Here is a 144,179-nt window from a genome sequence, read left to right as displayed (position 1 = left end):
GCGCGCGCCCTAATGCGCATGCGCGCAGCCCGGGTGCCAGAAGCCAGGGAAGGAGGCTGAGGAGAGGACGCAGGGGAGCCGGCCAGGGCCTGGGAAGCCGTCGGGCGCCGCGATCGGGGACCAGGGGGCCTGGGAAGGACGGGGACCGGAGGCTGGAGAGCGGGGAGCGTGGCAGGTGAGCCGGGGAGCGGGGCTGAGGACCCGGGGAGCGGAGCAGAGGACCCGGGGAGGGAAGCCAAGGACCCGGGGAGCGTGACAGTACCCCCCCCCCACGCCCCCCTCCCCGCAACCGGGACATGAAGGCACGGATCAGAGGAGTGCCCACGTTCTCCCTGGGCTCCCAGGACCTATCCTCAGGACCATACCCCTCCCAGTCCACCAGGAAGAACTGACGACCTCGAACGGTCTTCATGGCCACGATATCCCTTACCGCATAGATGTCGTCATCGGCAATAGGTGGAGGAGCCGGACTGGCAGCAGCGGAGAAGGGACCAAGGACGACCGGCTTGAGCAGGGAGACGTGGAAAGAGTTGGGAATCCTCATCGTGGCCGGGAGCTGTAGCTTGTAGGAGACCTCATTGATCTTGCTGAGGACCTTAAACGGCCCGATGTAGCGAGGACCCAGCTTGTAGGAAGGTATCTTCAATCGGATGTACTGGGAAGCAAGCCAGACCAGGTCACCAGGAGAGAAACACGGAGGGTCCAGACGCCTCTTGTCAGCGTGTTTCTTCATCCGCTGGGAAGCGCGTCCAAGGGACGCCTTGACAGAGTCCCAAATGGTAGCGAAGTCACGGGCTACAGTATCAGCCGCAGGGACATCCGAAGAAGGGGATATAGGCAATGGAACGGAGGGCTGAAGTCCGTAAACGACATGGAAGGGAGATTTGGAGGACGACTCACTGATATGGTGGTTATGTGAGAATTCAGCCCAAGGCAGAAGCGTGGACCAGTCGTCGTGATGGGCGTTGACATAGTGACGTAAGAAGGATGTCAAGATTTGATTGACCCTCTCCACTTGGCCATTAGACTGAGGATGGTAAGCAGAAGAAAAGTCCAGAGTCACTCCCAGATGCTTGCAGAGCGCCCTCCAGAAGCGGGAGGTGAACTGAGTTCCTCTGTCGGACACGATGTGGGATGGAAAGCCATGCAAGCGGAAGATGTGATGTATATAGGCTTCCGCGAGTTCCTGAGCAGAGGGCAGTCCGGCCATAGGGACGAAGTGAGCCATTTTGGAGAACCGGTCCACCACGACCCATATGACTGTGTGTCCGGAGGATAATGGCAAGTCCGTAATAAAATCCATCGCTATGTGTTGCCACGGAACTGAGGGTATAGGCAGAGGCAGAAGACGGCCATAGGGCAGGTGTTTGGGCGTCTTGTTCCTGGCACAAGAGGAGCAGGCAGAGACATAAGCAACGACGTCCGTGCGAAGGGATGGCCACCAGTAATGGCGTACAATCGCACCCCATGTTCTCTTCTGGCCTGCATGACCGGCTGTTTTGGAGGCATGACCCCAGTGTAACACTTTTTGCCTGTCAGTCTCAGAGACATAGGTCTTCCCGGGCGGTATCTGGGCCAGAGTGACAGGGGCCACCGGAATAATCTTGCTAGGAGGGATGATAGGTTGGGTAGTCTCTTCCTCCTGCTCCATGGGCACGAAAGACCTAGACAAGGCATCAGCACGTACATTCTTGTCCGCGGGTCTGAAATGGAGCTGGAAGTCAAACCTGGCAAAGAATAAGGACCACCTGGCTTGCCGTGGGTTCAGTCGCTGAGCGGACCGCAGGTATTCCAGGTTCTTGTGGTCCGTGTAGATAATCACGGGGTACACTGCTCCTTCCAGGAGGTAGCGCCACTCCTCCAGAGCCAGTTTGACCGCCAATAGTTCTCGGTCACCGATGGTGTAATTACGTTCCGGCGCGGAGAAGCTCTTGGAGAAGAAACCGCAAGTCACCATCTTGCCGGAGGAGGATTTCTGCATGAGCACTGCTCCAGCCCCCGAGGAGGAGGCATCCACTTCCAAGGTGAACTGGCGGTTTAACTCCGGACGGTGGAGTACAGGAGCGGAGGCAAATGCTCGCTTCAGGGAGCAAAACGCGGCGTCGGCCGCAGGTGACCAGTCCTTTGGATTAGCCTCCTTTTTGGTCAAAGCGGAGAGAGGAGCAGTCAGGGCAGAGAAGTGAGGGATAAACTGGCGGTAGTAGTTGGCGAATCCCAGGAACCGTTGGATTGCCTTCAGTCCAGAAGGAGGAGGCCAGTTGAGTATGGAGGAGACCTTCTTTGGATCCATCTGCAGTCCAGTGCCCGAGATGATGTATCCCAGGAAAGGGAGAGAAGACTGCTCAAAGACGCACTTCTCATATTTGGCGTAAAGACGATTCTCCCTCAGTCTTTGCAGAACCAGCTGTACGTTCTCTCTATGGGTCTGGAGGTCCGGAGAGAAGATAAGGATGTCATCCAGATAAACTACGACACAGACGTAGAGGAGGTCCCGGAATATGTCGTTCACCAATTCTTGGAAGACTGCTGGTGCGTTACACAGGCCGAAGGGCATCACGCAGTATTCATAGTGCCCATCGCGAGTATTAAACGCGGTCTTCCATTCGTCCCCAGAGCGGATACGAACTAGGTTGTAGGCACCCCGAAGATCCAGCTTGGTGAACACACGGGCTCCTCTGAGCCGGTCGAACAATTCGGGGATGAGCGGCAGAGGGTACTTGTTTTTGACGGTGATCTGATTTAGACCCCGGTAGTCGATGCATGGGCGTAGGTCACCCTCTTTCTTCTTCACGAAGAAGAAGCCTGCTCCCGCAGGAGAGGAGGATCTCCGGATGAATCCTTTTGCCAGGCTCTCTGTGATGTAGGTAGACATGGCCCTGGTTTCGGCCGGAGACAACGGATATATCCGTCCTCGAGGTGGTGTTGTTCCTGGGAGCAGGTCGATGGCACAATCGTAGGGACGGTGTGGCGGAAGTACCTCAGACTCCTTCTTGTCAAAAACGTCTGCGAAGGACCAATAGGCCGAGGGCAGTTCCGGTAGGTTCTCTGGAACCGGAGGTCGTCGGATAGGTTGTATGGACTTCAGACACTTCTCATGACAAGCAGAACCCCATCGGGTGATTTCGCCAGTACCCCAGCTGACTGATGGTTCGTGTGTCCGCAACCAGGGAAGTCCCAGCAGGATCTGGTGGGACATGTGTGGAAGGACGTAGAGAGTGATGTTCTCGGTGTGCAGGGCACCGATACGCAGTTCGACCGGTCTGGTGACCCAGGAGATGGTATCAGAGAGGGGTCTCCCATCCACAGAGGCAATCACTAGGGGCTTCTCGAGTAGAGTAACAGGCAGCTGGTACTTGTCCACCGTGGCCTGCTGGATGAAATTGCCTGCTGCTCCAGAGTCGAGGTATGCCTCAGCCGTGAAGCGCGTCTCTCCCGTTGACACTTGCACAGTCCACATAACCGGGTCTGAGAGAGTCCCAGCACCTAGGGTGGCCTCTCCTACCAACCCTAGGCTTTGGAGTTTCCCGGCCTTTCCGGACAGGAGCGTAGGAGGTGAGTGTCCTCTCCGCAGTAAAAGCAGAGGCCCTTGGCGAGCCGCTCTGCTCGACGTTGTTCAGATTGCCGTACTCGGTCGATCTGCATGGGCTCGTGGACGGGAATCCCAGCTGTTGATGACTGCGATACGGAGGGCTTCTGTGGAGGAGGGGAATGTCGTACCGGACGTCTCTCCCGAGACAGCTCTTTGGAGCGCTCCTGAAAACGAATGTCCACTCGAGTTGCTAGGGCAATCAGGGCATCTAGGGTGGAGGGCACGTCACGACCCGCCAACTCATCTTTGATGCGACTCGAGAGTCCTTCCCAGAAGGCGGCTGTTAGGGCATCATTATTCCACCCGAGTTCAGAAGCCAACGTGCGGAAACGGATGGCGTATTGGCCCACCGTCAGTGTTCCTTGACGTAAGCGGAGGAGGGATGAAGCAGACGCAGAGGCGCGTCCCGGCTCGTCAAAGGTGCTGCGGAAGGCCTGCAGGAACTCTTGAAGATCCTTGGTCATAGGGTCCTCCTTCTCCCACAACGGGTTCATCCACGCCAGTGCCTCGCCCTCCAGGTGAGACATGATGAAGGCGACCTTGGCTTGGTCGGAGGCAAACAGATGTGGCAGCTGCGTGAAGTGGAGGGAGCATTGGTTTATAAACCCCCTGCAAGTCTTGGGATCTCCGGCGTACCGGGGTGGTGAGGCCAAACGCAGTCTGGAAGCATCCGAAGAAGCGGCCACGGGAGCGGGGGACGTGGCTTGACTAGTGGCGGCTTGGGATGTTGTAGACGTGACTGCCGCTTGTAGCATGGTCAGGCGGGTGTCCACGGAAGTCATGAAGTTCAGCATGCGGGTCTGGACTTCACGCTGGCGTTGGAGTTCCTCTTGCAAGGCCGCTAGTGCTGCAGCGGGATCCATGGCCTGATCTTACTGTCACGGCCAGGTGTACGGGCAGGCCCAGGAGGTGGATCCACTGGACCGAACTCCTAGATGGTAGGAAAGAGTCCGGCAGCTGGAACACTAGAAACAGCAGAACAGTCCTTGCACACGAGAATAGCGGAGAAGTCCCTGGGACCACGGAGTTATGGGTGGTGGTCCGGGTGACGCAGCTCAGGTTCGGAAGCCGAGATGATGTCAGGCGGGGTCCGGAACCTTGGGAGCAAGATGACGGGTCACCGCAGGGATCCGAGATGGTGCGGACTGTCAGGATGGCAGAAGGACAGCGTTCGGGGTTCAGGATACGGCAGACTGGATGGCGAGGCAAGCACGGCTCTACAAAGAGAGATAGGTGAGTACATGCACTGAAACACCAGGAGACCTGACTCCTAGCTTAGGGAACACGAAGATCAGGCCCCGCCCCCTTGGACAATACACCCCTTTATACCCTGTACCTGATTAGCCTCATTACCTGCTAATGGACGCTGGCCCTTTAAGAAAGGGTCAGTGACCGCGCGCGCGCCCTAATGCGCATGCGCGCAGCCGTCGGGCGCCGCGATCGGGGACCAGGGGGCCTGGGAAGGACGGGGACCGGAGGCTGGAGAGCGGGGAGCGTGGCAGGTGAGCCGGGGAGCGGGGCTGAGGACCCGGGGAGCGGAGCAGAGGACCCGGGGAGGGAAGCCAAGGACCCGGGGAGCGTGACAAATACCAGAGACAACAAGTCTGACACATAGTCAACGGCTGGAGAGGATGATACAGGAGTATCTCCAAATGAACATCGATGCCATGACTTTGCAAATGGAGCCTTGCTCCTTTTGGGCTTCAAATCTAGAAAAATGGCCAGAGCTCTCCAGTTACGCCTTGGAGATTTTGTCGTGTCCAGCTGCCAGCGTTGTCTCTGAACGTGTCTTCAGTGCTGCTGGGTGTGTGCTGACAGATAAGCGCACGCGTCTGTCCAGTGACAATGTGGACAGACTGACGTTCATCAAAATGAACAAGTCATGGATCCAGAAGGAATTTACTACCCCTGTGTCATCCTGGGGAGAGTAAATGCTTGTGGATTTGGAATGTGCTTGATGCAAATCAAAACATCCTGTTTGCAACTAGGGCACAAGTGCTGCCACTGAATGGGTGGGTGTGTGTGTGGCACAATTTTTGGAAAAAAGGGAGACTCCGCTTGGAGTAACCCTTGCTTGATGTGTTTTTAAAAGAAGCCAAGATGAACAGAGCTGGGATCAGGAAAGACTTTGCTACCTACCCCGGTGTCATCCTGGGGACGGGTAAGAATGACGTATTTTTGAATGTGCTTGATGCAAATCTAGCTGTGAAGTGTACAACTGGGGCATAACTGCTGCCACTGAAGGGGTGGGTGTGTGTGGGGCCCAATTTTTGAAAAAAGGGAGACTCCGCTTGGAGTAACCCTTGCTTACATTGTTTTTAAAAGAAGCCAAGATGAACAAGTCATGGTTCAGCAAAGACTTTATCTACCTACCCCGGTGTCATGCTGGGGACGGTTAAGAATAGCGTATTTTTGAATGTGCTTGATGCAAATCTAGCTGTGAAGTGTACAACTGGGGCACAACTGCTGCCACTGAAGGGGTGGGTGTGTGTGGGGCCCAATTTTTGGAAAAAAGGGAAACTCCGCTTGGAGTAACCCTTGCTTGCTGTGTTTTTAAAAGAAGCCAAGATGAACAGAGCTGGGATCAGGAAAGACTTTGCTACCTACCCCGGTGTCATCCTGGGGACGGATAAGAATGACGTATTTTTGAATGTGCTTGATGCAAATCTAGCTGTGAAGTGTACAACTGGGGCACAACTGCTGCCACTGAAGGGGTGGGTGTGTGTGGGGCCCAATTTTTGGAAAAAAGGGAGACTCCGCTTGGAGTAACCCTTGCTTACATTGTTTTTAAAAGAAGCCAAGATGAACAAGTCATGGTTCAGCAAAGACTTTATCTACCTACCCCGGTGTCATCCTGGGGACGGATAAGAATGAGGTATTTTTGAATGTCCTTGATGCAAATCTAGCTGTGAAGTGTACAACTGGGGCACAACTGCTGCCACTGAAGGGGTGGGTGTGTGTGGGGCCCAATTTTTGGAAAAAAGGGAGACTCCGCTTGGAGTAACCCTTGCTTACATTGTTTTTAAAAGAAGCCAAGATGAACAAGTCATGGTTCAGCAAAGACTTTATCTACCTACCCCGGTGTCATGCTGGGGACGGTTAAGAATAGCGTATTTTTGAATGTGCTTGATGCAAATCTAGCTGTGAAGTGTACAACTGGGGCACAACTGCTGCCACTGAAGGGGTGGGTGTGTGTGGGGCCCAATTTTTGGAAAAAAGGGAGACTCCGCTTGGAGTAACCCTTGCTTACATTGTTTTTAAAAGAAGCCAAGATGAACAAGTCATGGTTCAGCAAAGACTTTATCTACCTACCCCGGTGTCATGCTGGGGACGGTTAAGAATAGCGTATTTTTGAATGTGCTTGATGCAAATCTAGCTGTGAAGTGTACAACTGGGGCACAACTGCTGCCACTGAAGGGGTGGGTGTGTGTGGGGCCAAATTTTTGGAAAAAAGGGAGACTCCGCTTGGAGTAACCCTTGCTTACATTGTTTTCAAAAGAAGCCAAGATGAACAAGTCATGGTTCAGCAAAGACTTTATCTACCTACCCCGGTGTCATGCTGGGGACGGTTAAGAATAGCGTATTTTTGAATGTGCTTGATGCAAATCTAGCTGTGAAATGTACAACTGGGGCACAACTGCTGCCACTGAAGGGGTGGGTGTGTGTGGGGCCCAATTTTTGGAAAAAAAAGGGAGACTCCGCTTGGAGTAACCCTTGCTTGATGTGTTTTTAAAAGAAGCCAAGATGAACAGAGCTGGGATCAGGAAAGACTTTGCTACCTACTCCGGTGTCATCCTGGGGACGGATAAGAATGGCGTATTTTTGAATGTGCTTGATGCAAATCTAGCTGTGAAGTGTACAACTGGGGCACAACTGCTGCCACTGAAGGGGTGGGTGTGTGTGGGGCCCAATTTTTGGAAAAAAGGGAGACTGCGCTTGGAGTAACCCTTGCTTGATGTGTTTTTAAAAGAAGCCAAGATGAACAGAGCTGGGATCAGGAAAGACTTTGCTACCTACCCCGGTGTCATCCTGGGGACGGATAAGAATGACGTATTTTTGAATGTGCTTGATGCAAATCTAGCTGTGAAGTGTACAACTGGGGCACAACTGCTGCCACTGAAGGGGTGGGTGTGTGTGGGGCCCAATTTTTGGAAAAAAGGGAGACTCCGCTTGGAGTAACCCTTGCTTGCTGTGTTTTTAAAAGAAGCCAAGATGAACAGAGCTGGGATCAGGAAAGACTTTGCTACCTACCCCGGTGTCATCCTGGGGACGGATAAGAATGACGTATTTTTGAATGTGCTTGATGCAAATCTAGCTGTGAAGTGTACAACTGGGGCACAACTGCTGCCACTGAAGGGGTGGGTGTGTGTGGGGCCCAATTTTTGGAAAAAAGGGAGACTCCGCTTGGAGTAACCCTTGCTTGATGTGTTTTTAAAAGAAGCCAAGATGAACAGAGCTGGGATCAGGAAAGACTTTGCTACCTACCCCGGTGTCATCCTGGGGACGGATAAGAATGGCGTATTTTTGAATGTGCTTGATGCAAATCTAGCTGTGAAGTGTACAACTGGGGCACAACTGCTGCCACTGAAGGGGTGGGTGTGTGTGGGGCCCAATTTTTGGAAAAAAGGGAGACTCCGCTTGGAGTAACCCTTGCTTGCTGTGTTTTTAAAAGAAGCCAAGATGAACAGAGCTGGGATCAGGAAAGACTTTGCTACCTACCCCGGTGTCATCCTGGGGACGGATAAGAATGACGTATTTTTGAATGTGCTTGATGCAAATCTAGCTGTGAAGTGTACAACTGGGGCACAACTGCTGCCACTGAAGGGGTGGGTGTGTGTGGGGCCCAATTTTTGGAAAAAAGGGAGACTCCGCTTGGAGTAACCCTTGCTTGATGTGTTTTTCAAAGAAGCCAAGATGAACAGAGCTAAGATCAGGAAAGACTTTGCTACCTACCCCGGTGTCATCCTGGGGACGGATAAGAATGGCGTATTTTTGAATGTGCTTGATGCAAATCTAGCTGTGAAGTGTACAACTGGGGCACAACTGCTGCCACTGAAGGGGTGGGTGTGTGTGGGGCCCAATTTTTGGAAAAAAGGGAGACTCCGCTTGGAGTAACCCTTGCTTGCTGTGTTTTTAAAAGAAGCCAAGATGAACAGAGCTGGGATCAGGAAAGACTTTGCTACCTACCCCGGTGTCATCCTGGGGACGGATAAGAATGACGTATTTTTGAATGTGCTTGATGCAAATCTAGCTGTGAAGTGTTCAACTGGGGCACAACTGCTGCCACTGAAGGGGTGGGTGTGTGTGGGGCCAAATTTTTGGAAAAAAGGGAGACAACGCTTGGATTAACCCTTGCTTGCTGTGTTTTTAAAAGAAGCCAAGATGAACAGAGCTGGGATCAGGAAAGACTTTGCTACCTACCCCGGTGTCATCCTGGGGACGGATAAGAATGACGTATTTTTGAATGTGCTTGATGCAAATCTAGCTGTGAAGTGTACAACTGGGGCACAACTGCTGCCACTGAAGGGGTGGGTGTGTGTGGGGGCCCAATTTTTGGCAAAAAGGGAGACTCCGCTTGGAGTCACCTTGCGGTGTTTTACATGACTTTAGAAGGGCGTGCCATGCCTATATCTGTGTGTCCTCCTCTTTTTCCTTATCCAGCTGTTTTGTTTTCGCATGAGTATATGTCCTTGTCACTTTCCCATGTGTTTGTGTTGTGTTGTGAGTTGTTTGTCACCTTTTGGACACCTTTGAGGGTGTTTTTCAGGTGTTTTTCTGTGTTTGTGATTGCCTGCCTTTGTTTCCTATTGGCTCGAGTTTGGTTCGTCGAACGTTCGACGAACCGAACTCGAACGGGACCTCCGTTCGGCGAACCGACCTCGAGCCGAACCGGGACTGGTTCGCTCATCTCTAGTCACCACTGATCGCTGTGGCTCATTTTTTTCTCTAGAGCTCACAGTGGGCAGTTACGTTCCACGACTGAGTGCTGTGAGGTTCAGATGTAGCAGATATGAATTGTCGTGGGACCTCGTGTGGATTACGTCGGACTTGCAGAAGTGTTTCTTTCTCTTTTCTTCCAAATAAAGGATATTTTCGGTGTTTGTATTTATTTACTTTCACTTACAGTTAAGTGATGGGGGTGTCTCATAGATGCCTGCCATTACTAATCTAGAGTTTAAGGGCAGCTGTGGGCTGTTATTAACCTTTTACATTCCCCTGATTGCCACCGCACCAGGGAAATTGTGATGAGTTTGGTAAAGTACCAGGATTGTCGTATCTAATGAATGTGACAATTCTGGGTGGCTGCAGGCTACTATTTTCAGACTGGGGGCCTCAATAACCATGGGCCTCCCCATCATGAGAACACCAGCCCCCAACTGTCGACTTTATCTTAGCTGGGTGTCAAAATTGGGGGACATTGGACCACATGCCATTTTTTCAATGATTTATTTAAAAAAAATTAAAAAATTTGCATGAGGTCTCTCGTATTTTGTTATTTTGATACACAGCCAAGATAAGCACATAGCTCGGAGCTTCAGCCTGTAGTCATCTGCTTTATCTGTGCTGGGCATCAGTATATGGGGAACACTACTGTTTTTTTTGTATGTTATTTTTTGTACACTCCATTTGGGAAATCAGACAGTAGGCGTCATTCCAATCAATCACAGATGCTGTCACACAGGTTGGGGGTGCAGTCTGACTGCATCAATCAAGGACGCCGGTACTGCCGGTGGACAGTGGAAGCAGTGAACGTGTATAAGGCTTAATGAGTGGACCAGGAAGCAATGTGACAACTGCACGGGAGACTTAGTAAGTATACCTGTCCTGCTTATTCCTTATTTTCTTTGTTTTGCAGCCCCTTAGCCCTTACTAACACCAGCCTCCCTTGCCCTTACTAACACCAGCCTCCCCAGCCCTTATTAACACATACGTTTTGCCTCCCATTGAATTCATACGTTTTGACTCCCATTGCTGTTCATCGAGCTGTTCAGCGAACATGATCCGAACCTTGACAGGTTCGCTCATCTCTAGTCAAAATGTTTGTAATGTTGAAGTAATTGAATGAACGCAGAATGATATGAGTAGTATCTGATGACCCATGGTTTATTTTTTGTAGGTATTTATGATAGCATTTACTTTGTATTACGCTGCTTTCACACATCCGGTTATTGCTGTGCGGCACAATCCAGCTCTTTGCAGAAAAAACGCAACCCTTTTTTTTGCTGTCGGTTGCGTTTTTTCCGCATAGACTTTCATTAGTGCCGGATTGTGCCACATGGCCTTGCGTTCGGTCCGTTTTTTGCCAGATGCGGCATATTTAGCCCATGCGGCGGCCGGATGGAACGTTGCCTGACACATTTTTTTGTCCGGCGAAAAAAAACGCATTGCGACGCATCTAGCCGATGCGGCGCTTTTTCCAATGCATGCCTATGGACATCGGATGTGGCGCGATGCGGCAAAAATTGCATCCGGCTGTCGCATGCGTTTTTTTGCACTGCGCATGCTCAGTAGCGTGCCGCAACCGTCAAAGACCGGATGGGCCACATGTAAAAACGTATGCAAAGGATGCGTTTTTTTCGGCGCATCCATTGCATAGGTTTTAGAGCCGGATTTAGCTGCACTGCTAAAACCGGATGTGTGAAAGCAGCCTTACCCTGCTTTTCTTGCATCAGTGACTGGGCTGGTTTCTTTATTTGCTGTCTGTCATTGTCTATCAACAATGAAGATAAGTGAAACTAAACAAATAGTCTTTACAATTCAATCCAATTTTCTTGCATAATTTTAGAATCTAATTAATAATTACCTAACACGCAGAAGATTCAATGAGATATATATCTTTGGGTGTTACGTGATTTTGGGGAATAAGGGGTACTTCTCACATAGCGAGATCGCTAGCGAGATCGCTGCTGAGTCACAGGTTTTGTGACATACCAGTGACCTCATCAGTGATCTCGCTGTGTGTGACACTAAGCAGCGACCTGGCCCCTGCTGTAAAATCGCTGATCGTTACACACTGTTCTGGTTCATTTTTTGCTCGTTGGTCTCCCGCTGTGCAGCACAAATCGGTGTGTTTGACGGCGGGAGACCAACGAGCACCAACTCTGTATAAGCAGCGTACGTTGGTAACCAGGGTAAATATTGGGTAACTAAGCAAAGCGATTTGCTTGGTTACCCGATATTTACCCTGTTTACCAGCGTACACCGCTTACAGGCTGCCAGCGCTGGCTCCCTGCACACGTAGCCAGAGTAAATATCGGGTAACAAAGCAAAGCGCTTTACTTAGTAACCTGATGTGTACCCTAGCTACGTATACAGGGAGCCAGCACTGGGAGCCAGCTAATACCTATACACATTGTCAGTCAATAATTTAATGTATAAATGGGTAACTCAAGCATCCTGGACAGATAAAGATATTCTCATAGTTAGGTTCTTAACCACAGTGGAATATAGCCTATTTAAGATTGAGAAAAACAAGAGACCTCATAACCAATGCAATGCTGTATAACCATCAGAGACAACCTCAAGTGAGGGGCTCTGTGGAAAACACCTACTCCATGAAATACATGAAATGACAGGAGAAGCGGAGTATATATGGTGCAAGGATATAACAAAGTTTATTAAGGTGCATCATAAAAAGATACACAAACAATCGGGGCCATGATTAAAAAGGGTTAAAACCACATGGAAGGGAACTGTTCTATGGGGCTCAGAATGCCTAGTGCAAACACAGATTATAGAATCATGAAAATCATGGAATGACTCATGGGAATATAATAATATTCAATACAAAACAGTCATAATTCATTAAAATACCTCAGAATTAGATATTATTATAAATAATAACCCAACGTTGGTAACCTTTTAAAGTGCATGTGCTGAATCACAAATAACGGTAGCTATCATGAAAATGGTAATAGGGCAATTGTCCTGGTAGAAAAAGCATGATTAAGGACACAAAGAGCACCCAGAAGGATAGTACCACCCAACCTGCCCTAAAGCCATCCTTCAACGTACGTTTCACTTGATACAATTCACAGTGGCTCCAGCTTCATCAGGAAAAGGCGAGTAGCCAGAGTAAATATCGGGTAACAAAGCAAAGTGCTTTACTTAGTAACCTGATGTTTACCCTAGCTACGTATACAGAGAGCCAGCACTGGGAGCCAGCTAATACCCATACACATTGTCAGTCAATAATTTAATGTATAAATGGGTAACTCAAGCATCCTGGACAGATAAAGATATTCTCATAGTGAGTTAGGTTCTTAACCACAGCAGAATATAGCCTATTTATGATTGAGTAGTGTAAAATAGGTGCCAGTTAATAAAGTCTTCAGCTGACAGCTACATCACATGGCAATGACAGAGCCATTTTATTGAAGACCATCCAGGAACTGAATCGGTGCACATGCCGCCCACTGCGATGATGGTGCCTAGTTGACATTTCAAACACAGGAGTTTCACTGAAAAAGGAATTACCTGCCATTCACAGACCGGAGGCAGGCAGAGGGGAATCACAGACAGGGAGGAGAAGACCCAGTGTACAGTCCAGCCCCTGTGCACCGAAATCAAATTTGCAGAAAATTTCAAATTGAGATTAAAGAAGAACAACAAAACTAATTTCTTCACCAATATCAATTTAATCTGTGTTACAGAAACATTAAAACCAGGTCTTTACTGTACATTATAACATTGTGCTGACAGGTTCTCCATAAGAGTGAGTATGGTAGGTAGAAGCAAATAAATATCCTAACTTGGATTTGGATACTATGACTTATTATGGATCTTTGTTTTACAAATCTAGTTATCTTAGCATCAATATGAGCAACAAAGCGATTTTCATTAAAAAATATATACTGTACTAGCGTATAAATGATTGTCCTATGAATAAGGCATTAAGCTTTATAATATAGTGCGGTTTCACTTGGACATTGTGATGCCACTTTGATTTATTTTCACTAAATATTAAATGTTTGCTATTTGGGTTTATGTTGACTTATGATACCCATGCCTTGTCATTTCATCATGAATTGTCTGTTATATTTTTCTTTCTTTCTCAGTCAGATATGTTATTGTCAGAATATATCATCTGTGCAAATGTCACAGGAAGATGCCTTTCAGTACATGCTTTATTTTATAAACTCTCTTCTAGTGGTATTGACTGTAGTATATAATATTAATGGATGACAGAAGGTGCTGAGGTCTGAGAACTTGGGAGTTGACAGATTATCTTGTGATGTATTACAATTAGACATGCTTCAATGTCTTTCATTTATTCATATAGTGAAAACAACTTCTAGACCAGACTGCATGATTTATTAAGGCCACTGGCCATCTTTAAACTCAGAGATTGAGTATGCACATTAAATTCTTCTTAACATAGTTACATAGGTTGAAAAAAGACCTAGGTCCATCTACTTCAACCTTCCTCCACCAATTCTACATTTTGTCATTAAGTCATTCATAACTGACAATGTTATAAGGGTAAGTCTACACTAATCATCAGTAATCATCTTTTGGAATGGATATGTCACGGGCGGGGAGGACGCCGTCGCTGCTGCGCTCTCGCTAACGCTTGGGTCCGGCGCTGCTGCGGCTGCTGCTACTGCTCGGTGTCTCGAGCGGTGGGCCGGATCCGGGGACTCGAGCGGCGCTCCTCGCCCGTGAGTGAAAGGGGTGGTTGGTTTGGGGGATTTAGTCCGTGACGCCACCCACGGGTCGTGGTGAAGATGGGCACCACCGCTGCTGGTGACGGGGATCCCGGGAGCGATGGTAGGGAGCAGCTGGGATGTTGTTTTCCCCCTCCGTGGGTAGGGGTCGGTGGTCCCGGGGCCCGATGATGATGTCATGGGGAGGCAGGGTTGGCGAGGTGCAGGGTTGCAGGGACAGCGCGGCGCAGTGCCGGATGGCACGGGTGTACTCACTCAGCAAGAAAGGTACAAAGTCCTCGGTAAACCAAATGGCTGGATGGACGGGTCCCGCAGCCGGCTGCAGTGTTACTCTCCGGACAGGTGATGGCGGCTGTCTTTCCCTGCACCTTGATGTTCTCCTTCTGACTACTATGGATTCCCAACGGTAGTCCGCTCCTCGGTGTATGGGTACCGGAGAAGCCTGTTTGCCCACAGGCGCTGGCCCTTGGGTCTCTAGCCTTAGGCGGTAGCTGTATACCCTCACAGTGTGGGCGGTTGCCTTCAATTGGGACTTTTGCTGTTATGAAACCCCTGGGGTTCCAGTCACATTCGGATCTGACTATTGATGGCGGCTCCAAGCCTGGTCGGGGTCCGATGGCCCTGCCTGTGTGTGCTGGCTTCACTTCGCTCCCCGGTTGGTACCGGCGGGCCGTCGCCCGACCCCGGTCCTACGGTTCCGCGTTGCTCCACCACTCCTGCAGACGGCCACCACTGTCTGCCAACCTTGCTGTCAGTGCCTGGGCCACAAACTCAGACACCCAAGTGCTTGCTCCTCTCACTTCAAACTCCAACCTCTATCTCCTCCACTCCTCACTTCTAACTGACACTTTTCCCGCCTCCAGGCCTGTGAACTCCTCGGTGGGTGGGGCCAACTGCTTGGCTTCATCCCACCTGGTGTGGACATCAGACACTGGAGGGAGGCAACAAGGGTTTTTGTTTGGCTGGTGTCCCTGTCTAATAGGGGTGGAGGGTGTTTGTGTGTTATCTGTGACGACCTGGCTAGGCCAGGGCGCCACAGATACAGTAGCAATCCATTGGCAAAAAGGTTGTGCAACACACAACTTGTTGTTACATTTTGAAAAAATAGATTTTTGTATGATCTTGGGTTTTTTATATCATGGGAGTCTATGGAAAACGGATTTGTTACCTGATTGCTATTTAGCCATCATTTTTCTTCCGTTTGTAAAGGATATATTTTTTTGCTTACTGGATCAGTTTCAAATAGAAGATAAATAGCAATCAGCTCTATGCAGTTCATGCATAGAGCAGAGAGTGAGCCAGAAGAGTGCTATACACTGGAAAGAGCAGTGGTAGGTGAGTATATTATCACACTCTCACTATATTACATGCACATATACAGACATTCATTGAATAAAAAACTTGAAATTCTATGGAAGTGTTTATTTAACAATTGACAATTATTTCATTTCCAATTAACCCAAAAAGTAAGTAGCAAGAAATGTTATAATTGTAGCTACATGAAATATGTTATCATGACTTGCTATGGGACATGACACGTTTTTGGTGACATTTTGATGCTCCATGTTTTAATTGCATCAAAAATGCAGCACCCTACAGCTCTAGTAAAGTGGATGGGATTTATAGAAATGCAATGCCCACTGTGCTCTTTTTTAATCAGCAGACGACTGATCTGCAATGTGTTTAAATCTGTAAAATGTAAATTTCTCTTGTGAGTATGCTGAACTGTATGTATAGACTTTCAATTAATAGCATAACAAAATAATCATTTTTGTGAGGCTAAGGCTACTTTCACACTTCAGTTGTTTCAAATCCGTCAGGTCAGTCGTTGCGACGGAACAACGGATCCGTCGTTTTTCAGCTGTTAGGCTTGGTTCACATTTCCGTTGTTTTAAAGCCGTCAGGTCCGTCATTGCGAGTGAGCGACGGATTCGTCATTTTTTAGATGTCAACTGATGCAACGGATGTGTTATTTCACAGGATTCCGTTCACAGGAATCCTGTGAAAAAACTGATCTATTGCATCTGTTACATCCGCTGTGCGTCCGTTTTTTGACGCATCCGGCATGATCCATTTTTGTTTGGGACAGCCTAGTGTGTGTGCAAAACATGCTGGGCATGCTCAGTAGAGCATGATGGAATCCAGCGCTGGATTCCGTTGTAAGACGGATTACGACGGAATCCAGCACCGTAGACAAACATTACAAGCTTGACGGATTGCGACAGACTCCTGCACAGTGCGTTAATTTTGACGACCCAAAAATAGTTACATTCTGTGTTGTTTCCGCTCGGTGGTCAGTCCAAAAACGACTGATGCGCTGCGCAGCGGATGCAACGGAAGGTCACCAGTCGCAATCCGCCACCCATACAAGTCTATGTCTGGAATCCTGTGAAATAACTGATCCGTCGTGTCCGTTACATCCGTTATGCATCCGTTTTACGATGGATCCATCATGATCCGTTTGTTTTTGGGACAGCCCAATGGGAGTGCCAGACATTTTGGTGACCTATTACTGTGTTTTCATAGTCCATCTGTGACAGTTTATAAAGAAAGGGGCAGAATAAATGTTCTTTTAGCTAAAATTGTGTGTGGAATATTATTATCAAGACAATCTGGAGCCTTGCAATGTGATTGTTTATGTGACGCCCTGGACCCCAGGGATCACAGGTAATTACATCAACCACATACACACACCCCCGCACCCTGTGAGGTCACACACATGTCACCCGAAAGGGAGACCTGATGCCTCCCCCAGGGCAAGTAGAGCACATCAGGTGGGCAGAGTAAGGCGGAAAGACATGCCCATCGAGGAGACTACTGTCCTGGGGCAGTAAGTTCAAGGAGATTAGTTTGTACAGTGACAGTGAGTGGTAGTGGAGCAACTGTCAAGTAGCCTGGGCCCCTTGGAGAACGTCAGCCAGGCAGACGGTGGTGGCCATCTGCAGGAGTACCGGTACAGCAACCGGCGGAATCGTACGGACCGGGACTGGGTTGGAGCCCGCCGGTCCCGAACCGGGGAGTCAAACGTGTACCGGAGCACCAAAAGGAGGGTACTCAGACATCGTCCTAGCTTAGAAGCCACTGAGTATAGGCAAATTGACTGATTGCTGGCTGGACCTCAGGGGTTCATCCACAACCAAAGTCCCGAAAGAAGGCAAAAACCCACTGAGACCGGGTGAGCGCCAATGCCAATGGCCAACACCCGACGGGCCAGTGCCTCCGGGCAACTGAGGGCTCCTCCTGCAGCTCAACGCTGGGGAGCGGGCTACCACTGCTCAGGCAGGGGGGAGCCAAAACACAAAATCTAGAGGTGCACGGGAAAAGGGGCCACCATCAACCCCGCAGGGGGACATCAGCAGCCAGCCGCGAGAACCGACCAGACCCAAACTTTGGTTTACCAGTGACTCAGTGTGAATTAATTGTGAGTACACCAGTGCTATCCGGGCACGACACACTACACCGCGGCACGGTGCCCTGCACCCCGACAACAGCATCAAATAACCCTTACAGTTCCCCCACCAGGCCCCGGGACACACCGCCCCTACCCACGGAGGGGCTAACATCTCGGCCTCGGCCGCAACACCGATCCAGGACGAGCCCGCCATCACTTCAGCCGCAGCGGTGGTGCGTCTCCCGTCACCACGACCCGTGGGTGGCGTCACGACCCGTTACACGACCACCAACCCCCCCACACCGCCTCCCCGTTTTAACAAGAGCGACGTGGCCCCCGGTCCGGAGGCGCTCGTGCCACCGACAACCCGAGCCCGGACCTCGAGCGGCTTGGCCCGAGCAAGCAGAGGAAGCGGCCAGGCCCCTCTCTGGGCGGTACATTTACATACTGGGCATGCTTAGTAGAACATGAAGGAATCCAGCACTGGATTCCATCGTGAGACGGATTATGGCGGAATCCTGCACCATAGACAACTATTATACCTCATGATGAATTGTGACGGAATCCTGCGCAGTGCGTTTTTTTGCCGTTCCAAAAAACGTTACATGTCAGTTCCTTAAACCCGACGATCAGTCATTCCGTGACTGATCCGTCGCGTGGCGGATGCAATCCAAGGCCATCAGTCGCAATCAGTCGTTAATACAAATCTATGGGGAAATATCTGAATACTGCAAAATATGTTGCAGGATACCGTCTTTTCTCAGGGCAATGGATTGTGACCGATTGAAAAAGACTGAAGTGTGAAAGTAGCCTAACATAAAAGTGGAGTATATCCTTAAATAGCACTTCCATCTATGCGTTGCAGGTGCAAAGTAACAATCTTAATCATAATGTAAAAGAAAATATCACACATACGTTTTTAGTGCACTTCTGTGGTAGAAATGCACTAAAACCTTGTAATTTACACATGACTGTATCAATAAAGTCTTCTTAATGTCAAATACCAGGAATAATAAAAGCAGCTTTATTTAAAGCATGACTAACCAAGTGTCACACTAGGTACAGAAAAGTAAAACGCAAACAATGAAAGTGAAGGGAAATCCTGTGTCTAAGGAAGGGGGATATAGTGACCCCTGACTAAGACTACCACTGGGCCCTGACTTTCCTCACCACCTTAGATAGGTTCTGCACCTATGCGCCGAGCCAGTTACCTAACCCTAACTGACCCTGAAGTAGGTCCTAGGTAGGAAGCGGATGGGATGAGCTTTAGTCAACCCCACTGTCTCTAAAGAAGACACAGGGAAACAGACAGGGGAAAGTGAAAAATAAACTTATCTCCAGATGATTTAAGGAAAGGAACTGCAACAACCACAAAGTTTTTCCATGTGTATGCAAGTCGATTGATTGCACTGAAGCTTGTTAAGGGTATAAGAGTTATCACCAGCACAGAATAATAGGAAGTGAAGATATATAAAGACAACAATAGAACTGCTGATGAAAAGCTCTTTAAAGGCTGAGGAACTCCACAGGGTCCTAAAGGGAAAGGGATGAAAACCATGCAGAAATAATAGAAGGTCAGGGATCAGTTTGGGCCACCAAATGCTGTGACCTCCTATAGCTTAATGCCACAGGACTGTCTGCTACCCATGACACTCACACCCATGACACCAAGAAGAGATGAAAGCCACAGTGTTAAAAATTATATAAAAATGTATGTAAAAATACACACAAAAAAAGCAATAAAAAAATGCAAGTAACCTAATTTACCTCATAATACCAGTATAATATATATATATATATATATATATTTATATATATATATATATATATATATATACTAGCTGTAGTACCCGGGCGTTGCCCAGGTTAGTAACTGTCTCTCTTCGAGTTTCTGTCTGTCTCTGTCTGTATCAGTTTCTCTGTCTGTCTCTCTCTGTCTGTCAGTCTCGTTCCAGGTCTGTCTCTTTCCCCAGCTGTCTCTGTCCCCGGCTGTCTCTGTGGCCAGCTGTCTCTGTGCCCGGCTGTCTCTGTGCCTGGCTGTCTCTTTCCAGGGCTGTCTCTTTGCCCAGTCTGTCTCTTTCCAGGGCTGCGTCTTTGCCCATCTGCCTCTTTGCCCATCTGTCTCTTTGTGCGTCTGTCTCTTTCCAGGTCTGTCTCTTTTCAGGTCTGTCTCTTTTCCCGGTCTGTCTCTTTCCGGGGCTGTCTCTTTCCGGGACTGTCCCTTTGCCCGGCTGTCTCTTTGCCCAGCTGTCTCTTTCCATGGCTGTCTCTCTCAATGGCTGTCACTTTCCAGGGCTGTCTCTTTGCCCGTCTGTCTCTTTGTCCTTCTGTCTATGTGCCCGTCTGTCTATGTGCCCGTCTGTCTATGTGCCCATCTGTCTCTTTGCCCATCTGTCTCTTTCCAGGACTGTCTCTTTCCAGGGTTGTCTCTTGCCAGGGCTGTCTCTTTGCCCAGCTGTCTCTTTTCCCGGCTGTCTCTTTGCCCGGCTGTCTCTTTGCTCTTCTGTCTTTTTGCCCATCTGTCTCTTTCCAGGGCTGTCTCTTTACTCTTCTGTGTCTTTGCTCTTCTGTCTCTTTGCCCGTCTGTCTCTTTCCAGGGCTGTCTCTGTCTGTCTGTCTCTCTCTCTCCATCTCACCACTGACATCATATTACCATTTTGTTCCTATAGCAACCACTGACAGCTGCTATTGTGGCACCCTGGACAAGCCAGGGGCCACAGAGCACAACACCCACACACCCCACACTGACCGAAGTCAGATACAAAACCCTTGTTGCCTTCCTCCAGGGGCTGATGTCCACACCAGGGGGTGGGCCAGGCGGTTGGTCCCGCCCACCGAGGAGTTCACAGTCCTGGAGGCGGGAAAAAACGAGACAGATTAGTTTTGGAGGTGAAAGTGGAAGGGAGGAAAGTAGTAGTGGAGCAACTAACTGACAGCGTCCGGGTGTGTGGCCCGGGCGGTACAGCAAGGTTGGCAGACGGTGGTGACCGTCTGCAGGAGTGGCTGATTGGAGTCTACCGTAAGGACCGTGGACGGGCGGTGACCCGGCGGTACCGGATCGGTACGCAAAGCCAGCACCATCTGGCATGGGCTTACGGACCCCGGCAAGGCTAGGAGTCGCCGTGAATTTGCCGAATTTGTTTGTGAAGGGAAACTCCTGGGTTTCCCAACAGCCAAGTCCCGACAGAAGGCAACAGTCCAACCAAGAGAGGGAGACACCGCCACCACCAAGGCAACCATTTCTCAAGGCCAGAGCCTGCGGGCAAAAGGGGCTCCTCCAGCCCATATCCAAGCTGGGGAGCGGGTTACCGGTGGGAACCCATTGGAACCATCTACCGTACATACAGTTAGGTCCAGAAATATTTGGACAGTGACACAATTTTCGCGAGTTGGGCTCTGCATGCCACCACATTGGATTTGAAATGAAACCTCTACAACAGAATTCAAGTGCAGATTGTAATGTTTAATTTGAAGGTTTGAACAAAAATATCTGATAGAAATTGTAGGAATTGTACACATTTCTTTACAAACACTCCACATTTTAGGAGGTCAAAAGTAATAGGACAAATAAACCAAACCCAAACAAAATATTTTTATTTTCAATATTTTGTTGCGAATCCTTTGGAGGCAATCACTGCCTTAAGTCTGGAACCCATGGACATCACCAAACGCTGGGTTTCCTCCTTCTTAATGCTTTGCCAGGCCTTTACAGCCGCAGCCTTCAGGTCTTGCTTGTTTGTGGGTCTTTCCGTCTTAAGTCTGGATTTGAGCAAGTGAAATGCATGCTCAATTGGGTTAAGATCTGGTGATTCACTTGGCCATTGCAGAATGTTCCACTTTTTTGCACTCATGAACTCCTGGGTAGCTTTGGCTGTATGCTTGGGGTCATTGTCCATTTGTACTATGAAGCGCCGTCCTATCAACTTTGCGGCATTTGGCTGAATCTGGGCTGAAAGTATATCCCTGTACACTTCAGAATTCATCCGGCTACTCTTGTCTGCTGTTATGTCATCAATAAACACAAGTGACCCAGTGCCATTGAAAGCCATGCATGCCCATGCCATCACGTTGCCTCCACCATGTTTTACAGAGGATGTGGTGTGCCTTGAATCATGTGCCGTTCCCTTTCTTCTTCAAACTTTTTTCTTCCCATCATTCTGGTACAGGTTGATCTTTGTCTCATCTGTCCATAGAATACTTTTCCAGAACTGAGCTGGCTTCATGAGGTGTTTTTCAGCAAATTTAACTCTGGCCTGTCTATTTTTGGAATTGATGAATGATTTGCATCTAGATGTGAAGCCTTGGTATTTACTTTCATGGAGTCTTCTCTTTACTGTTTACTTAGAGACAGATACACCTACTTCACTGAGAGTGTTCTGGACTTCAGTTGATGTTGTGAACGGGTTCTTCTTCACCAAAGAAAGTATGCGGCGATCATCCACCACTGTTGTCATCCGTGGACGCCCAGGCCTTTTTGAGTTCCCAAGCTCACCAGTCAATTCCTTTTTTCTCAGAATGTACCTGACTGTTGATTTTGCTACTCCAAGCATGTCTGCTATCTCTCTGATGGATTTTTTCTTTTTTTCATCCTCAGGATGTTCTGCTTCACCTCAATTGAGAGTTCCTTAGACCGCATGTTGTCTGGTCACAGCAACAGCTTCCAAATGCAAAACCACACACCTGTAATCAACCCCAGACCTTTTAACTACTTCATTGATTACAGGTTAACGACGGAGACGCCTTCAGAGTTAATTGCAGCCCTTAGAGTCCCTTGTCCAATTACTTTTGGTCCCTTGAAAAAGAGGAGGCTATGCATTACAGAGCTATGATTCCTAAACCCTTTCTCCAATTTGGATGTGAAAACTCTCATATTGCAGCTGGGAGTGTGCACTTTCAGCCCATATTATATATATAAATGTATTTCTGAACATGTTTTTGTAAACAGCTAAAATAACAAAACTCGTGTCACTGTCCAAATATTTCTGGCCCTGACTGTAGGTGCAGGGAAAGGCAGTCACCACCAACCTGCCGGGAGAAACAACACCGCAGCCGCCTGTGGGACCCGTCCATCCAGCCGTTTGTTTTACCAAGAACTGTGTCCTCATCATTGGCTGAGTGAGTACCACCGTGCAGTGCGGCACAGCGCTGCCCCCGCGACCCTGCACCTCACCAGGCCCCGTAACCTGCCTGCCATCCATCCCTACCCCATCACCGGGCCCCGGGACAACCAACCCCCTACCTACGGAGGGGAGAACTAACAACAAAGCTGCTCCCTGTCACCACTCCCGGGATCCCCATCCAGAGCAGCGGTGGTGTCACCAATATCACCACAACCGTGGGTGGCGTCACGGACAATAATCAAAACCCCCACAATCAAAATCCCCTTTTCACTCACGGGCGAGGAGCGCCGCTCGAGTCCCCGGGATCCGGCTCACCGCTCGAGCCACCACAGAGCAGCGGCATCAGCAGCCGGACCCGAGCAGTGGGAGATCGCAGCGTCCCCTCCTCCGCCCGCGACAACTATTAATGACCTTTAGCTCCCACCTCCAGTCATTTAAATGGAGACATTTTTTTTTAGTGTAACTGTAAAGCACGGGGTTACATTTTCCTGTCAAAACATATTCTATGACATTCCCTGAGTCACATGGAACGTCTGTGCAAAATTTCGTGATTGTAAATGCGACGGTGCGAATTCCTTTAGCGGACATACATACACACATACACACATACACTGAAGAGAAGGAGCAGCTTTTGCATTTTGATGCCATATTTTAAAAGAGTAGTTTGTGGCTACCATTTCCACAACTTCAAGGTACCAGAACAGCAAAAATCTGTAAAACGTAATCCTCAGGAAATGTCACACAGGAAATTAATTTACAATATTAAGTGTGCAGGGGAAATTGCAAAGAGAACATTACAAATATAACAAACTATGAAGAAAAAAGACATGGATCGCACATCCCAGAAATACAATGATCTAAAGCCGCTAGGCAAAAAATTAAATAAAAGAACATAAGGTTCTTTGTTACCATTCTGATCAGATTGTATTAAACCCACTGCCACGTCATGGCGAACCTCTGAGTGGGTCCCTATTCTAAACCTTATAGTGTGGTGCTGTGGACTAACCGCTGTCGCAGCGACAAAGCGCCAGCAGGGCAGGTGACCTGGTGCCTCACAGCGCCCATGCTGCAAGGCGAAGCCGCCATGGCTCCAGGTCCTACCACCCTACTGACACAAAACCACCACGACAGCGGCCACCACACAGCACCATCACACTGTGAGAGGAGCTGCGCACTCACCTCCCATTGGCTCCCATATGTGAATTAGGAGCAACAAAGGCTGACCCCTCTTGCAGTCTCCTGCTGATTAAAATCACCGGTGCCGAATAAGGGGGAGTACAGATCCAAGAAAAAAGCAGAGGGGGATAGAAAATTATGTAACAAACTATGAAGAAAAAGACATGGATCGCCCATCCCAAAATACAATGATCTAAAGCCGCTTGGCAAAAAATTAAATATTAGAACATGATGTTCTTTCTTACCATTATGATCGTATTGTATTAAACCCACTGCTACGTCATGGCGAACCTCTCAGTGGATCTCTATTCTAAACCTTATAGTATGGTGCTGTGCACTAACCGCTGCTGCAGCGACAAAGCACCAGCAGGGGAGGTGACCTGGTGCCTCACAGAGCCCATGCTGCAACGTGTTAGGGCACAGTGCCAAAACTATAAGGTTTAGAATAGGGATCTGTGGCGCCCCTGACCTGGTCAGGCACCACTGAGTACTGCACCCATGCTGGGGACAGTACAATACAGGTAATCCAGAAGGCTGACTGGGGTGTGGTACACAGGCGCATAGTGATCAGGTCTCACACATGTACCCATGAGAGGACCCCTGGGGATCCCAGGAGGGGGAAAAGCCTTCACCTTCACTGGAATAGTGGAGGGGGCCAAAAGCCTCCATCTCCTCTCAAGGGGTGTGGTAAGAGAATCTGGTTGCTAGGTGGCGTAGGCAGGCACAAAAGGGAAAAGAGAAGGAGGAGTAAACAGTCTAGAGTCTGCAGCAGAGTGTGGAGGAGTGAGGAGCAGGAAAGTGAAGCTCAGACAGGAGCAGCAGTGAAGGTCCCAGATGTCAGCCGGTTCAGAGCAGAGTCCAGGGAGCTCCGAGGAGAGCTGACCCCTTCCCCTGGGCTGCTGTAGTCTGACAGCGTCCGCGCAGTGGCTACCGACGGGGGAGAACGGTCAACTAGGAGTGCTACCTGAAATCCATCTTCAGCTAGAGAGAGGGCAACGGAGTGGGAAGTAAGGAGACTGCTAGAGAGTACCAGGCCCAAACGGGCGGCAGATCCCGAAGCGGAGATAGATCCAGCTTTCTTTTGCTAAACCTGCCGGTGTGGGGCTCTCAAAGCCCACGCCACAACACCACAAAAGCCGCAGCCACGTAGCCACAGTTAGGGCCCATAGGTCACAGGAGGCAAGCAGCTGGAGTGGCCTGGTCCAGGCGACAAGCAAACGGCAAACGAAGGGGAGAGAGGCTGCAGCATCTTCCCTGGGTGACCCCCATAGGGACTCAAAGTCGGGGTTACCCCAAACCACCAAGGGCTAAGGAAGGCGAGTTAGTAGTCACCCTCACAAGTCAGCCTGAAGGACACCTGGTTCCCACTTGGTTCATCCCAGCTACGCCCGGGTCACTCACCCTGCCATCAACTGTGAGTAAAAACCCTGAAAGACATCCTGCCTGTGTTGAGTCATTCTGCGCCTTGTAGTTCTACGCATCTACACAGGGCCCTGGGGCTTGCCTCACTCTCAGGAGGCTACTACAACTGGCTGCACCCACCATCAGCCCCAGGCATCCCTTAACCTGCAGTGGCGGTCCCCCACTGACCGCAAATCTGAGAGTGGCGTCACGACAAACTACAAAGAAGGTTTCCTACCTGTGACCAGACAGATCCATCTACGTGGAGTCCCTGAAGGTAATGCACCGACACAGCGTTTGCGGGGCTCCACATCTGGCGTCACGAACAGGATAAGGACTAGACCTGTTGAGACAGGTGACCATGTGCCTGGGCGGTCCGCTTGAAAAATTGGAAGCGCCGCCATATTGCCACCATGAAAAGCGCGCTGAAAAACAACAGCAGCCCGCGCTGGAAGAAGTTACCGCCCACGAAGAGGTGTGGCTACCCAGAGATCCCCTGCAGAGTTCTGACCTCGCTTGTGAAGAGAGCGAAAGCGTTCAGAGACGTCGGGACAGAAAGGGAGCCAGAAGCCTGCTGCTGGGAGAGGAGCTGCTGAAAGAGGCAGAGCGGAAACTGAACAGCTTGCTACTAGAGGCAACGACGAGTCCACTGCTGGGAAATCGTGCAGAAGACGGCGCAGAAGAAATGGCGTCTGACCGCAGAAACCCAGAACCGGGCTCCGCTGCCTGGTGGTATCGGGAGCTGGCCCAGTTCTGCGACCGACTGGAGACCCGGGTCGTGGAGCAGATCAGAGAAGAACGCATGGAACTTCTGGAGATGGCTGCCGCGGTTCAGGCCTATGAGAGGGGAACCGCACGACGAGTGCCAGACCGGACGGCGACGACTCAGACCCCGATGCTGCCACCGATGGGTGAGTCCAGTGTTACCCCTGCCGGCCCGGATGCCCCGACCCCTGCTGCCACGCCCGCGGTCCCTGAAGAGGCGCCCGGCGCGGCGACGCTGAGCCAGGCCGCAGCCACGCCAGGTGCGGCCCGCCAAGCCCAGGCCGCCGCAGCGATGCCCTGCTCGGCCCGTCAAGCCCCGACCGCCGCAGCGATGCCCTGCTCGGCCCGCCAAGCCCCGGCCGCCGCAGCGATGCCCTGCTCGGCCCGTCAAGCCCCGGCCGCCGCAGCGATGCCCTGCTCGGCCCGCCAAGCCCCGGCCGCCGCAGCGATGCCCTGCTCGGCCCACCAAGACCCGGTCCCTGCAGCGACGCCCAGCCCAGCCTGCACAGATCCCATCGCAGCTGCGACGCCGATCCAGGCCGCCGCCATACAGGGCGTGGCCCGCCAAGACCAGGCCGCCGCCATACAGGGCGCGGCCCGCCAAGACCAGGCCGCCGCCATACAGGGCGCGGCCCGCCAAGAGATTGCATCACCACTTACCCCGGCCTGCAAGGCCAGAGCAGACACCGCTCCCCAGTCCAAAGAGGTCCCTGCTGGAAAGCCCACGCTGGGGGAGGACCCCGCATACTGGCAGCTGAAGGCTGACATGGAGGTCAAGTTTCCACAATGGTTGGTGGACCAGTATATGCTCCCTCCGCACACCCCCAAGAGGATTCCGGCAACCCCTGCAGCAACCACGCCAAAGAGTCCCCCGCCTGGGCCTGTTGAAGGAAGTTCATCCCCAGCACCGCCACCAAAGGAGTGCCAAGAAGAACTAAGGGGGAGAGGAGGCCAGGAAACTGAGGAGCTGACTCAGGAGCCATCAGCAGTGGATCCATGCCCAGAGCCGGAGATGTTGCCATATTCTCGCTGGGATGAAGAGGAAGATTTATCTAGCAACCTCACCTGGGAGCCTGCCAGCAGTGAAGCAGCCACCCAGCAGAATCCAGCCCGCAAGACACAGCGCCGCAGCAGAACCCAGTTTTCCCCTGCACCGCCATCCCCAGAGCAGAGAGAAGTCACGGCCAGAGACCTACAAGAAAAACGGTTCCTGAGAAGAGCCAAAGCACAGGTCAGAGGACCCCTTTGCAGAGGAGTAGTGGAGGACTTCAGCCTGAAGTCAGGATATGGGTTCATCGTAGCACCTGGTATAAAAGAAGGTATTTTTGTCAATCGGAGAGACGTCAGAGCTAATCTGCCCAGAGGACATCCTGGAAGGAACCTGCGTACAGGAGACTCCGTACAGTTTACTATGCATCGAGGCGAAAGAGGCTGGTACGCGCTAGATGTAGTGCCATGTCCCAAAGAAGAAGAAAGAAAAGACAAAGGACCTAATGATGAGACCACTACAGATGAGGAAAAAGGTCAAGAAACCAACAGGTGCCGCAGCCCTACAGGCCCAAGCCCTGGTGAAGAGGAGTCTGCATAAGTTCAAGTAAAGTACAGCAAGTTTTGACCAGTTGAAAAGTTTGTTTTGCAACGTTTTAAAGTTCAAGAATGTGCCCACAAAAACTATTGTGAGAAATAAACCTTAAGGCTATGAACTGGCTATAGCCACAAACTCTCGCAGTGTAAATAGTTACACCAGAGGGCACCACCACCACCAGAGTCAGCCTGTTTAGGGGCTTGGCTCGTCTGCAACCAGGGGGCACGTCCGTATATAGGGCCTTGGCTCACCTGCAACCAGAGAGCATGCCTGTTTATGGGGCCTGGCTCTCCACCACAAAGAGGGTATCTGGTCAGCACCAACTGTGGAGGCCGCCTCTACATCCTGCCAGAAGAGGCTGAAGGCGCGGCTCCACCAGGCCAGGTATGCCCTGAAAACCACCAGCCCATGGAAGCCGCCTCTACATCCTGCCAGAAGTGGCTGAAGGCGCGGCCAACGTGAGAGGGTTTTGGGTGGGTTAACGGACTTGTGGGTGGAGGGTGGTGATGTATGGTACCTGGTGCTTTTACAAATGTTTTACATGTTTTAATGTTTTATGCATTTTAAAATGTTGTCTTGCAGCCCGAGGACGTGCTGGTGATAACTAAGGGGGAATGTGGCGCCCCTGACCTGGTCAGGCACCACTGAGTACTGCACCCATGCTGGGGACAGTACAATACAGGTAATCCAGAAGGCTGACTGGGGTGTGGTACACAGGCGCATAGTGATCAGGTCTCACACATGTACCCATGAGAGGACCCCTGGGGATCCCAGGAGGGGGAAAAGCCTTCACCTTCACTGGAATAGTGGAGGGGGCCAAAAGCCTCCATCTCCTCTCAAGGGGTGTGGTAAGAGAATCTGGTTGCTAGGTGGCGTAGGCAGGCACAAAAGGGAAAAGAGAAGGAGGAGTAAACAGTCTAGAGTCTGCAGCAGAGTGTGGAGGAGTGAGGAGCAGGAAAGTGAAGCTCAGACAGGAGCAGCAGTGAAGGTCCCAGATGTGAGCCGGTTCAGAGCAGAGTCCAGGGAGCTCCGAGGAGAGCTGACCCCTTCCCCTGGGCTGCTGTAGTCTGACAGCATCCGCGCAGTGGCTACCGACGGGGGAGAACGGTCAACTAGGAGTGCTACCCGAAATCCATCTTCAGCTAGAGAGAGGGCAACGGAGTGGGAAGTAAGGAGACTGCTAGAGAGTACCAGGCCCAAACGGGCGGCAGATCCCGAAGCGGAGATAGATCCAGCTTTCTTTTGCTAAACCTGCCGGTGTGGGACTCTCAAAGCCCACGCCACAACACCACAAAAGCCGCAGCCACGTAGCCACAGTTAGGGCCCATAGGTCACAGGAGGCAAGCAGCTGGAGTGGCCTGGTCCAGGCGACAAGCAAACGGCAAACGAAGGGGAGAGAGGCTGCAGCATCTTCCCTGGGTGACCCCCATAGGGACTCAAAGTCGGGGTTACCCCAAACCACCAAGGGCTAAGGAAGGCGAGTTAGTAGTCACCCTCACAAGTCAGCCTGAAGGACACCTGGTTCCCACTTGGTTCATCCCAGCTACGCCCGGGTCACTCACCCTGCCATCAACTGTGAGTAAAAACCCTGAAAGACATCCTGCCTGTGTTGAGTCATTCTGCGCCTTGTAGTTCTACGCATCTACACAGGGCCCTGGGGCTTGCCTCACTCTCAGGAGGCTACTACAACTGGCTGCACCCACCATCAGCCCCAGGCATCCCTTAACCTGCAGTGGCGGTCCCCCACTGACCGCAAATCTGAGAGTGGCGTCACGACAAACTACAAAGAAGGTTTCCTACCTGTGACCAGACAGATCCATCTACGTGGAGTCCCTGAAGGTAATGCACTGACACAGCGTTTGCGGGGCTCCACAGATCCACTCAGAGGTTCGCCGTGACGTGGCAGTGGGCTTAATACAATCTAATCAGAATGGTAACAAATAACCTCATGTTCTATTATTTAATTTTTTGCCTAATGGCTTTAGATCATTGTATTTTTGGGATGTGCGATTCATGTCTTCTTCTTCATAGTGTGAAAATTACAAATATGCCTTTTCACTGCGCAATACATAATGCCCAGCCTTTTCTTTTGGAAAAAAGGCACAACATAAATTGTTAATTAGTTTGACCAATATTTAAAGGGAATCTATCGGCAGGCGTTTACAATGTAATCTTTGGACAGCATGGGGTAGGGGTTAAATCATATACTTCAATGATGTGGGCTGTTTACTTGCTCAGAAGGTTTTCTCATTAGAAAATTACCATTGTGTTATGCACGTACAGTACAGACAAAAAGTTTGGACACACCTTGTCATTCAAAGAGTTTTCTTTATTTTTATGACTCTAAAAATTGTAGATTCACATTGAAGACATCAAAACTATGAATGAAAACATGTGGAATGAAATACTTAAAAAAGTGTGAAACAACTGCAAATATGTCTTATATTCTAGGTTCTTCAAAGTAGCGACCTTTTGCTTTGATTACTGCTTTGCACACTCTTGGCATTCTCTTAATGAGCTTCAAGAGGTAGTCACCGGAAATGGTCTTCCAACAGTCTTGAAGGAGTTCCCATAGATGCTTAGCACTTGTTGGCCCTTTTGCCTTCACTCTGCGGTCCAGCTCACCCCAAAGAATCTCGATTGGGTTCAGGTCTGGTGACTGTGGAGGCCAGGTCATCTGGCGTAGCATCCCATCACTCTCCTTCTTAGTCAAATAGCCCTTACACAGCCTAGAGGTGTGTTTGGGGTCATTGTCCTTTTGAAAAATAAATGATGGTCCAACTAAAAGCAAACCGGATGGAATAGCATGCCGCTGCAAGATGCTGTGGTAGCCATGCTGGTTTAGTATGCCTTCAATTTTGAATAAATCCCCAACAGTGTCACCAGCAAAGCACCCCCACAACATCACACCTCCTCCTCCATGCTTCACGGTGGGAACCAGACATGTAGAGTCCATCCGTTTACCTTTTATACAAAGACACAGTGGTTGGATCCAAAGATCTCAAATTTGGACTCATCAGACCAAAGCACGGATTTCCACTGGTCTAATGTCTATTCCTTGTGTTCTTCAGCCCATCCAAGTCTCTTCTGCTTGTTGCCTGTCCTTAGCAGTGGTTTCCTAGCAGCTATTTTACCATGAAGGCCTGCTGCTCATAGTTTCCTATTAACAGTTGTTCTAGAGATGAGAAGGTGTGTCCAAACTTTTGGTCTGTACTATACCTTTCTTACACATGGGTAAGTGTTGAAATAAGGTCTACAACACAACACCAGACCGCACACCCTATTAGTTCCTGTTCATTCTAGAAGATCACTAACTGCACAACTAAAAACACCAACTGGGACCTAGCTACCTAAACGGCCGTTGAATAGTTTCTCATACCTCCTAAGGAACCAGAGAGGAGGGCACTAGGCACAGCTTACCAAGAGAGGAAATCTGTACAGAGATAGATGGGGACCAAAAGTTAGAAAACTCTAAGTATGTGCACAAAGGGGAAAAAGTAGAATAATACATGAAATCAAGGGAAACCTCCCACCAACCTGAGGACAGAGGAAAGTTGTTGGGAAGGTAAATGAGCAAACAGAGCACTAACACAACTGGTCTCTGCCTAGCAGGCAAAATTGATTTGTTGCAGGAGTGGAACTGTGATGCACCTAGATACTGTATATAGCCAGCAAAGAAGGCTGATGCAATGAGAGTTCAAATAGCCCCACCCAAACAGAGATAGGATAAAGCAAATAGGAAAGTGAGAAATACCTGACTAGAAGCAAAGCAGGGAAAGAAAAGCAAATATAACACTGTTCTACATATTTTCAAAAGTTGTCAGGGGCAGTTATGAAATGAGCTATTTCTTAATGATTTTGACCTCCTGAATTGGAACCTGACAATGACATTTTTAGTTGACTCTTGTTTTTATATCAAAGAGTTTCCTTTTGCTTTTACATAGAATTAATACATAACAGTTTCAGTACTTTGAAATATTTTTGCAAATGTAAATACTGTATTTTTTGGACTATAAGACGCACTGGACCATAAGACGCACCCTGGTTTTAGAGGAGGAAAATAGGAAAATAAAATTTTAGCAAAAAATGTGGTCATGACACACTGTTATGGGGCGAGTATCTGCTGCTGATACTATTATGGGGGTAATGTCCCTAAATTCACTACTAAGGTACCCCATCTTGTATATATATATATATATGTCCCTCATCCTGGTATAAAAAACTATAGTCAGCTCACCCCTCTTCACTCTCAGACTCCAACCGATACAGGGAACGCCCAGGCCCGGGCGGAAAGACAACTTCAAGAAAGGCAGATATCCAGCATCAAGGAGAGCAGTATATTAAAACTTGCTTTTATTTAGACGAGTAAAAACAGAATGTAGTCCAGTAAGCACAGAGGCACAAGTTTTAAGCGTGTAAACCAACGCGTTTCGACCAGAGCGTCTTATGTCATGCCATGAATAAGACGCTCTGGTCGAAACGCGTTGGTTTACACGCTTAAAACTTGTGCCTCTGTGCTTACTGGACTACATTCTGTTTTTACTCGTTCAAATAAAAGCAAGTTTTAATATACTGCTCTCCTTGATGCTGGATATCTGCCTTTCTTGAAGTCATCCTGGTATACTGCCATCCTGCTATATACTGTCATCCTGGTATATGCCCTTATCCTGCTATATACCCCCATCCTGTTATGTACTGCCATCCTGGTATATACCCCCATCCTGCTATATACTTCCATCTTGGTATATGCCCTCATCCTGCTATATACCGCCATCCTGGTATATACCCCCATCTTGCTACATTGCGCCATCCTGATATAGCCCCCATCCTGATACATGGCACCATCCTGATATATATCCTCATCCTGCTATATACCCCCATCCTGCTATATACTGCCATCCTGGTATATACCCCCATCCTGCTATACACTGCCATCCTGGTATATGCCCTCATCCTGCTATATACCCCCATCCTGCTATATACACCATCCTGGTATATACCCCCATCCTGCTATACACTGCCATCCTGGTATATGCCCTCATCCTGCTATATACCCCCATCCTGCTATATACACCATCCTGCTATATACTCCATCCTGCTATATACTCCCATCCTGCTATATACCCCATCATGCTATATATCCCCATCCTGGTATTTACTTCCATCCTGGTACATGCCCTCATCCTGCAATATACCCCCATCCTCCAATATATCCCCATCCTGCTATATACCCCCATCCTGATATATACTGCCATCCTGGTATATGCCCTCATCCTGGTATATACCCCCATCATGCAATATACCCCCATCCTGCAATATACACCATCCTACTATATACCCCATCTTGGTATATGGCCTGCATCCTGGGGCACACAAAAAAATAAACGTTTATACTCACCTTTCCTCACTACAGCAGCATCGCCTGTCTTCCTGTCTGTGTCAGCAGCAGTGCCTCTGACCTGTGTGGAGCTGTCATCGTTCCCCTGCAGCATCGCAATGTCCTCCTGTCTGCCGCCGGCTGATATGTTTAGTGAGCGGTGAGCACAGCAATGACGTCATCGCTATGCGCACCGCTAGTCTCCACATACAGCAGCGGCCAGCAGACATGAGGACATCGCGATGCTGCATTCAACGTTGACGGGTGAGCATACTTATTCACTGTGCCTCGCACTGATGATGATATGTGGGGAGCAGTGAATACAGCCGCACATGATCACTCCAGGCTGTAGTTGGCAGGGGTGATCAAGCGGGCCAGCTCTTTACTATGCGCGCATCCCCCGTCCATCATCGCGCACAAAATCCTGCCCACCTGTCAGCGCCGGCTTCAGCGCTGAGAGATGGTGGGCAGGAGGATGCAGCATATGAAATGAGTGGGCGCACGTGGTCACAGCAGGCTGCTACAGGCTGCTCGTGCCACCGATGACACGCTCCACCGCAGCACCCTCATTCCCCGCAGCCATGACCTACATTCAGACTATAAGATGCACCCCCCACATTCCCCCATATTTTGTTATGTCATTTTTCTAAAATGTATTAAGAGGAAACATAGCAACAGTTCAAATAACTAAAAGATGTCTATATGCTATTGCAAATTATAAACAGTTGCAAAAATTGTACTACAAAAATTGGTCCTCATTCAGTGACAACTTTATATTGCTTGTCTCTTTTACTCCTGCATCGGATCATTGCTTACAATTGTCCAACAGTAATCTGCAAGCATAGATGGATTATTCAGTTCACTTTGTTTTATAAATTGTGTTCAGTTAAAGGTTGCAGACAAAAAATCTAGGCCATGAGAAGAAGATGCTTAATAACACCAAGCATCCTCTTCTTCCTCACTTGACTCTTCTGAAAATGTTTCAGGTGCTTTTGGAACTGGCAGTTCTTCTGCTTGTGGTACTGGGCGTATTGCAGATGGAATCTTCGGATACTTTAACTCTAGAACTACTGAGGTAGTCATTTTGACTACTTTGCACCATGTATTTCTATATAGGTGTCACAAGTCCAGTAGTTCTAGTGTTAAAGTCCACTTATTCTTGCTTGAATCTCCTTTCATAATGGGGGGCACCATGCAGAAATAGCATTTAGTTGTGTGATCGGTTTTCTCACATCCATATCATTGGAAATGCAAAGTGCATAGATTGCCCCTTCTCATGCAATCACTGGGTAAGGTGTGAGAAACATCTATTGCAACATATACAGTATGTGGAGTCCAACTCTTGTCCTGATCTCCTATTTTACATCCAAAATACAGGTTTTAGGCTTTCCTTATTATGGTAGTCAAGTTTCGCCTTTGTGATGCATGAGTGACTTCTCCACATATGTAGCAAAAACAAACTGCTTTGTTAATGCAAGAACGAGGCATAACTGAAAAAAACATATAGAAACATATCAATATGCTAACAAACTAAGCTAAGAAATCCTAAAACATTATACCTTACACAGAGAGCATTTGTAAAAGTAGGCGATACAACTGTAATTAGGATTATGTCATCGGAGCTGAGTTGCCATTTTTGATTGGTCACCCTAAGATAATAGCATAGTGAATGCTCAATAGACTTAATAGATTATGTAAAAGATGAGCTACTAACAATGCAACAATGATGATAAAATAATAGACCCAATTTTCTATAACATGAAATCTGTCAAGTAATTACAATCTCCTCTGAATCTTGAAAATTAGAGTAAATCAGCAAATTTAAACATCATATTAAAGTTCAGCACCACAAAATTAGTTGAGTTCAACTGTTTTTGTCTCTGAACCAATTTAGCTGTACATCTGTTTGAGAGAATCATCACCAGCTGGCCATAGACTGACCAGGCTGTGGCTCAGCAGGGCAGGAAACCAACCACGCTGCAAGACGTCCCCGGTTGAGTCCCAAAACTTAGGCATGACATATTGCCTGGTCTTATATACATTCGACTAATAGTACAACTCCACACATTCCTGGGATTAGCAACACCCTGTCAATAGACTATGGTCATAAGGATCCTGGTGTGGTCAGGATTAATTTTCTCAGCTATGCTGCATGCTAAATCTAAATACTCTTATTGTCTCAGAACCACTGCACCCAGTAAACTAACTGATTCCTGGTTGGATTTAGGATTGTTGGATCTTTGCCTACATCATGCTGCTCTCAGATGAGTTGTGACCTTGGGGGATTTCGGATCAGAAAGTCACAGCATTTAGTTGATCACAGATCCTCTTAAGTGGCCACTCTTAAGGTCCAGTCACACTAAGCAACTTACCAGCGATCCCAACAACGATAGGGATCTCTGGTAAGTTGCTAGGAGGTTGCTGGTGAGATGTCACACTGCGACGCTCCAGCGATCCCACCAGCAACCTGACCTGGCAGGGATCGCTGGAGCGTCGCTACACAAGTTGCTGGTGAGCTCACCAGCAACCAGTGACAAGCCCCCAGCACCGCATGGAAAATGCTGCGCTTGGTAACTAAGGTAAATATCGGGTAACCAACCCGATATTTACCTTGGTTACCACCGCACGGAGCTACACGTGCAGAGAGCAGGGAGCAGCGCACACTGAGCTCTGGCTCTCTGCTCTCCTAGTTACAGCACACATCGGGTTAATTACCCGATGTGTGCTGCAGCTAAATGTGCACAGAGCAGGGAGCAGCGCACAATGCTTAGCGCTGGCTCCTTGCTCTCCTAGTTACAGCACACATCGGGTTAATTAACCCGATGTGTGCTGCAGCTAAATGTGCACAGAGCAGGGAGCAGCGCACAATGCTTAGCGCTGGCTCCTTGCTCTCCTAGTTACAGCACACATCGGGTTAATTAACCCGATGTGTGCTGCAGCTACATGTGCACAGAGCAGGAGCCGGCACTGACAGTGAGAGTGGCGGAGGCTGGTAACAAAGGTAAATATCGGGTAACCAAGGACAGGGCTTCTTGGTTACCCGATGTTTACATTGGTTACCAGCCTCCGCAGAAGCCGGCTCCTGCTGCCTGCACATTTAGTTGTTGCTTTCTCGCTGTCACACACAGCGATCTGTGCTTCACAGCGGGACAGCAACAACTAAAAAATGGCCCAGGACATTCAGCAACAACCAACGACCTCACAGCAGGGGCCAGGTTGTTGCTGGATGTCACACACAGCAACATCGCTAGCAACGTCACAAAAGTTGTTTGTTAGTAGCGATGTTGCTAGCGATGTTGCTTAGTGTGACGGGGCCTTTAGTTTATCGTGAGTAGGAGCTTATTTAATTCTATTAAGTGCTGAAGGGGTTAATGGTACTTTCTATCCTGCTGTGATTGACATATAGTTGTTAATCTCAGCTGCAGCCACTCCCTTCCATTATATAAACATACTTATTACACTCTCCTATGCTGTATATAGTTCATTCTAAACTGACTGGTGAAGAAGCTGTCTTTAGAGAAAGCTGCCGCGATCCTTCCTGTGAATGCGGTGGAGTCCTTCTGTGGTGAAGTATTGGATGTTTGTTGAATCTGGATCCCTTGTTTGTTCTCTTTCAATAGTGCTATGTTTATATTAGTACCAAGACTAGTGTTTTGCTAACCTGCACACTAGTGAAGACTAGTGCAGGGTCAGTCAGGAATTCAGCTTGTGATCATGCACAAGGGGAAGGACCCCTCTAGGGATGTTAGGGAGCTCAGGGATGAGCTACAGGTGAGTAAGGTGGTGGCCTCTCTATTGTTAGGGCCTTCCTTTACATCTTCCCTGGTTTACCTCTCCTCTTTTGCTGCATGCCGAGTGTTCCCTTACTCTGGCATGACATTATAGCCTCTCCACACTTCTTCAGGATATATATATATATATATATATATATATATGTATATATATATATATATATATATATATATGGCTCCTGTCACGGCTTTTGCTGATCAGCTGCAGAGTCTGTCTCTTGTTCTGACAGATATGCGGTCTGAGTATTTGCAACAGCAGTCCTTGGGTCAGTTGCTTTCAGCAGCCAACCAGGCTAAACTAGAACCTAAGGTTGCTCTTTTGGATGAGTTTTCTCTGTGACATGATAAGTTCATGGTTTTCTGTGAGGCTTGTAAACGTTATTTCAAGCTTCCACATTTTTTAGGGGTGAGGAACAATGGGTATGATATATTATTTTCTTCCTGCAAGGTGATCCACATTCTTGGTCCTTTTCCCTTCCTACTGACTCACAGTCAATCGGTTCTGTAAATGCTTTTTTTTTGTGACTCTGGGCCTCGTCTATGATGATTCTGGCAATATGGTGTTAAGTCCCGCCCTTGTGCACTTAGGAACCCATACAGTTAAGGGGACCCCTCCTCAGTCTTGGACTAAGGTGTTATTCCGTAAGACAAGGGGGGGGGTGTTGTTTGGTTATGCAGGATTTATGCTGATTTTGTACATCATGAAATGCGGTAGTATGCGCAATCTAATCCTGAAAAATGTATGCTCCAACAATCAAATATTGTTGCTTTGCTCTCAAGCTCTACTATGTGCCCAAATAGGAGTTTTCAACATCATATGAGATATTTACACAAGGACGCCAGCAGACAAGAGGCAGTGCCCCCTCTCTCGTCTCATGCTCAAATTGCTGTTGTGGGTGATCGAATGGGATGTGCAAACAATTCACCCCAATTTGAATTAATTGAATTATAAGCTTTCAAATTCTTAAAATTACAAGTGGTTTTACAACCCCATTTCTAAAAACGTTGAAACACCATTGTATTATGGTCAATACAAAGGAACGGCACATGACTTATTCCTTCCAAAAACAATACTAAGGACCAGGGGGCATTCACTGCGAGTGGAAGAAAGGCGATTCCAGCAGCTAAATAAAAAAGGGTTCTTTACAGTTAGAGCAGTCAGACTGTGGAATGTCCTACCGCAAGACGTAGTAATGGCAGACACATAACTCTTAAAAAAGGGCTGGATGATTTCCTCAGTACACAACATAGTCAGTTATAAATGACAATGACAAAATATATATTTGGGGGAGGAAGGTTGAATTAGAAGGACCTAGGTCTTTTTTCAACCTTTGTAACTAAGTAACTATGTAACCATATGAAACATAAAAAAAACAATAATTTGTAATTCTCTTATAGCCACAATTTATTAAGAACATAGAAAACAGATCATAAGTTGAAAGGTAGAAATGTTTCTACTTCACTTGAAATATTAATTAATTTAGAAACTGAAAGCAGCAAAACATCTAAAAAAAAGTTAAGGCAGGGTTGACAAAAGGTTAGAAAAGTAAGTCGTATCAATGAAATACAGCTAAATGTCAATTTTCATCTAAATCAGATGAGTAAATATATGAAAAGAGCATGTTAGAAAGGGTAAGTCTCTTAGAGGCATAGATGATCAGTGTTATGGGGGAACCGGCAGATTAGGACCAGGGGGTATATATCCCAATCACCAGTCGGGGCCCACCATGCTCCAGATGGCAATGGAGCTGCTGGCACCCTGTGGGTTAGGCGGAGACTATAGAGCTGATGACTCAGAGATAAGCCAGGAGACCTGGGAACCGGTCATGTGTGTAGTGACACGTCAGACCGAACGACAACCCAGTTAACGTTTCGGTGGAATTGGCGCAACCCCGACCACGTGTGCAGGGAACACGTCAGGCCGGATTGTGACCAGGTAGCGTTGACCGAGAAGACTGCTGCGACAGCGCCCTGTTGGCCACATGTGTCAGACACAACAGGCCGAGCGGTTCTTCGATTAGCGTTTCTGGTCCCTACTCGAATGGCCACATGTGTAGAGGACACGTCAGGCTAAGGGATCAAACCAGTAGCATTGACTGGGAAGCCAAGGAGGATAGAGGATAATAGGTTCACACACCCAATCCTGGAACACCCTGTTAACTCCGCAGGGGTCCTGAGGTATGCTGTCCATGCGCGTAGGAGGCACAACCGAACAGGTGGCGCAACAGGTGCGTTGTCCGTGTGCGTAGGAGGCACAACTGGACAGGTGATGCAGCAGCCACAGCCCAGTTAACGCCACTGGACTGCTATGGCACAACAGGAATGGTAGCAAGGAAGCACGGGGCCTGACCCTCTTGTGCTGAGCCACGAATCTTGGCGTGACAGGCACCGTTCGCCTAGCCCTATCTACCATTTCCAACAAGGCTTATGCCACTATGAGTTCTAAGTGAATATGAGTGAAGACTGCGCACCTCCATGTTGTCTCCATCCCCTTTTATAACCTAGATCCGCCCCAAACCCAGAGTGGAACCACCAAGGTCCAATAGCAGAGTGCCAAATCATCAGCGACGTCACCAGCGGCCTATCCGGAACTGTCATGTCATTGATGACCTCATGGCAGCCACGCCCAAACACTTCACCAGTCATTGTCTGACGACCAATGGTGAGGTGCCAGATTATAGGGGCTTGCCTCTGCGAGCCAGTCCGGAGTGGCCACGTTATGAGGACACCTGACACCCTCTGCCCTATCAGGGCCTGCCACCTCACGGACATGCTCAGTGAGGTCCTTACCGGACCTAGCCTCTGATGCACAAAGTGCCTGAGCATGCTCAGTAGCCTGAACAACAGAAATCAGACTATCTGCCCGAGCATGCTCAGTAGGCACATCCCAGAACTTAGACACAGCACGAAGTCCAAATACCTGTGCAAAGAGGCTGTTAGGATTAATTGTGGGAGCATGCTCAGTAGCCTGAACTGAGTACTTAGGGCGGGTTTGCACACTACGACATCGCAGGTGCGATGTCGGTGGGGTCAAATCGAAAGTGACGCACATGCGTCACTTGCGATGTCGTAGTGTGTAAATCCTAGATGATACGATGAACGAGTGCAAAAGCGTCGTTATCATATCATCGGTGCAGGCTCTGACATTTTCATAATGCCGGTGCCGCGACAGGTACGATGTTGCTCCACGTTCCTGCGGCAGCACATATCGCTGTGTGAGAAGCCGCAGGAGCGAGGAACATCTCCTTACCTGCCGCCAGCGGCTATACAGAAGGAAGGAGGTGGGCGGGATGTTTACATCCTGCTCATCTCCGCCCCTCCGCCGCCATTGGCCGCCTGCTGTGTGACGTTGCTGTGACGCCGCACGACCCGCCCCCTTAGGAAGGAGGCGGGTCGCCGGCCAAAGCGACGGTCGCAGGGCAGGTGAGTGCATGTGAAGCTGGCGTAGCGATAATTATCGCTACGTCAGCTCTCACAAGATATCGTACCTGCGACAGGGGCGGGGACTATCGCGTGCGACATCGCAGCATCGGCTTGCGATGTCGCAACGTGCAAAGCCCGCCTTAGTCTCAGAAATGACACAATCAGGCTGAGCATGCTCACTAGGCAAAACACCGGGCTTAGACTCTTGCTGGGGTAAATCGGCGCGCGCACATGCACACTAGCTGCCTCTCCACACTTAGACGTGGTGGAAGGAGCAGCCAACTGGACGACCCGAGGCACGGCCAAGAACGGCAGCTGGCGCCTGGGCACAACAGAAACCGCAGCAGGCTGCTTTCGGCTATGGCGGCGTCAGTTCGTAACAATCAGAGGTTCATTAATCTGTGAAAAAAGCATATACAAATTGAACAATTTCAGACAAATGTTTCTCAATGTAAAGTTGAAATGACTTTGAATATCTCACCATCTAGAGAACATAATATCATCAAAATATTCAGATTTGCAATGGACAAGACTGATGGTCAGTATTAGATATTCGTGATCTATGAACCTTCAGGTGGGGTACTGCATTAAACTCAAGCATAATTTGTCATATAAATACACACAACATAGCTCAAGATACTTCCAAAATGTATCATTTGTAACACAGTTTGCTGTACAAATGCAAGTTGCAGCTCAATCATGCAAAGAATAAGACAAATATCAGCTTAATCAAGTAACGCCAGAGCTCATTTAAAACTTACTGAGGTAAAATGGAAAATAGTTCTGTGGTGAGATGAATCAAACTTTGTAATTTTTTATAGAAACCATGTCCACTTTCTCCTGCTGACTCAAAAGGAGAGGGACCATTTAGCTTGGTATAAGCACATGTAGCGCCCCTGAACCCTTCAGGGCACTACTAAAGTACTGCATCCTGACAAAGATGCAGGGCCTACCCCCAGGACCTGGAAGCTCAGTGCCGGTACCAACAAAATCCATAATATCCTCAGTTTCCTCTCCCAATTGTGGGTGACTGTTTAGTTGGGGACCCAATGGATGGCCACCTAGGGGGTGGAACCGATCCAGTCCACTAGCCAACAACCCGGGGGGCAGGAAAGAAACAGTGGGTCAGTCAGTAGTGACAGGAGTAGGAGACGGACGTCGTGTAGCAGTGACCTGACTGGTACAGGAGAGTGGTTGCCAGGGAGGGTACGACGAGGTACCCCTGGAACCAAAGCACCGACGGGGCACAGGGCCCTAGGTTATGTGAACGCTTCAAGCTGCCTGAAAAAATACCTGCACAGTGAGGGGACCATCCAGTACCTCCCTGACCCAAGAGTCTGGGGGCACCAGCAGTAACGATAGAGCCATGGACCGGAACAGAACACCTACCCTACAGGGTTCACACTGCTCGCTGTACAGACCAGAGCCTGATAACAAACAGGATGGGATCCCCAGACGCTCCAAGCCATGGGGTTCCACAAAACGACTGAGAGGTGCAGGGGAAAGAAGCCACCAGGTTACCACACCAGCACTGGGACTACAGGGACCAAGGGTCTGAACCAGCCGTCTAGCATTACTATCGCTGTGAGTAAACCCGAGTTGCACTGCATTCCCATCTTGTGGTCTCCGTTCTTTCCATGACGTACTCCATTATCTACACCTTAGAGCTCAGCTCTACTTGCGGAGGGCTTAACATCCAAGCTGCCATCACCACCAGCCCCAGCAGCCATAAACTGTACAGCGGCAGCTCCAACTACCTAGCCATGACCTGCAAGTGGTGTCATGACATAAACTCTTTCATGTCCCCTGTATATAACCCCTTTTAAAGCGACCCCTAGGGTCATGGAACCGGGCAATAACCATCACACACCCATGACACAGCATCCCCGTACAAATACGGCCCGGGACCGAGTACCCCATAGCCCTGGGGCTGGTCACACACATTTCAAAAGCCTGAATGTCTGATGATATGGGGTTACATTAATGCCTGTGACATGAGCAGGTTCTACATCTTGAAAGGCACAATCCATGCTGAGTATTTCAGAGGGTTTAGAACAACAAATTCTCCCACCCAGAATTTTTATTTCAGGGAGGGCCTTGCATATCTTTGCAAGACAATGCTAATCCACATATTTCATTCACCAGAGCATCATGGCTTCATAGAAGAACAGCAGGTGATGATCTGGCCTGTCTGCAGTCCAAACCTTTCACCAAATAGAAAACATTTGGCGCATTCTGAAACTAAAAACCTGACAAAGAAGACCCAAGTCTCTTGAATCGCTCAGATCCTACATCCCACAAGAATGGGACAATATTCCTCTCTCTAAACTCAAGCACCACCTGCTGTGTGGCTTGAGGGATCCTCCGGACCCGGGGGTCACGCGAACACGCCAAATGAAAAGGGGGACGTATTTGTACGGCCTTGGCCGTATTCAGTTCGTGACACCACCCACGGTGTGTGGTGAAGTGTGACACCCCCACTGAGGTTGTGGGACACCCGAGGGAGATGTAGTGGCAGCTGGATGTTAACCCCTCCGTGGGTAGGGATTGTTGCCCCGGGACCCAGTGTCTCTGTGCAGGGTATGGCGATGGCAAGGGCCTGCGCGCCCGGACATACCAGGGGATGTTTGGTTACTCACAATTAAATGAATCACAAGAGTCTTTTGGTAAACCAAGGTGCTGGTGGCCGGCCGCCGCGGCCAGTTGTACTCCGGTCCCCCACCCGGACTGGTGGTCCCCGTCTTTTCCCTCTGCACTGTGTTTGCTTGTGTTAGACTTCCCGATATGGAACACGGGAGTCCGCTCCCGGCTTGTTGTGTACCTGGGGATCTATGGGCCCTGGCAGTTGCCCTATCCCTCTCTCTGTGGGTGGTTGTCTGCTTTTGGGACTTTGGTTGCTACAGGACCTATAATCCTGCCCTCAATCGGTTGATTAGCTAGGCCGTTGGTTCCAGTCCTGGCTTCAGGGTCCGAGTACCCCCTCTGTGCACAGTTTCCGGGTCGGGTCTCTGGTGTCGGTACCGGTGGGCTCCAACCCTGTCCCGGTCCACCTCGGATCTCCGGCTGGTGTCTTCCCGTTGAGTGCCAACGGAGACCACAGTCTGCCACCTAGCCAAGGTACCAGGGCTTCAACCCTGGAACCGTTCAACTTGAGCTTCTTCTCTGCTAGAGCTACACCTAGCTCCAGCCTCCACTCCTCTCAACTTGAACTACAAACTTCATCTATCTATTTTCCCGCCCCGGGCTATCTAGACCCCAAGGTGGGCGTTCCCTAACCGCCTGCTCCTGCCCACTGGTGTGCCTATCTTGCCTTGAGGGGGGTGACTAGGGTTTCAGGTCGGCTGTATGTGACCCTGTGGGGGATGGTGTTGTGCGGGGGCCTATTATGTGACTACCTGGTTTTGCCAGGGTGTCACATACACAGCAGTAGACGTGACCATGTCCCAACTAATGTTTAGATTTGTTGTTGCCATCAATTTCATACTTTCAAAGGAAATGGAAAAATCTCTAACGTTCAACTTCTGATATGTGTTTTATGTTCTGTTCTAAATACAATATGGCTTTAAGAAATTTGCTAACCACTTCATGCTTATTTGAATTACATTTTACACAGTGTTACAAATTTTTGGGAATTGGGGTTGTAAACTTTCATCAAATTTCAGATATTTTCATTCAAACCATGCGACACATATTAACCTAAATTTACCACTAACATACATTATGTGTCATGAAAATAACAATCTCAGGCTCAATGAGCTATGGTGAAGCATTCTAGAGTTAGTACCACAGAAAAGACCAAATAGTGGCTGCATAGCTGAATAAGATGTAATGTATATCTTTTACTTCCTTCTCTCTCAAGTTTAGGCTATAATTTATGTTAAATTCAACTGTTTGTCTCTGGGGGGGTATACTTTTCACTGCATGAAGTTAGCTTGCATCAACTTGATGCAATTATGTATATTAATGTGTGTTAATACCTATCTCCATCACAGGGTATTTATACTTCTGGGTATTCCCTTAAACTTTGTGTCGCTTGATGAAAAGAGGCGAAACGCCTTTTGGGGCTTAGGCTATTCTTTACATTAGCTTAGTGGGATACCTTAATTATGCTTGCTCGTTAGTTTTAATTCATTTGGTAGAACCACAACATTTTTAACATAAACATGATACGCCAATGTTTTTTGTTTGATTACGGTAATTAAAAAATAACGTGATCTTAAATATTTTTAGTATTACTGTTTTGTAACCTTTCGCCTACTTCTCCAATAATGTAAATTTGCACAAATTTGCAGTCAACCACCAAGCTGACACTTAAGCGGGGTTTACACGCTACGATATCATTAACGTATTATCGTCGGGGTCACAGTGTTTGTGACGCACATCCGGCAACGTCAACGACATCGCAGCATGTGACACGTACGAGCGACCTTAGTCGATTGCAAAAATGGCCAAAATCGTTCGCCACGGATAGGTCGTCCTGAATCAAAAAATCGTTACTTGCATATTAGCGATGTTGTTTGTCGTTCCTGCGGCAGCACACATCGCTATGTGTGACACCGCAGGAGCGACGAACATCTCCTTACCTGCCTCCACCGGCAATGCGGAAGGAAGGAGGTGGGCGGGATGTTACGTCCCGCTCATCTCCGCCCCTCCGCTTCTATTGGCCGGCCGCTTAGTGATGCTGCAGTGACGTTGCTATGACACCGAACGCACCTCCCTCTTGAGGGAGGGATTGTTCGGCGGTCATAGCAACGTCGCTGCACAGGTATGTGTGTGTGACGCTGCCGTAGCGATAATGTTCACTACGGCAGGGATCACACAATATCGCACGTATGACGGGGGTGGGTGCTATCGCTCTCGACATCGCTAGCTGATGCTAGCGATGTTGCAGCATGTAAACCCCGCTTTACACTCCGTATGCTTTATATGATCTATATTTTTAATTAAATAGGCCAAATGTAAAGTATGAACTGGTCTACTGATGCAGCATTTTTCTTTAATGCAGATCTGAATTTAAAGTGATTGATTTTGTCAATGAAGTATACAAAAAAAAAAGACTAACAAAACAGCGAAACAAAGCAAGTAATTAAAAAAGCCTGCTATTCCATTATGATGCCTCTGCAAGGAATATCCTATCTATTAAGGCAAGGGAATTCTGTTGTCTGTGTAATTAGATAAGATTTGCTGTTAGTTACACAAGTAGGGTAGTGATTATATAAAATCCAGTATCACAGTATCCTCTGTTTTTTCAAAAGCTGATAATAATTGATGAATGACCAAATTGTGAGACCCTGACAGCCCTGCTGCCTGCCCTTTGCACTGTGACAGATCAAGCCTTACAAGTGTGAAATAGCCAATTACTATAATACTTATTGAAAGAAAAAGGCCAGTGAGCATATTGGTACTATGGGACCCGGTGCCGTGTAAGTGGTAAAAAAGCTAAGATAAAGTTCTTTTGTGAGCAGCTGATCCCATGGTGGTTTGACAGTGCTATTGACCTGTTCAACATGAGAATAAGGAGTATTTCCCCATGTCACTGCCAGTGTCCTCCTTTTTATTGACTGAAGGTTTATGATGCATGATATAATCTTGTAACACAGATCCTAATTTACTGAAATAAATCCTGCTTTTAACAAGCAGTTAAATAGGTAATAGCGAAAGCCGGAGCCGTAGATTTTTACAAAAGCCTTAAACTATATTTTGGTTTGAATGAAAAGTCATACCGTGTGCAGGGCGCTAATACTTCCCAGCCATTTACTATTGACAGAACAATTTATCTTTATAAAAGACAGTGAAAAATTCCAATCTATTCACTGACATCACATTATCAGCAGTAATATATGGCTGCATCTAAATATAAGGTAGAGATCCGACACAGTTGAGAAGCTTCTTGTAATTTTCCTATAAATGTACTATGCCCTGGACAATAAGAAAATTATGGGATTTTATTATAATGCAACTGGATGACCTATTTTATAGAAAACGTAAAGTTTAGCTATGGATACAGCATAATGTTTGCTTTAGGGTAACTATGTTCTTTTTACAGTAGTAGTAAAATGAAAAGGATTACATTTGTATTTGGCAATGCAGAAAAAAAAAATAGAAATTAAATTATTATTTCAACAGAAACTAATATTAAATAGGCAACTGTACTTTCTTTTATGATTTGGTGACCATATGATTTGGAATATTGGAAAAGGGAATAAGTAGTTAATGTGAAATTGAATAACAGAAAATAAACTGTACTTTCTTTTATGACTTGGTGACCAGAAGATTCGGAAAATCGGCAAAGGGAACAAGAAATTAATGGGAAATTGTAAAATTTAAAATAAAAAAATAGTAAAAGTCTGAGGCTAAAGCATTAATGACAGTGATTGATGGGACTTATGACTTTCGTAATACACAATACAAGATCATTTTTCAAAGTATATTGTAACAATGTAAAATTGGAACAATTGTTCAATTACTTTTTTCAGTTTTTTTAAAACAATTTCAAATAATGTGCAATTGGGGCAGGAAAGACAAAAAAAAAGTGCAATAGGGTCTTAACTATGTGTAAGTAGGAGAATAAGAGAGGAAGATACACTCACCTGATGGAGTTGTGAGAAGAATAACTCCTGTAGATGCATGAAATAAGAGGATGCATAGTATGCAGAGAACAAAGGATAGAAGACAATGGATGTGATCTACTCTGCCAGCAATGCAATGGAGTCGAGACCAGGGAGTACCAGGGAGTAAAGAACATGCGGTTTATTAAAGTCTATACATTTTGAAACCCACTGGTTTCTTCATCAGGGTAAATCTTCATGCAGAAAAGAGAACACAAATACTTAATAGAAAAGACATTCAAAACAGTGTACCAAAAAGGTACATGAGGATATCGGATAACTCATGGTTTGTCTGTTCAATAACCTTTATTTAAACAAACAGTCATCTAATATCCTCATGTGCCTTTTTGGTACACTTTTTTAAACAGCACCAACAAAAAAACAAAAGCAAGATAATTTACAAAGGTTTTCCTCAAAAAAATCTTTATTAACAATAAATGTTTATATATAAAACAATCGAATGGACCACCCAGGATCACTCCTGGATGAAACACGGTAGCTGCGAAATGCGCGTCAGTGTTTGTGGGGGCCGCCGCACCGATACATATTGTTACTGGTAATATGATATGTGGATTATATATTATATTCTGCTTGTTCTATATATATAGTAATTCACACCTGATAGGTTTTAAATACATATATAACAGTATATAGAGTGCGGATTTTACCGTCAGCCTTATATTTGGTAATACTATTTATACTGTTTACCTTGGTATATGGTGGTGTGATGTTTTCACCATAGGTGCCGAGTCCCTCATGTGAATTTATTCCATCCGTCACTTGGGTGGTCCATTCAATTGTTTTATATTTAAACATTTATTGATAATAAAGATTTTTTGAGGAAAACCTTTGTATTTATCTTGCTTTTGTTTTTTTGTTGGTGTTATTATATGATGTAGCAAGTTTTCCATAACTGTTGTGGTATTAGTGTTACACTTTTTTAAATGCCTGCATCCATTGTCTCCTATCCTTTGATCTTATTGGAATAATGCACTCATGATAAATAGGTATTTCTGCACTACTTAGGATTATACTAACAGCAGTCACCCATCACAGTAGTTTTGAGCAATCAAAGAATAAATTTGGCTCTTTCAAATATTAAAGGGAACCTGTCATCAGAAATTTTGCACTAAACCTAAAAGATCCCCCCCCCTTCATTTCCTGGGCTGCATTCTAGCAAGGTTCCTATACTTTTTGTGCCCCCTTTCTGACCAAAATAAAGACTTTATAAAATGGTACCTTTTTGTATTCAGATCTTGATAATGGTGCACGGGGGCGGGCTCTCTGGTGTCCGTTAGTCTGCCTCCTGTCGCTTTAGGACGTCCCCCATCGCGCAATTTCAACGAGGTGACGTGAGGTAAGCTGGCCAGCGCTTGCGCAGAACGGTGGAGGCGGCGGTGAAAGCGCGAGCACGAGATTATGGGTGGGTACTTGCTGATGAAAATCACAGCGCCGCCCATAATCTCGCGCCTGCGCAACACGTCACCAGCGGTCACACTGTGCACATTGCAGAGTCCCACGAGAGTGGCACGGCGCATGTGCGAGATTATGGGCGGTGCTGTGATTTTCATCAGCAAGTACCCGCCCATAATCTCGTGCTCGCGCTTTCACCGCCGCCTCCACCGTTCTGCACAAGCGCTGGCCAGCTTACCTCACGTCACCTCTTTGAAATTGCGTGATGGGGTACGTCCTAAAGCGACAGGAGGCAGACTAACGGACAACAGAGAGCCCGCCCCCGTGTACCATTATCAAGATCTGAATACAAAAAGGTACCACTTTATAAAGTCTTTATTTTGGTGAGAAAGGGGGCACAAAAAGTATAGGAACCTTGCTAGATTGCAGCCCAGGAGCTGCAGAGGGGGAATCTTTTAGGTTTAGTGCAAAATTTCTGATGACAGGTTCCCATTAATCTACTCTTAAATGGAGAACAGTAAACTGAAAAAAGTACTTGTCAAACATGACAGCTGAGCAAATTGATTGGTGGGAGATTAAGTTTGAATCGAGTTTCCTGAAATATGTGGCTCCACAGGAATTCGAACAAGCATTTCACACACTGCAGAAGACTCAGCAAGAATGCTAATGAAAACATGCGTGGCCTTACAGGGTTCCCCATATTGCCCTACAACAGTCATTTCACATGGTGTAGGCCAGCCAATCAATGCAGGCTATCATAGCCAATATGAAAAATATGAGCATTGGCTCAGGATCATAATTTTATACCTGTACTGTTAAGGACTAGAACTCAGAGCACAAAATCTAGAGGTATAAATAGGACTAATATGATTGAAGTGTACTAGTTCAATGCTGATGTACCTCATTGAAATCTGTGAATACTAATTCCAAGATTAAAGTGCCTTATAGGGACCTTCTGTAGCTATAAAATCAGTGTGATTGTGAATTAATTAATTTGAGCTATATTGCAGTAACAGCATCTTAATAGCTGATTTTTTTTTCTTCATTGTTTCACACAATGCAAGCAAGGAAGGGTAGAACTAAACTCTTCATTTCTAATTTTTAAACTCATACCAAAATCTGAATTCAAAACTTTTTGTGTGTCACTGAAAGTGTGATTTCTGAATTTTGAGAAACGTAAGACAAATATTTGGTTTGATTTTTTTCTTTGGCTTTCCTGTGTGAATACCTGTGTATTTATTCCTTCCAGCAACCTGAGACTTTCAGTCATAGTGATGACTGAAATTCTGGGGCTGTCGGGAGAAATAAATATAATTTCCTCCCGGCAGTGGGGCTATCAGTGTGGGCTGGGGCGGCTTCAGAATGCTATTAACCTGCAGATTAACCGCATATCTGCAATTTAATAGCGTTTAATTCAGTACACTATGTTAAGAAGTGACTGACAGTTTGAATTGAATAACTTGTATTGGACAGGACGTGAAAATATAAATGAAGGAATATGTAGAGTAAAGGGTGCTTTACATGGTGCGACATCACTACCGATATATCGTTGGGGTCACATCATTAGTGACGCACATCCGGCGGCGTTAGCGACATCGCAGCATGTGACACCAATGAGCGACGATCAACGAACGTAAAAATGTGAAAAATCATTGCTCGTTGACACATCGTTCATTTCCTTAATATCGTTGCTGCTGCAGGTACGATGTTGTTCATCGTTCCTGCGGCAGCACACATCGCTATGTGTGACACCGCAGGAATGACGAACATCTCCTTACCTGCGTCCACCAGCAATGAGGAAGGAAGGAGGTGGGCGGCATGTACCGGCCGCTCATCTCCGCCCCTCCTCTTCTATTGGACGGCCGTTTTGTGACGTAGCTGTGACGCCGAACGCACCTCCCCCTTCAAGGAGGGATTGTTCGGCATCAACAGCGATGTCGCTAAGAAGGTATGTGCGTGTGATGCTGCCGTAGCGATAATGTTCGCTACGGCAGCGATCACCACATATCACACCAACGACGGGGGTAGGTGCTATCGCTCGCGACATCGCTAGCAATCGCTAGAGATATCGCGGCGTGTAAAGCACCCTTAAGAATGATCAAGTGCTTTTACATTGAGCTACTGTTACTTATATTGTGTTGTTGATGAAATAGAAGTTGGGTGTAGCTAGAAAAACTTGGTGTGGCATTCAGGTGGGCACGGCTTTAAAACCTGCATGGTTTTCCAATACAAACAGGGAACTTCTTTTAAAAAATTGGATTCTCACCCCTGTATTAACCCTATCGTAATATGTATTAACAGTAGCACTGAGTTAACATACTTAATTGTGCTCCACATAAAGTGATGATAATTAACCTAAAATAATAATAAACAGAATTAAGTTCAGCCGCTTGATGCATTACTCCACAACAGTCCCAGTCTCTCATGTGGCCACTTGGAATAATTAATTGCCCACTCCTGGGTTGAGTGAAGCCACTCCCCAGATGAGCCCTTAACCAATTGACTGTATTTACTTCATGTGATCAGTTATAAGAGATTTATTTTTCTTAGCTTAACTGCAAATAAATACAGTTTTCAATGTGGAATTTTAACTGTAAATATATATCTAGTGCCAATGTTGTGTTTTGTGGGATTCTAAAGAATAAAATGCCAGCCATAATGTACTGAGCGAAGGCTGCAAATATTGTATTGTCATTAAATCCTAACACCTGCTTTTATTTTCTTGTGGGTAAAGTAATGCTATTAGAAGGCTCTGCATCCTCCTTTTCATCCATCAATTAACAGAAATGCCGGATGGAAACTGATGCAGGAACTGATCCCTTATTTGCAGTCAGATTGTTCCCACCTGTCCGGTGCAGACAGTTTCTGACGCCTGTCAAGATGTTACACAATGATGTTCTAAAAATGAAATAGTTTGTATGAGAGAATAAAAGAAGAATATATGATGGTTATTACTAGAAATGAGCAAATCAGGAAAAATATTAATTTGCCTCTTTACACGGATTTTCCTGGGAAATTTGATTCACACAGAAGTTATTCTCCGAGAATTAAATATCTTTTATTATTCTCTGGGGTCTCTCTAGGTCCCAGAGCATAATAAATATAAAATATAAAAAAAATACATATATTCACCTAACTGCGCACCCAGTCTCTGGCCCCTCTGTTCTTCACCATCACCCATACAGTCCTTATCGTATCTTCTGATTGCTGCTAATGCTGAATTTCCTGATTGGTTCTGTAAGAGTGCATGGGGTCAAGATATTTTGACGTGGTGACCTTTCAGTGATAAGAACATGTGACGATGCCTGTCGGGGTGACATTGACGATGAGGAGCAGAGGGGCCAGAGAGGTGAGCAATAAGGTGATTATAAGAATTTGTTAATCTTTTATGATCGCTAATTTGCTGATTCCATCTGGATGGTGAGTGCTTATATTTGTAATAGTTAAGTAAAATTCAATTCCACTCTATTTTCTCTTATCTCTAGTTAATTGTTCAGGTTCCACATTTTTTTTTTAAATGTAAATAATTAGCAGAAATAATTAGGAAACACGTTTTTTTGCGTATTTGCATAGATTGTGTCCTCCAGTGACTTAACTTGAAACTCATGGGCTCGAATGCAAAAGCTCTAATGGAGCCCCCCAATTATTGCAAGTTTTTAATAACATTGGTCTTTTATATAGGCCAATGGGAGTTTTTCGGGCATCCTGCATTAAAGGGCCATTACAACCCCTGCACTTATAGTAGCTACGCATATGGTATCCTCCTAGTATAAAGTTACCGTAATTTTTGAACTATAAGACGCACTCTTTTACTCCCAAATGTTGGGGGAAAGTTGGTGGTGCGTCTTATAGTCTGAATGTAGGGCTATGAGGAATGAGGGTGCTGCGGTGGAGTGAGTCTTCGGCGACATGCGCAGACTGTTGCAGCACCTACCGTGACCATGTGGGCCCACTCATTTCATATGCATGCATCCTCCTGCCCATCATCTCTCAGCGTTGAAGCCGGCGCTGACAGGTGGGCAGGATGATGTGCGGATGAGCCGGCCCGTGTGATCACCCCTGGCAACTACAGCCTGGAGTGATCACGTGGAGCTATATTCACTGCCCCCAAGTGAATCATTATCAGCGCGGGGGGCAGTGAATAACTACAGTATACTCACCGGTCACTGTTCCCTGCATCATCACGATGTCCTCCTGTTTGCCAGCCAGCTGATCTGTGTAGAGAACGGTGAGCACAGCGATGACGTCATCGCTGTGTGCGCTCTCCACACACATCAGCTGCCACAGACAGGAGGACATCGCGATGCTGCAGGGGAACGGCTCCACACAGGTCAGCGGCGCTGCTGCTGACACAGAGAAAAAGATGATCGATGCTGCAGGGAGTGAGGAAAGGTGAGTATAAATGTTTATTGTTTTCTGTGCCATAGGATACAGGTCATATAGCAGGATAAGGTATATAGCAGGATGAGGGCAAATAACAGGATGGGGGTATATTATGAGCAGGATGGTAGCATTTAGCAGGATGGGGGTATATTATGAGCAGGATGGGGTATTTATCAGGATGGGGGTATATTATGAGCAGGATGGGGGTATATAGCAGGACAGGGGTATATAGCAGGATGGGGGTATATAGCAGGATGGGGGTATATAGCAGGATGGGGGTATTTAGCAGGATGGGGGTATATAGCAGAATGGGGTATATAGCAGGATAGGGGTATTTATCAGGATGGGGGTATATATCAGGATGGGGTATATATCAGGATGGGGGTATATAGCAGGATGGGGGAATATAGCAGGATAGGGGTATTTATCAGGATGGTGTATATATCAGGATGGGGGTATATAACAGGATGGGGCTATATCAGGATGGGGGTATTTATCAGGATGGGACTATTTATCAGGATGGCAGCTATACCAGGATGAGGGACATATATACAAGGATGGGGATCATATACAAGGCAGGAAGATCATTACCAGGATGGGGTACCTTAGTAGAGAATTTGGGGACATTACCCCCATACAGTGTCAGCAGCAGATCCTCGCCCCATAACAGTGTGTCATGACCACATTTTTTACTTAAAAATTTTTTTTCCTATTTTCCTCCTCTGAAACCAGGGTGCGTCTTATGGTCCAGTGCGTCTTATAGTCTGAAAAATACGGTAGGTTATTATTTGTAAGACACAGATATAGGCCAAAAACTATTGTAACTAGACATAATCTATCTTTGGGCTGTTTTGCTTATTTTTTTTATATTTTTTCCAGTTGAAATTACATGAAAAATTTTAATTTGTTAAAATTGTAAAGTTTCAAGAAATACAGAAAGTGCGAGGGACTGCATGGTTCTTCACTAATATATTTCCTATTTATCATGAAATGAAATCATGCAGTGAATCCTTGTTCAATCAAATGAATATAAAAGAGTCCTCCACCTTATAGGCAATTATTGAGACCCAACATGTGAGCCTCTTTAGTTTGCCTATTTTGTCCACTACAGTTGTAATGTCCATAGTATGCAAACTGCAGTTTTGTTTCTTCAGCCAAAAATGCACCCTCTGATAGAAAAACGCATCTCTGGCCGAAAACGCATCAAAAAAGCATGCATTTTTTACATGTTTTCAGTGTATTTTTGCTGCATTTTGGTGCGTTTTTGCCCCTGCGTTTTTTCACTATATTCAATGGAAAAACACAAGGAAAAATACAAAAAAGTGACATGCTGCTTTTTTTTCTGCACCCAAAACTGCAGGCAAAAAATAAGCAACGTGCACACAGCCTTTCTGAATTCTCATAGACTTTGCTGGGGAAGGAAATGCATTCAGTTTAGTGCCACAAGCTGCACCCAAAACTGCACCAAAAACTGTACTGTGCGCACAGGGGCTTACAGTGGTTTCCCAGAGCAAAATCAACTGTTTGCTGAGGTTTCAGGAGCTAGACTGGGAGCAATCAAATAGCATTTAATGAACATAGAAAGGTCAGATTTTGGCAAGACAAAAGTTTTGTCGCCTTGTCATATAATGCACACAACCCTAGTTAGCATCCTCACCTGTGCTCACTAAATGATCGGTTAATCAGTGGGTGTGTATAAAAAGAAACCCAGCACCCCAGACCTTCACTTGAACTGCAACTTGACCTTTGACAACATCCCTGTGACGGGTTCCTTCTCCCATATCACACGATCAACAGAGCGAGAGATGGCTGTGTGACGCCCTGGCCTATCAGGTCGTCACAAGGGTGCCGTGCAATCTGCCCTTCTGCATGGTACCCGCTCCTCCATGGTTACGGGTCCTGTCCCTTTGATGTTGCTAAGAACAGGTATACACAAATCCTGAGGAACACTCTGCACCACACCCACCAAACACCCGTTGGGCAGCCTGAGGGGAATAGGGCCGCCCAGATGTAGGGATGGTAGAAGGAGGGCCAGAAGTGTCTGTTGTAGTCAGAGAGTTTCAGTGAGCAGTGACAGGAAGAGGTCATGCTGTGGAGCTGGGCTCCTGTATCCCGTCCAAGGTGCCAGACGTTGGCCTGGCCTGGAAGGAGCTGGAACCCCGGTCGCAGGGGGTAGTGGCAAGGGGCATGGTACTGCTACGGAGGGCAGTTCAGCGGCCTTGTGCTACAACCGGGCAGGGGCCAGGGCACGAAGGGGTACGCTGATCCTAGGCTGGGAAGTAGAATCATGCAGCCCAGTAATTCACCCAACGAGGACGGAATCTTCATGAACCGCTCTCCACCTGCTCCACAAATTGGGGTACTAGTGCACCGAGGGGGATAGGACTTCCAAAACTGTCCAGAAAATCCCAAGCGTGAACCCTGAGAGAAAGCTCACGCTGCTAGCCATGCAGGTGAGCAGGACCCGAGTAGTTTTAGGCGAAAGGGATCCACCAAGTGTAAACACAGTGCCAAGGGACAAGGCTTCAGACCAACCAGCAACACCAAAAGGGCACGGACCCAGTGTGTTCGGACTAAAGCTGCAGGGCGTTCAAGACTTTGGTTTACCCGGTGTCAGTGTCTGCATCTCTGGACTGTGTGAGTACGTTGTGCCCCTTTGCTTCCAACGGGTCCCCAGCCTGCAATCACTGAGCCCCGGGACACCTTCCCCTGCCCATGGAGGGGTTAACATCACCAGCTGCCATCCCATTGCTCCCGGTCGCTCTCCCTCTCTCCTAAACGCAGCAGCGGTGATATCCCATTTTGCCACGACCCGTGGGAGGCATCACGAACACTACCCAATCCACCCTTTCTTCCCCTTTTTCATTTTCGAGCGGCCCCGGCTCGGGTCCGGAGACCCCTCGAGTCACTGTGGATCCGGATCCGAGCAGACCGTCGGCTGTCGTGGGGTGGCACAGCTGTACAATCCAATAAGCATTTATTCCAAGCAAATCAAGATGGTCCATAACATAATATAATAATAATAATAATAGAGGGTAAAATAGTGTAGCAACACGAATATAGTCCAGAAAGCGATAAATAAATGTCCAGTTCTCTCTGAGAAGCCGCAGCTTCTCCCATAGGATCAATCCTTCTCTCTTGAAGTTCTCAAACAGACTGCCAAATTCCCCAGGTAAGCAAAGAGTTTACAGTAGGTGGATCTCACGCCCCTTCTCCTGACTTAGGAACAAAAGCATGGCAGGGAAGGGATTAAACCTGCAAACAGGACAATGTGCACACAAGGAATACAGAATGGACAGTGAACCACGCCTAAACATTAACCCACACAAAATGGTACATAACCCACAATATTCCACCATCACAATGCCAAAAATCCACCCTGCGACCAAAGCCTTGATTATCAAGTGGCTAAAGACCAGATCCACTGCAAGGGTGGCTGGCACCTTTAATGTGTCTCAGCGTCAAGTACAAAGAATTAGAAAAAAAGATTTGAAGAGTCCGCAAGACAACTGCTCAGGAGGAACATTTGTTGGTTAGAAAATCCAAAGCCAGCCCCTCTTCCACTGCTGCAGAGCTCCAAAAGGCCTGGTCACCTCAAGTCCTTGTGTCAACTAGAACAGTTTGTAGGATTCTGTTTTGAAATGGCCTCCATGGTCGAATCAGTGCCCACATGCCAGCACTAAACAAAAGGCAATTATAAAACTGTGTGGCATTTGCCAAGTCCCACAGCCTGCTAAACAGACGGACACTGGAAAAGTGGCAGAAGGTGGATTTCTTTGATGACTCTTCAGTTGAATTACACCACAGCTGCCGCAAATACTGAAGGAGACCTACTGGAGCCCTTATGGATTCAGAAAACAGTTAAGTTTGGTGGTGGAAAGATCATGGTCTGGGGTTACATTCAGTATGGGGGTGTGCAAAACATTTGCAAGGTGGAAGGCAATATCAATAGCTTAACATATCAGGAAGTATTAGCTACCTCTTACATTCCCAAACATAAAAGAGGTCAAATTCTGCAGCAGGATGGTGCTCCATCTCATACATCCATCTCTACAATAAAATTCCTCCTGGCAAAGAAGATCAAGGTGCTCAAGGACTGGCCAGCCCAGTCACTAGACATGAACATAATTGAGCATGTTTGGGGTAGGATGAAAGAGGAAGCTTGGAAGACAAAACCAAAGAATCTAGATGAACTCTGAGAGGCATGTAAGACTTCATTCTTTGCTATTCCTAAGGACTTCATCAATAAATTGTATGAATCATTGTTGAACCGCATGGATGCAGTCCTTCAAGCTCATGGAAGTCATACACAATATTAAATATGGCTCTAATATCACCACAACTTCATTCATCAATGTTATGCAACATATCTTTGTATTATAAGTTAATTATTTGTATGAATTTCACATTACTTTCTTTGGGCGACAAAACTTTTGTCTTGCCAGAATCTGACCTTTCTGTGTTTATTAAATGATCAATATTTCAGCTTTGCAGCAACTTTATTTTCATAACCTAAACCAAATTTGGAAGAGTTTCAGCTTTCAAAAGAGTAATTTATAAAACCAATGGATGAATTTAAAGTCAGGTTATAAGCTTTAATTTACATAACATGGATAAGTGAAAGAACATTTGTCAGGGACTGTATGTAGAGTAGTTATGGTGTGATAATATCCTCAATGATTATTGTATTTTCTGGTGTCCCATGCCACTACAGTCCTCTTCTGAGTCATGTGGCTAATATCCAATTCTCCGGATCACACAGGGCTCTACATGTAAGCCAGAAGTTTTAAGCCTACGGAGCCATCAGCAAGCAGGAGAAGGTGGCACTGAACAAGGAATAGAGCAGGAGTGAGCATCTGTCACTTCCTGTATGGCAGAAAACTCTTTTGCCTGTAGTCATAGATTTTAGAGGCTGTCAGTCATTCTAGCGAATAGATCTGGAGTGACAGAGGATTTAGAGGTACAATAAGGGGTACTTCTCACATAGCGAGATCGCTAGTCATCGTTTTTGTGACATACAAGTGACCTCATCAGCGATCTCGCTATGTGTGACACTAAGCGGCGACCTGGCCCCTGCTGTGAAATCGCTGATCGTTACACACTGTGCTGGTTCATTTTTTGCTCATTGCTCTCCCACTGTGAAGCACACATTGCTGTGTTTCATAGTGAGAGAGCAACGATCTGAATGTGCAGGGCGCAGGGAGCCGGCTTCTGGAAGCTGCGGACGCTGGTAACCAGGGTACCCATCGGATAACCAAGCAAAGCACTTTGCTTGGTTACCCGATATTTACCTTGGTTACTAGCGTACGCCGCTCTCAGGCTGCCAGTGCTGGCTCTCTGCTCCCTGCACACGTAGCCAGAGTACACATCGAGTAACTAAGCAAAGCGCTTTGCTTAGTAACCCCATGTGTAGCCTTGCTACGAGTGCAAGGAGCCAGCGCTAACCAGTGTGCGCTGGTAACCAGGTAAATATCGGGTAACCAAGCAAAGCATTTTGCTTAGTTACCTGATATTTACCTTGGTTACCAAGCGCAGCATCGTTTCCACGAGTCGCTGCTGGCTGGTGGCTGGTCACTGGTCGCTGGTGAGATCTGCCTCACATTGACAGCTCACCAGCGACCATGTTGCAATGCACCAGCGATTCTGACCAGGTCATATCGTGGTCGGAATCGCTGCTACGTCATTTAGTGAGACGGTACCCTAAGGGCGGCTTTGCACGTTGCGACATTGCACGTGCGATGTCGGTGGGGTCAAATCGAAAGTGACGCACATCCGGCGTCGCAGTCGATATCGCAACATGTAAAACCTTTTTGATACGATGAACGAGCGCAAAAGCGTCGTTATCGTATCATCGCTGCAGCCTCCGACATTTCCATAATGCCGGTGCAGCGACAGGTGCGATGTTGTTCCTCGCTCCTGCGGCAGCACACATCGCTGTGTATGAAGCCGCTGGAGCGAGGAACATCTCCTTACATGCCACCAGCTGCAATACGGAAGGACGGAGGTGGGCGGGATGTTTACATCCTGCTGATCTCCGCCCCTCCGCTTCCATTGGCCGCCTGCAGTGTGACGTCACTGTGACGCCGCACGACCCGCCCCCTAAGGAAGGAGGCGGGTCGCCGGCCAGAGGGACGTCGCACGGCAGGTGAGTGCATGTGAAGCTGCCGTAGCGATAATAATCACTACGGCAGCTTTCACTAGATATTGCACGTGCGACGGGGGCGGGGACTATCGCTGCAGCATCGGTAACACATTGTTACTGATGTCGCAGCGTGCAAAGCCCGCCTAACTCTTCAGTCTCATGTGCAAATCAATTCAAACTCTGAGTCCTCAGTAATGAAGGAATGGTCTCACCCTGTAAAGATATTGCTAGGCTTATCTTTGAAAATGTTACATGCCTATAAAAAATTTTTTAAGGTGAAATGCTGCTGACAGATTCCATTTAAGTTAACTAGTTAAGCTGCCAATTGATTGAATATTGCCTATACAATATTAAAGGGAAACAATCACCTGGATTTTCGTAAATAAGCAAAAGTCAGTGCTATATTGGCACTATCAGGCTAATTCTTCATATACCTGTAGTGGTCAGCTCGGATATTTAAGTTTTGAAATACAAAAAAGTAAAGTTTATAAAATTAGCTGCTTGTTGAGTAACAGCAGCAAAGGAGCAGATAATATAGTCATAGTTATCCCCTTCCCCTGTTATAATTAGCATAAGTATTATACAAATGATTCACTTTGTCTGTTGCAGAACCTGTGTGAGGTCATACCCATGTGACCTGGTATCCAGCTTTGTTGGCTGAGGCCCCACCCCTTCTGGTCACATTGGTATGACCTCACACAGGTCCTGCAACAAAGTGAACAGTTTCTATAATACTTATCTAATTCTAACAGGGGGAAGGATAACTATGAACATATTATCTGCACCTCAGCTGATGTCACTCAACAAGCAGCTAATTTTATAAACTTTACTTTTTTGGATTTCAAAACCTAAACATCTGAGCTGACCACTAAAGGTATGTATAGAATCAGCCTGATAGTGCCAGTATAGCACTGGCTTTAGGTTATATACAAAAATCCTGTTGATTGGTTTCACTTTAAGTTACTAAAATTTATATGAAATTAGTACACAAATCAAACTTAAATTCAAACCTATGAGTCCGTAAAGAAAAATGGATTGCATCCTGTTGTGAATGTCATCCGAGTGGGTGCTGGTGTGGAGCTTCTGGTGGCCAGGAATAGTAATGAAGCTGAGTCTGAATTTGTGACTCAAACAGGTGATGGAATTAATTAGGAATCCAGGAAGTTCTATTGCAGATCAGCCTAGTGTATTTAGGAGAGCAGTTTCTGCCTGGCGGCTGCCGGGGGTGACTGTTTCCTGCTGCTTCTGAAGATGGCTGGGAGTTTTCCCTTCAGTTTCTCCCATTTATTCTGTGCCTGAATCTACTCCGGATAAGTTTACTAGTTTCTGTGCTTAATTGCTGGAATTGCACTTAAGGGTGTTTCTGCTTATTCCATTTTGTTCAGTGTTTTGATTTCTTGTTTGTGACTATCTGTCTCTCTGCTTTTTGCGAGCAGGGCAGTTCTTCCAGCAAGAAAGGGAGCTTGCTCCCTGTTCATGTTTGGATTATTTGCACTTTAGAATATTATTTGTTCTGTGATTTTGTCAGCTCACTGGAGGTCTCTGTCGGCCGACTGAAGCAATAGTGAGTAAAGTACCATTTCTGCAATCCATGGTGTCGCCTTCTTCTTCCCGCACCCTGTCAGTCCTGCAGCATACCACCAGTAGTACTACAACTCCCATCCACTCCGCTCCTGCCTCTGAAGTCCACTCATTCCCTACCACAGACTCTCTTAACGGTTGCCCCGGGGTTACCTGCTCCACCTGTGGGGAACAGAAACACCTCAGCTGCCAAAACACCATCCCCGGGAGTACCATCCAGCAGACGTGGCCCCATGGCCGCAATCCACAGGATTACTGAGATTAGTTACTTACATTCTTGCCGTCGATACATACAATAAGTTCAATCAGTTACAGATGGTTTAGAAGAGACCCACTATTAGGCTTAATACTCAAGGTGCTTGTGGAATAAACAGTCCTTGAGATCAGAGGTGACCTAAATGATATCTCTACAACTCTCTTCATGCCGGACCAGATCAAGTGATCCATAAAGCCCAGATCATTTTTAATTTAGTTTTGGTGTTTCTCTTTAGGTAAATACTCCTTTTTACGTTCTATTACCAATTAATTATATTTACCTGTATAAATTCTGAATTGTCAGAAGAGCTGCTGGCCAATCCAAGTATTACAATGTGATCCTCCAGCAGTAATATGGCAGTATGACTGAATCAATGATGCCTGCACAGAGGGACGTGCAGGATTCTGGATGGGGGAAGAGGTAGAATAATAATTTCCATTAACACACATTCCAATCACTGACACTGGTGAAGAGAGGTGGGAGGGGGAAGGGAGTGAATAATAATTTTTCATTAACGGGCGACCCAATCACTAATGCCAACAAAAAATATAAGGCATCCTCTGAAAATAAGCCTTAGTGTATTTTTTGCAGACAAAAATAATATAAGACCCTGTCTTTTTTTCTGGGAGACACGGTAGTAAAGGATGTGACATCAACAATCATTTGGATAATGACCAATGCCACATGTCTTAAGGTGTAGAAAGTCAACTTTGTTAATTTTAATTTATTTTTTTGCATATTTATGTCCACTGAATGGAGTAGCTCTCTAGATGTTCAAAAAAGAAAGTCTTTCGTAGATCTCTGCCAATCGGAGTTTTGCTGGATAAAGCTTAGAGTAGGAAATTTGCAGACTGTGTAGAAGGCATTTTACATCCAAAAATTGCACTCTTCGCTTTGAGACTTCAATTGAGTAGTCTCGAAAGAAGGACATTTTTAGACCATTGAATGAGATGTCCCCCTTATTGTCGGATGCTTTCAGGATAGCTTCTCTTTCTTTGTAATGATGCAGCTTAAAATAGGACTGGATGCTGAGGAGTGAATAGTGAAATATTCAGGTCTGAATTATTCGTTTAGAATATTCGTACTATTTGTGTATTTGTCATGAATAGTGAATTTAATGCAAGTCAATGAGAAACTTGAATAATTTTCAGACGGACCCTTCCAGGATAACCTACCAAAACTTGGTTTCGGATTACCGACCAAGAAAGAAGTGATTCAAAACCATTTGCTATGAAATCTCATTTTATCATCAATAAATTAATATCATTACAATTCAAACAAGAGAGCCACCTGGGGGGCACATGGTTCCAGAATATCTACACATCATTTCTATCTTGTGCAAAGTTATGTGGTTGTAAGATGTCATAAAGAACAGTCCACAATATCATCTCTATCTATACTATTTCAGTGTGACAAGTACTAAGGTAGGAAGGGTTTGATAACCCACTTTCATCCTGGACAAATGATATAAGGTAGCAGGTCGCCCACTACTTGTGAATCCTCAGCACAAGCTGATATTTTTAGCCATTAAGACCAACACCACCATCATACGTGCTATAGCACCTCCCATTAATCACAGGTGAATCATCCCACCATGTCACACTGATCTAGCAGCAAAATATCTGTCATCCGACTAAACAAATATAGGACTGTCTATATTACATAACATAACACGGCAAATTACCGCTAATAATCATTATTGAGCACTCAGAAAATGAAAGTTACTTACATTATACAGGTTTATCTGGCCATGCGTCCCTCCACCCCTGACGTACGTTTCGCCGCTCGCTTTATCAAAAGGGGCGTGTGGTAGAATAATAATTTCCATTAACACACATTCCAATCACTGACACTGGTGAAGAGAGGTGGGAGGGAGAAGGGAGTGAATAATATTTTTTCATTAACGGGCGACCCAATCACTAATGCCAACAAAAAATATAAGGCATCCTCTGAAAATAAGCCTTAGTGTATCTTTTGCAGACAAAAAAAATATAAGACCCTGTCTTTTTTTCTGGGAGACACGGTAGTAAAGGATGTGACATCAACAATCATTTGGATAATGACCAATGCCACATGTCTTAAGGTGTAGAAAGTCAACTTTGTTAATTTTAATTTATTTTTTTGCATATTTATGTCCACTGAATGGAGTAGCTCTCTAGATGTTCAAAAAAGAAAGTCTTTCGTAGATCTCTGCCAATCTGAGTTTTGCTGGATAAAGCTTAGAGTAGGAAATTTGCAGACTGTGTAGAAGGCATTTTACATCCAAAAATTGCACTCTTCACTTTGAGACTTCAATTGAGTAGTCTCGAAAGAAGGACATTTTTAGACCATTGAATGAGATATCCCCCTTATTGTCGGATGCTTTCAGGATAGCTTCTCTTTCTTTGTAATGATGCAGCTTAAAATAGGACTGGATGCTGAGGAGTGAATAGTGAAATATTCAGGTCTGAATTATTCGTTTAGAATATTTCGTACTATTTGGGTATTTGTCATGAATAGTGAATTTAATGCAAGTCAATGAGAAACTTGAATAATTTTCAGACGGACCCTTCCAGGATGTCTGGCAGGGCTGTAATAATGCTGAAATTAATAGAAAAGTGCTGAAATTGAATGGGAACAAAATTGGAAAGATGCATGGATTCATCTCTGTAACACAGGTCGCTTCTGGGTACAAAGTTGTCAGAGTATTATGCCACCTTGACATGACATCCCCCGCCTTTTTACCTTGATTGGTTATCAAAAATAGAGGCTCCCACACAGCGTTTTTCTTTTTAAATTATTTAAATAAGTAGTAAAAAAATTACTTGAGCTCCTGCTTATTTCCATTGCAGATATAGCAGACAGATTGGGACAGCCACCCCAGTTTGTCTGAGTTTTTTTTTTTACTTACAGAGCTGGTAGTGGGGTGGTCTCATAGACACCTCGGCTTGATGGCAGATGTAATTTTTAAGAAATCCCAGCTGACATAAACCCCCACATATTACCCCAATTGCCACCGTAACAGAATAATCGGATGAGTTGGGTAAAGCGCAACAATTAGTTCATCTAATGGATGAGCCAATTGTAGGGCGGCTGTGGGTTGCTATTTTTAGGCTGGGGAGGACCCAATAACTATGGACATTCCTAGCCTCAGAATACCATTGCCCAGCTGCCTCCTTTACCTGTGCTGGTTATCACAAATAAGTAGGGCATCACAAATAAGCATGTCATTTTTTTTGGTTCTTTTTTTCATTGCCCCTACCAATCACATTAATTCCAGTAGCAAAGATGACTACAGCATTACTGTGATTGGCAGACTAAAAACTAAAGCGGCGAATACCAAAATACTTGATGAATGCCGAATATCCCGAATACCTTAATATTTATGCGAGTAATGAATAGTGCCAAATATTTTTGCTTATCACTAATTCTGTTACAAACATCAAGCACAGATTTTTTTTAAAATGCTAAGTAGTATTATTTCGTTCTGTTAAATTCAAGGATGCCATCTTCCCTAAAATTATTCCTCCTGTGTCTATTCTCCAAATTGTCTGCTTTAAACAATAGAGCAAGATCTTCTGATTGTGTCTGCGAGTGTCACAGGCCAGCCTGGGTATTTTATCCTACACATCCCTGATTTTTCCCTCCGCTGCTGCAGTGAGATTGGTTACTGCCCTATAAAGTGGTTGTCCTCCTGCAAAGAATGCAGTGTGTAGAAAAAATGAGATGACATTTTGGTGTGTGTGAAGACTACAGCTAAGTCAATTTAGAGATTTATATATTGGGGATTTTATTACATGCAAACAAGTAGTGAAATCATTTTCTTATTGTTTATTTTTCTTACTGGTTGAAAGAGTGATTTGTTTAGTGTCGGCACCTGCAAATCACCATGTGTGAGATGAAGCACAACAAAGTGCTTGAAACTCCTTGAAATAATTATATTCAAGTCATTTTAGGATTTGTATGTGAAATTAGTTTACATTTACTTCAGATGTTGCAATTTTTTGGAAAGAAACACAATGTTAAATATTTGCTTTTTTAATAATAAATTTCTATTGTGAGAGTTGAATATTATATCAGTAATACATTTTAAAAAAGACTTTTCCTGACCTTTGACCTTATCAACAGTACATTCCTGTACATAATAAAAGAAATATTGATGTAATTGTTTTTACCTACTTATATTTTATCCACTCCACCAAAATTATTGGCACCTTATGTATTACAATTTCTATCACTCAACTGGACATTTCATTTTAATTAGCTCTGTTGGCAAGTAATTTAATCCCACTATGACGCCCACATATCTAAAAGAAATAAAAAGCCCAGTTTAACCACTTCACAACCGAGGATGTACCAGTATGTCCTAAATCGTGTCGGGGTACCCACCGCCAGCTGCTGTGGTGAGTTGGCGGCGATCCCTGCACATGTCTGCTGATTTGAACAGCAGACATGTGCGGCTAACAGGCGCATGTGGATCTGTGATCTACCCGCGCCTGCTAACCCCTTAGATCACACTGTCAAAATGTGATAGCGTGATGTACATGGCTGTGTCAGGGAAATCGCCTTTCCCCGCTGCTATCGAAAGCCCTGTGATGTGATCATGGGGAGCTGATGGTTGCAATGGTGGTGATGGGTCATGTGATGACTCCTGTCACTATCATGACATGGTTCCTGTTAGAGCCAACAGAGCAGCAGCTCTAATAGGAACGCTGCATTTCTGCTGATCAGAGTTGTGCAGCTCTGATCAACAAAAATGAACAAGTGATCAGACTTCTGAGCCTTATAGTCCCCTAGGGGGACTACTAGAAAGTAAAAAAAGTTTTAAAAAATTAAAAAAAATAAAAAACCTCATATGGCAAGGTTGGTGGAAAAATAAAAAAGTTACAGCTCTCGGAAAAAGGGGGGCAAAAACCGAAAAATAGAAAATCGCCTGGGGTGAAAGGGTTAAAGTTAAAAAAAATCATTGTATTAGGTGTCAGTAATTTCAGGAGACTATAAAATGTAATAAAATTATTTTATCTACATTTGTGTTACTATTTGCAGGATTGTACAGTTGATAAGGTCTATAGTTGTGAATGGTCCTCTTTATTGCTAGTTCTTTAACATCATCATGAGTAGAGTTGAGCGCGGTTCGTGGTTCGTGGTTCTCCAGTTCGCGGCTCGAGTGATTTTTGGGCTGTTCGAGATCGAACTAGAACTCGAGCTTTTTGCTAAAAGCTCGATAGTTCTAGATACGTTCGAGAACGGTTCTAGCAGCAAAAAGCAGGGCTTTTTACAGCTACAGTGAGCAGGAGCCATCGCTGGCAGCCTGCCACAAGCTGGTAACCAAGATAAACATCGGGTATCCAAGCAAAGCGCTTTGGTTAGTAACCCAATGTTTATCTTAGTTACGTGCAGGAAGCCCACACTTTCCCGCTCAGCTCGCTCCACCCCCTCCTGCCCGCGGCATGTACACATACATACACATACACAAACACACACACACACACATCCACATCCCCCCCCCCCCGCCCGCCCGCCCGCCCGCTCGCTCGCTCGCTCGCTCGCTCGGCTTACCTGCGGTGATGAAGTCCCGCCATCCCGACCTCAGCGCTGTCACTTTCCTCCATGGCCGCCGCTTGTCACATCACCTATCGCTTCCGACCCGAGACTGACTAGCGGTGACGTCACGGACCTCTCGCGATACTTGGTGTGAAGGCGCCGGGCGGTCATTGAGCTCAGTGACAGGGGCTGTCAGTGTGCTGGAGATCAGCGCAGGTAATGTACCTCGCTGACAGCAGCACTTGTCATCCCCCTGCAGTGACCTGGGCTGACCCATTGATGTTAGCTCAGGTCACTGCACTGCTCTCCCAGCCAATGGGGAACATCCTGCTCTTCATTGACTGGGACAGTGTGGATCGTCATGGCAACCCCTTGGATTACACCAGACCTGGATTTGTTTTTCAATCTAATAAATTGGTTAAAGAGGGAATGTTTTGGGGAGTGTTTTTTCAAATAAAAATGTGTTTGTCGTGTATTTTTTTTTTATTACTGACTGGGTTGGTGATGTCGGGTATCTGATAGACGCCTGACCTCACCAACCCCAGGGCTTGATGCCAGGTGACATTACACATCTGGTATTAACCCCAAATATTACCCCGTTTGCCACCGCACCAGGGCGCGGGATGAGCTGGGGCGAAGCACCAGGATTGGCGCATCTAATGGATGCGCCACTTCTGGGGCGGCTGCGGCCTGCTATTTTTAGGCTGGGGAGATTCCAATAACCATGGACCTCCCTAGTCTGAGAATATCAGGCCCCAGCTGTCTGCTTTACCTTGGCTGGTGATCCAATTTTGGGGGACCCCTACGTGTTTTTTTTTTCAATTATTTATTTAATTTAAAATAACAGCGTGGGGTGCCCTCAGTTTTGGATTACCAGCCAAGGTGAGGTTGCCAGCTGTGGTCTGCAGGCTGCAGCCGTCTGCTTTACCCTAGCTGGCTACAAAACTAGGGGGAACCCTATGTCATTTTTTTTTCATTTTTTTGGCTAAATACAAAGCTAAGCACCCCTTAGTGCCACATGAAAGGTACCAAAGGGTGTTCCACTTTTTCTCCATTTTTTTCTCCACTTTCTCTCCACTTTTTCTCCACTTTTTCTCCATTTTTTTCTCCACTTATTCTCCACTTTTTCTCCTCTTATTCTCCACTTTTTCTCCACTTTTTCTCCACTTTTTCTCCTCTTATTCTCCACTTTTTCTCCTCTTATGCTCCACTTTTTCTCCACTTTTTCTCCACTTTTTCTCCTCTTAATCTCCTCTTAATCTCCACTTTTTCTCCACTTTTTCTCCACTTTTTCTCCACTTTTTCTCCACTTTTTTCTCCACTTTTTCTCCACTTTTTCTCCTCTTATGCTCCACTTTTTCTCCACTTTTTCTCCACTTTTTCTCCTCTTATGCTCCACTTTTTCTCCACTTTTTCTCCACTTTTTCTCCACTTTTTCTCCACTTTTTTCTCCACTTTTTCTCCACTTTTTCTCCTCTTATGCTCCACTTTTTCTCCACTTTTTCTCCACTTTTTCTCCACGTTTTCTCCACGTTTTCTCCACGTTTTCTCCACTTTTTTCTCCACTTTTTCTCCTCTTATGCTCCACTTTTTCTCCACTTTTTCTCCTCTTAATCTCCACTTTTTCTCCACTTTTTCTCCACTTTTTCTCCACTTTTTCTCCACTTTTTCTCCACTTTTTCTCCACTTTTTTCTCCACTTTTTCTCCACTTTTTCTCCTCTTATGCTCCACTTTTTCTCCACTTTTTCTCCTCTTATGCTCCACTTTTTCTCCACTTTTTCTCCACTTTTTCTCCTCTTATGCTCCACTTTTTCTCCACTTTTTCTCCACTTTTTTCTCCACTTTTTCTCCTCTTATGCTCCACTTTTTCTCCACTTTTTCTCCTCTTATGCTCCACTTTTTCTCCACTTTTTCTCCACTTTTTCTCCATTTTTTTCTCCACTTATTCTCCACTTTTTCTCCTCCTATTCTCCACTTTTTCTCCACTTTTTCTCCACTTTTTCTCCTCTTATTCTCCACTTTTTCTCCACTTTTTCTCCACTTTTTCTCCATTTTTTTCTCCACTTTCTCCACTTTTTCTCCACTTTTTCTCCACTTTTTCTCCACTTTTTCTCCACGTTTTCTCCACTTTTTTCTCCACTTTTTCTCCTCTTATGCTCCACTTTTTCTCCACTTTTTCTCCACTTTTTCTCCTTTTAATCTCCACTTTTTCTCCACTTTTTCTCCACTTTTTCTCCACATTTTCTCCACTTTTTCTCCACTTTTTTCTCCACTTTTTCTCCACTTTTTCTCCTCTTATGCTCCACTTTTTCTCCACTTTTTCTCCACTTTTTTCTCCACTTTTTCTCCTCTTATGCTCCACTTTTTCTCCACTTTTTCTCCACTTTTTCTCCTCTTATTCTCCACTTTTTCTCCACTTTTTCTCCACTTTTTCTCCTCTTATTCTCCACTTTTTCTCCACTTTTTCTCCACTTTTTCTCCATTTTTTTCTCCACTTTCTCCACTTTTTCTCCACTTTTTCTCCACTTTTTCTCCTCTTATTCTCCACTTTTTCTCCACTTTTTCTCCACTTTTTCTCCATTTTTTTCTCCACTTTCTCCACTTTTTCTCCACTTTTTCTCCACTTTTTCTCCACTTTTTCTCCACGTTTTCTCCACGTTTTCTCCACTTTTTTCTCCACTTTTTCTCCTCTTATGCTCCACTTTTTCTCCACTTTTTCTCCACTTTTTCTCCTCTTAATCTCCACTTTTTCTCCACTTTTTCTCCACTTTTTCTCCACTTTTTCTCCACTTTTTTCTCCACTTTTTCTCCACTTTTTCTCCTCTTATGCTCCACTTTTTCTCCACTTTTTCTCCACTTTTTTCTCCACTTTTTCTCCTCTTATGCTCCACTTTTTCTCCACTTTTTCTCCACTTTTTCTCCTCTTATTCTCCACTTTTTCTCCACTTTTTCTCCACTTTTTCTCCTCTTATTCTCCACTTTTTCTCCACTTTTTCTCCACTTTTTCTCCATTTTTTTCTCCACTTTCTCCACTTTTTCTCCACTTTTTCTCCACTTTTTCTCCTCTTATTCTCCACTTTTTCTCCACTTTTTCTCCACTTTTTCTCCATTTTTTTCTCCACTTTCTCCACTTTTTCTCCACTTTTTCTCCACTTTTTCTCCACTTTTTCTCCACGTTTTCTCCACGTTTTCTCCACTTTTTTCTCCACTTTTTCTCCTCTTATGCTCCACTTTTTCTCCACTTTTTCTCCACTTTTTCTCCTCTTAATCTCCACTTTTTCTCCACTTTTTCTCCACTTTTTCTCCACTTTTTCTCCACTTTTTCTCCACTTTTTCTCCTCTTATGCTCCACTTTTTCTCCACTTTTTCTCCTCTTAATCTCCACTTTTTCTCCTCTTATGCTCCACTTTTTCTCCACTTTTTCTCCACTTTTTCTCCTCTTATGCTCCACTTTTTCTCCACTTTTTCTCCACTTTTTCTCCTCTTATGCTCCACTTTTTCTCCACTTTTTTCTCCACTTTTTCTCCTCTTATGCTCCACTTTTTCTCCACTTTTTCTCCACTTTTTCTCCACTTATGCTCCACTTTTTCTCCACTTTTTCTCCACTTTTTTCTCCACTTTTTCTCCTCTTAATCTCCACTTTTTCTCCACTTTTTCTCCACTTTTTCTCCACTTTTTCTCCACTTTTTTCTCCACTTTTTCTCCACTTTTTCTCCTCTTATGTTCCACTTATTCTCCACTTTTTCTCCACTTTTTCTCTACTTTTTCTATGGTCGGTCTACCCATTAGCTCTGCCATGCATAGTGTAGCTCTACACCTACTGCACATGTTACTTTATGATTGACATCTCTTTCGTACCAGAGCTGTCTAAGTCTACTCTGACCCCATATTTGTCATTACTATATTGTCCTTGTACTGTATTATGACATTTGTATCATGTGTTTCATTTCTTGCTGTGTTGCAATTTTTTTGCTGCATCCCAATTGTACCTCTACATTGTTCGAGTTTATGTTATTGTTCTCTCACTCTTATGTGATACTGATTATTGTCATTTTTCATGATTACATGCAGATAAGTCCAATCTGACGAAGGCTCAGGCCGAAACGTCATTTGTAACTTGTCTTGGACAAAAACATATATGCTTATGAAAAAAAAATTTTCTTAATACGGACCAATAAAGAGTGATTTTGCATTACTATCCGTTGTGACTTACTGACTTAGTCTGGGAGATATAGAGTGCCGAGGTTACTCACTAATTTTATCTATTATTACCTCTGAGCACCTATATACCAGTGAGCAGAGCTTCCTCTACAGTAGTTCTCCTGATTAGGCATGCCCTTACCTCATGAGCAGGGCATTGCAGCTTTGGTAGCAACCATTACGACATGGACTCTGCTGCTGTGGACCCGGGGAGAGTGAGTGCAGATTCATTGCACCCACACTCCTCACATGAAGGGTCCGCACTCCTAGAAAATGGGGGATACGTTCCCTGAGTGTCTCCCCCCCATATTCTAGACGGTCCAGAGTTGTCGTGGGACCCCTTTATTTTTTTTCTTACAATAAATTGGTGAAAGAGGAAATGTTTTGGGGACTGTTTTTTCAAATAAATTTCTTTTGTCGATTTTTTGTTTTTGTTAGTACTGACAGTTTATGATGTTGGGTATCTAATAGACGCCATGACATCACAAACTGCTGGGCTTGATCTCAGGTGACTTTACAGCTAGTATCAACCCGATTTATTACCCCGTTTGCCACTGCACCAGGGCACGGGATGAGCTGGGGTGAAGCGCCAGGATTGGCGCATCTAGTGGATGCGCCACGTCTGGGGTGCCTGCGGCCTGCTATTTTTAGGCTGTGAAGGCCCAATAACTATGGACCTTCCCACCCTGAGAATACCAGACCACAGCTGTCCGCTTTACCTTGGCTGGTGATCCAATTTGGGGGGTCCCCTACTTTTATTGTGTAATTATTAATATTTATAAAATAATTATAAAAAAGAGCCTGAGGGGACCTCCACATTGGATCCCCAACCACGGTAAAGCTGCCAGCTGTGGTTTTCAGGCTACAGCCGTCTGCTTTACCCTAGCTGGCTATCAAAAATGGGGGGACCCAACGTAATTTTTTTTTTTTAACTATTTTTTAAATAGAAAAAATTAATGGGCTTCCCTGTATTTTGATTGCCAACCAAGGTAACGGCAGGCAGATGGGGGTGGCAACCCATAGCTGTCTGCTTTATCTGCGCTGAGAATCAAAAATACCGCGGAGCGCTACGTCATTTTTTTAAAGATTTATTTTTACAGCACTGTGATGTCCAGCAATCAAAATACAGGGAAGCCCATTTTATTTTTAGTTATTTAAATAAATAATTAAAAAAAATATATGTTAGCTCCCACTGCATTTTTTGTATTGCTAGCTAAGGGTAATCCAAGCAGCTACTGGCTGCTAACCCCCACTGCTTGGTGTTACCTTCACTGGCAATGGAAAATCCAGGGAAGCATTTTTTTTTTTTTTTGCCAAAAAGCTACAAAAAAAGGACGTGAGCTTCGCCATATTTTTGTATGCTAGCCAGGTATAGCAGGCAGGTGCTGGAAGAGTTGGATACAGCGCCAGAAGATGGCGCTTCTATGAAAATGCCATTTTCTGAGGTGGCTGCAGACTGCAATTCGCAGCAGTGGGGCCCAGAAAGCTCAGGCCAACCGGTGGTGCGGATTCCAATCCCAGCTGCCTAGTTGTACCTGACTGGACACAAAAATGGGGCAAAGCCTACGTCATTTGTTTTCTAATTATTTCATGAAATTCATGAAATAATAAAAAAAGGGCTTCCCTTTATTTTTGGTTCCCAGCCGGGTACAAATAGGCAACTGGGGGTTGGGGGCAGCCGTACCTGCCTGCTGTACCTGGCTAGCATACAAAAATATGGCGAAGCCACATAATTTTTTCAGGGGGCAAAAAACTTCTGCATACAGTCCTGGATGGAGTATGCTGAGCCTTGTAGTTCTGCAGCTGCTGTCTGTCTGTATGGAGAAGAGCAGACAGCAGCTGCAGAACTACAAGGCTCAGCATACTCCATCCAGGACTGCATGCAGAAGTTTTTTGCCCACCAAAAAAATGACGTGGGCTTCGCCATATTTTTGTATGCTAGCCAGGTACAGCTGGCAGCCACGGGCTGCCTCCAACCCCCAGTTGCCTATTTGTACCCGGCTGGGAACCAAAAATATAGGGAAGCCCGTTTTTTTTTAATTATTTCACTTATTTCATGAAATAATTAAAAAACAAATGACGTGGGCTTCGCCCTATTTTTGTGTCCAGCCGGGTACAACTAGGCAGCTGGGGATTGGAATCCGCAGCACAGGTTAGCCCGAGGTTTGTGGGCGCCTCTGCTGCGGATTTCAGTCCGCAGCCGTCCCAGAAAATGGCGCTCTCATAGAAGCGCCATCATCTGGCGCTGTATCCAACTCTTCCAACAGCCCTGGAGCCGGGTGGCTTGTTGGGTAATCATGAGTTAATACTGGCTTTGTTTTACCAGCCAGTATTAAGCCAGAGATTCTTAATGTCAGGCACGTTTGACCCGGCCATTAAGAATCTCCAATAAAGGGTTAAAAAAAGACACCACACAGAGAAAAAATACTTTAATAGAAATAAATACACAGACACATTAGAGACTCCATCTTTATTACCCCCTGTCAGCCCTCCACGATCCTGCTCTTCTATCTGCTTTCTTTCTAGTGTAGTAGTAGTGACGATTGTAGTGAGGGGCATCACTTGGGGCTGGGGAACCTCCATCCTAACTACAATGCTCACTACAATCGGGAAGCAGCGTGCAGCCTTCACTCCGTGAGTGATCACTGCTGGCTGCTAGCGGTAACAGCGGTAACGCTGACAGACGCGTTACCATAGCAACGGTGCTCCCGGAGCCGCGGTTAGCGGTGACGTCACCGCTAACTGCGTTGCTATGGCAACGGTGATCTCCGTTAATGACCGGCTGTGTCAGCCGGTCCCTAACGGAACGGGGAGTCGACCGTGTGCTAGAGCATGTCGCCGGTACACGGCGATACACATATGTGCACCGTGTACCGGAGAGATGCACTCGCAGGTCCTACATGACGTGTCATAGTCATGTGACCAGTCTGTAGCCAATGAGATAATAGCCACGTGACTGGTCACATGGTTATTTTGACGTCACGATAGGTCCTGCTTCTCTGCTGGCAGTGCAGGTCACCGGGAGGATTCAGCGATCATCGGATGGAATAGCGGCAGGAGACAGAGTGCAGAAGGGATCGCGGGGACCGGTAAGTGTTATGGCAATGTTTATTAACTGTTTGTGTACATTTATAATGCATTTTTATGTGTTTGTGATTGCCTCCCATTATAGCCTATTGGTTCTAGTTCGGTTCGTCGAACGTTCGACGAACCGAACTCGAACGGGACCCCCGTTCGGCGAACCGGCCTCGAGCCGAACCGGGACCGGTTCGCTCATCTCTAATCATGAGACTTTTTTCTGTATACCCTGAGTTACTGAGTGAACACACTAAACTAATTATAAGAAGTCAAAAAATGTACTTGATGGTGATATTTTTTGACATTTTCCTCCTGCTTCAACAAATAATTGAAAATTGTAGAAATGCATTGACGTGTCAAAACAGGACAGAGAGAAAGAAAAACAGTCTTTCTTGAAGCAATCAGTATTCTATACAGAATATACTCTGTGAGGCCTCTGCCACACATACGTGACAAAACGTAACGTTTTTGTCACGTACGTGTTAAAAGGGTGGTTTTGTCCCCGTGTGCCGTGTTTATGGCACATACTTGTTCTCCGTGTGTTATACATAATAACACACTGAGAACGGAAAGCCCCGCCTTACCTGCATCATCCGGCGCTGTCTGTGGTGCTAAATGACAGCGTCTGGCCAAAGCCACGCCCCGCTGACGCTGCTTCCGGCCCCCAGTGAAGAAGAAGCGTTGTTCAAATTCACTGGGGGATGGATGCAGGGGACAGCCGCGGCAGAGACTGCAGGTATGGTGGAGGTGAGTATATGTTTTTATTATTTTTACACTGACACGTGTCTTTCTCCGGCATGTGTCACATGGGCCCGCACCCACACTACATCCATGTGGTACGGGTGCGGCCGTATGACACCCGTGCTGCCGGAGCAACACGCACATGTCAGCGTTTTTAAAAAACGGACACACGTAAGTACGGAACGGACACACGTTCCGTTCCTGAATACTTACGTGTGTCCATAACAATAACAATACATAGGACCACGTGGGCCCGTGTCTCCGGTACGTGAAAAAAAAAGGCACACACATACCGGAGGCACGTGAGTGTGGCAGAGGCCTTAGTGGTGAAGGCATAGCAATACTATATTGGAAGGCAGCTAAGAGAGTCTGCACGTGCATGCTCCATCAGGAGAATCGGAATTGCAGCACAATGATTCCTATGGCAATCACTGGATAAATAGAGACCGGAGGGGCATCCTTAGGGAAGTTATATGTGCAAAATGAGGAAAATGTAACAATGTTTTCTATTGGCACAAATTATTAATAATATATACAATGTCCTTTATTGTAAGGCACATCAAGGATTTGGGAATAACCGTGCATGTATTTTTGGCTAAAAAACAAAACATTTGTGCATTACACATTTTGGACAGTTTGGTATTTGCAGTCTCTATGTATGTGCATGGCTGACTAGAAATTGAGTCACATGGATTTAAAGGGAATCTGTCACCAGGTTTTTGCATCTTCATCTGAAAGCAGCATTATGTAGAGACAGAGACCCTGATAACAATGATGTGCCACTTAATTTACTGGGTGCAGCAGGTGTGACACAATCAGATTTCTTGGATGTAAAACTGAGCTCAGAAAACCTACCCCGCCCACACCACAGCTTTCTGTGTACATTATACATTGGAAGGGAGCTGCTTCATAGAGTGGGACCTGGTCATACAAGGGCTGACGTGCCTTATAGTCCAGACAGTGATAATCTCCTAGTGAGGAAACCTTCATAGTATGGAAATAACACACAGCCTAATAATTGACACATTATTGTCTCACTCCCTAGCTCATACTGTCTTCAGATTACATAGTAAAACCTGACAGCTTCACTTTAAGCAAGAAAATAAAAAAAAAGACCCCAAAAGACAATGATAATAGACCAGTATAAAGTTTCCAATGATTCTTCTCCTTCAATTAGGATCAATACTAAAGTTTCAACTAAAAAAGAAAATTTGCCAAATAAATGCCCCAATAAAAATGCAGTATGAATTGAGCTTCATGATTTTAATTATAAAAGGATCGGCCCGATGTTATAATGAATACAGACTTGGCAATTGCTTAATTAGAAGAGTGACAAATACCGTCTGGATGCCGTTTATGACTTTTTATGTTGAGAATAGAAGCTTCTTAAAAAGGTCACCCAAGAATACTGGACTTTTTAAATTGGGACCATCGTGGTGCTTAAAGGGATAACTTTCTTTTTTTCTTTTTTAATTAAAATGAAATAAATAAATACTGACCTTTAAAAACCCACCAGTACCAGATACCTTTGGCACATGAGGAAGTCTGATGACCTACGAGGGACAATGGAAGCAGTATGGTGGAAGAGCAGGGATGTAATGTATTTTTTGATTTTAGCACTCCCATGGAGCCTTTTAAAAGAGTTTCTTGACAATAATCAACCCCAGAGTTTTGTATAGTACATACAGTGTAAATTCCAGCTAACCACCATTATAATAGACCACTGTAGTGATGTTTTTAATTTTTTAGTTAAGTGATTTTTAAAAGTAAATAATGTGGAGCACTTCAGAAAATGTTATAAAACATCATGTCAGACAAGCTTTAGGTCTCCATCATACCAACCTCCATCCAACCTCAAACTAGGTTTTTCAGATGCCATTTGGCACTTTATATGTTATCAGTTTTATGCAATACTATGGCTAAAATCTGAAAGCTTAGAACAAAGAAGAGAAACATTTCTTTAACAAGAAAACAAGCGCATTTTTGTGAATATATGATTTTGTGTGCACATTATTTTACTACTGACAAGCAGCCCATTTTGTAGCAATGCTAATAATGTCATTTATTAAGCAAGTTCAAGATATTGTAATTAAATATTCCTCCCTCATTTAAATTTATGTCTAAAGTTAAAAAACAAACCATAAACCTTATTATTTAAATGGATTTAAGTAGTTTTGTAAATCAACGGTGCATGCTGCTTTTATGTTATCCTAAATCAACAGAATAAAACCTTATTTATATGGATAAGTTTACTTTTGTTTGCATTTCTATGAGAATGTACAACAATTGATTTTGCCAAAGAGAAGATGTAGCACTGAAAATATGCTTGAATTTTAATAAGTATTTGTATAAAAGAAGGTAAAAACAATGTATTTTGTTGCAATGTAATGACCAAATTTACCATATTGTAGGTAACTGTATAGTTCACAGGGTTTTCCAGCACTTTAATATTGTTCTTCAGTATACAGTGGGGAAAATAAGTATTTGATACACTGATGATTTTGCAAGTTTTGCCACCTACAAAGAATGGAGCGGACTGTAATTTTTATTGTTGGCACACTTGAACTGTGAAATGCTTCTTACGAAGCCACCCCTTAGTTGCCCTGGATGTGTGTTTCTGGTCATTGTCATGCTGGAAGACCCAGCCATGACACATCTTCAATGCTCTTACTGAGGGAAGGAGGTTGTTGGCCAAAATATCATTATACATTACCCAATCCATCCTTTCTTCAATAAAGTGCAGTTGTCCAGTCCCCTTTGCTGAAGCATCCCCAAAGCATGATGTTTCCACCCCAATGTTTCACGGCTGAGATGGTGTTCTCGGGGTTGTTTTCATCCTTCTTTTTCCTTCAAACATAGTGAGTTCATACCAAAAAATTATATTTTGGTCATATGTGATCATATGAGCTTCTCCCATGCCTCCTCTGAATCATCCAGATGATCATTGGTGAACTTTAAATGGGCTTAGACATGTGCTGGCATTACCAGGTGGATTTTTCGTGCCCTGCAAGATTTTAATCCATGACGGCGTAGTGTTACTAATGATAATATATATAATCTTCAAGACTGTGATCTCAGGTCCACCCGTGTAGTTCTGGGCTGATTCCTGACCTTTGTCAAAATCATCCTTACCCCAGAAAGTGAGATTTGCATGGAACCCCAGACAAACAGTCATCTTGTGTTCATTCCATTTTCTAATAATTGCACTAACAGTTGTTGCCTACTCACCAAGTTGCCCTCAGGCCAGCTTTGTGCAGGTCTATAATGTTGTCCCTCTTGGCCTTAGACAGCTCTGTTCTTGGTCATGGTGGAGAGGTTTCAGTGTGATTTCTTGATTTTGTGGACAGGTGTCTGTTATATAGGTAACAAGTTGAAACAGGTGCAAATAATAAAAGAGTGCATAGTAGGAAGACTTCTTAAAGAAAAAATAGCAGGTCTGTGAGAGCCAGAATTCTTCTCGGTTAGTAGGTGATAAAATACTTATTTCATGCAATAAAATGCAAATAAATTATTTAAAAATTATACATTGTGATTTTCTCTATTTTTTATTTTCTCTGAGAAGTGTACCTTTGATAAAAATTACAGACCTGTCCATTCTTCGCAGGTGGTAAAACTTGCAAAATTGACAGTGTATTAAATATTTATTTTTCTTACTGTAGTTAACTAATTTCAGATCATTTGGGGTCTGACATCTGACACCCCCAAGTTCACCACATTTGATGCCAAACCATTAAGATTGCACTTTTTGTTAAAGATATGTAGCCACCATAATTTATTGAAATAAGTCATCATTGCCAGTTTTGAGCACATAGTGCAAAACATTTTTTCAAAACAACATTATTCATCTTCCGTAACCTAAAATTCAGGTATGTCTTCCACCTAATGTTTAATGAAAATATTTTTTAATGACCAGCATCTGGGGTTCATTGGAGCTCTGCATGAGTCTCAGAACCAAATTAAAACATTTTTCTGAAAACAAAATTCATCATGTTCCTTGCATAAAATTTATACTGTTATGATCTGGAACCATGGAAGTTCACAATAGATCATTGGCAAAAAAAGGTGACAAGAGCATTGGCAACTAATCTGGCCGCCATCCCCTTACTAACCATCAACACTAAAAGTAGCTGAGGGGTGAACTAACATCCTATGCACCGCGAACCCAGCCGGGGAACTAGCTATCCTAAAGGAAGGAAGGATGAATAACTCTCTGCCTCAGAAATAGACCGCAAAGGCATAGCAAGCCCCCCACATTCAAAGACTACGGTGATATAGGAAAACACAATACACAGATGGATGAAAGGATTAGCAAAGGTGAGGCCCCATTGACTAAATAGGAAAGGATAGGAAAGGGGCTGATGGGGGCCAGAGAAAAACACTACAAAAATCCAAACACCTGATAGTACAAAAAGTCCTCAGATCGCACGATCTGAACTTCGTCCTATATCAGGTGCTCTTGTCAAACCAATGAACAGAAAACAGGAACAATTACAAATTCAAGAAGCAACAAACACATGGACTTTTAGGAGCAATACTCCAAACATTAACTATTGTGCGGTTTCTGCCACTACCACTACCACTGCTCAGCCATGCCAGTCAGATATCTCCTGGTTGCCCATAGGAGGAGCAGTCAATAGTATATAAGGTGAGACCATTTTAGATACCTATTTTTCAACAAGGTGCATGCTCTGTTACTATCACATCCAGAGTTTTGCTGTTTCTCCTTATAAACTCTTGGTTATTGGAATTTGCCATCTTCTATAATCAGTGCAGTGGTACCTACTCTTTCATTTTTTACTTTTATTTTATAATATGAGACAGGGCTAGTACAGGCCCACCAGCAGCTATAATAGTCATTTTTAAGATAAGTGCTTTATTCCTTTTTATAGAAATACTAGCTGTAGTATCCGGGTGTTGCCCGAGATAGTAACTGTCTCTCTGTCAGTCACTGTCAGTCTCTGTCTGTTTGTCTATGTCTATGTCTGTCTGTCTGTGTGTGTCTGTCTATCTGTCTATGTCTTTTTCTGTCTGCCTCTGTGTATCTGTCTCTGTGTGTCTGTCTTGGTGTGTATGTCTCTGTGGGTCTGTCTCTGTCTGTCTGTCTGTCTCTGTGTGTCCATCTCTCTGTCTGTCTCTTTACCTGTCTATCTCTGTGTGTCTGTCTGTCTCTTTCCGTGTCTGTCTTTTTCCCTGTCTGTGTGTTTCTCTCTATCCATGTGTGTCTTTGTCTCTGTCCATGTCTGTCTGTGTCTATCTCTCTGTCTGTCTGTGTTTTTCTCTCTGTCTGTCGCTCTCTATCTCTGTGTCTGTCTCTATCTATCTCTGTGTCTGTCTGTCTCTCGGTCATGCTGCCAGCAGGGGGAGCTGGAGTCCTGCAGGGAAAGACACTACACAGAGCTGAATGAGCAAGGAGGGGAACTCCCAGTGTGTTCTAATGCAGTGTCTGCTAGCATCAGCCGGACAGCTGAAGCTGTGGAGCTTGTGGGGGATGATCAGATGGATCCGGGTCATACACAGTAGGGGAAGCAGGAAGACCGGAGGAACTAGCAATGGAGGAGTCGAGATCAGGCCGAGGTCGGTACCATAGGAAACAATCGAATAGGCAGGTAGGAGAGGGGGAAACAACCAGGGCTATTGTGGGAAGGAAGGATGTGGGACAGAGGAATGGCAGAACGACTCGGGGATAGAACACAGACAGAGGCTTAGGGCACAGAGAGAGAACGGATCAGGATCACACTTACAGGGCCCAGCACTCATAGGCAAAGCAGCACTAAGCTTATAGCCGGCGCTGGTTCACTGGAAATGTCAGCTTTTAAGGCATCCAGGCTCCGGTAGTGAGGCCCAGGAGAAGGCTCCACCCCCTAGCCATGTAGACGGGGAGGCGAACCATGACACTCTCTTTCTCTGTGTCTGTCTGTCTCTCGCTATCTAGGTCTGTCTCTCTCTATCTCTGTGTTTGTTCTGTCAGTCTCATTCCCTGCCTGTCTCTTTCCCCATCTGTCTCTTTCTTGGTCTGTCTCTTTCTTGGTCTGTCTCTTTCCCAGTCTGTCTCTTTCCCCATCTGTCTTTTCCATTTCTGTCTCTTTCCCCGTCTGTCTCTTTCCCTGTCTGTCTCATTCCTTGTCTGTCTCTTTCCCTGTCTGTCTCTTTCCCCGTCTGTCTTTTTCCCCATCTGTCTTTTTCCCCATCTGTCTTTCCCCGTCTGTCTCTTTCCAGGTCTGTCTCTTTCCAGATCTGTTTCTTTCCCCGTCTGTCTCGTTCCCTGTCTGTCTCATTCCCCATCTGTCTATTTACCCGTCTGTTTCTTTCCAGGTCTGTCACTTTCCGGGTCTGTCTCTTTCCCTGTTTCTGTTTCTTTCCCTGTCTCTCTCTTTCCCTGTCTTTGTCTCTTTCCCTGTCTTTGTCTCTTTCCCTGTCTTTGTCTCTTTCCTTGTCTCTGTCTCTTTCCTTGTCTCTTTCCCTGTCTGTCTCTGTCTCTTTCACTGTCTCTCTCTCTGTCTTTTTCCCTGTCTGTGTCTCTGTCTGCTTCTTTCTCTTTGACTGTCTGTCTCTCTGTCTCTTTCCCTGTCTCTTTCCCTGTCTCTCTGTCTGTCTGTCTCTTTCTGTCTCTGTCTCTTTCCCTGTCTGCCTCTTACTCTGTCTGTGTCATTGTCTGTCTGTCTCTGTCTGTCTCTTTCTGCCTCTCTCTATCCGTCTCCCCACCGACATCTTATTACCTTACACATAAGCTTCTTATACTAACAATTTATTTTGTTTCTATAGCATCCACTCACAGCAGCTATTAATAACCTATAGCTCGCAGCTCCATTGACTTTAATGGAGGCAGTTCTTTTGGAGAGTAACTGTAAAGTGCGGGGTTCAATTTTTTCCTTGAAAATATAGTCTATGACGTTCCCTGAGTCACATGAGTCATCTGTGCAAAATTTCGTGATTGTAAATGCGACGGTGCGGATTCCTTTAGCAGACATACATACATACACTCAGCTTTATATATTAGATTTAATAATTTATGAACACTGGAGTGATAAGCAGAAAAAGTAAAAAAAAAAAAAAATGATATTATTCTCACAGCCAGAATTCACCTATGTTTAAAAATATATATTCATTAGAAAATTAACGGATATAAACATTATCAATAGACATGTTAAAGTAAAGAAAGAATGACATGTAAAAATTTTAATCGGGTACTCAACATTGTTATAAGCCAGACCACTCATTCTAATTTAGACAAAATCTGCTGTTGAATTGGTAGGTCATATAATAGTCTGAGCTGTTAAAGCAGGTTTTTCTTACTAAGCGTATAGTTCGCAATGTCATTTACTGTATATAAAGACAAAGGGAATAGAACCTAGAATAAATTAAGCAATGCTCTTTAGACTGTCTTTTTTAATGAACCCTTCAGTAATTGCCCTGAAATGAAGCTCATTCCTTCATTAGCCATGATGTAACCTCCCTCAGCAGGTCACGCTTTAATAGTTATTTGTCTGAGGCTTTGCTAAAGGTGAACTTAAACCAAAGTAACTTTCCTATACTTCTCTCTGATCTGTAACCTCATGTATTTGATTGCTTTGTTATATTACCATTCTTCTTGAGATAAGATGTCCTTTACATTTCATGTTGGGCACACAAGAAAAAAATCTGTAAGAAAAACTAAGACCATATATGTCTAAATAACATTTTCATGAAACTGTTCTGGAAATCGTTAAGCACTCTACTTACTTTTTGACAATCCCTTTTTGTTATGATGTTTCAAAGAAAATAAAGAGAGTGGAGTGTGTCAAGTGTCTCAATGTCAGGACTTTGAGTGATGATCTCTAATTTGGAAGTGATCCATGTAGCAACTGTTCAATTCAGTGCCACAAAGAAAACAAAATATTACACATTGCCCATTATAATTGTTGTCCCATCATAGACAACTGTGTTCAAAAAGGCTGCCTCTAGCACCACTGGCAAACATCTTTGGTGTGCTGCAGAATTGTTATATTGCATGGTGATCCTTCATATAAATTGCCATCCTTGTAAGAGTAGACAATGAGTCTGCCAGATATGTAGCCATTCCCGCAGAATTCTATATTCTAAAGAAGGGTTGTCCAACCTTTTGACATCTATGGGTCACATCGGAAGAACAGATAAACAGATATCTTGAGCTGCACATTTAATACATAAACACTGAAAAACGCTGATGAGCACAACAAAGGTCTGTGTATAACTTTCATGATTTCTGTAACTACGGATAAACAAAAATTTCTGGGCCTGTGCTAAATACATCACATAAAATACAGTGGTACTGTGCTGTAAATAGCACATAGGACACACTAACACTATGAAGTATACATCCTTTATGTATATCAGTTAGGAGTAATGAAACTGCTCTATATACATCACATAGGAGACATGAGACTGCTATATACATCACATTGGAGACTTAAAGGGATATTCCAATCACCAAAATCCTATCCCAATGTATAGAAAGTGTAATGATAATAATAATATAGCAAAAACTTCCAATTAAAAATGTGGTAGTTCTGATATAGCCATATGATCACCTAGCTACCAGCAGCTGCAGTTGTACTTTAGCGCAGGTATCCAGTCAATACTGTTTTCTAGTTCTGATATAGCCATGTGTCTTACCTCTATGCAGGGCCTTGCAGCTTAGGTATCCATGGTAACAACCCCGAACAACTAAGTCACTATATGATTGGAAGTAGCCATAGATACCTAAGCGGTAATGCCCTACACATGACGTAAGAGACATGGCTTTATCAGGGAACAGTAGTACATTTCTAATTGGAGGTATTTGCTAAAATTATTATTACACCTTTTTAATTTATGAAGGAGGCACTCTAAAACTCAAAAAGCCTATGTGGACAATGAAGAACTAATAAAAATTAGAAAGAAGATCTCCGATACACAATGTATTATCCATAAAGGAAGGCTTCATACACATTCTGTTAAAATTCTTAGGTAGTGGAACTCCTAGACTCATAAAGCCTATGCACTGAGTGCAAGGGCTGCCAAAAATTAGAAGGAGCGACCACAATACACCCTGTAAATCATGTAGAAGAGTGCCTCAGAGAACATTTTTCCCATTTTGAAAGAATGGGCTCCTAGAACTTTGTAAAGCTTATGCATTAGGTTTAAGGGCTGAAACATATTTGCAACTGGGGGAATACATCTATACAGTCATTTGAAAACGTTTGGGCACCCCTATTAATGTTAACCTTTTTTCTTTATAACAATTTGGGTTTTTGCAACAGCTATTTCAGTTTCATATATCTAATAACTGATGGACTAATATTTATGGTTTGAAATGAGGTTTAGTGTACTAACAGAAAATGTGCAATCCGCATTTAAACAAAATTTGACTGGTGCAAAAGTTTGGGCACCTCAACATAAAAGAGACATTAATATTTTGAAGATACTCCTTTTTCAAAAATAACAGCCTCTAGTCGCTTCCTGTAGTTTTTAATAAGTTCCTGGATCCTAGATGAAGGTATGTTTGACCATTCCTGTTTACAAAACAATTCCAGTTCAGTTAAGTTTGATGGTCGCCGAGCATGGACAGCACGCTTCAAATAATCCCACAGATTTTCAATGATATTCAGGTCTGGGGACTGGGATGGCCATTCCAGAACATTGTAATTGTTCCTCTGCATGAATGCCTGAGTAGATTTGGAGCAGTGTTTTGGATCATTGTCTTGCTGAAATATCCATCCCCTGCGTAACTTCAACTTCGTCACTGATTCTTGCACATTATTGTCAAGAATCTGCTGATACTGAGTTGAATCCATGCGACCCTCAACTTTAACAAGCTTCCCGGTGCCAGCATTGGCCACACAGCCCTAAAGCATGATGGAACCTCCACCAAATTTTACTGTGGGTAGCAAGTGCTTTTCTTGGAATGCCGTGTTTTTTTGCCTCCATGCATAACGCCTTTTTGTATGAACAAACAACTCAATCTTTCTTTCATCAGTCCACAGGACCTTCTTCCAAAATGTAACTGGCTTGTTCAAATGTGCTTTTGCATAACTCAGGCAACTCAGTTTGTGGCGTGCTTGCAGGAACGAATTCTTTCGCATCACTCTCCCATACAGTGCGCTGTATTGTTGACTGATGCACATTGACAACATCTGCAGCAAGATGATGCTGCAGGTCTTTGGAGGTGGTCTGTGGATTGTCCTTGACTGTTCTCACCATTCTTCTTCTCTGCCTTTCTGATATTTTTCTTGGCCTGCCACTTCTGGGCTTAACAAGAACTGTACCTGTGTTCTTCCATTTCCTTACTATGTTCCTCACAGTGGAAACTGACAGTTTAAATCTCTGAAACAACTTTTTGTATCCTTCCCCTGAACAACTATGTTGAATAATCTTTGTTACGGACTGTCCGTAATTACTCCGTTTTGCGGGACTGCTGCCTTCCACGTTACTTTTATGCTGACAAAGGGGTTGTGACTGTCACAACCTTATCAGGTGAGCTTCCCTTCTCACATTCACCTCACACTGTTATACCGGGTAAGACCCTATTTGCGCCTTTTCTTCCCACAGCCTCCTTGCTTTCTGAATAATCTTTGTTTTCAGATCATTTGAGAGTTGTTTTGAGGAGCCCATGATGCCACTCTTCATAGGAGATTCAAATAGGGGAACAACTTGCAAGTGGCCACCTTAAATACCTTTTCTCATGATTGGATACACCTGCCTATGAAGTTCAAAGCTCAATGAGGTTACAAAACCAATTTAGTGCTTTAGTAAGTCAGTAAAAAGTAGTTAGGAGTGTTCAAATCAAGAAATTGTTAAGGGTGCCCATACTTTTGGACCGGTCAAATTTTGTTTAAATGCGGATTGCACATTTTCTGCTAGTACAATAAACCTCATTTCAATCCAGAAATATTACTCAGTCCATCAGTTATTAGATATATGAAACTGAAATAGCTGTTGCAAAAACCCAAATTGTTATAAAGAAAAAAGGTTAACATTAATAGGGGTGCCCACACTTTTTCATATGACTGTATATGGAAGGGAATTGTAGAGGTAGGCCTCATACACATCCTGCAAAAATTATGAAAGATTGCAATATACACACCTTGGAAAAATTAAGGGAAAAGTTCACATTTGACCCCTTGAGGGCTACTAGTGAGGGCTGCCTGTTTACCCTTTAAAATTTGGAGAGAAGGCCACCTGATGCTCCTCTAAAAATTTCAATCAAGGGCTCCCTGATGACCCACTAAAAATTTTGAGCGAGGGCCGCATGATAACCCTGTTGGTATGGTTAAGGAGAAGGAGGAAAGAGAAAAAGAAGAAACCATGAACCATATACTTTTTTTTGGTGGAAAGGAGTGCATGGGAATCCACCAGAAAACAAGGAACATTTCAATGAGCTTTACATTCCACTACTGTCAACTGGTGAGATTGAGAAGCCTTGGCCAATCCAGGCCTTGTTCAATTTGATGAGTAAGCCTGTCAGCACTATCAGTTATTATGCCTCCAGTGACACTAAAAGCCTGCTCTGATAAAATGCTAGCAGCAGGGCAATCCAACACCTTCAATGTGTACTGGGACAGTTCATGCCATGTGCCCAGCTTGGATACCCAATAGATGTATGGAACAGAGGAGTCATGGAGTCACGGTTGGCTTCCTAATCCACCACCATCTTCCAAAACTGTTCTTTCCTTGTCAGACTACCCCACACATAAGGGCCTGAGTGTTGGAAAGGTCTGATAAACTTGCCCAGTCCTTTGATAGTGTTCCCCTGCCTCTGTTGGACCTGGTGTGTTTTTCCTTTGTGGTTCCTCCTTGGTTGCCCAAGGATCTTTAACCTCTGGTGGCACCATTGTCAGATAGATATTTTTGTACTAATGGTTCGACTAGGGCCTTCTGCTATTCCACAATTGTACTAGCCCTCTCCACTTTAGAAAAGAGAGATGAAAAGTTCTTCTTGTAGCGTTGGTTGAAAAGTGTGAACATTGAGTAACCATTGTTGGCCAAATTGCATATAACACGAGGGTCAGGGGAATCAAAGGGATTTAATGTCAGCCATGTGTGCCAGATTCCCAACAGGCAAGACTTCCCTGTCCCCACCAAAAGGACGACTCTTCATATTCTCCTCCTCTCTCTCTGCTTTGATCTCATCTTCAGCCTATCCACGCTGAACAGATGATGAAGCTGGTGGAAGTAGTATTCTCAGGCAACAATCTCCTCTTCCTCCTCCTCAGCCTCTTCCTCCTCCATCACCCTGCATACTTTCTTCCTCCAGCTCCACCTGATCCAATTGCAAAGCTTCCTCGTTAATTGTGAGCAGAGAGCATTTGAGTAGACAAAGAAGTTGGATGGTTACACTGATTATGGCATCATCACCACTCTTTGATTCCTCAAAGTTTTGTACAACCTCACAGATATCAGACATTCATGCCCAATGATCGATTCTTATGTGTGGACAAGAAATCTGTGGAGAGAAAAGCGCATATAGGGTCTTACCCCAGTATATAAGGGGTGGGAGGAGGGTGAAACTACTCACCAGATGTCGTTGTGAGAATCACAACAACTGTATTCACATGTAGAATCTGATCCAAGGCTGCAGCCACCCAATTGGCAGATAACAGAGAGCAAAAGAGAAGGGTGTTTGATACTGCACCAAAGGATCACAGGAACAGATGTTTAGATTAATGCATCTTTATTTCATCCAGGTCTACGCGTTTCCGGAGCCACTGCCCCCTTCCTCAGGACCGTCAGGAAAGACAAAACATCAAAATCTCTTTGATTTTTGATGTTTTGTCTTTCCTGACGGTCCTGTGATCCTTTGGCGCAGTATCAAACACCCTTCTCTTTTGCTCTCTGCGATTCTTATGTGTGGAATTTGACCAGAATACCAATGGGCATGTTGTAGCTGGTATTCAGCTACTGCTCACTGCTGTTAACAAAGTCTTATCATACATGTGTCGCGGGCGGAGAAGGGGACCCTGCGCTCTCCCACTGCTCGGGTCCGGCCGCTGCTGCTGCGGCTACTGCTCGGTGGTGGCTTGAGCGGTGGGCCGGATCCCGGGGATTCGAGCGGCGTTCCTCGCCCGTGAGTGAAAAGGGTGGGGATTGATTGTGGGGATTTGAGATTGTCCGTGACGCCACCCATGGTTGTGGTGAGGTTGTGACACCACCGCTGCTCTGGATGGGGATCCCGGGAGCGATGACAGGGAGCAGCCTGGGTGTTAGTTCTCCCCTCCGTGGGTAGGGGGTTGGTTGTCCCGGGGCCCGATGATGAGGTAGGGATGGATGGCGGGCGGGTTACGGAGCCTGGTGAGGTGCAGGGTCACGGGGACAGCGCTGTGCCGCACGGCACGGTGGTACTCACTCAGCCAATGATGAGGACACAGTTCTCGGTAAAACACATGGCTGGATGGACGGGTCCCACAGACGGCTGCGGTGTTGTTTCTTCCGGCAGGTTGATGGTGACTGCCTTTCCCTGCACCTATGTAGTGTAACGGTTCCAATGGGTTCCCACCGGTAACCTGCTCCCCAGCTTGAATGGGTGCTGAAGGAGCCCCTGTTGCCCGCAGGCTCTGGCCCTGGGAACTTTAGCCTTGGCGGTGACTGTGTTTCCCTCTCTCCGTTGGACGGTTGCCTTCTGTCGGGACTTGGCTGCTGGGAAACCCAGGAGGTTCCCTTCGCTAATGGATTTGGCAAATTCACGGCGACTCCTAGCCTTGCCGGGGTCCGTAAGCCCCTGCCGGATGGTGCTGGCTTCTCTTTGCATACCGATCCGGTACCGCCGGGCCACCGCCCATCCACGATCCTTACGGTTAGCTCCAATAGGCCATTCCTGCAGACGGTCACCACCGTCTGCCAACCTAGCTGATCCGTCCGGGCCACACACCCGGACCAACTTCAGTCTGCTCTACTACCACTTTCCTTCCTTCCACTTTCCACTCTCAAACTGATCTGCCTATTTTTCCCGCCTCCAGGACTGTGTACTCCTTGGTGGGCGGGACCAACCGCCTGGCCCACCCCCTGGTGTGGACATCAGCCCCTGGAGGGAGGCAACAAGGTTTTTTGTCTGACTTTGGTGTGCCTGACCGGGAGTGTGGGGTGTGTGTAGGTGTTGTTCTCTGCGGCCCCTGGCTTGTCCAGGGCGCCACATTCCTCCTTAGTAAAATGCAGACCGTCCGCGGGCTGCCCGTTCATCACCGGTTTTATTTTCACAAACTGAAAAAGATAAACGGTAAACATATTACAAGCATAATAACATCTTCCCACATCGGGAGGTACTCTTATTTAAAACGTTGCTAACGGTTACGGCTTCCGCTCTCTCCCACCCAAGGAACCTGGCCCTGATGCTGCCCCTAAGCAAACAGGCAGCACCCCTTGACCCCAGTCCAGCACAAGTTACCCGAGCGGGTTCTGTCCTTTTCAGGGGACCCACGTCCATGGGGAACCCCTGAAACCCCCAGAGGATCGCCACCGGTTCCGATGGTGGCTGGGCCCCAGCCTGCTCCACTGTGGGCCCTTCCTCCAATCTGCCTCTCCGGAGGCGGCAACGGTGAAAGCCACAAACATAATTATTTACAAGCCACAAGTTCGTGGTTGCCCTGCTAGTTCTCAGGTTTGTCCATAAGAAGTCCCTTACGCAAAACTTGAAAGCAGTCCCCACGGGGACAACGGTGTCGGCAACGACTGGTCTCAATCATGGTTAGTCAATCAGGTAAATCTTCGGTTAATCATTCACTTATCATTCTTTTAAACGGTACTTTTAACACTGGTGGTCCCAACGGGGGACAATTGCAACGGGACTCCGCTGCCATCACTCTGATTCCTCTGAGTCGGCTGGGGGAGGAGGTGCGGTGGATACTCGTGCCTCCTGGCTGCCCCTCAGCTTCGCATCCAATGCGAACCACCCCCTCTCCCCACAGTGCCGGGTTTACCGCACCAGGTCTCCGGGCATCAGATTGTGGCCGGGATGCTCCTCCAGCAGGTGGGCATTAACATCCCGCCGGGCTATAAAAACCTCGACCTCCAGGCCCGGTTCATAGATGAAACCATAGCCCCGGCGGACATCAAACCGCCTCACCTGCCCTTCATACAGGGGGCCCCGGACACGGAAGGTCGCTTGACGGAGGCTCTCTTTCTCCCGGATCGTACGGGCCACCAACTCCGCCTTCTTCCTCTCTCTCTCGGCAATCTTCGGGCTCAGCGGTGTCGGTTCCCTGTCCCAATACGGAGCTGCTGCGAGTTCCAGCGCACGGGTCAGGCCCCGCGAGACCTTCTGGACACTGCCCACCACTAGTGATCTGGGTGGAAGGTCCCGCGGTGACTTGGCCTGGGGTGCTGCCTTGCAGCGGCAACCCGGCGCAACCTCAGCCGAGGTGTGGGGGATGGGCACAGGGGTCCTCCTCCGCCGGGCCTCCTGCACGGAGCGGCCTGTCGGCTCCGGCTCAGGAAGTTTTTCGGGGGATGCCTCTGGCTCAGGCTTCTGCACCTTCCAGGGTAGCACTTCCGGTCGGTCACGGGCTCCGGTTACAGGTCAATCCGCCTGGGCGGACATGCAGGGTACCGCTACCGGTTGCGGGGGTAGCGGGCCTAGTGGTGGGGCCGCAGCGGCCAGTATGGGTAGCGGGGGAGGTAGCAAGGTGAGCGGGCGTGTACCGGGTCCCTTGGTCTCGATGACCGACCCACTAGGGGTACAGGGGCGTGGGTCACTCACCTTCCCTTGTGAAGCTCCCTCTTCCTCGCGTCTCCGCACGGTCGCTACAACCTCCGCCATGTCGGCCTCCCACTCCTCCAAGAGGAGCTGCATCTTGACCTGCAGCCGTTGTTGGAGCTACGCGGTCTGGATATCCACCCACGCGGTGGTAGCAGGCACGGGGGCTACGGTGCTACGGGACGGCATGAACACCTTTCTGGCAGCCTCTTCCAGGAACCAGCAACAAGATGGCCGCAGGGTCCTGGCGTCCCTGCTTTTATAGCCGCGGGCTACATGCGGCCAGACGCCATCAGTCCCCCTTAGTCTCTTTCCGGCACCCCCTCTACAGGGGCGGGGTTTTGGCCTTCGCGCCTCCCCTACTCGAGGAGACGCTCGAGCGGGAACTTTTCTCGCCCAAGATGACAGCTTCTCAAATTTTCTGCCAGACACCTCCGGCGGTAACAAGGTGCACCTCTACCAGACGGCAGAGCAGTAGGATCCTGTTCGTGACGCCAAGTTGTCGTGGGCGGAGGAGGGGACGCTGCGCTCTCCCACTGCTCGGGTCCGGCCGCTGCTGCTGCGGCTACTGCTCAGTGGTGGCTCGAGCGGTGGGCCGGATCCCAGGGACTCGAGCGGCGTTCCTCACCCGTGAGTTAAAAGGGTGGGGATTGATTGTGGGGATTTGAGATTGTCCGTGACGCCACCCACGGTTGTGGTGAGGTTGTGACACCACCGCTGCTCTGGACGGGGATCCCGGGAGCGATGACAGGGAGCAGCCTGGGTGTTAGTTCTCCCCTCCGTGGGTAGGGGGTTGGTTGTCCCGGGGCCCGGTGATGAGGTAGGGATGGATGGCGGGCGGGTTACGAGGCCTGGTGAGGTGCAGGGTCGCGGGGACAGCGCTGTGCCGCACGGCACGGTGGTACTCACTCAGCCAATGATGAGGACACAGTTCTCAGTAAAACACACGGCTGGATGGACGGGTCCCACAGACGGCTGCGGTGTTGTTTCTCCCGGCAGGTTGATGGTGACTGCTTTTCCCTGCACCTATGTAGTGTAACGGTTCCAATGGGTTCCCACCGGTAACCCGCTCCCCAGCTTGGATGGGTGCTGAAGGAGCCCCTTTTGCCCGCAGGCTCTGGCCCTGGGAACTTTAGCCTTGACGGTGACTGTGTTTCCCTCTCTTGTTTGGACGGTTGCCTTCTGTCGGGACTTGGCTGCTGGGAAACCCAGGAGGTTCCCTTCGCTAACGGATTTGGCAAATTCACGGCGACTCCTAGCCTTGCCGGGGTCCGTAAGCCCCTGCCGGATGGTGCTTGCTTCTCTTTGCGTACCGGTCCGGTACCGGCGGGCCACCGCCCGTCCACGGTCCTTACGGTTAGCTCCAATAGGCCACTCCTGCAGACGGTCACCACCGTCTGCCAACCTTGCTGATCCGTCCGGGCCACACACCCGGACCAACTTCAGTCTGCTCTACTACCACTTTCCTTCCTTCCACTTTCCACTCTCAAACTGATCTGCCTACTTTTCCCGCCTCCAGGACTGTGTACTCCTCGGTGGGTGGGACCAACCGCCTGGCCCACCCCCTGGTGTGGACATCAGCCCCTGGAGGGAGGCAACAAGGTTTTTTGTCTGACTTTGGTGTGCCTGACCGGGAGTGTTGGGTGTGTGTAGGTGTTCTTCTCTGTGGCCCCTGGCTTGTCCAGGGCGCCACACATGTAATGTGGAGTTCCTGTGTGTGGTCACATCAAACCTCAAGTGGGCTGACATTTGCAAGCACTGCTACTGCACTACCAGTCCAGCAGCAGCTGAAACTGACTTGCAGAACAGGTTGCAAACATGGAGTACATTCATTAGTAGCTCAGGGAAATCTAGGTGGGTTTTCAGAAAATGCTGAAACTACCAGGCATGGTAAAAGTGTTAGGTTGCAAAACTTCAGAGCTGGCACCAGGTTGCTGCCATTATTGCACACAACCATGTTTGGTTGTATTTTCAATGGCAAGAGCCACAGATCTGTGTAGTCTGTTACTGTCACACAGTTTGGCTCAAAACTTTCCCAAATGTCATGGTGGCATTGGGCTGGGTGCAGACTGCAGATTCTGACACTTCGCCCAATGGTTTCTCTTCCATCTGGGATCAACACAGGCAGACTTAAGTGTCGATATACTGTGTGCCGCTTCATAGGCAGGCTAGCAAGAGTTAATCGCTGCTAGTCTGCTTATTGCTTTAATTACATGTTGTGGGGAGAACTATCTCATCTGCTCCCCTCCTATTTCTGCTGATGGAATCCTCCTACCCATGCCAGCTATAGTTTATTCTTTGCTGGTCTGTGAGGTGTGGTATCCCTGACTCTCTGGTGAAAGTTTTGCTTAAGTTTTGCTTATTGCTTGGAGTGGTTGTGGAGTTTACTTCTGTTGTTTTGTACTTATTTCCTGCTCTTGTTTTTCCACCTGAATCTCCTATTGTCTTTACCTTTCTGTGTGAGTGCTGAGTGACAGAGTTTTATTTTTCCCTTGCCTTTCTCTTCCTGTGGGTTTCTATACACTCTTGTCTCTTGTCCCGTCCTTCCCTTTAGGAGGGGGATGGGAATCAGATCAGAACTAGTCTATAGCAGAGCCAGGAAGGAGAATCAGATATTTCCACCATTAGAAGTATTACTCAGATTAGGGACAGCGTAGGGTCCCCTAGCTTAAGGGACAGTTTATTAGCCCTGGTTCCCTTATCCCAAAATCATCATGACAGTTAAAGCTTTCCACAACCCTGCTGTGTTCTGCTGTGTGTCACCTAAACAAATTAGTTTCAGCAAAGCCTGTTGCCGCTTCACCAAAGCAGTGCTTCCAGATACTGACTAATATGTAGCATGTGCTATGAGATCACAATTCAGAGATGGAGGAGGAGGGGCACATGAACTAGTGTAGGAGGAAACCATGATGGAACTAGGGCCTATTATTCTATGTGAAGTAAATGAGAGAACCACTAGTTAAAATAAAATTATGGAGTAGTAGCGATACAGCACTCCAAATAATTCTTTTAATTAATGTATACAAGATCTAGAGTGAACAATAATAAAATGCAAAAAATAAATATGAATCTTAGCACAAACATCAATATTGAGAGAATATACATACAGTTGAAACCAGAAGTTTACATACACTATCTAAAAAGTCATATGTATGTTTCTCTCTCTATCTGACATGAAATCAGAATAAACTTTTCAATTAGGATTAGCAAAATTATTTATATTTTCCAAATGCCAGAATAATGAGAGAGATAAAATGTTTTAAGGCATTTTTATTACTTTCTACAAAGTCAAAAGTTTACATCCATTTCATTAGTATTTGGTACCATTGCCCTTAAACTGTATGACTTGGGTAAATTGTTCTGTATAACCTTTCATAAGCTTCTCACAATAGTTGGAAGGAATTTGGGCCCATTCTTCCTGACAGAACTGGTGTAACTGAGCCATATTTGTAGGTCACCTTGCTCGCTCCGGCCTTTTCAACTTTGCTTATAAGTTTTCAATAGAATTGAGATTAGTGCTTTATGATGGCCACTCCAAAACATTGACTTTGTGTTCCGTAAGCCACTTTGTAGCCAGTTTGGCAATATCCTTCAGGTCATTGTCCATTTTGAAGTCCCATTTCTGTCCAAGCTTTAAGTTACTGGCTGATGTTTTGAGATGTTGCTTCTGCATTACCACATAACCTCTTTCGCCATGATGTCATCTATTTTGTGAAGTGCTCCAGTCCTTCTCGCAGAAAAATAACCTCACAACAAGATGCTGCCACCTCAGTGTTTCATAGTTGGGCTTCAAAGCTTCTCCCTTTTTCCTCCAAACGTAACGATGATCATTATCGCCAGTTTCGTCAGACCACATGATATGTCTCTAAAAATTAAAGTCTTTATTCCTGTGTGTATTTGCAAACATTAATCTGGCTTTTTTATGTTTCTTTTGGAGTAATGGCTTTTTCCCAGCAGAGTGGTCTTTCAGCCTATATAGATACAATACTCATATCACTGTGGAAAATGACACAATCTTACCAGTTTTCGCCAGCATCTTCACAAGGTCTTTTGCTTTTATTCTTGGGATGAAATACACATGTCTGACCAAAGCACGTAAGTCTCTGAAGAATTATTTGAACAGATGAACGAGGCACCTTCAGCTATCTAGAAATTGCATCCAGGGATGAAGCAGACTTGTGTTTGTCCACAATTATCTTCCTGAGATCTTGGCTGATTTCTTTTGACTTTCCTATGATGCTACACAAGGAAGCAGTGTGTTTCAGGTGTGCATTGAAATACATCCACAGGTGTGTATCTAATTAATGCGGATGTTGGCAATAAACTTATCAGAAGCTTCCAAAGACATGATATCATCATATGGTCTGTACCATATTGTTTAAAGGCATAGTATTCTTAGTCTATGTAAACTTTTGACTTTGCAGAAAGTAATAAAAATGCCTTTAAACATTCTTTCTCTCTCATTATTCTGGCATTTGGCAAATTAAACTAATTTTGTTAATCATAATTGACCTAAAATGGGACAGATTTTTTCTGATTTTATGTTGGATAGTGAGAAAAACACTTAATATGTATATTTTTAGATAGTGTATGTAAACTTCTGGTTTCAACTGTAGATAAAAAATGTATATAAAAAAAACAAACAAGAAAAATCACTTCTGATGATATCAAGTAGAAAAAAAAATCACCTAAACAAGTGAGCAATTAGATAGTGATGACTACTGAAAACCGTTCACTAAAATTAAGACAGCAATGAGCTGATTTGCTTCTCTCACAGTTGCATCAAATCGGTGCAAACACTGCCACTCACTGGAATGGACAGGAGTGTCCACTGGCTGTAAGTAGCTGGCGGGGTTCTGTGTTGGTCTGATTAATCAAAATCCTTGAGTGGCTGTTGCAGTGAAGCTAAGTGGTGCTCGAGCTTGCACCAAACTTGCTGTGTGGTGCGGCAGGTGGTGGTACGCGATACAGGATGGAGCACCCCGGCTGGCAGTGTCCTGGCTGTTTTGAAGTTGCATACTCGTGGATGTCTGATGTCACAAGGCCAATCGGTGAGTGCTGCAGGCTCCCATGGGGTGAAACAATGTGTTTCAAAGGACTATGTGTCCTTCTTCATCAGGGAGTGATGAAGGACACATATTCCTTTGAAACATGTTGGTTTTTGCACCCAATGGGAGCCAATAGTACTCATCAACTGACCTTATGACGTCACACACCCGTGAGTACACAATTCCAATACAGTCGGGGCACCATCGGCTAGGGTGCTTCATCCCGTATCGCATACCACCGCCAACCACACCACACGGCTAGTGTGGGGCAAGCTCGAGCAGCACCTAGCTTCTCCTATATACCCTATTTAAGTCTAGTATTTAGCAGCCACGTATGTCTCCAGCATGTGGTTTGCCTAAGAAGTCAGGTGGCTTTGAAACGCATTGACAATAAGCTACAATATTCAATATTGTCTCCTGGGAATTCTTTAGGATATTCTTGAGATCACAGAAAGTCCACCTATTTCCTTCTGGCATATCTCTGAATTTTAATCCCTGGACCGCAGCCGCTGATAAGGTGATCTTAATTCTTGGTTGTGTGGCACCCAACGTTACCAGGTGAGCACCTTCCTGCACCTTTATGTCCCTCTCCATCGGATAAGATGCTATGCACTTTCTGTTAACCAGCATAGGTCCGAATTTCAATATTTTGATAAACTATGATTTATGCAACTGTGTTTAGCTACTGTAAGGGTATGTGCAAATGATCCAGACATGCCATATTCTAGACGCAGTGTTGTTTCCCTTGCAAAAATGTGACCATGTGCACAAACCATAAGAGGGTAATATTTTTACAGGGCTATACATTCTCTTGTACTTGGTAGTCAGTCTGCATCTTTACATCACTAATACAATATGAAGATGATTGTTTGTGTTTGGAAGCAAAATAACCTTAAAAATATACAAAACTGAATAAGACTCTTTCAAAATCACTAAAATAATTGTTCAATTTCTTCTGAAGCTAGCGCAGCATCATATGTGTTTTCAGTTCAGCGGTCAGCCATCGGTTTGCCATCCATGTAATTTATAGAAACCTATTGAGATAATTTGTAGAAGTAAAAATTATTTTGTGAAATGGTCAAGCATGAAGAAATCCAATGAAAGTCTGACAACTAAAATTATGTCTGTGAGAAACATTTTACAAGGAAAACTTTAACACAGGGGAAGCAAATCCACAAATGGATCTCAAAATATATATTTTTGATTTTGAAAAGAACATAAAAATTCATTTTCACTCTTTTAAAAAAATGCCTTTTGTGATAAATTAATTCCGATTGCTTCTACAGCATAACCATATTTCACAGCACTTTACAGATATCATCATCACTATCCCTATTGGGGCTCATAGTCTAAATTCCATATCAGTATGTCTTTGGAGTGTGGGAGGAAATCGGATACCTACAGGAACTGTGCGCAAACTCAAGGTGAACATACAAACTACCTGCAGATTTCCTCCTTGTTGGGATTTGAATTCAGATAGAGTAGTGTTCAAAATAATAGCAGACCAATATGACTAAACAGATTACCACATGTAGAACAATTTACCAGTTGGTGGAGTAAATTCTTAGAAAACCACCAGACTCGGCATTCATGATCTGCAGGTTTTTGAGTCTGTGTATTTGAATAATTAATTGAAAGGTGTGTGGGGGGGGTGTTCATAAAAATATCAGTGTGGAGTTAAATTGGTGAAGACAATCATTCTGTGAAGAAACAGGTGTGGATCAAGTGGCCCTTATTTATGGGTGAAGCCGGCACATGTTGTACATGTAATTCTCTTTGAAAGCCTGAGAAATATGAGTAATTCAAGACATTGCTCAGAAGAACAGCATATTTTGATTAAAAAGTTGATTGGAGAGGGTAAAACTATAAAGAAGTGAAGACAATGATCGGCTGTTCAGCTAAAATGATCTCCAATGCTTTAAAATGGAAAGCAAAAACAGAGAGATGTGGAAGAAAATGGAAAACGACCATTCGAATGGATCAAGGAATAGCAAGAATGGCAACGTTTCAGCCCATGATCAGCTCCAGGATGATCAAAGACAGTCTCAAGTTACTGTGCGTACTGTGACAGTTAGAAGATGCCTGTATGAAGCTAATCTATTAACAAGAAGTCCCCACAAAGTCCCACTGGTAAAGAAAAGACATATGCTTAAGTGAATACAATTTGCCAAAGAACACATCAACTAGCCTAAAGAGAAATGGAGAAAAATTTTGTGGACTGATGAAAGTAAAATTGTTCTTTTTAGGTCCAAGAGCTGCAGATTGTCAGACGACCCCTAAACTCTGAATTCAAGCCACAGTACACTCTGAAAACCATGATGCATGGTGGTGTAAGCATCATGATATGGGCATGTTTCTCTTACTAAGGTGCCGGGCCTATTTACCGCATACCAAGGATCATGGACCAGTTTACATATATCAAAATACTTGAAGAGGTCATGTTGCCTTATACTGAAGAGGAAATGCCCTTGAAATGGGTGTTTCAACTAGTCAATTGACCCTAAACACACCAGTAAATGAGAAAAATCTTGGTTTCAGTCCAATAAAATTGAGGTTGTGGAGTGGCCAGCTCGATCCCCGGACCTGAATCTGATAAAACACTTGTGGGGTGATAAAATTTTTTCCAGTGAATCAGCTCAATAGGTATTGTTACTTTTTAGTGCCTGCTAAAAATTTCCCAGTGAACCATCTAACTAGGTATTGTTACTTCTGTGGGCGTAGCGTTGCAAAACATTTGTTTCAAAGGGGAAGGGTACATAAAATATTAGTGATAAATCACAAGGTCGTGATGGAAGGGGGAATAGGTGGGGTGTTTGGGGTGTATGTGGGGGACATTCTAATATTAGTCAAAGCTCTACTGAGCAAACACCGGCTCGTCTTATCCCAAGAGAACTGAGAACAACTTCTGTTACTGTATGGGCTACTTCACTCCAGTTCTTTGGCAGCCGCACACCGCTTCAACTAAATGAGGGCCAGAAACAGCATGTGCTAGACTGGATGGCAAACGCTGCCTCAAGTGTCTTCTTATATACTTGCACCTCAACATAAAAATAGTTAAGTCCTCAGAGGTGCCACTAAAATTACCCTTGTTTCCCCCTGCATCGCAACTCTCCAACCAGCCAACTAACTGTAGAAAACTACACATGGGCAAGTCTTCAGAGCTGTTCACACATTCTATCCCATGGGTATCAGAGGTCTGCTCCAAAGATTAACAGACTGAAGAGGAGGAAAGCATCTGCACTGATGCCCAAAATCTTTGTCAGTTGGATCTGGGCCCCACACAAAGTCGTGTCCGAGCAGGATCCAGACCCTTGTCAACAGACGTTGACCCCTGGGGTGGAGGTGATGATGTTGAGACTCGGGTACCTGAGGCACATGTGTACTGTACTGTGATGTCAACTCAGGAGGAGGAGGAGGGTGACTGTCAGGGTGAGGAGTGGGAAAACATTGATGATGACAATGAAGTTAGAGATCCCACTTGGTGTGAACTTAGAGGCACACAGCTGAGTAGCTCAGCAGAAGAGGTGGACGAGGAAGACATGGTGCTTCCTGCACAGACACGGAGTGATGAAACTAAGACAACTACTACATCCTCAGCAACAATGATGGATGTGTCCTTCAGCAGTGGCAGATTTACATTTTGTATAGGTGGCAAGGGTTGCTTAGCCTGGACCTTTTTTGTGACCGAAATGGATGGCCCAACTCACATTCTCAGCAAACTTTGTAAAGGAAAGACTCAGTAGAGGAAGAAATACAAATAAATTGTCTACCACATGCATGAACTGTCACATGTTCAACCAACATGAATTAGTCTGGGAATTTAAATGCACTAAAATGCGCCCTAGTGGGCATCCCCAACAACTGATGCCCCATCAACTGCACTTGATGCTTCTTCCTCCTCCATCACTCTCAAAACTGTTCTCACCTAGGTATACCCCTGCAGAAACTCTAGTTCTTTACCAACTATAGTTGGGGTGAGTGAGAGCACGTTAGTTGTTACGGAAGTGGACATGCCTGTGGATTTTGACAAATCTCACAGACCTGGCACACCACATTTTGAAATCCACAATAACATCTCTGCCTGCACTTCCCTCACAGTCCACCAGTTTGTTGTGTACAACTTACTCTACCCTCTCTCAGCACATCAGCCAGCACTTGGCCCACAGTTCTGGTCACGTAAAAGATTATTTTCTCCTACAAATGTCAAAGCTAAGAGTTTGAGCTTCACCATATATAATGTGTTGGCCACAGAAATTCTGCCTTTCTGCCTGGTAGATACATAAGCTTTCCGAAAGCCTATGGCCATGGTAGTCCTCTAGTACCAGTTGCCCAGTCGCCATTACTACTTCTCTAATAAAGCTGTGCCTGCCGCAGAGAACATTACCTTTTCCTTGAAAACATTTTGCCTCCCAAGGTGCTTTTCATCACTGACACCTAAACGAGCAAGCATGGTCAGGGGCATTACATCTTGCTGACTGGTCACTGGGTTACTCTGGTGGCTTTTGCGGGCAGGCTGGCAAGGGGCTGCTTCTCAAGTCTTGAAATCCCGAAGGCTTGCTGGACAAAACTCTTAATCTACCGCTTCCTCCACCTCTTCTATGGCCTCCACATGTGCCCTCTACCTCTCCCTTAATGTAACACGTGTTCCAACAGTGCAGAGAGAATTTCCCCCCCTTTCATACAGCTCAGCCAGGGCTCAACGCAATCAGGCAGTGCTGACATTAATATGCATTGGAAAATGCAGTTACACAGCTGCAGAGTTGTGGACCACTATCAAGGCCAAGTTTGATCAGTGGCTGTCTCCATGGAACCTGGAGCCAGAGAAGGTAATTTGCGATAATAGTGCAAACCTGGTGGTGAGCCTACGTCTGGGCGATATCACACATGTGCCTTGCATGGCTCACATCCTCAAACTGGTTGTACAGCAATTTCTAAGCCACTATCCCGGCCTGGATGCACTGCTGCAGAAGGCATGGCTGCTGTGTACTCATATTTAAAAATGGAAATCCTAGGCCACAACCTGTGTGTTGTATGGACCACACCTGACTGCAGTGCAAAGACACTTCTGGAGGGGGTGGCAATTCTGTCTGCCTTAAATGTTTTGAAATATGAAGACTCCAAGATGGGTCTCCAAGTTATGTCTTGTATGTACTGGCAGCTGTGTGTAAGTACCAACCCTACAGCTGTCTCTTAATAACTTCAACATTTGTGCCAAAACAATTGGGCTGAAAAGTAAAACATATTTTTGGCTGTTATGAATGCTTTTTGACCCCCCCTAAAGGTGTTTTCTCTGGCTTAAGTTTGGGCTCATGATGAATCCAGTAAGGGTTGATAACGTTCAATGAACCATTCGGCGAACATCGGGAAGTTCACCAAAAATTGGCGAACCAAACTTTGAAAGGTTCACTCCTCTCTAATCATGATATTCAATCTAATCATCATATTCAATTGTATTACTGTTTCTAAATAAGATAATATAGTGTTTAACAAAGATTCATGTACCACTGTAGGCCTCTAATTTCATGCAGAGATCTAAAGAGTTTTTTTCTGACTCCAAAAAATTTTTTTAATTATAATTTTTTTGTTCATTTCAGCATGTCTTTGGCTTCCTTATTTACCCATCAGTTCCCCAAGATCAGACTGAGTAGTGCAAATGGAAGCTGGTACACACAAGCACCGACAAGCATTCTATTGAAAACAGCCAATGTTTGTCCAAAAAAATCAGTTTGGACCAGGTAATGTTTTGACTGATGGAAGTTTAGGAGGCTCATTAAAGTCATGTTCGGGGTCAAGGTAGTGGCAATTCCTATGTGCTATCATCTTAGGTGTCAGAATTTTTTTTTCACATTGCCTGAGGACCAGGGATATATCTGGGGATGGGGTGGGCAAGTGGGGCATGTGCACTGGTCGCAGCCAGCAAGGGCATCGTTGTTCCAACTGATGCAGTGATCCAAGGTGACTCCCCAGAGAATCATTTTTGCCACCCCCCTAAGTGGGAACGAACCACTCTCTAAGCCGGCTGCCAAGCTTACAGCTGGCTCAGAGAATTTGCAGGGTGCCAGCTCTCTGTGATCAATTGTGCTCATGAGTGTAATTGAAACCCTGACCACCATCACTTCCATGTTAGGGCGACATCAGCAGCATGATCAGGTCAGCTGTCAAGCATGGGAGCCCTATGCTATCCCTATTTTCAGGGATATCCCTATTGGTAGAGTGGCCTGAGTCTCCTTCCTGGTCCTGCTCCTGACCAGTCCTGATATAATTCTCCCTACCCTTCCCAGAGGGAGGACATGACAGGAGTGTGTAGCAACCACAGAAAAGGGCAGACAAGAGAAAAAACAAAACTCTGCCACACAGCTCGCACACACAGGGTAAGACAATAAAAGATTCAAGAGGAAAACCAAGAGCAGGAAGTAAGTACAAAACAACAGGGGTATACGCCACAATCGCACGAAGCAAAAACACCACTAAACAAAACTTTCACCAGAGAGAATCTGGGACACCACACCTCACAGACCAACACAGAATAAACTCTAGCTGGCATGGAAAACACCAATAAATGGCCAAAATAATATATTAGCTAACTCTGAAGTAAGAACAATAACCTATAAAGAACAGAGTGAATAGCAAAAAGGTAGAATCAAATAATATCTTTATTGAAAATAATTAATCAGCAAAGTAAAAAACACTAACAAACAAAAAAAGAAAAAGGGGATATGCCATGAAAATTATTTCCATCCATAAGCAACCCAAAGGCACAATTGTATCACCAATACATAATGGATAAATATATATATATATTTTGACCACTAGGGGTCCTCAATATAAGGTTAGATATTGCACTCCTCTTCAGTCAGTATATAAAGCAATAATCAGATATGTGGGACAAATCCACCTGTGCAAATAAGGCAAGAAGTAGATAAAATGCACTATATGGGCTGTGTTTCAATAACAAGCTAGAAAAGTATAAATGGCACTGCCAATATATAATATATTGCACCAACCCAAAGATGATAAATAGCAGCAGAAAGATAATAATTATTGCACTGACCCAGAGCACCGAAAACCAGCGGTTTTAGCAGCAACAGGACAAGAAATATTGCATTAGCCCGAGGTTCAAAGATGCAGCCATAAAAGCATGAAGAGGCCAGGTGATACAAAGGCAGCCATACGAACCAGTGTCAGGCTGCCAGAATAAAGTGCATGGAGCTTGGAGAAAATAAATACCCTAACGCGCGTTTCGCCAGGGGCTTCTTCGTGAGGGTGAATATGAAGTGTATGTACTGGGTTTTTATAGTACTCACCATGCAGTAAAGTTAGCGCTGGCGTCCGTGACCCCAAACCGGAAGTTCATGATGCGGCGTCCAACGTCACTTCCCCCCGCTCTCAATGGAGAGGGGAGGGAGGTGAGTGTCAGGACGCGTTGTCATGGCAACCGGTACGTGAGTAACAAGGCTCAGCGCACACTGCCGGATGTAACGGTGAACAATGATTCATTGCGTCCCTCCAGAAGGAGGGAGACAAGGAACCAGGTATCACCAAGACAACCATGTAAACAGACAAAGATCACTTAAAGGAGGTTTAAAGAGGTGGAGTCAAGCACTTTAAAAGGAAGACAATATACCAAGGAAAACATAACATTTAGATATCAGTGCATAATATATGTGACAAATACATGTGAAAAATAATAACATAAAAATGATAATAAAGGGAGGTTTATATAAAGATATGGAAAGATGTTAAAAAATATACATACACACACACATATACACACATATATGTATACATACACACACATATATATACACACACGTATACATACATACTTATAAAACCAAGTGTGTGAATAAATAGTGGATAAATGGTGCAATAATGATATATAGTGATAGTGTATAAATAATGAATTATTGTAATAGAAAAATATATCTTTAGTTTAAAATATATATTGAAAACCAACCAATATAAATTGAACAACTGGTGTGTGCATAATTATATATGCAAAAATTCAATAGTGAACAATGCTAATGTATCAATATAAAGTGTATAAATATATGTGCATACATATGTATACACACATCTGTATTTAAGGAAAATATATAACGTGTAAAAATCGATACTATCCTAAATATTAGTGAAAAATGTGTCTATCCATACCTAAAGTAAAACAGAAAAAATCCCATAATTTTTCTGATTGGGTAAATAGGATCATATATCTATTCATATAAAAAAAACCAAAAAACAAAAAAACGAAACATATATTGACATTGCTCCAAGAGTAGTTCTTCCTTTATTTCTCTCTTCTTTCTCATTCTTGGAAGAGTGCCTGGTCCTCCAACCGACAAATATTCCTCCTTGGAAAAAGATTTTTCTAAAGGAAAAAAAGGTGAAATTGAATCCCAAAAACATTTTTTTAAAAAAATATATTAAAAAATCTTTAAAAGATATATAAAAAATAGTAAAAAATATAAAAACACACCCCTATAAGTGGTTTACAAAAACGGGGCAAAGCTGAGTACTTCATTGAGGCCATTAGGTTGAACACTATCAATAATCATAATCCATCTTGATTCCAATTGTGATAACCTTTTCTTCATGTCGCCACCACGTTGATCCATAGGGATACAGTCAATCCCAAAAGCTTTCAAAAGATTTCCATTACATGCATGTGCTAATTTAAAATGCCTTGCCAAAGGTTTGAGAACTGAAATATCTGATATGTCAACAGCATGATTAATATCTCTGACATGTTCCCGTATGCGGACTTTGAGAGGTCGAGAAGTCAAACTCACATATACCTTATTGCATGGACAATGTGCGAAATAAACCACATGTGTGGTATTGCATGTTATATGCCTTGTGATCTTAAATTCCCGAAGGCCGTCCGTTGATGTAAACATAGTATTTTTTTCCATATTGGGACACGCAATGCACATACCGCATGGAAGGAAACCCCATTTGGGCCCTTTGGACCCAAATGTCAAAAAAGGTTTGGGTCCTGCATAATTGCTATGGGTCATAAAATCCTTGAGGTTACTCGACCTCCTATATGTGATGGTAGGTCTATTTTTAATATATTTTGACAGAGTATTATCAGCTTGAATAATAGGCCAAAATTTATTGATAGCATTCGACACTTCCTTCCATCCACAATTAAAGGTGGAAATAAACCTCACCTCTTGTGTCGATTTCTCTCGTTGTCTAGGGCATAAAAGTTCTTCTCTTCTGCTCTTGACCGCCTGTTGATATCCTCTTTTTATGCATCTTCCAGAGTATCCCCTTTCAGAAAAACGAGTGGCCAGCTCCGCAGCTTGTCTATGGAAAGTAGACCCGGAGGAACAAATCCGGCGTGTTCTCAAAAATTGACCTGTTGGGATATTCCGTATAAGTGCCTGTGGGTGAGAGGAAGACGCATGCAATAACGAATTTACTGCTGTGCTCTTTCTGAACACTTCCGTTTGTAAAATCCCATAGTCGTCCTTGTCCACACGTACATCCAAAAAATCAATGGTAGTTTGACTGTAGTGGGAAGTCAGCTTCACATTAATTTGATTATTATTAAGTTGTCCTATAAAGGTCAACAGATCGTCTTCACTGCCTTGCCAAATCATGAATATATCATCGATATATCTTGTCCACATAAGGATACATTCAGCCAACTGTGTTGGATGGGACTGGAAAACTTCCCTTTCCCACAGCCCAAGGAACAAATTTGCGTATGAGGGCGCAAAAGCTGCCCCCATAGCTGTTCCCTGGAGCTGTAGGTAGGGAATATCCTTGAACAAAAAGAAATTATGTCTGAGGGAGAAGTCAAGCAATGAAATCAGAAATGACTTAAAGGAGGATTCCATATTTGTGGTGTTCAAAAAGAACTGGACTGCTCCAATTCCATCATCATGACGAATTGACGTGTACAAGGATTCTACGTCCAGTACCACCAGCCACATGCTATTATCTATATGGATATTGGAAACTTTGTTAAAAAATTCATTTGTATCCTTCAAAAAAGAAGGTAAAGTTTCTACCAAGGGCTTTAGATGGAAGTCCAAGAACTTACCCATAGTTTCACACAGACTGCCATTGCCAGAAACGATAGGCCGACCAGGAGGTGTTTTTGAATTCTTATGAATTTTAGGCATTAAATACAGACACGCTGTCCGTGGACACTTGGGTAAAAGTCCTTCCTTGGTCTCCACATTGATTATTCCATCTTGAAGGGCAGTATCCAAAATTTCGTGTAGTTCAATCTGAAAGGCAGAAGTGGGATTAAAAGTAAGCCTCCTATAGCAGTTCCCATCTTTTAGTTGTCTGAAGGCCTCTTTTTCTTTTTTTTTTTTTATATGGATAGATATATGATCCTATTTACCCAATCAGAAAAATTATGGGATTTTTTCTGTTTTACTTTAGGTATGGATAGACACATTTTTCACTAATATTTAGGATAGTATCGATTTTTACACGTTATATATTTTCCTTAAATACAGATGTGTGTATACATATGTATGCACATATATTTATACACTTTTTATTGATATATTAGCATTGTTCACTATTGAATTTTTGCATATACAATTATGCACACACCAGTTGTTCACTTTATATTGGTTGGTTTTCAATATATATTTTAAACTAAAGATATATTTTTCTATTACAATTAATTCATTATTTATACACTATCACTATATATCATCATTGCACCATTTATCCACTATTTATTCACACACTTGGTTTTATAAGTATGTATGTATACGTGTGTGTATATATGTGTGTGTGTGTGTGTGTGTGTGTGTGTGTGTGTGTATGTATACATATATGTGTGTATATGTGTGTGTGTATGTATATTTTTTAACATCTTTCCATATCTTTATATAAACCTCCCTTTATTATCATTTTTATGTTATTATTTTTCACATGTATTTGTCACATATATTATGCACTGATATCTAAATGTTATGTTTTCCTTGGTATATTGTCTTCCTTTTAAAGTGCTTGACTCCACCTCTTTAAACCTCCTTTAAGTGATCTTTGTCTGTTTACATGGTTGTCTTGGTGATACCTGGTTCCTTGTCTCCCTCCTTCTGTAGGGACGCAATGAATCATTGTTCACCGTTACATCCGGCAGTGTGCGCTGAGTCTTGTTACTCATGTACCGGTTGCCATGACAACACGTCCTTACACTCACCTCCCTCCCCTCTCCATTGAGAGCGGGGGGAAGTGACGTTGGACGCCGTGTCATGAACTTCCGGTTTGGGGTCACGGACGCCAGCGCTAACTTTACTGCATGGTGAGTACTATAAAAACCCAGTACATACACCCCATATTCACCCTCACGAAGAAGCCCCTGGCGAAACGCGCGTTAGGGTATTTATTTTCTCCAAGCTCCATGCACTTTATTCTGGCAGCCTGACACTGGTTCGTATGGCTGCCTTTGTATCCCCTGGCCTCTTCATGCTTTTATGGCTGCATCTTTGAACCTCGGGCTAATGCAATATTACTTGTCCTGTTGCTGCTAAAACCGCTGGTTTTCGGTGCTCTGGGTCAGTGCAATAATTATTATCTTTCTGCTGCTATTTATCATCTTTGGGTTGGTGCAATATATTATATATTGGCAGTGCCATTTATACTTTTCTAGCTTGTTATTGAAACACAGCCCATATAGTGCATTTTATCTACTTCTTGCCTTATTTGCACAGGTGGATTTGTCCCACATATCTGATTATTGCTTTATATACTGACTGAAGAGGAGTGCAATATCTAACCTTATATTGAGGACCCCTAGTGGTCAAAATATATATATATATATATATTTATCCATTATGTATTGGTGATACAATTGTGCCTTTGGGTTGCTTATGGATGGAAATAATTTTCATGGCATATCCCCTTTTTCTTTTTTTGTTTGTTAGTGTTTTTTACTTTGCTGATTAATTATTTTCAATAAAGATATTATTTGATTCTACCTTTTTGCTATTCACTCTGTTCTTTATAGGTTATTGTTCTAGCTGGCATGGGTAGAAGGTGTCCAACATTATAAATAGAAGGGGACCAGATGTGGTAGGTCTCCCCAAAATATGTGATTAAAGGAGCAAGCAGACTAGCAGAGATTAACTCTTGCTAGCCTACCTATGAGTCAGCATGTAGCAGGTTGATCCCTGAGTCTGCCTCTGTTGATCCTATATACCAGATAAACCATCGGGCACGGTGTCAGAAATTGCAATCTGAACAGTGTCCAGTGCTGCCCCCAATGAAAGTTGATGAAGTTTTTGCAAAACTCCGTGTGACAAATGACCCTGGGAGTCAGACTGCATTGCCCTTGATGCACGTTTTGGCAGAGATGGGCTTTCATCAGGAATGGAAAAATTCTAAAAGTGTGCAGTGCACGCTATGAGAATTTAGAAGCCTGCAGTCACCTAGCTTTGATATGATACCTGGACAAAGCCTTTTTAATTAAACAATTAAGCACTGTTGCATGCCCAATTTTAAAAGCGTTTAATGTACTCATTTTTAGAATTCAACTTTGCTGGGTCTAGCAGTCATTACATGGCTACTCCACTCATATGAGACTTTCATTCTTACAATCATGTGGCAAATGGTTTTTCTTCCTGCTTCTCTCAGTTTTTTCACTGACCATTGTTAGATTTAGGAAGAGCAACTCATTGGCAAGTGACTGTATGTGTGGAAATCACATATGAATGAGAGGTCACATGATGACTACTCAAACCGCTTGGGGACCGACATACTAAACTCTTGCTTCAGGTGCTGGAAAGCCTTAATACACCTCTGTAGATGACTAATCTATTGCAGTGGATAGTTGTGATGATGATAAAAAATCCATTTATTTCCTGGCAAACATTGGCTAGCAACTATGTAACTCTATCAGCACATAAAACAATCTAACTTGCTCATGTGGGAAAAGTAAACTGAGTAGGAAGATGAATAATACTCAAGCTGCCATCCTTTTCCTTGTGATACTCTTTTGGTAACCAATCAGTACCTGCAAGTAGTGAAATGTCACTGTAATAAACCACATCATCATCCTAATCTACTGGCAGGGGCGGAATGATCAAGGTAGCAGTGGTTGCGACTGCAACCAGACTCGGGGGGCTTGCCGACCACAGAACTTGCTCCAGCTGCAATGCATTGCTGCACAGAGACCCATTGGGTTCCTGCACTGTGATACAAGCTGACATCAGCTGAATAGTGGCCGGCAGCTGACATCGGCATTCCCGTGACTGAATGCAATGCATGACTGTGACGTCATGTGTTACTATAGCATGGACATCAATGTCAGCTAATAACGAGCTGATTAGAGAGGAGGACGTCACACAATATGGGAGCTGGGGAGGATGAGTACAATGTTTTTTTTCTTGCATTTGAGACAGAACACAGACATATATACCAGGATGGGGACATATATACCAGGAGTGGGCCAGAATTTGGACATATATACCAGGAGGGGGACACATAAACCAGGATGAAGACATATTCACCAGGAGTGGCTCAGAATGGGAACATATATGACAGGAGTAGCCCAGGATGGGGACATATATACCAGGAGTGGCCCAGGGTGGGGACATATATACCAGGAGTGGCCAAGGATGGCCACATATATACTAGGATGGGGACATATATACTAGGAAGTGGAAAAATAAACCAGCATGGGGACATATAAATCAGGATTGGGACATACTGTAGGTACAAGGAGGGGAACAGGATGGGGACATATATATCAGGAGTGGCCCAGGATGAGGGCATATATACCAAAAGGTTCTCAGAATGGGAACATATGTACCAGGAGGAGCCCAGGATGGGGACTTAGATACCAGGAAGGGGACATATCTACCAGGATGGGGACACATATACAAGGGTAGGAAAATATATACTAAGATGAGGACATGACATGCACAGCAGGAAGGGGCCCAGGATGCAGACAGATATACCAGGAAGGGGCCCAGGATAAAGACATGTATAACCGGGATGGGGACATATATACCAGGAAAGGGTCTAGGATAGTGAAATATATAGCATAATGGGATATATGTATATATGTATATATATATATATATATATATATATATATATATATATATATATATACACAGTATATACCATGAAGGGGCCCAGGAAAAGGACATAAATACCAGGATGTGGATATATACCAGATTAGGGTACATACATACCAAGAAGGGACCTGGGATATGGACATACATACCAGGATGGGAACATTTATACAAGGATGGGGCCCATGATAAGGACATATATCTATCAGGAGGGAGTCATATATACCAGGATTGGGCCTAATATAGGGCCATATATACCAGTATGGGGCCTAGGATGGGGGACATATTTGAGAGTATGGAAACCTATATACCAGGATGGGGGACATATTTACCAGAATGGGGGGCCATGTATACCAGGATGGGGGACATATTTTCCTGGATGGGGGGGACATAAATACCAGGATGAGGACCTTTACCAGGAAGGAGCTCAGGATGGGCTACATTTGAACAAGTTGGAGGACATTACTATATAATGAGGGGAGGGCAACTCATATGTCTTTATAGGATTTATAACACTATAAGGGCCCATATATCTGACTAACATTTGTGGGGGGGTTTAAAAGTCCAAATTTTGCCCCTCAAACTCTAGTTATGCCACTTGTCCATCTGGACATTCAGACAGGAAATGGTTAAGCTACAAACCAGATACTTTTAAACATTATATTTCCTTGTTAGGAAGCTAATGAATAAAACAGGTGGAAAATGCACACATATTACCTGTGACATTAATTGAATTTATCATTCCAATTATGTACAATTTTTGTGCTAATGTTCTATTTGTTTTCATATACATCTAATTACTATGAAGAAATATATTTCTCTTTGTTCTAGCAGGTGTTCTATATATACAGATAAGTATTGATTGACAGCACATGAGCAGGAAAGCTAGCATTGCTCGTCCCGGGTTATTTAATTCACTGCTGACATTTGTTTTTCATTGATATGTTGTACTTTAGCTATTGAGTCATTTTCCATATGTAGAAGCATTCTTTTTGTTTACACACTATAATATTGTTAAGGGGACATTTGAGGTTTAATATTTTTCTTCCTGGATCCATTAGAGATGAAATAACATTCTGTTCTGCATAGTAAGTGCTAGAAATAAAATGAAAATCTATATCCTTTTGGTTTCTTGGTTAGATTACCATGTGCACCTGTTTATTTCTACACTTTTTCTTAGGTATTATACATCTTTCATACATTTTTAAACTTTGCTGTCATGGCTTAGTTTAGTTTGGATAAATATGAAGATATTTAAAAGTTATACTCATCAGGTGTACAAAGACTCTCAATTAGGAATGAGTGAACCTAAACTATAGAGTTCAGGGTTTGTACCACACACAGGGTGTTCTGGGCTGGAACTCGAACACAGGCTTAAAAAAATAGTCTGTGTCCGAGTTTGGTGTTCAGTTGCTGTTCGTACGTTAATAAAATTGTTAAAAGATTGCAGCGCAGGTAAAACAGACAACTGCCTGCTGCAACCCTCAGTTATCTGCTTTACTTTGGCTGGTTATCAAAAATAAAGGGGATTCCATGTCATTTTTTTAAAAATTATTTAAATAAACCATTTTTAAAAACTGTGTGGGCTCTGCCCTTTTTTGATGACCAGCTGAGGTAAAGCAGATAACTGGTGGCTGAAATTATCAGGGTGGGAAGACCAATAGTTATTTGTAGAGATGAGCGAACCTGAGGCTTGAGGTTTGGGTTTGGAAACTGACTTAAAAAAACAAGGCTCGGTTTCGAGATTCGAGCAAGTAATGAGTACGAACTACTCAAGTGAGCAGAGCTGTGATTGGGTATGAGTGATACACAGCCCTGTGTGAGTCATGTGCAGTGTTTGATCGTCTCACATTTGGGGTAAAATCAGCATGATCAGATGTAGTGTATACACACAAACCCAACAAAAAAAATTTAAACCCCGCTCATCCTGCCCCGGAAGTGTTTTGCTTATGAGCCATTAGCAAACCACTTCCGGGGAAGGGTGGGCGAGGTTTATGAGCAAACCTCGAGCCTCGGGCTTACTGATCTCTAGGTATTTGGCCCCTCCCAGCCTTAAAATAACAGCCCGCAGCCACCTCAGAAGTGGCGCATCCATTAGATGCTCCAATTATGGCACTGAACCTTGCGTTTCCCAATTGCCCGAGTGCAGTGGAAATTGGGGTAATACTTTTGAGGTTGTCAGCTGTGAATTGACAGCTGGAATCAATCCCAGGGGTTAGCAATGGATATGAATCTATCAGACACACCTGTTACTAACCCAGCAAGTATAAAGTTAAAAAATACACAGACACAGGCATGCGGTCATGTGACTGGATGTATGCAATTTGCATACTTGTGATCATGTGTTGACTAAACTCACTCAGTTTCCTTCTCTCAGTAGAACAGTATTGAGATAAGGGGGTTGAGACTAGTTACCGCTTGACTTCAAGAAAGCATATCACATATATGCAGTCATATCACTGCTTACCCACATGGTGAATATATAGCAATAAAGATAGTGTTCTGGACATGAAGGTCAGGGGTTCTCTCATCCGCTGACCATCCTGTTAGAAAGACTGCATGGGCCGGTACTCATCCCATTGAATACCCGTTCTCCTTTCCCATGGGCAGAATAAAACTCAGACAACACAGTGTGAGGTTATCATGCTAGAGTAAGACTTGCCAGGTGTTAGAACCTCTGCGACTTTGGGGTATCCCGGGCCACAACCCCAGCCAGCAGCACCCCACTTTTTGTGGGCACCCACTGAGAGGAGATAGCGGCAAGGTTAGGAAGCCGACCAAGCATAGCGAAGTATATCGTCAGGTGACCGAATAGTACCAACCTGGGTTCTCCAAGTGAACATGTGGACTCAGTGTTGTTTAGTCAAGCAGTTCTGTAATCCAACAGCTGGAACCATGGTCCCTAGGCTGAAATCCTGTAGAATCACCAATGATAGCAGGAGGGCCATTTTTACAGCGCTCAGCACCCATTTCAGGGCATTATGTCAACCAGGACTGTGAAGATAATGATGACTGCGCCCTCATTATTTGCTATCTATTGTCCTCAAGATGACACAGACTAGTTCACTGAAGGGGGTGATACAACTCACAATCATCAGGCATGCCAAAAATTAGCATACAAAAATGGCACCAGACAGTTCCATGTGAAACAATGACCCATGTTCCTTGACTCACTAATCAAAGGAACAATACGTCTGGCATAAAAACGAATAGTTCAACCACACACAATTGATTAAATATTCCTTATTGACACAGAGTCATTACACCTGTTACCTCAGAAAATGCTGCTTACCTGCAGATAAAGGATTAATATGCTGGTAAACAGTGTAACAATGCTGCTTGTTTACCTCACTGAAAATAAGGCGACTAGATTAAAAATGAACTTTTAGTTTCTTAAAATATTCATAGCCAATTACATTTTCCCCATTTTTTCATGTCATACTGTCACACATGGAGTTGAAGATGTCCGTATATAACGCGTAACACACACGATCAGACCAACAGGTGTCTGACTCACTACCAACAAACACCACAAAAGGGGGAAACACTGGTGTCACGATACAATGGAGGTGCCTGTCACTAGGGAGAGGGGTGAAGGGGCACCTCCTGCACTCACCTGTCGGTGAGCAGGATACCTGGGTCCTTCAGCTGGCCCTAAACTCACCCTGTCTAGTGAGTAGGCCGACATGTACACTAGGCTCTCCACTAAACTAATAAACATGGAGGGAAAGGAAAGAGAGATGGAGGAATAAACCGAAGGGTGCAAAACACCAAACTTCACAGTAGAAGATGGACTCTAAAGTAACAGTGAATGGACACAGGGCAAAACAAGAGCAATTCCTTCCATCAGGCTGGCCAAAGTAGAAATGATTTTAACAGTAGCAAGGTCTGCTGGGAAGGTTTCAGTATTTAACCTAAATGGGCGTGGAAGCAAAGCAGTCAGTTTCCCAAGTTCGGTGAAAAAAAATGTAATACTGACATTGTTTTTTTCAGAATTGTTTTACGGTGATAAAAATGACCGGGCAGTATGATTCTCCTCATCAATTTGATTAGACCAATAGTAAAAAAATTTTGGGGTTGCAATTTTCCGAGACCCTAAACGTTTTATTTTTTTATCAGTAAAGCTGTGTAATAGCTTTTTTGGGGGGGAGTGAGACAACATTTTTATTGATATCATTTTGGGACAGAAATGACATTTTGATAGTTTGTTACATCATTTTTTCTGGTATTGCTGCTACCAGAAAACCCCTGTAATTTGTGCGTTGTTAAATTTTTTTCCATTTACGGTGTTTACCAATCAGGTTATGATTTTGATACCTTGATAGACTGTACTTTTCTGAAGGCAATGATGCCACATTTTTTTTTAATATTTATTTTTAATGCAAGAAAAGGGGAGTGATTTGAACTCTTATGCATTTTTATTTTTTCATATTTTTTTTAATTACTTTTCATTGTATTTGTAAGTCCAATTAAGGGACTATAACCTGGCATTTAATGTTGCATTCCAGAATGTGGGCAGGTCGCAAATCAGTCAGTGAGCTAGCACTTGCAAGTGCTGCTGCAGCACTACCAGACCGGCGGCATACCTTGACTCGGGGAAATCTGAGTAGGTTTTCAGAAAGTGCTAAACCATTAAGTTAAGCATGTGGGCCAAACATAATACATGTGTCAGCTTTTCAAACTTCAGAGCCAACACAAGGATATAGCAATTATTACACAAAACTGTTCTTGATTGGAGATTCAGCAGAGAAAGCCAAAGATCTATCTGATCTTGTTAAGCCTTTCCATACCTGTGGTGGTGTGCAGGTTTTCACTTAAGGATATCCGTTTCATCAGAGCCTGTTGCAGCCTCTCCAAGGCAATGCTGCAGTGCTTCCAGTTTGCAACTGAATGGGACGACAATTTAGAAATGGAGAAGGAGGGGATGCATTTGTGCCACCCCCGAGCCAGCAGCCGGCGCTGCTCGGATCCGGGCCTTCAGGGGTGGTGGCTCGAGAGTCTCCGGACCCGGGGGTCTCGCGGACACGCCGAATAAATGGCGCGGACGTAGATGTGCGGGCTAGGCCGTAGTAAGTTCATGACGCCACCCACGGTGTGTGGTGAGGTGGGACACCACCGCTGCTGTTATGGGGCACCCGGGAGAGATGTTGTGCAGCAAGTTGTTAACCCCTCCGTGGGCAGGGATGGTGGCCCCAGGACCCAGTGGCTCGGTGCAGGGGATAGCGACCACAGGGAGTGTTGGTGTACTCACTGTTAATAAACCACACAAGTCTCTGGTAAACCAAGGTGATGGTGGCCGGTGCCGCGGCCAGTTGCATTCGGGTCCCCCACCTGGCTGGTGGTCTCTATCCTTTTCCTCTGCACTGTTTGTGTAAGGTGGACTTTCCTAGTTTGAAACTCAGGAGTCCACTCCCGGCTGAATGTGGCCTAAGGAGCCGTGCCCGCAAACGCTGGCCCATGGATCTATGGGCCCTGATAGTGACCTCTTATTCCTATCGGTGGGCTGTTGTCTTCTATGAGGGACTTTGGGTGGGACAGGACCTCTAGTCCTGGCCTCAATCGGTGAATTAACCAATCCGCTTGGTTCCGGGTTCTGGCTTCAGGGTCCGAGTACCCCCCTTTGTTCTACGGTTTCCGGGTTGGTTCCCCGTGTCGGTATCGGCGGGCTACACCCCTGTCCCAGTCCACCTCGGTTATGCCGAGCCGTCTTCCCGTCTCCTGCTGACGGAGACCACCATCTGCTTCCTAGCCAGTGGCACCAGGTCTCCAACCTTGGTACCGTTCAACTTGAACCTTCCTGCTGGAGATACACTTAGCTCCAGCTAACACTCCTCCCCAAACTGAACTTCAGACTACTCTCCACTTCACTCAACTGCCTGTTTTCCCGCCCCGGGCTGTCTGGACTCCTGCGTGGGCGTGTCCCAACCGCCTGGTCACGCCCACTGGTGTGTCTATCTTTCCCTAAGGTGGGGTGACTAGGGTTTCTGGTTGGCTGTATGTTTCCTAGTGAGGGAATGGTGTAATGCGGGGGCCTATTTGTGACTATGTGGTTTTGCCAGGGTGTCACATTCCCCCTTTGTTAAATACAGACCGTCCGCGGGCTGTCCGACCACCACCATTTATTTAACTGGAAAAGATAAAAAGATGAACAGTTTACAAGTATAATAACATATTTACAATCAAGCATATCTTGTTTTCTTCCCTTACGGGAGGCATGTTACTTTAACGTTGCACATATAAAACCGGGATGGGACGGACCGGGTCCTTCTCACTTCACCCACCCAAAACAACCTGCCCCCTGGGGCCACCGCTAAGCACTGGTGCACACCCCTTGCCCAAGTCTAGGGTAGGTCCGGGTGTTGCCCAAACAGGCCTGGTAAAAAGTTCCTTACCCGGCAGTCCTTTTTCAAGGGCCCCACGTGCAGGGGACCCCTGACCCGGAGGGTAGTCACCAGTTTTGCTGGTGACATGGCCTCGGCCGACTCTACCGCAGGCCCGTCCTCCAATCAGCTTCTACAGAGACTGCGGCTTGGTGAGAAGGTTGGTCAGGGTTATTTACAAAACCCAAAAGTTTCTGGGCTGGCTCGCAAGTTCAAACCATTGTCTTTGTTTTAACTAAAATTCGGGAACAACAGACGGTCCCAACGGGGACTTTGCAGGGGAGGTAGCCGGGAACCTCTACCTAAACACTTTAATCTGGTGACGACCTAAGTTGATTGGCATTCATTCACACTCATATTTACACAATGAACAGACACCTCTCACTAGATTGCGGTCTCTCTGTACCTAAGAGGTGGTTGACCCAAGTTAGGGAAGTGTGGACCTTCTAAGCATTCTAGGTTCGCATGGGACCGGTGGGTGAGAGGGAAGTACAGCCCCCTCTTTCCCAATGTCGGGTATGGCTGGCAGAGACCTGTGGGGGCGGGGTATAGGTGCATCCCTGGGCACTGGTGCTGGTGTGTTGCTGATAGGCTCTTGTGATGCGTGAGCTTGACATGGTCCAGGGTGACCAATTCCAACGGCTGGCGGGTGACAATCGGCTTGCAGCGGGGCCTTTTGACTGGTTTCACCCCATCTTCTCAGCGCACAGAGACCACATTCTCTGCACCAGGCCTCTACGGACTCTCGCATCCCGCTCCAGTAGAAGCGCTCCCTAAGCAGCATCTCCAACCTCTTCCAGCCGAAATGTCGGGCCCCTTCATAAGCCTTCAGGACCTTGGGTACGTATGCCTGCGGCACCACCAGCTGGCGGACCTTCTCGTGTGTCTTCAGGTTGATCAATCCCCTGTACAGCTTACCCTGCTGCAAGTAAAGGCGGTCCCTCTCTTTCCATAACCGCTGAGCTTTGGAGGGGGCAGTAGGCTCTAACCTGAAAGCATCTTGAGCAATCATCATTTTGACTAGCCGGACCATGGGTTCCTGATCTTGGGCTTCTCGCCACCCATGGTGGGGTAGCGGCCAAAGTTTGCTTGCTGCTGGCCGACATAGGGCTTTTTGTCCCTTGGCTGATGGAATGCGGGCAGCTCGATTTCCTCCAAACCATCTTCCTCCACCCCTTCATCGGATATTTGCAGCATCCAGGACAAGGCATCCGCGTTGGTGTTCTTGCGGCCGGCCCTGTACTTAATGGTGAAGTCATAGTTGGCTAGCCGGGCCACCCATCATTGTTCCAGGGCCCCCAATCTTGCCATGTCCAGGTGTGTCAAAGGATTGTTGTCCGTATAGGCGGTGAACTTTGCCGATGCCAGGTAATGCTTGAACCTCTCCGTTATCGCCCAGACGAGTGCCAAGAACTTCAACTTGAAAGAGCTGTAATTCTCGGGGTTCCTCTCCATCGGCCGGAGCTTCCTGCTTGCATAGGCAATCACCTTCTCCCTGCCAGCTTGCATCTGGGACAAGACAGCACCCAAGCCCACATTGCTGGCGTCCGTGTAGAGAATGAACGGGAGACCATAGTCGGGATAAGCCAGGATTTCTTCTCCAGTTAGGGCTGACTTCAGTTGCCGGAAGGACTCCTCGTGCTTCTCACCCCAGGCAAATGGGGGGTCCAGGAGTTCTGCCATTCTTGGACTGTCCCACGAGGAAGTCTTGCATGGGTGCGGCCATCTTGGTGTATCCCTTGATGAAGCGACGGTAGTAGCCCACCAGGCCCAAGAACTGCCGCACCTCTTTAACCGAAGTAGGCTGTGGCCAACTCTGGATGGCAGTGATTTTCTCGTGATCCGGGGCCACACCTTCAGCACTCACCACATGCCCGAGGTACTGCACTCTGGGCTTCAACAGATGGCACTTAGAGGGCTTCAATTTCATCCTGTACTTGGAGAGGGCTACAAACACTTCCACAAGGTGTTCTAGATAGGCTTCATATGTCTTGGAATAGACGATCACATCATCCAGGTACAGCAGGACCGTCTCGAAGTTGCGATGTCCCAAGCAGCACTCCATGAGCCTCTGTAAAGTTCCCGGGGCATTACACAGCCCAAAAGCATGCTGTTGAACTCGCAGAGCCCCATCGGGGTAGTGAACACAGTCTTCTCGCGGTCTTCCTCCGAAACCGACACCTGCCAGTAGCCACTAGTGAGGTCAAGACTGGAGAAATAATTAACTGTAATCAGTGCGGCTAACGACTCTTCAATGCGAGGAAGGGGGTATGCATCTTTATGCGTTATCTGATTAATCTTCCGGTAATCCACACACATTCTCATAGTGCTATCCTTCTTCTTTACCAGGACTAACGGAGCTGTCCAGGGACTACAACTATCACGAATGACCCCTGCCTCCTTTATGTTCCTCAACATATCTTTGGCGCACTGGTAGTGTGACGGTGGGATTGGCCTATACTTCTCTTTAATAGGTGGATGTGTGCCGGTGGGAATATGGTGCTGAACCCCCTTAATCCTCCCGAATCTAATGGGTGTTTACTGAATACCTGCTGGTACTCTTGTACTACTCGGTACACCCCCTCCTTGTGATATATAGAGCATAGTCGTTACCTGCAAACCGGTGTCGAGAAGGGCGTAGGTCGGGATACCGTCCACTGCAAGGGAGATGATGGGGCGACCTCCAACGTATCGATCACGCCAGTCAGCTAGGCCTTGAGGGTCTATTCCTGAGGATTGGCCCTTGGCCTCAAGGGCTGCTTGTTTAAAGGCCACCGGCGAGAGTAGTGACCAGTCTTGTTGCACTTGTAGCAGACGGGTGGCCCATACTGGCTCTCATTGTTCCTTCTCCACTGCATCCACAGGACATCCTCCTGGCTGTCGGCGAGCAGTATCTTCTCTGCTGGATTGGCTTTCGATTGGTAGCTGTAAGGCAGCGAGGATCCTAGCAATGTCATCACTCAGGCGCTGGACTTGCGACGACAGGTCCTTCAGGGCCCCGGTCGCTGCTGCGGGAGCTGCCAGGACCAACAAGGGGGCTGCTACTGAGACGGGAGCGGTGTCAGCCGGCCAGGATGGCGGGTCGGGGGCACCAGCATCGACCACCTGTAGTGCTTTAATGGCCCGGTCTTTTAAAACCGCAAAGCTGAAGTCCGCGTGCTCCAGAGACCACAGCCGTAGTTGTTCACAATCTTCGGCGGACCCCAGCCCCTGCAGGAACTGCTCCACCAGCATTTTGTTGCTCTCGGCCTCCGTAATAGGGTCCACCTGCTTCAGGGTGCATAGGGCCGTCTGCAGCCTCAAGGCGTAGTCTTGGATGCTGTCCTGCGGGCACTGTTGGCAGTTATAGAAATGCATTCGCAACTCCGCTTCAGTGCGGGTTTCAAAAGCAACCTGCAGTTTGTCAAAGATGGTGGTTACTGAGACCCGATCAACATCCGCCCAGGTCTCCACTTCCTGCTCAGCGGCGCTGGTCAGCTGCCCGAGTACCACACATGCGTGCTTCTTGCAAGTCATGGCATACAGATCGAGGATAGTACAGATTTTCTTCCTGAACATCTGCAGGGCATCGGGTTTCCCATCGTTCTGGGGCAGCCAGGCAGCACCAGGCACATATGGCAAGGAGATTGGCATTACCTGGGTGACCACCAGGGCCACAGCTCCCCCCTCTCCTGTGACCAGAGCGAGAGACGCCCCATTTCCGTCATTGGCCACATCTGCGGCCGCCGCCACTCCAGCGGCCGGCACCACTCCGTCATCGGGGTTAGGCGCAGACATCTTCCCGCTGCTCCCCCTTGGTCTTTTGCCGGCACTTTTTTCTGCGGCCTGTTAGTTTTGTTTTTTGACTTCCGGCTCGCTTTCCAGCCGCGTTCCCAGGGGGCGGGCCTTTGGTTTTCGCGCCCAAAATGGCGGCAAGATGGCGACTTCTGAAAATTTTGCAATGGATCACAGCTGACTGTCCAATACAAGGTGCACTTCCACAAGGTAAGTAGATGTCTAAGTATCCTGTTTGTGACGCCAAATTTCGGGGTGTGCTGCCCCTGTGCCAGCAGCCTGCGCTGCTCAGATCCGGGCCTTCATGGGTGGTGGCTCGAGGGTCTCCGGACACGCCGAATAAATGAGAGGGGACGTAGATGTACGGGCTAGGCCGTAGTAAGTTTGTGACGCCACCCATGGTGTGTGGTGAGGTGGAACACCACCGCTGCTGTTATGGGGCACCCGAGGGAGATGTTGTGCAGCAAGTTGTTAACCCCTCCGTGGGCAGGGATGGTGGCCCCGGGACCCAGTGGCTCGGTGCAGGGGATAGCGACCACAGGGAGTGTTGATGTATTCACTGTTAATAAACCATACAAGTCTCTGGTAAACCAAGGTGATGGTGGCCGGTGCCGTGGCCGGTTGCATTCGGGTCCCCCACCTGGCTGGTGGTCTCTATCCTTTTCCTCTGCACTGTTTGTGTAATGTGGACTAGTGTGAAACTAAGGAGTCCACTACCGGCTGAATGTGGCCTAAGGAGCCGTACCCGCAGACGCTGGCCCATGGGATCAATGGGCCCTGGCAGTGACCTCTTATTCCTATCGGTGGGCTGTTGTCTTCTATGAGGGACTTTGGGTGGGACAGGACCTCTAGTCCTGGCCTCAATCGGTGAATTAACCAGTCCGCTTGGTTCCGGGTTTTGGCTTCAGGGTCCGAGTACCCCCCTTTGTGCTACGGTTTCCAGGTCGGTTCTCCGTGTCGGTACTGGTATGCTACACCCCTGTCCCAGTCCACCTCGGTTCTGCCAAGCCGTCTTCCCATGTCCTGCTGACAGAGACCACCGTCTGCCTCCTAGCCAGTGGCACCAGGGCTCAACTTGAACGTTCCTGCTGGAGCTACATTTAGCTCCAACCCACACTCCTCTCCAAAGTGAACTTCAGACTACTCTCCCCTTCACTCAACTGCCTGTTTTCCTGCCCCGGACTGTCTGGACCTCTGGGTGGGCGTCGTCCCAACCGCCTGGTCATGCCCACTGGTGTGTCTATCTTTCCCTAAGGGGGGGTTACTAGGGTTTCTAGTTGGCTGTATGTTTCTTAGTGGGGGAACGGTGTAATGCGGGGGCCTATTTGTGACTGTCTGGTTTTGCCAGGGCGTCACACATTAACTGGTGTAGGAGGTGGGGGGAGCACTGATGGAGCTATGGTCTGCAATTCTAGGTGTCAGGAGCACATGTGCTGTTGAAGAGTCCAACTCGGTTCCTACCTCCACAAGGTTCTCCCAGTTTACCATCAGAAAAATGAAGAATCCCTGACCACAAGCACTTGTGCACATGTTGGTGGTTAAGTAGATCTTCCCAGTAACTGCATTGGTCAGGTCACAGGTAATGTTATGAGACATGTGCTTGAGTAAGGAGGGAACGGCACTCTAAAAGAAATAGTGGCGGCTGGGGACTGAGTACCAAGGGACAGCCGCCACCATCCGGTTGCGGAAAGCCTCAGTCTCCACAAGCCTAAATGGCAACATTTCCAAGACAATGAATCTGGAAATGTGTCCGTTTAGTGTTTGAGCCCATGGGTGGGTGGCTGGGTATTTCTGTTGGGGAGAGACAGATGAATGCTGCACGGGCATGGTGTCAAGTAACATCTGACACATGTAAATAGATAATCCAGCCCAAGCTGACTCCACTACATTCCACAGTTCTTTTGCATTCTGAAGTTTTATATGAAAAAAAAAGGATTTTTTTATGTCACTCCACAAATTCTCAATCGGATTGTGTATGGAGATTGGGCTGACCACTTCATAAAATTAATCTTCAATAACATCTAAACTGAAAGAGTAAATCACATCTGTATCAAGCAGGTGAAAGACCAGGATGCAATAACACCAATAAATAAAGGGAAGATATTCCAAACACAAATATATGAAGAATACATGCTCAGATAAAATAAAGATTAAGGACAAGACTAGAAGGTGACAGTATCGTGGTACATATAACATAGCAAGGGAGGGCAGGTGGAGTGCTGCTCTCTAATGTTAGATATGGTCCAGGTAAGTATCTAATGTAATACAATGAATAGGCTGTATAGCGTAGTTCTAACCAAGGACAACACAGTATAATGCAGAATATTAAAGGTACTACTTACCCATTGTTCTCTTTGTGAATACCACGAATATGCAACCTCAATGTGCGTTTCTTTAATGGCTTCCTCAGGAGGGTCGTATTTTGACAAATGGAAACATAAAAAAAACATGGCCTTTGAGTTAAGAAACCAAAGATTTTCATTTCATAAATTAAGTGATTTTCACTAAAATTAAGACCAGGAGATTTTATGTTAATATGAAACTGTTCATCAGTAGCAATGCTGTATAGATGGAGGTTAGGATGTTTCAATTGTTTATGTTCTTGGGAGAAATATAAAAAAGAGTCTATTATGAATTGGCAAGGTACAAATGTAGCAAAGATTGCCATGACAGATAACACATCAACTTGATAACTTGTCTCAGAAGCTCATCTCATTTAAATTTTAAAAAGCATTGTACAAGCCATTGACTGTTGTCGTGTTGTCAAATTACAATATTATTTGTTGCATTAGAACCAATGCTGTGTTATCTGTGTTAAGTTATTATCTTTGTTACATCTATAAAAACTAGTGATGGGTAAGCATGCTTGGCACTTCAGATTTTCGAACAAGCATTGGGGTGCTCGAGACACTCAATACTCGATCGAGTATCCTGCTACTTGGGCGCCATACTCAAGTCACCGCCCAACATATTTTGTCACTAAATATGAGGGGCTTGCCTGCCAATCAAAGTAATGCTGTAGCCATGAGAGCTACTGGTAATACTGTAAATGGCTGGCCGGATAGCATCATCAGGTCTTTATAAGACCTGGTGGCTACATGCTCAGTGCACTGTACCTGAAATTAGTCTAGGGATAGTTTCTGCTGGAGAAAAGACATTGTGTTATAGTGTTAGGCTATGTGCCCACGGGACAATGTACCCGTGGATTTTGCCATAGAAAACTTGCGGATTTATCTGGACTTTCTAGATAAATCCGCAGATTTTAGCAAGTACAGACACTCCACATGTTATCCTATGAGATTTGGGGAGTGTCTATATCAATAGTGCTGTATGTGCGGCTGCGGAATATGCTGCGGATGTCCCGCAGCCGCACGTAACTGCATGTCCATTATTCATGCGGAAATATCTGTGGAATTCCCGCTCCTCCACTATGGAGATACAGGGCGGGAATTCCGCAGGTATTTCTGCACTTGTCCCGCAGGTTTACCACAACAAAAATGCTCGGAACCCACAGCAATGGATAGTTGCAGATTCTGGGGAGCAGCTGCAGGAAACCTGCTGACAAATCCACGGAAATATCCGCGGGTACATTGTCCCGTGGGCACATAGCCTTACAGTACCTGCTGGGGCAACATTAAACCAACAGTAGTTTTCAAGGCTAACTCAAATAGATTCTGCTTAATACTAATAAGACTCTAGAGGGCACTTTACATACAGCGAAAGCTCTAGCGATGTCGATCGTGAAAGCACCCAGCCCCGTAGTTTGTGCGTCATGGGCAAATCGCTGCCCATGGCATACAAAATCGCTAGTACCCGTCACACGGACTTACCTTCCTAGCGACGTCGCTATGGCTGGCGAACAGCCTCTTTTCTATGGGGGCGGTTCGTGTGGCGTCACAGCGACGTCACACGGCAGGTGTCCAATAGAAGCGAAGGGGCGAAGAGCAACTGCATGAAAGACACGCTACCTCGTTGCCGAAGGATGCAGGTATGGTGTTGTTTGTCGTTCCTGGGGTGTCACACGTATCGATGTGTGCTGCCTCTGGAACGACGAACAACCTGCGTCCAAAAGCAGCAACGACATTTGGGAAATGGACGACGTGTCAACAATCAACGATTTGGTATTTTGCATAGTTAGTGGTCGCTCGTACGTGTCACACGCAAACGCCGTCGCTAGTGAAGCCGGATGTTCGTCACGAATTCCGTGACCCCAAAGACATTTCGTTAGTGATGTCGTTGCGTGTAACGGGGCCTTTAGTCTTCTAGTGTGCAATTAGTGTAGAGTAAGGGGTACTTTGCATGTTGCGACATCGATAGCATCGGTTAGCGATGCCGAGCGTGATAGTACCCACCCCCGTCGCACATTCGATATGTGTTGATTGCTGCCATAGCGAACATAATCACTATGGCAGCTTCACACGCACATACCTGGTTGGCGACATCGCTGTGACTGCTGAACAATCCCTCCTTCAAGGGGGAGGTGCGTTCGGTGTCACAGCGACGTCACCGCGACGTCACTAATTGGCCGGCCAATAGAAGCGGAAGGACGTAGATGAGCGGGATATAACATCCCGCCCACCTTCTCCCTTCCGCATTGCCGTGGGGACGTAGGTAATGAGATGTTTGTCGCTCCTGCGGGTTTACACACAGCGATGTGTGGAGATGCAGGAATGACAAACAACATCGTACCTGCGGTCGATTCGACATTATGGAAATGAACGATGTTACACAGATCAGCGAGATTGTACGCTTCTGTGCTCGTTCATTGTTCCATCTAGGATTTACACACTGCGATGTCGCTACCGGCGCCGGATGTGCGTCACTAACGACGTGACCCTGACGATATAGTGGTAGCGATGTCGCAACGTGTAAAGTACCCCTAAGATTCTGGAGTAGAGATAGTGTATAAAGCCCGCTACACACGCTTCAATATATCTCACAATCCGTCGTTGGGGTCAAGTTGTAAGTGACGCACATCCGGCATCGTTTGTGACGTATCTGCGTGTAACAGCTTTATGCGATCAGGATTGAACGCAAAACCGTTGATCGCAAACACATCGTATCATTCTCTAGAAATGAGCGTTTTGTTGCAAGAACCTAGTCAATTGTAACGTGTGACATCCCTCATACGATTTTGGTGTCTGATGCTATGTGCGCAGGTGTGCGCTCTGCACCGCAGCTTAAAAAAGGTCTGCTTCAGAGCGCAGCTGAAAAGCTGCGTTCTGAAGCGCCTCACAATGTCTGTCATGCACTAATCTCTGTCAGTCCGTCACTATCTCTGTCCCTCACTCTCAGTCCATGTCAGTCTATCCGCCTCTCTCATATACTCACCGATCCCCGATCCCTGGCGCTGCACGGCATTCACACTGCTCCGGCGGCTTTTACTGTTTTGAAAAAGCCGGCCGCCCATTAAACAATTTCGTATTCCCTGCTTTCCCCGCCCACCAGCGCCTATGATTGGTTACAGTGAGACACGCCCCCACTCTGAGTGACAGGTGTCACACTGCACCCAATCACAGCAGCCGGTGGGCGTGTCTATACTGTGTAGTGAAATAAATAATTAAATAATTAAAAAAAACGGCGTGCGGTTCCCCCCATTTTTAAAACCAGCCAGATAAAGCCATACGGCTGAAGGCTGGTATTCTCAGGATGGGGAGCTCCACGTTATGGGGAGCCCCCCACCCTAACAATATCAGCCAACAGCCGCCCAGAATTGCCGCATACATTATATGCGACAGTTCTGGGACTGTACCCGGCTCTTCCCGATTTGCCCTGGTGCGTTGGCAAATCGGGGTAATAAGGAGTTATTGGCAGCCTATAGCTGCCAATAAGTCCTAGATTAATCATGTCAGGCGTCTATGAGACACCTTCCATGATTAATCTGTAAGTTACAGTAAATAAACACACACCCGAAAAAATCCTTTATTAGAAATAAAAACACACACATATACCCTGGTTCACCACTTTAATCAGCCCCAAAAAGCCCTCCTTGTCCGGCGTAATCCAGGATGATCCAGCGTCGCTTCCACCGCAGCTGCATGGAGGTGACCGGAGCCGCAGCAGACACAGCCGCTCCGGTCACCTCCACACAGCTAATGAACACAGCCGTGCGATCAGCTGCTGTCACTGAGGTTACCCGCGGCCACCGGTGGATGCAGCGGTGGCCGCGGGTAACCTCAGTGACAGCAGCTGATCGCGCGGCTGTGTTCATTTGCTGTGTGGAGGTGACCGGAGCGGCTGTGTCTGCTGCGGCTCCGGTCACCTCCATGCAGCTGCGCTGGATGCGACGCTGGATCATCCTGGATTACGCCGGACAAGGAGGGCTTTTTGGGGCTGATTAAAGTGGTGAACCAGGGTATATGTGTGTGTGTTTGTATGTTCTCCCCGTGTTTGCGTGGGTTTCCTCCGGGTACTCCGGTTTCCTCCCACATTCCAAAGACATACAGATAGGGACTCTAGATTGTGAGCCCCAATGGGGACAGTGTTGCCAATGTATGTAAAGTGCTATGGAATTAATAGCGCTATATAAATGAATAAAATTATTATTATTATTATTATTTTTATTTCTAATAAAGGATTTTTTCGGGTGTGTGTTTATTTACTGTAACTTACAGATTAATCATGGAAGGTGTCTCATAGACGCCTGACATGATTAATCTAGGACTTATTGGCAGCTATAGGCTGCCAATAACTCCTTATTACCCCGATTTGCCAACGCACCAGGGCAAATCGGGAAGAGCCGGGTACAGTCCCAGAACTGTCGCATATAATGTATGCGGCAATTCTGGGCGGCTGTTGGCTGATATTGTTAGGGTGGGGGGCTCCCCATAACGTGGAGCTCCCCATCCTGAGAATACCAGCCTTCAGCCGTATGGCTTTATCTGGCTGGTTTTAAAAATGGGGGGAACCGCACGCCGTTTTTTTTAATTATTTAATTATTTATTTCACTACACAGTATAGACACGCCCACCGGCTGCTGTGATTGGGTGCAGTGTGACACCTGTCACTCAGAGTGGGGGCGTGTCTCACTGTAACCAATCATAGGCGCTGGTGGGCGGGGAAAGCAGGGAATACGAAATTGTTTAATGGGCGGCCGGCTTTTTCAAAACAGTAAAAGCCGCCGGAGCAGTGTGAATGCCGTGCAGCGCCGGGGATCGGGGATTGGTGAGTATATGAGAGAGGGCTGCTAACTTCAGTTACTCAGGAGATTAGTAGTCACCGGTGAGTCTTCACTGGTGACCGCTAATCAGGACGCGACACAGACAGAGCCGCAGCATCACAATGAAGTCGGGTGAAGTTCACCCGAGTTCATTCTGACAGTGCGGCTCTGTCTGTGTCTGCTGTCATCTGCCATTCAGCTCTGCTACATGGCTGTCTGTGTCTGCTGTTAGCGGTCATGTAGCAGAGCTGAATGGCAGATGACATAGTAAAAACGCATCCCTACACATTACACACGCTTGGCAAGTCAATAAATAAAAAAAAAAAAAAAGGTGCCCAATGCATACGTCACAGAACACATGATCTAAAGGATCGCACACACAATTGACCAATTTAACATAGACTACTAACGCTCGTGTGACAGCAAATGAACGACCAACGTGAAATCTCATAGATCCCGTATGCAACCTGGGCGTGTCACATCGCAAATGCGATTGTACAACTAATTGCAACGTGTAAAGTGGGCTTTAGAGGCATGTGGGAAGGAATTCTAATCTTACAGACTGTGCTGCTGCTATGTAAAAAATCTATTCTGTTCTCTAATAATACCAATTTTAGCTGCATTTAGTGTAGGGAGACTATCTACTGGAGAAGAGACAGTGACTTACAGCGTCACAGTACCCGAAGATGCAACATTAAACTAACAGTTCTTTTGGGAGCTAATTCAAGAGATTTAATTCTATACTAATATCTATACTAATACCGCTCTTAGTCTGCAATTAGTGTAGGGATAGCTTCTGGAATATGGATAGTGTATTACAGGCCTGAAGGCAGGTATTTGAGCTTTACAGACCTTGCTGCTGCTCTTATCTAAAAATCTATTCTATTATCTAACAATACCACTCTTACCTGCATTTAGTGCACATACAACCGAACGTGCTTTTCAGAACTAACTTAAATAAATTTTATTTTGTAATAATACCTCTCTTAGGCCTAAAACACACTTCCGCAAAAAAAAATGTCCGTGTGACACGGTCCGTTTTTCGGGTCCGTGTTCTGTTTTTTTGGGGCGTTTCTCCGATACGTATGGAATCCGTGTGATGGCGTATGCAAGCCGTGTGTACGTGTAAAATGTCCGTGTTTGTGTCTAAAATGCCCGTGTATGTGTATGAGGAATGTCCGTGTGGAATGTCCATTTGTGTGTTGCACAATGTCGTTGATACATGTCGGTTGACAGCAGACAGAGTTGCGCGATGAGAATGAACTCGGGTGAACTTCACCCGACTTCATTGTCATGCCGCGGCTCTGTCTGTGTGCCGCGTACTGATTAGCGGTCACCTGGGAAGGATTCACCAGTGACCGCTAATCCCCCGAGTGACTGAAGTGAGCAGCCCTCTCTCATACTTACCGCTCCCCGATCACCAGCGCGGCGAGGAACAGCTGTGCAGAGAATACGCGGCAACAATTACTTTGAATATGCCGGCCGCTCATTAATCAATCTCGTATTCCCTGCTTTCCCCGCCCACAGATGCCTGTGATTGGCTGCAGTCAGACACGCCCCCCACGCTGAGTGACAGCTGTCTCACTGCACCCAATCACAGCAGCCGGTGGGCGTGTCTATACTGTGCAGTAAAATAAATAAATAAATAATTAAAAAAACCGGCGTGCGGTCCCCCCCAATTTTAATACCAGCCAGATAAAGCCATACGGCTAAAGGCTGGTATTCTCAGGATGGGGAGCCCCACGTTATGGGGAGCCCCCCAGCCTAACAATATCAGTCAGCAACCGCCCAGAATTGCCGCATACATTATATGCGACAGTTCTGGGACTGTACCCGGCTCTTCCCGATTTGCCCTGGTGCGTTGGCAAATCGGGGTAATAAGGAGTTTTTGGCAGCCCATAGCTGCCAATAAGTCCTAGATTAATCATGACAGGCGTCTCCCCGAGATACCTTCCATGATTAATCTGTAAATTACAGTAAATAAACACACACACCCGAACAATCCTTTATTAGAAAAAAAAACCACAAACATATACCCTGGTTCACCACTTTAATAAGCCCGAAAAAGCCCTCTATGTCCGGCGTACTCCAGGATGGTCCAGCGTCGCTTCCAGCTGTGCTGCATGAAGGTGACCGGAGCTGCAGAAGACACAGCCGCTCCTGTCACCTCCACGCAGCTAATGAAGGGAATAGCGCGATCAGCTGAGCTGTCACTGAGGTTACTTGCGGCCAATGCTGAATACAGCTGATCGCGCTATTCCCTTCATTAGCTGCGTGGAGCTGACAGGAGCGGCTGTGTCTTCTGCAGCTCCGGTCACCTTCATGCAGCACAGCTGGAAGCGATGCTAGACCATCCTGGAGTACGGCAGACATGGAGGGCTTTTTCGGGCCTATTAAAGTGGTGAACCAGGGTATATGTTTGCGGGTTTTTTTTCTAATAAAGGATTGTTCGGGTGTGTGTGTTTATTTACTGTAAGTTACAGATTAATCATGGAAGGTATCTCGGAGAGATGCCTGACATGACTAATATAGGACTTATTGGCAGCAATGGGCTTCCAATAACTCCTTATTACCCCGATTTGCCAACGCACCAGGGCAAATCGGGAAGAGCCTGGTACAGTCCCAGAACTGTCGCATATAATGTATGCGGCAATTCTGGGCAGCTGCTGACTGATATTGTTAGGCTGGGGGGCTCCCCATAACGTGGGGCTCCCCATCCTGAGAATACCAGCCTTCAGCCGTATGGCTTTAGCTGGCTGGTATTAAAATTGGGGGGGACCGCAAGCCAGTTTTTTTAATTATTTATTTATTTATTTTACTGCACAGTATAGACACGCCCACCGACTGCTGTGATTGGGTGCAGTGAGACAGCTGTCACTCAGCGTGGGGGGCGTGTCTGACTGCAACCAATCACAGGCGTCTGTGGGTGGGGAAAGCAGGGAATACGAGATTGATTAATGAGCGGCCGGTATATTCAAAGTAATTGTTGCCGCGTATTCTCTGCACAGCTGTTCCTCGCCGTGCTGGTGATCGGGGAGCGGTATGAGCCGGGGAAAGAAAAAACCGAGCGCCAATGTAAGTATGACTGAGAACAGCAGGAAAAAAGGTAAGTATACTGAATTTATTTTAAAAAAAAACAAAAAATAAGATCGCTAGTGTAAAAACGCACACGCACGAAACGTGCTGAACACGGACATACTCCGTGTGCGGTACGTGCAGGCACGGACCCATAGACTAAAGCGGGTCCGTGCCTGCGTGCTGCCGGCCAAAAACGGACATGTCGTCCGTGTAGAAAAGCGCACACACGTACTTACCACACGGTCACACGTTCCGTGTGATTTTACGTGTGTGTGCCATCTACCATTGAATAAGATGGGTCTCCGTGTGTATGTGTCTCCGGTACGTGCAAATATGTACCGCACACGTACAAATTAAACGGATGTGTGTTGCGGGTCTTACTCGGCATTTAGTGTAAGGATAGTTTCTGTAGTAGGGATAGTGTAATAGAATCATTTAGGCAGGGTTTATTGCTTTAAGGTCCTTGGCGCTGTCACGTACAAAAATCAGTTTTTTTAAGGGCTAATTTAAGTACATTCTATTCTATAATAATACCACTGCATAAATAATTTAAAATGTGCAATGCGTACAGTAAGGGGTCGGGAAGTGGACATCTTAAGGGCCATTTACACGCTGCAACCTCGCTAACGATATATCGTCGGGGTCACGGTGGTTGTGACGCACATCCGGCGCCGTTAGCCACATCGCAGTGTGTGACACCAAGGAGCGACATTCAACAATCGCAAAAACGTAAAAAATTGTGGATCGTTGAAACGTCGCTCCTTTACCAAATATCATTGGTGGGGCTTGCCGCTGGTTGTTCCTCGTTTCTGTGGCATCACACATCGCTACGTGTGACACCGCAGGAGCGACGAACATCACCTTACCTGCCGTGCACCGGCAATGAGGAAGGAAGGAGGTGGGCGGTATGTTCCGGCCACTCATCTCCTCCCCTCCTCTGCTATTGGGCGGCCGCTTAGTGACGCCGCAGTGACATCGCTATGACGCCGAACGCACATCACCCCTTGAAGGAGGGCCTGTTCGGCGGTCACAGCGGCGTCGCTGAAAAGGTATGTGCGTGTGATGCTGCCGTAGCGATAATGTTTGCTGCGGCAGCGATCACCAAATGTCGCATGAACGACGGGGGCGGGTGCTATTGTTCGTGATTGCAATCGCTAGCGATGTCGCAGCGTGTAAAGCACCCTTTACTGTTGGAAGTGCAAGCAGAGGCCGTGGCTGTGGGCAAGGACAAACTAAGCCTGCTGCAGTACAATACCAAACACACCATCATCTCGACCTAGCTTCATGTACAACTTTGCAGGGTTGCAATGCACAGGACACCCCCATTGAAGCCAGAACAGTGTAAGCAGGTTGTGGGTTAGATAGCAAATACTGCTTCCAGTCTGTTTCTCAGCACCACCCTGTCTTTCACACGGTCAATTTTTACTAGCCAAGGGTGTGGACCATATAATGCATGAATTCAGTAAAGGAAATAGTTTATAGTGACAGTCCTAGTGACATTGCTTAACTCTTGGATATACAATTAATGAAAAATCCCTGAGGGATGTAGCAATCAAGCAGCAGCCGTTTTATCCATTTGAACATCAGATTTGTGCCTGGATTGCATAACTAGTTCAGGCGAGCCTTTCCACACTGGAGTCACTACTTCATTCCATGTGGACCGATTCACCCATTGGAGCACCTCTGTGTTTATTTCTTTTCCTCCGGAAAGGGTTGGAGAGGTTCCCCCCACATGGTTCATGAATTCTCATTGGAAAAGATCTCCAGTCTCCAATGAGATAAAAAAAGTTTGTAAACCCCTGCTTCAATCTATTTGAAGCCTTGGGGCTGCCTGATGCCCTGAGCCAGCACAGGAGGAACTGCTGCCCACTTTAGCTAGAACAAAATTGAAGCAGGTTGCCTGAAGGTCCTAGTTGTGCCAATTGTACCTTGAGTAGTGGCCTCTAGGAATAGTTCTTGCTGGCTAAGGCCCCTGACACACATCCGTGCCACCGGTAGTGTTTGGTACGTTTTTGCACGTACCAGCGGCACAGAGACACGTACACCAATGCTAACCTATGGTAGCAGGCACACACACACGTAAAACCACACGGAACGTGTGTCCGTGTCCGTTTGTACGTGTGTGCGTTTTCCAACACGCTGACATGTCCGTTTTTCTCCGGCAGCACGGGTGTCACACGGCCCGCACCTGTACCACACGGATGTAGTGTGGATGCGTCCCATGTGACATGCGCCGGAGAAAACTCACGTGTCAGAGAAAAAAATAACAAATCTTTACTCACCTTCTCCAGCGCTCCTGTCTCTGCTGCTGCTGTCACTTGCTGCCGACCGCCGCTCATTATGCTCATTTAATATTCCCTTCACTGCGGCCGGCAGCAGCGGGGAGTCGGCGGGGCTTGAGACCAAAGATCAGTACCTTGGACAGCTGGAAGAACCATGTGAGTATGCAAATTACCGGTTCTCCGTGTGTTATCGCGGATAGCACACGGAGAACACATGTGGATTGCACGTACCGGAGACACGTACTTACGTACACGCAACACGCAGGAACCACAGAATACCATTCCTTCTAAGGCCTCCGACACACATCCGTTAAAAACTTGCATGTTTTGTTCGTTTCCGTATATATCGGAGACACGGACAAACGTGCACCAATGTTAATCTATGTTTGTGGTCAAACTTGCGTTTTTCATTATGTCCGTGTGTCCGTCTCCGTGATCCGTATGTGTTTCCGTTTTTCACGGCAGCATGTCAGTTTCCTTTAAGGAACACGCACACACGGACACCATGAAAGTCAAAGGGTCTGTGCGCACAAGTACGTGACACGGATGCATCTCCGTATGCTTCGTGTACGTTTTGTGCTTTTTTGTAGCGATGTTGGTCATTCTTTCTTTTCCTGTGTATGTTGGTCAATCTCCCTCAGTCCGTCGCTCAGTCTCTTTCTGTCTGTCTCTCTCTCTGTCTTGTCTGTCCCTCTCTCTGTCTGTCGGTCAGTCTCCCCCCTCTCTCATACTTACCGATTCCGGATCACCGGTGCAGCGCTGCACGGCTGTTAAATAAACTCCGATGGCTTTTACTATTTCGAAAAAGCCAATCAACCTCGTATTCCCTGCTTTCCCCACCCACCGGTGCCTATGATTAGTTGCAGTGAGACACGCCCCCACGCTGAGTGACAGCTGTCTCACTGCAACCAATCACAGCCACCGGTGGGAGGGTCTATACTGTGCAGTAAAAAAAAAAAAAATAATTAAAAAAAAAACGACGTGCGATCCCCCCCCATTTTGATACCAGCCAGGGTAAAGTCACACGGCTGAAGGCTGGTATTCTCAGGATGGGGAGCTCCACGTTATCGGGAGCCCCCTCGTGATTCCTTCACGGGTGACCGCTAATCAGTATGCGACACACAGACAGAGCCGCGGTATGACAATGAAGTCGGGTGAAGGTCACCTGAGTTCATTCTCTACGCGCGACACTGTCTGCTGTCAGCGAGTAAGCATCAATGAGATTTTACATCACACACGTACCATTTCACACAGACAAAACACACTCATATGACAGTTATGTATCTCGCGTGCACACGGACATGCCAAACGCACACACGCGGCTAGCATTCGCTGTTCACACGGATGCCACACGTACCATAAAAACTGACATAAAAACGGATCACGGACCTGAAAAACGGCCCGTATTACACGTGCGTGATTTTAACGGATGTGTGTCGGAGGCCTAAATTTAATGTTTTCTGAGGCCCTACTCTACGTTTATTTCAGGGTGTCTTAATATCCCTCCTTTAAATTTCGATAGACCTTGCACTTAGTGCATAGGCTTCACTAGTCGAGAAGTCACACTTCTTATAAATGGTAAAACGTTGTGAAATCTCATGCACACAATTCCATTTTTCCTCACTGAAATGAAAAAAAGCTGCTTTTTTGAAAGAAGCATATCAATGCTTTCAGAGTTTTTGCAGCATTTTTGCCAACATTGAAAGCAATGACTAAAGGCCACTTTACACGCTGCGACATTGCTCAAGCGATCTCGTTGGGGTGACGGAATTTGTGACGCACATCCGGTCGCTTTAGCGATGCTGTTGCGTGTGACACCTATGAGCGATTTTGCATCGTTGCAAAAATTTGCAAAATCGCTCATCAGTGACATGGGGTTCCATTCTCAAATATCGTTGCTGCAACAGTAACGAAGTTGTTCCTCGTTCCTGCGGCAGCACACATCGGTACGTGTGACACCGCAGGAACTAGGAACCTCTCCTTATCTGCCTCCCGCCCGCAATGCAGAAGGAAGGAGGTGGGCGGGATGTTTGTCCCACTCATCTCCGCCCCTCCACTTCTATTGGGCGGTGGTTTAGTGACGCCGCTGTGACGTCGCTGTGACGCAGAACGACCCGCCCCCTTAGAAAGGAGGCGTTTCGCCGGTCACAGCGATGTCGCAGGACAGGTAAGTAGTGTGACGGGACAAAAAGAAAGATTGGTATCCGCTCACCTGTAGCCAAAGGAGGGGTCACCGTATCCAGGACTCGTGCAAGGGAAAGGGTATACTGGCAATCCAGATTGTAGACAGAGGGTAATCCAGCAACAAAGTCCAAGGGATATTAAAATCCAAAAATTTTATTAAATCAAATTAAAATCCATATAAAAAAAAAAAAAAAGGTCCAAACAGGGTATAAACAACTGTCAGAGAGGATGCATTTCGAACCCAATGGCTCTTAGTCAGTCTCAGAGACCTTTTTTTATATGGATTTTAATTTGATTTAATAAAATTTTTGGATTTTAATATCCCTTGGACTTTGTTGCTGGATTACCCTCTGTCTACAAAGTAGTGTTATGGGTCTGGGCGATGTTGTGCGCCACGGGCAGCGATTTGCCCATGTGGTACAACCGATGGGGGCGGGTACCCATGCTAGCGTGTAAAGCGGCCTTAAGTACAAAAACACAGCAACGATACTATGTGTGAACATAGCCTGAAGTCGAGGAGGCATTTTTTTGTCCTCTTTTTCTTATGTTGCCTTATATACAAGTCATTATCCAGGAAAGAATGTTTCTTAACATTTTTTCCAGTGAAATCCATTTTAGATTTGGTTTTGTATGTTTTATGGTCAGTCTGTAAAAGTGGCGTAATACTATGACAAAATTGTTTTAGGCCCCCTTCACACGTCCGTGTCTCCGGTACGTGTTTGGTCCGTTTCCTCACATGCCGGAGACACAGGCACACGTAGACCCATTAAAATCAATGGGTCTGCGCTCACGTCCGTGTTTTGCCATGGACCATGTGTCCATGTGGAACATACGTGTGCCCGTGTGCTCCACACGTAGGACATGTCCGTTTTTCTCAGGTATCACTGGTGTCACATGGACCGCACACGGACCGCACACGTACCACACGGATATGATCCGTGTGACACGCACTGGAGAAAACACTCGTGCCTGTGAAATAAAAAGAATTTCTATACTCACCTTCTCCAGCCCTGCTGCCACTGCTGACACTTGCTTCCGACCCCTGCTCATTATTTTCATGCAGGAAGCAGCAGCAGCAGCGGGGAGTTGGCAGGGCGGGAGACCGCAGATCAGCACCACGGACAGCAATGCCAGGGACAGGTAAGCAGAAAGTTTCTGTTCTCCATGTCTTATCACAGATAGCACACAGAGAACACACATGTGCCATAAACACCTTTCACACGTCCGTGAAAAACGCGCATGATTTTCACAGATGTGTGAAGGAGGCCTTAAGCAGTGTCCTTGGAGTCAGAGATGTGTCCAGGCATCTTTCCCATGCTGTTCACATTCCATGTCAGCGGTATTTGCTTGCATTTCAGTGATTCCCAGGCCTCACCCAGACCTCCCGTGGTTGTGTATGACGGTGTAATAGATAGGTTTTAGATGCCGATCTCAAAGTGTTGGATATGTCTAGTCAATGCATATCCTTGCCAAGTTTTTGAGTCAAAAAATAAGTATTTTAAAAATTGATCCCAAACTGGGATTAGAGTGTGTTGTGTACGTTTATTGCTGGCTGTATTGCCATTCCTCATGCCAATTTTACTTAAGCCTCACACTTTCTACATCTCTTTTTCCTTTTTGAGTAACACAATTTAAGGCCTGCGACACACATCTGTGCCGCCGGCACGTGTTTGTCATTTTATACACGTACAGGCGGCACGGAGACACGTTAAGCAATGCTACCCTATTGTAGCAGGCACACACACTTAAAACCACACAGAACGTGTGTCCGTGTGCGTTTGTACGTGTGTGCGTTTTTCAAAGCGCTGACATGTCAGTGTTTTCTCCCGCAGCACGGGTGTCACACGGCCCGCACCCGTACCACACGGGTGTAGTGTGGATGCGGTCCCGTGTGACACGCGCCAGAGAAAACACACGTGTCAGTGAAAAAAAAAAAACATTTACTCACCTTCTCCAGCCCTCCTGTCTCTGCCGCTGCTGCCTCTTGCTGCCGACCGCCGCTCATTATTCTCATTTAATATTCACTTCACTGCCTAGCAGCAGCAGCAGCGGGGAGACGGGAGGGCTGGAGACCGAGGATCAGCACCACGGACAGCAGCGCGGACAGCAGGAAGGACCAGGTGAGTATGTTAATTACCGGTTCTATGTGTGCTATCGCGGATAGCACACGTAGAACACACGTGTCCTGCACGTACCAGAGACACGTACTTACCTGCACGCAACACGCAGGGGAAATACGTGTCTCTCGGCACGTGCGTGATTTTCACGTGAATGTGGCAGAGGCCTAAGAGTGTTTTCAAAATTGATCCCAAACTGGAGTCAGAGTGTCTTCTGTATGTTTGTTGCTGGCTGTATTGCTATTCCTCCTGGTCGACTATGTGAGCCGAACACCTGGGACCACAGTAATTCTCTTGGGGTAACCCCACTGCCTACTCCCCCATGCCATATCCTGGTCAATCCTTTGGCCAGAATGCAGGTGCGTATGCCTCCCACCCTGATAGTGTCTTTGCACACCCGCATACGCCATCAACAGCCATGTCCACTTCCTTGTCCCAGTGCAAGCATCCAGCTATTTTTACCCCTGGCCTTGGAGCGCACACGTTAATATGCTGCCACCCACCAAAAGGCCAAAACAACAATTTCCTGATTGCTTTCCTTGCAAATGTTAATGCTTAAGGCTGCTTTACACGCAGCGACATCGCTAGTGATGTTGCTCGTGAAAGCACCCGCCCCCTTTGTTTGTGCATGACGGGCAAATCGCCAATATCGCTAGTATCTGTCACACATACTTACCAGCCTAACGCCGTCGCTGTGGCCGGCGAACTGCCTCTTTTCTAAGGGGGCTGTTTGTGCGACGTCACAGCACCGTCCCATGGCAGGTGTCCAACTGAAGCGGAGGGGCTGAGAGAGCAGCCGCAGGAAATTCACGCCCACCTCGTTGCTGGAAGATACAGGTACGGTGTTGTTCGTAGTTCCTGGAGTGTCTCACGTAGTGATGTGTGCTGCCTCAGGAACGACGAACAACCTGCGTCCAGCACCATCAACGATATTTGGGATTTGAACGACGTGTCAATGATCAACGATTAGGTGAGTATTTTTGATCGTTAGCGGTCGCTCGTACGTGTCACACGCAATGATGTCGCTAACAAGGCCGAATATGTGTCACGAATTCCGTGACCCCAACGACATCTCGTTAGCGATGTCGTTGTGTGTAAAGCCCCCTTTAGGCTTGTGGACACTGATGATTTCTGCAACCTGATGACTATGACCATCCTTTGATACTTGATCTCTATCCCTCACTATGTCTGCAGGTGTGGCATCCTCAACTTACACAATCTTGTGTCCCATAACATCACATGTCCCTCATAGTCATTTTCACTAGGCCTCTCACTGACTGCAGATCCTTTACCAGTTTACCTATTGATACCGCCATTAGCTGGCTCTATAATTTAATATGTGCCAGCAGTGTGATAAAGGATGGGGAAGTGGATATGCTGTTGATGGTGCATGCACAGGTCAAAATAGTCAGGCAGGTGAAACTGTGTCTGTTGCATGAGCATGTCACACTCTGGCCTTGTTAATCAAACCTGACCCACAGGCAGATTTTATATGGTCCATGAGGCTTTTCTATATGGAGTAATATGTGTGCCCACTATTCTCTCTGGAGGGCCATGTTGGGACTATTATTCTGTTTGAAGGGCTATGTGGGGCCCATTGTTCTGTTACTAGGACTATGTGGGGCCCATTATTTTGTTTGGAGGGCTATGTGGGGCCCATTATTCTGTATGAAGGACTACGAAGTCCTGCAACTAGGTTGGCTGGCGACTTTGTCCAATGTTTTAATTTTGGCCCTCTGAACATTTAAGTTTGACATCCTTGCCCTATACTATGTCATCTACTATAGTCATAGGTGATGGGGAAATATGGTGAACGGTGCCAAGCTATCAAAGCTATGTTCAGGTGGTGCATTTTTGGCAGCATTTTTAATGAGTTTGATGCAAGTTAAAAGTTGATTTTACATTCCCACCAAAAGCAATGTGATTTCATAAAGCTTATTCACACAATTGTTTATTTTGCCTTACTGAAAAGGGAAACTGCTGTATTATTGCAAGAAAGCTAAGGCTCTCACTTTTGTTGATGCTTTTTTTATGCAGTTTGATCACAAAACTGCAAGCAAATCCTTATGCGGCAAAGTCAATGAGAATCCTGAAGTGTAGTGAACAAGTTGAGTTTTTTCCCTTATGGATATGATGCAGAAAATATTCTTCAGCTTGTCAATTCTTGCAGCATTTTTTCTTGCGTTTCACCATTGAAATCAATAAAACAATGCATGCAAAAAAGCATCTAAAAATACATAAAAATGTGTGTTTTTGCTCTGTTTTTTCTGCCAAGAGATGCAATGTGCACACATACCTTAAAGTGAATACAGCAAAAAGGGGTGGAGTAGGTAGTTTTTCTCTCTAGTTAAATTTGCCTTAAAAGCATGTCATTAAATAGGAAAGAATGTTTCCCAACATTTTTATCATTAAAATGTATATTATCATCAGTTTTGTACATTATTTTGTCAGTCTGTTAAAGGGGTGTAATACTCTGATAACAATGTTTTCAGCAGCACCTTACGAGTCAGAGATGTGTCCAGGGATTTTCCCCATGCTGTTCCCATTGCATTTCAGTGGTAATGTCTATTATGCTGGATACTCGAAATGAGCACCAGAGCAATAGAAATTGCTTGGGTTGAGTAACGAGCACCCGAGCATTTTAGTGCTTGCCCATCACTATTCGGTATGTCTTATTGTCAGTCCATCAAAGTAGCTTAATACTCTGAAAACATTGCTACTAGCAGTGACCTGTGAGTCGGAGATGTGTCCAGGTGTCTTCCCAATGTTGTTCCCATTCAATTTGTGCACTTTTTCCATCATTTTGAGCTATTTTACTGCCCCCCCCCAGACGTTGTGGGAGTTCTTCTGGAAAAATTCTTGAATTTTCCATTGACTTCCATTATACTCATTACTTGAGATGCGCACCCAAGCATTCCAATTTACTGTATTCGAGTATCGAGCAACCGAGAATTTTATTTCTCTCTCACCACTAATACTATCCAATGACTTTGGCTGACAATACACATAATACAAATATTCATTTTTTATATATTTATCAAACAGACTAAACAAGCTAATTGGCAATCATGTAAAATATTTCACTAATGCTTTTGGATTGAGCTTGCAGAACATAAAATTTATCCACAGAGTACATAAACTTACCTTATAATTCTTATCAAGGGTATATTTTGAACAGACGGCAAAGTGTTTAAAATCAGAAACTCGGTTTATTTTTATGTAAATATAGAACATATGTTACTTGTTTTCCTTGGAAATCATACAGTGGATATTAACAGTTGGGAGAAATAAAGGACACATAACTTGACATTTTGGGGAATTTGAGAAAGCTAGCCATGCACGGATTTGCTATTAAATAGACTCTCATGGTAGTAGCTACTTTGGTGAATAATACATGTATATCATGTTTATTTACAATCTGAAAACAATTGAATGACATTGAACTATATAAAATAAAAACATTCAATTCTATAAAATCTCTCCATCTCTCTATCTCTCTGAGAAACCCATCACTGGTGTAGAATAGATTTTTATGTGATAGATAATAAGCTGATGCAAAGAAGGGTATATTTCCCATGTTTTTGAGAAAAGCATCTATTTTTGAGTAATCTCATTGGACTCAATCACATGCAAGGCACTAATTATATATAACAGATATCTCTGTGCCGTAAGTGAGTACTTTTCTGTACTTGTTAATAAATAAATTAAAATTAAATAACATGGGGCCCCGCCTATTTTTGAGAACCAGCAAAGGTAAAGCAGACAGCTTGGGGCTGATATTATCAGTCTTGGAAGGCCCATGAATATTGGCCCCCTACTCAGCCTAAAAATACCAGCCCACAGCTGCTCTAGAATTGATGCATCAGTTAGATGCACCAATTATAGCACTTTTTCCAGGTCTTCCCAAGTGCCCTGGGGCAGCAGTAATATTTTTTGAGGTTGACTATCTAGCAGCCACCTGGTAGTCGGAAATACATCAATGCGTCCTCCCCATGCTATTCCGATTCCATTAGAGCACTGTTTGCATTTATTTCATCAAGTGTCCTGCCCCCCTCCAGCCTCTCTGTTAGGGTTGTCCTTAAAAATACTCGTTTCACTTTGATTTCCATTGTACTCTACTGTAGTTGAGCACTTCTGAGTGTCCGACCTGCTTGATTTGAGTACCGAGCACTCGATCATTTTAGTTCTCACTCATCAGTAGACTTAATAAAATTAAACATTACCAAAAAAATAATATGGCCAACAAAAATATACACCAATTGATATAATCTTTATTCATTATTATTATTATTATTCAAAAAAGCAGTCCATAAATTTGGTAGAATTATACAAAAGAAGCCATTAAAATTGTACAAGATAAATAGTGCATGCCTATATTATATTACATTGGAAACAACATCTGACCACCTGTCATTCATTGCACTAAGGTAAGTGACTATGAAAATTAGTAGGGTGAACCCTAAAAATACAAATAATCGACCTTATGGTCTATGAAATAATGAGCCCCCTATATCAGATATAAAAATTGTACACAAGTCACCTAGAAATGAAGATAGTAAGGGTAAGGCAAGCAAAACAATCAGAATTACAAAATAGTAATCAGAACATCTCCAGTCACCACAGGGTACTGCACCTTATTTAAGATGCGGTATTCACCTCGAGTAAGGAGGGGGTTAATCACCGGTGTTCCACATTCACACTTTACATTCAGCTTAGGAGCCTTCTCACTGGGTAGCTGGACTAGGGTAGGCCAACATGAAGCTTAGGACTTCCCGGTCACTAGGACAACCACCTGGGGGGCGGGTTCCACTTGGGATAGAAGTAGGAGCACTTCACACAATCTTCAGTGAGTCGTCTACCTGGGACTTCAGTTCTGGCAACACGACACCACCACCTTCTTCCTTTTTCTTCTTTCACGGGGCCTGTTGCTTGGAGCGGAACTCTCAGACCGGGTTTCTCACCACTGGAGGGGCAACTCTTAGAAAGGACATTTTCCAAACACTGGTGGCTTCATGCAACTTATCCGAGGGCACATCACAGCAGGTGATTGGTACTACCCAGGCGCGCGGCATAGCAGTGAGTAAAACAACCTGAAACCGCAGCAGCCGACTCGGACTCTTATTACTGGGGCCCTGGCGCCAATGGCCTCCGCCACTACTACTACAGCCCTCTTTATCCTCCCCATGGCCCGCTCCATCTGTGGGGAGTGAAACCATCTCTGCTGCTACTACCATCCGCCCCCGAGAACAGCGATAGCAGCGGCGGCTAATCACTGGCCGCGTACCACAGGTAGCAGCATGACAACAACCCCCCTCCTATTCCCCCTTTTATTGTGGACACCTCGGGGCATGAAACCGGGCAGGCCACCACGACTTCCCACCTCCACACCGGCCCGGTGACGGTAACAGGTACGAGACCAGACCTGAACCCCCTGCCCCCTGGGTTTCACATATATACTAAAGATAAGGTGTGCATAGCTTTTTTCACTCTGAGAGCCGCATTGACATCCTTTTCTTTATTAACTGGCTGCTGTCGCGGGCGGCGGGGCGCTGCGCTCGTTAACGCTCGGGTCCGCCGCTGCGGCTGCTGCTCGGTGGCTCGAGCGGTGGGCTGGATCCGGGGACTCGAGCGGCGCTCCTCGCCCGTGAGTGAAAGGGGCAGTTTGGTTTGGGGATTTGGTCCGTGAAGCCACCCACGAGTTGTGGTGAGGTTGGGCACCATCACTGCTGGTAACAGGGATCCCGGAAGCGATGGCAGGGAGCAGCTGGGATGTTGTTCTCCCCCTCCGTGGGTAGGGGTTGGTGGTCCCGGGGCCCAATGAGGTGACGGGGAGGCAGGGCTGGTAAGGTGCAGGACCGCGGGGACTGCGCAGCGCGGTGCCGGAAGGCACGGTTGTACTCACTCAGCCACGAATGTACGCAAAGTCTCTGGTAAACCAAACGGCTGGATGGACGGGTCCCGCAGCCGGCCGCTGTGGCTCCTTCCGGACGGTTGCTGGTGGCTGCCTTTCCCTGCACCTTTTCTGGATGTTCGGTCCCGATGGCTTCCCACCGGTAACCCGCTCCCCAGCGTGTGTATGTGCCGGAGGAGCCCTTTTTGCCCACAGGCTCTGGCCCTTGGAACTCTAGCTTTGGCGGTAGCTGTATTTCCTTTTGTCGGTTGGACGGTTGCCTTTAATCGGGTCTTGGCTGCTAGGAAACCCCTGGGGTTCTGGTCACTGATGGATTTGACCTTTTTAACGGCGACTCCAAGCCTGGTCGGGGTCCACAGGCCCTGCCGGTTTGTGCTGGCTTCTCTTCGCTCCCCGGTTCGGTACCGGCGGGCCACCGCCCGTCCCCGGTCCTACGGTTCCGCATTGATCTGCCTCTCCTGCAGACTGCCACCACCGTCTGCCAACCTTGCTCTAAGTGCCCGGGCCACGTACCCGGACACTGTCAGTTTTCTCCTCCGCTACTCCTTCACTTTCCTCCTCCAACTCTCACAACTCAACTGTCACCGTTACTGACTTCCTTTTCCCGCCTCCAGGACTGTGAACTCCTAAGTGGGTGGGGCCAACCGCCTGGCTCCACCCCACCTGGTGTTGACATCAGCCCCTGGAGGGAGGCAACAAGGATTATTGTGTCTGACTGATGTACCTATCTCGGGGTGGGGGTGTCGTGTTGTAGTACCTGTGACGACCTGGCTAGTCCAGGGCGCCACACTGCAATAAAACCTTAGTTGATTTGTGTCATACTAATGGCTGACATTCTTACACCAGTGCTGGCTAAATGATGACATTTTCATACATACTCACATTCAGAATTGTCATTTATTTCCTAGCTGCTCAGGTCCTATTCTAATTAGTTGCACACCCACCACTCACATACTAGACACATACAGCACACACATTAATCACATATTAGTCACATATCAGACAGATTTAGCAAAACAATGCTCACATATCAGACACGTGCAGCACAGACAGAGACAGTATACATACACCCACTGGCAGACTCAGACAGTAAAGGACCCCTGTGCAAGAACAGTAAATGGGCCCTTTTCAGTCAAAAAACAATTCCACCTGCATTAAAGGTAGAAATCAGCCTCCATACCTCTTGGGCCAGGTAAATATGTCTGCACATGGCATATACGGCTCATCATATATCAGACACATGCAACTCACACACTGCTCACATATTAGACCCATGCAGCATACACAGATCACATATCAGAAACATATCAGAAACATGCAATACACCCACTACTCACAGACACCATCATCGTATCATACACATACAGCACACAAAACATTCATATCAGACACATGAAGTATACACCACTCACATATCAGACACATGAAGTACACATAACAGAAATAAACAACATACACACCACTCCAAGCCAAAGTCAACATACACACTGCTCATGTATCAGACACTTGCAGCTTACACACTACATACATATGACATACATGCAGGTCACACATGGTTCACATAGCAGACATGTACTTTACACACAATCCATGCATCACACATACTGAATTCACATCGGTCAGATATCAGACGCATACAGTGCACATGTCATATATCTTAATAATAAGTACATTGGACAGATGTTAATAAAATGATATAGCGAAAGAATTAGAGGAATCACTTAAAGGGAATCTGTCAGCAGGTTTTTGCTATGTAAGCTGAAGACACCATGCTGCAAAAGTTAACACAGATAAATTAGGAATGCCTGTCTTAAAAGGATCTGTTTATTTGTTTATTTTCTATGTTTGTTTAAGCAGTAGGACTTCTCATTACTCATCATGTGCACAGCAGTCCGACACACCCCCTCCTCTGATTGGCACCTCACTGTCAATGTACAATCTCTACTGAAAGCCTGGTGTGAGTGGGACAGCTCTGTCAGCTCTGCTACATGGCTAAATTTAAAAATTCTGATTGTGTCAGAATGGCTGCAGCCATTAGTTTACTAAGTGATACATCATTGGATTCAGGATCTCTTTGCCTACATTATGCTGCTCTCTGATGAGGTAGCAAAACCCTGGTGACAGATTCCCATTAAGGCCCATTTACCCTGAACAATAATAAGGAATGTGTGCCGCTATGAATGCTCACGTAAAAACCATCGGCCAATCTAAATAGGCAGTCCATACTCAATAAATGCGCTTTCATAAGGTGATTTAGTTTTTAAAAAGGTTGTCTGGTCTCTGAAGAAAATGAATA

The sequence above is a fragment of the Anomaloglossus baeobatrachus genome, chromosome 4 (genome assembly GCF_048569485.1).
Source record: "Anomaloglossus baeobatrachus isolate aAnoBae1 chromosome 4, aAnoBae1.hap1, whole genome shotgun sequence".
Taxonomy (NCBI): Eukaryota; Metazoa; Chordata; class Amphibia; order Anura; family Aromobatidae; genus Anomaloglossus; species Anomaloglossus baeobatrachus.
The sequence above is the reverse complement of the archived record's forward strand: the minus strand, read 5'-3'. Positions refer to the sequence as shown.